This window comes from Labrus mixtus, chromosome 4, assembly GCF_963584025.1.
Source record: "Labrus mixtus chromosome 4, fLabMix1.1, whole genome shotgun sequence".
NCBI lineage: Eukaryota > Metazoa > Chordata > Actinopteri > Labriformes > Labridae > Labrus > Labrus mixtus.
Window position 1 is genome coordinate 9,572,877 of NC_083615.1, and position 114,826 is coordinate 9,687,702.

At 39.6% G+C, this 114,826-nt stretch overlaps 10 protein-coding genes and 1 long non-coding RNA gene across 19 annotated transcripts; 4 read left to right on the top strand and 7 right to left on the bottom strand.

Annotated features, from left to right (window-relative positions):
- Positions 1-1,076: 1,076 nt before the first annotated feature.
- Positions 1,077-6,272, bottom strand: LOC132972700 (protein TASOR 2-like). The gene is made up of 6 exons (XM_061035732.1): positions 4,468-6,272; positions 4,116-4,238; positions 3,885-4,038; positions 3,673-3,778; positions 3,249-3,430; positions 1,077-1,802 (listed from the first exon to the last, which is right to left on the bottom strand). The coding sequence occupies exons 1-6, from the start codon at positions 5,737-5,739 to the stop codon at positions 1,705-1,707; spliced, it is 1,935 nt and encodes a 644-aa protein (XP_060891715.1). The 5' UTR covers positions 5,740-6,272; the 3' UTR covers positions 1,077-1,704.
- Positions 6,273-15,551: 9,279 nt separating this feature from the next.
- On the bottom strand, positions 15,552-21,313 carry LOC132972702 (protein TASOR-like). The gene is made up of 8 exons (XM_061035735.1): positions 20,881-21,313; positions 20,436-20,584; positions 20,024-20,119; positions 19,864-19,936; positions 17,134-17,225; positions 16,889-17,026; positions 16,450-16,583; positions 15,552-16,330 (listed from the first exon to the last, which is right to left on the bottom strand). The coding sequence occupies exons 1-8, from the start codon at positions 20,909-20,911 to the stop codon at positions 16,300-16,302; spliced, it is 744 nt and encodes a 247-aa protein (XP_060891718.1). The 5' UTR covers positions 20,912-21,313; the 3' UTR covers positions 15,552-16,299.
- A 4,815-nt stretch (positions 21,314-26,128) lies between these two features.
- Positions 26,129-32,266, top strand: LOC132972705 (ankyrin repeat and SOCS box protein 13-like). 2 transcript variants are annotated; one of them, XR_009672934.1, is made up of 7 exons: positions 26,129-26,361; positions 27,484-27,683; positions 27,786-27,936; positions 29,423-29,557; positions 30,051-30,242; positions 30,345-31,171; positions 31,212-32,266. XR_009672934.1 is itself a non-coding variant. In XM_061035737.1 (6 exons), the coding sequence occupies exons 1-6, from the start codon at positions 26,319-26,321 to the stop codon at positions 30,491-30,493; spliced, it is 870 nt and encodes a 289-aa protein (XP_060891720.1). In that variant the 5' UTR covers positions 26,129-26,318; the 3' UTR covers positions 30,494-32,266. The 2 variants fall into 2 exon arrangements, 1 of the variants encoding a protein (XP_060891720.1); XM_061035737.1 differs by having other exon boundaries at positions 30,345-32,266.
- A 2,391-nt stretch (positions 32,267-34,657) lies between these two features.
- Positions 34,658-41,548, bottom strand: LOC132972706 (neuroepithelial cell-transforming gene 1 protein-like). The gene is made up of 12 exons (XM_061035738.1): positions 41,349-41,548; positions 39,649-39,715; positions 39,461-39,520; positions 38,518-38,625; positions 38,249-38,416; positions 38,084-38,146; positions 37,893-37,989; positions 37,736-37,812; positions 37,376-37,633; positions 37,054-37,224; positions 36,778-36,964; positions 34,658-35,600 (listed from the first exon to the last, which is right to left on the bottom strand). Exons 1-12 carry the CDS (start codon positions 41,492-41,494, stop codon positions 35,269-35,271), a joined length of 1,734 nt encoding a protein of 577 aa, XP_060891721.1. The 5' UTR covers positions 41,495-41,548; the 3' UTR covers positions 34,658-35,268.
- Positions 41,549-54,495: 12,947 nt separating this feature from the next.
- Positions 54,496-63,489, bottom strand: LOC132972709 (uncharacterized). Of its 2 annotated transcripts, XM_061035742.1 has the most exons (10): positions 63,272-63,489; positions 59,084-61,133; positions 58,890-59,004; positions 57,271-57,448; positions 57,136-57,150; positions 56,828-56,911; positions 56,121-56,191; positions 55,239-55,374; positions 55,049-55,148; positions 54,496-55,003 (listed from the first exon to the last, which is right to left on the bottom strand). In XM_061035742.1, the coding sequence occupies exons 1-9, from the start codon at positions 63,350-63,352 to the stop codon at positions 55,125-55,127; spliced, it is 2,754 nt and encodes a 917-aa protein (XP_060891725.1). In that variant the 5' UTR covers positions 63,353-63,489; the 3' UTR covers positions 54,496-55,003; positions 55,049-55,124. The 2 variants fall into 2 exon arrangements, with proteins under 2 accessions (XP_060891725.1, XP_060891726.1); XM_061035743.1 differs by lacking the exon at positions 57,136-57,150.
- Positions 63,490-65,942: 2,453 nt separating this feature from the next.
- On the top strand, positions 65,943-66,335 carry LOC132972716 (uncharacterized). The gene is made up of 2 exons (XR_009672935.1): positions 65,943-66,091; positions 66,160-66,335. It is a non-coding gene; the product is annotated as an uncharacterized LOC132972716 (long non-coding RNA).
- Positions 66,336-66,669: 334 nt separating this feature from the next.
- On the bottom strand, positions 66,670-72,400 carry slc35b4 (solute carrier family 35 member B4). The gene is made up of 10 exons (XM_061035749.1): positions 72,152-72,400; positions 71,029-71,142; positions 70,830-70,932; positions 70,673-70,722; positions 70,090-70,171; positions 69,802-69,862; positions 68,171-68,280; positions 67,990-68,065; positions 67,837-67,912; positions 66,670-67,144 (listed from the first exon to the last, which is right to left on the bottom strand). The coding sequence occupies exons 1-10, from the start codon at positions 72,226-72,228 to the stop codon at positions 66,895-66,897; spliced, it is 999 nt and encodes a 332-aa protein (XP_060891732.1). The 5' UTR covers positions 72,229-72,400; the 3' UTR covers positions 66,670-66,894.
- A 399-nt stretch (positions 72,401-72,799) lies between these two features.
- On the top strand, positions 72,800-74,840 carry golt1bb (golgi transport 1Bb). Its single transcript, XM_061035750.1, has 5 exons — positions 72,800-73,059; positions 73,589-73,680; positions 73,769-73,947; positions 74,036-74,117; positions 74,294-74,840. The coding sequence occupies exons 1-5, from the start codon at positions 73,035-73,037 to the stop codon at positions 74,330-74,332; spliced, it is 417 nt and encodes a 138-aa protein (XP_060891733.1). The 5' UTR covers positions 72,800-73,034; the 3' UTR covers positions 74,333-74,840.
- A 1,001-nt stretch (positions 74,841-75,841) lies between these two features.
- Positions 75,842-77,755, top strand: LOC132973587 (spexin prohormone 1-like). 2 transcript variants are annotated; one of them, XM_061037134.1, is made up of 6 exons: positions 75,842-76,267; positions 76,696-76,770; positions 76,865-76,910; positions 77,011-77,070; positions 77,351-77,434; positions 77,509-77,755. In XM_061037134.1, the coding sequence occupies exons 2-6, from the start codon at positions 76,705-76,707 to the stop codon at positions 77,565-77,567; spliced, it is 315 nt and encodes a 104-aa protein (XP_060893117.1). In that variant the 5' UTR covers positions 75,842-76,267; positions 76,696-76,704; the 3' UTR covers positions 77,568-77,755. The 2 variants fall into 2 exon arrangements, with proteins under 2 accessions (XP_060893117.1, XP_060893115.1); XM_061037132.1 differs by lacking the exon at positions 75,842-76,267 and having other exon boundaries at positions 76,618-76,770.
- Positions 77,756-78,564: 809 nt separating this feature from the next.
- Positions 78,565-85,308, bottom strand: ldhbb (lactate dehydrogenase Bb). Of its 6 annotated transcripts, none has more exons than XM_061035755.1 (8): positions 85,217-85,308; positions 82,959-83,095; positions 81,689-81,806; positions 81,277-81,450; positions 81,006-81,179; positions 80,748-80,865; positions 79,635-79,758; positions 78,565-79,173 (listed from the first exon to the last, which is right to left on the bottom strand). In XM_061035755.1, exons 2-8 carry the CDS (start codon positions 83,085-83,087, stop codon positions 79,006-79,008), a joined length of 1,005 nt encoding a protein of 334 aa, XP_060891738.1. In that variant the 5' UTR covers positions 83,088-83,095; positions 85,217-85,308; the 3' UTR covers positions 78,565-79,005. The 6 variants fall into 6 exon arrangements, with proteins under 6 accessions (XP_060891738.1, XP_060891737.1, XP_060891740.1 ...); XM_061035754.1 differs by having other exon boundaries at positions 85,151-85,255; XM_061035757.1 differs by lacking the exon at positions 85,217-85,308 and adding an exon at positions 83,513-83,652.
- Positions 85,309-86,866: 1,558 nt separating this feature from the next.
- Positions 86,867-91,012, bottom strand: tmpob (thymopoietin b). The gene is made up of 6 exons (XM_061035758.1): positions 90,347-91,012; positions 90,110-90,227; positions 89,418-89,573; positions 89,132-89,241; positions 88,948-89,048; positions 86,867-88,819 (listed from the first exon to the last, which is right to left on the bottom strand). The coding sequence occupies exons 1-6, from the start codon at positions 90,578-90,580 to the stop codon at positions 88,435-88,437; spliced, it is 1,104 nt and encodes a 367-aa protein (XP_060891741.1). The 5' UTR covers positions 90,581-91,012; the 3' UTR covers positions 86,867-88,434.
- Between the last annotated feature and the right edge of the window lie 23,814 nt (positions 91,013-114,826).

The following is a 114,826-nucleotide window of genomic DNA, read 5'->3' on the forward strand; positions in this document are numbered from 1 at the left end:
AGTATCATCTAATTATGTATCCACTGCACTAAATGAGGTTCGTCTATTTTCTGATAAAGTGTTATTGGCTTAATATGTTTCAATATTCATATTTATTCCACACCCTGTATCACTTCTTTCTTTTTTTTAGAGCCTTCCTTTTCATCAACAATATACAACTTGAGATTCACTAGGCCATGTGATGTCCTTTTCTGGTACAAATTCATAGTGATTGTACTTTATTCAAGTACAGACCATTTAACTTTCCCCATCTAAAACCAAACAGGCAATATTCATGAATACTGCATCAAATTTCTTCCATGTTTGATTTAATTCACACTCAACACCTTACATATTTTGAGTATTGTGTGCAACCAATTTATCTGAACTTTTTTTTTTCATTTTTTAAGAATTTGAAGCTGCTAGATATTTTTTTCTCTCCATCTATTTACTATTGTTGTTTTATAGACCTTTAATTACCAGTCTTATCAGAACAGATCTTCCACTCTTAGATGGTTTGAACCTCTGCGATACATGTGCATGTGTCTTTCTTTTAAGACACTCCCATCCCACGTTTTTATTCTCAGTGAGGCCCTCTCCTGGTTAAATCAAAGTTCCTACCTCTGATTGTCTGAAGTGCCACATGACATTAATGAAACCCAATTTCACAAAACAAAAATCATGGTTTTATGGTGGTTTTCATGTAACCTTATTTACTCGCAAAACACAATCTTGGATTTTTTTCACAAATTTCTTTTCATCAACTCACTTTCTATTGTAATATAATCGCAAGGCTTTATGGGTATTAAGGCTTCAATCGAGTGCACTACAGTATTAACCTATGTAGAGTAATCTTTCTAATAACAAGGGGAATGTTTTGAAGACTTAAATTGAGGTATTTTAAACCTCATCCTCTTTAATGGTCAAAATTATTTTAACTTTGTCAACAAATAAATCCATATCAATTCCCTTCTATTGACTCTTCCTTTTACAACGGGATGGACAAAATGATTGTAGTTGAAGGTTTAAGAGTGAAAACCATAGACTGTAAATATTCAGGTGAAAACACAATGCAGAGTGAGTAGTCAGTCTCTAAGTGCAGATTCATGAAACAACGAAATGCTTCTTTATTTCTCAGTCAGAAAAGTATAACAGTGAACAGTAATATACTTGAACATGTTACACTTGAAAACAGTTTAATTTTGTTTTTTGCAAAGCCTGTACACTGCAATAAAATAATAATGACGTACTAAAACAAATCAAATGTATGTGAATAGCCTTTTGACCAAAACGATTGTATAATTTAAAAAAACACTACAAATGATTGTGCTGAAAATTAATCAAGCCACGGCTGCAACTGAACAAGAAATATACATATATGTAAAAATAGCTTTTTTTAACAAGTTATCATTGCTATCATGTACAATAAAAATACGATACAAAATACATACATTATAAACAGTTCACCTGCCTTCATACTGGCATCAGTGACACTCTATTGACTGAAATATAAGTCAGTTTACAAATGAACCTTAAGAAAACCATGTCAAGCCATTAGTCATTTGTTAATGCTCAATTAAATAAAGATTATCCCATGTTGTAAAAAAAAAAAAAAAAAAGAGTTGTATATCTTCATTGAAGGTAGATCCTAGTTTCTCCTCATTTAGTGAGCTTCCGTTTTATTGAAAAAGCACAACTTGGGTTTGTCCATCGGACATTTTCAACTCAGGCTGAAAACGCTTCACTGGGAGAACACGTCAAGAACGAGTTGAATGTCGTCGTTATTATTCCATTACTTTCAAACTTGCTGTCTGTTGCTGTATCTGTAAAGACAAGAAACACACGTGTCATTCATTTTTCAGCGTTACTATCAAACATTAACAGACTAACCCAGACCCGATGCAGAAATGTATCCTGTACGAAAAAAAGTGTCTCATGATTTCTTTTTTGTTTTTTTACATTTCCAGTTACCGATTTGAGAGATGTATAAAACTACAGAGACCCAACAAAACGTTATTGTACAATATATTTAATTCAATTTTCACTCTCTTTAAAAAAAAGGTTTAATGTATTTGTGTAGAGAAATAGATGTGGTGGCATTTTTCACAACTAACTGCTTCTATGATGCGGACACTTTGGTTATCGAGGGACCGGGTGGCTTGAGGGACGGCCCCAGGACCTGTAGTACCCCCCACATGACCCAAGGGGGACACGCTCACAGACCTTCTCCAAAGCCACAGAACACTTGTAGACTGGATGAGCAAAACTCCCATGCACCCCCCTGGAGCTCTGCGAGGGTAAAGAGTCGGTCCTCTGTCCCACGACCAGGACAGAATCCCTTTGTTCCTGCTGTATTTAAAGTTCAACAATCTTCAGAGCCTCTTTCCAGCACCCAAGAGTCAACTTTCCCCCAGAGGTTGAGTAGTGTGATACCCCTCCAGTCCCTCTTTTTACAGATGGGAACCACCACCCCGGTCTGCCACTCCTCGGGCACTGTCCCATACCTCCATGCGACAGTGAAGAGTCGCCCACAATGTCTAGAGTCTTCAGCATCTTAGGGGGAATCTTATCCATACCTTGAGCTTTTTAAATACCTCTGTGACCTCTGCCAAGGTGAATGGTATTACTTTTGGACTGTTGTTGGCCTGCAGCTTGTCAGACTGGACGAGGTGGTTAAGGCCAGAATGCTGGCAAAACTGTAGACCCTCATGGACAATGTTTCCCACCCTCTTTGCAACATGCTTCATCATTTTAATAGCCGCAGACTAATTCAACGCCGCCGTTCAAAAGTACGATACAGGAGGTCTTTCACTGAAAAAACAAATGTGCACATGCCAAACCCACAGACACTGAACTGGACTAATTTATCCCATGCACTTACCACTCTACTTGAATATATCCTGACTACTGTTTATTATTGAATGTACATTACCTATTGTGTAAATTGTATTATCTACTATGTAGGAACTCCCCGTGAGACTATCTTTCTATTTAAAAAGTTTAGCTTTTAGTTTTTTATTTGTTGAATGCTGTTGAAGCAGTTGTTGCAAACCTATTTTGCCCTTAGGGATTAATAAAGTACTCTATCTATATGATGGGTATTAATAGTAGACAGGTATTCAATGCAGTACACTACTTCTACATTTAGGTATAAGATACATTTTTTCTAATACTTGCTATACCTTAATTGCATACCAAATATTAAAATTACAAAACAATATCAGGTGAATTATTGATTGTAATAGTGTACTCATGCTGTATTGTCTCACCGGTTATAAAAACAGTATAACGTGCAGATATATTCTGGACCTGTAGGCGGACCAAACATGTGAGATAATCCGGCTGATCTCTTGACATGAGGTCACACTCATGATAAGGCAACACTTCAATTATTCCAGCTTCTTGGCACCAGTTTAGGAGTTGCTTCTTCTCTTTTGCCTCTTGACTCAACCTAAATATGGAGGGAGCAAACATACACGTTTAGGCAAGATAATGGCGAGGCTTTTCCAATATGCACAATCAAAATCACTCTATTATGAAATGATTGCAATCGAGGATAAATGAGTTATAAATAATGGTTATTTTCTTTGTTAAAACCTTGTAATGTATTGTATGGCTTACAGAAAAAGACAGCTTTGTACAAAAAGCTTTGTATGTAAAATGTTTTTGTTATTTTCCAGAGGGGATCCATACCTTGCATTTTCTTTTAACCGACGGCTGTCTCTGTAATGCAGCATCCACTTCCACTTCCCTGTTTTACTCAGTCCTTGCAAGATCTCTGACATTTTTTTCATGTCACCTTAAATTTAAAACAAAGTTGATATTATGAGTAAAGCTAGGATAATAATAAGCAACTAACATGACACATTCTCAATCAACAGCTCTTTAGTTAAAAGTAGACTTACAAAGGCTGAGGGGCTCCAGTGCTGCCCCGTCCAACATTATTAAACCCCCCTTTGTGAAGAGCTCCTGATGGGTGAGGTTGACAACATCATCTGCTTCGTCAATCCCAGCAAACTGCACGCCAGGGGACTTCTTCAGCGCTAACAAGTGTGGGACCTGAGATAGCAGAAAGCTCAATCATCATTTCATTATCATTCAGGACTGCAACAGCATTTTCACTGGCTGTAAATTACCTCACAAATGTGCTCTGCAATGTCTTCATTCCTGAGGATGATGAGAAGAGATGAAGAAGTACCCGTATCAAGGAAAAACTCAGATGGCTGTACAGCAGTGTGGCCCTCTGCCTCCAACTGTACCTTTTGAAAATCAAGCACAAATTTCGCCATTAGACTTTAAAAGCTGCATACGTCTGCAACATTTTCATACATATTGTTGCTTAAAAAATGTACATGTTATATAAGGATATTTCTACTAATATTCTTACGATAATCCACTTAAAATGTATACCAAGAACCTAGGCAATGAACCATTCAGCTAAAATTAAAACAATTAAAAAATACAGCATTTTTTTAAAAATTGTCTTACCTTGGTTTCCTCAAAGAAGACATCATCTGACATCTCTAATATGTAGAATCTGTACTTAGTTTTGCGAGATTTCTTCACAACTGAGTTCAGATTACTGCGAAAACTATTGTCCATCTCCCTCTTCATTTGGTCACAGAAGTCGAAATATTTACTTGGTTCAGACCTTGGGCAACCTCTTTCCATGTGCTTACGTGTAGATGGGACTTTTCTGACAGCACAAATATTGTTCATCTTTTCCTCATACAGCTCGGCACATTCTGCAGTCACAGTAGACACCCCAGCATCTTCAATTGGTGTGCCTGTACCTTCAGATGACTTTTTAGAATGTAAAGCCTTTCCCCCCTCTGTGGTGGCTTCCAGGTCTTCCCTGTCAGACATGTGAACCTTGATTTTTTGTCCAAAAAGTGACGGTGCATCCAAGTGATCCACGGTTTCCTCCCGCTCTTCTAGACCTGAAAAGTGTACAGTCACGGGACTGGGGCAAGGCAGATTCAATTTTTCATGTGACTCAGGTTGGTGGATTGATCCCTTTTTACTTCTTTTCAGAAGCTGTTTCATTTTTTCTGAAAAGATAAGGCACTCCTGTTCCATTGACGCCTCAGTTGGGTCATCTTGTATGCACCGTTGAGAAATCTGCTCCAGAAATGAATGAGATCTCTTCCGGTTGGTGTTGTAGACGGTGCATGAGAGTGAGCTATCAGGGCCCAGGTAGAGACTGTCATCAATGCTGTTGTCATCTTTGTAGTCCACAAGTGAAGTTGATGCACTCAAGCAGTCGTTCTGATCCATGTCAAGACTCTCTGTAGCTGTCTGACCAACTCTATCTGCTGAACTATTTGTAGAGAAACCATGTTTTCCATTGACACGTTGAGATGAACTTTTTATACATCCAAAAGTTTGAACAGGGAGAGATGATGAAGAAATCTTGTTGTATTTTGAAGAGTCCCTTCTTTCGTTCTGATACAAAGGATCTTGGCATGCAAATGTATCTTTATCATACTTTGACTTACTGTCACCTACATGTGGCGACCAACTGCTCTTCTCTAAAAGTTTGGAGGCTTCTTGGGCATCGTTGTTTATTCCTTCAGAAGTCCCTTTGTAACATTCTCTCTGTTTCTCCAATAGCATTGTAGTGCGTGTAGTAGAGGTGACCAAAGGGATTTTAGGTTGTTTATTTTTGGCAAATTTTGACATTACAGAGTTATCAATTTGTCTGTCTTTTGAGAGGCTATCTGCTTGACTTTCATCACTCTTCGATGGTTTCACAGCCATGACAGGGCGACTGGATGAACATGGTTCATGACTTAAATTGGCTTGTGATGTTGCTGTGTCTTGGTCAACATTTGAAATAATGGCTCCCAAAGTAGAAATAGAAGAAAGGGAGTGGTGGGGATGACAATAACCTTGCCCTGAGGAAGATTCTTGTGATTTTTCTGTTCCTTCAAAATACTGTTGACGTACCAATGAGTCGGTCTTCTTAAGCTGCAACCCAACCCCAAGTACTTCCTCTATTTTACTTTTGAAAGGTGATATAAGAAAGTGTGCTGATGATTCTGTGTGCACTTTTTGTACTGAAGAGGAAGACACTGGTGCTGACTTTTTATGGATTATTTTCAACTCAGATTTGGAGAGGAACTGGTCTATACTTTGAAAAACTCTTAAAGTTCTTAGTTCAAGATCAGGGTGAAGACCATGATGAGGGTCAGAATCTCCGTTAACTGTAGACTTCTGACAAGGTTTTTGTTCAATAGGCACCTTTTCTTTTCCAGTTACTGAGCTTCCATTGAGGCATTTCTGAGTCAAAACTGTGCTTCTTTTATTACCACTAAGGATAGATGGATAACTTTGAGGATCAGAAGAAGTTATGGACTCATATGGTTTCTCATCCATAGTTGGTGTGGGGCACCGGTCGTCAGACCAACCTCCAGAGGCCCATGGCTTGCTTTCAGGAATATCAAGAAGGGATACTTTGCCTGTAGACACTTCTGCCTTTTTACAGTTGCAGTCTTGTGACTGTGAGTCATGCGGAAGTACTATATCCTCTCTAGAGATGTCAATTCCAATAAATGGAATTACAACTCTACCGTTACACTCTTCCAATCCCTCGTTTGTTTTGCCACTTCTTTGATCCATTTCTTTTGTCACTTCAGCTTCAGGCTGTATTTGCTCACACTTGGGTGAATGAGACTGATGAAGTGATAATTCCTTATCAGTTGTGTTATCAACCATTTGAACTGATTTGGTATCCCAATGTTCATGATCATCACTTCTTAGATTGAAGCTTGCCATTGCTTTGTTTTTGTTTCCTGATGCAACTCTGTTATTTGTCTGGGGAATACAGTTCCTTGCGTTCGACCCATCCAATGAACATGTGCTCTCATTCTTTGTTGCTTTATCAGCAGTACAAATGTCATTTTCTGCATTTTCCTTCACTGCAGGTTCATTACATTTGGCCTCCATGTTTGATGAGGAGTGAGGACCTTTTTCTGGGATGGCATGTTCATCGCTGCCATTTGCACAGAGCTTTCTCAACCGTAAATCATTAAACGATTCTTTGTTTTCCGCTTGTGGTAGCTGCTCATCCAGGTGTTCTGGGCATGTATACTTTGTGATGTCATCCTTCTTAACAAAGTCTTGGCCATTACACATCACAGACAATGGATGATTTTTTTCATCACTTTCAGTATCCACAGCTGAAACAGAACCGTCTTTCTCAACAAGCTTGTCATCTTCACCAAAGTGATCTTCTTTGATCACTTTACTTTCATTAATTGCACAGCAATCCACATCTTCATTCACATTTACAGCCTTGCTTTCTGAGACTGCCATAGGTCCCTCACTTGATAACCGCTTTTCATTTTCCATAAGATTTTCATGGCAAACTACAGCCAAATCTTTGACGGTTGTAGCCCCACTTTCCTGGATAAGTTTCGGATAAAGCTCATGATTATCATCTTGGTGAAGCTTTCCTTTTACTTCCAGTTTTTCTCCATATTTGGGTTCAATTTCATTATGCTGAAATGTCGGAACCCCATCTCCTGCTTCTTTGTTGGAGTCATCCATCGTGGATTTGGACAAAACCCTTTCAAGTGGTTGAACCAAACGGATCTCTGTGGCCTCTGAATTTACAGTGTCTTCTTTCATGTCAGTCTTGTCATTGTAGCATCCTTGTGGGATGGCATGTTCATCTCTGCCATTTGCACAGAGCTTTCTCAACCGTAAATCATTAAACGATTCTTTGTTTTCCGCTTGTGGTAGCTGCTCATCCAGGTGTTCTGGGCATGTATACTTTGTGATGTCATCCTTCTTGACAAAGTCTTGGCCATTACACATCACAGACAATGGATGATTTTTTTCATCACTTTCAGTATCCACAGCTGAAACACAACCGTCTTTCTCAACAAGCCTGTCATCTTTACCAAAGTGATCTTCTTTAATCACTTTACTTTCATTAATTGCACAGCAATCCACATCTTCATTCACATTTACAGCCTTGCTTTCTGAGACTGCCATAGGTCCCTCACTTGATAACCGCTTTTCATTTTCCATAAGATTTTCATGGCAAACTACAGCCAAATCTTTGACGGTTGTATCCCCACCTTCCTGGATAAGTTTCGGATAAAGCTCATGATTATCATCTTGGTGAAGCTTTCCTTTTACTTCCAGTTTTTCTCCATATTTGGGTTCAATTTCATTATGCTGAAATGTCGGAACCCCATCTCCTGCTTCTTTGTTGGAGTCATCCATCATGGATTTGGATAAAACCCTTTCAAGTGGTTGAACCAAACGGATCTCTGTGGCCTTTGAATTTCCAGTGTCGTCTTTCACGTCAGTCTTGTCATTGTAGCATCCTTGTAACATGTCAGCAATTCCGGAAGTAGTCTGATCTTTTTCTGGTTGAATGGTTACATCTTCCATTGCTTTCTGTTCAAGAATTCTTGGTACAGATGAAACATTAGTGTCCAATTGGCCAACTTTTTGCAGAGTTGTGCAGGTCCTGTTGTTTTTATAGGTGCTTCTGACATCAGTCACCTCTTTAATTATCTTTTTTGAGAGTACAATCTCTCTAAAAACCTAAAAAGGAAGAAGAAAACAGATTGTAATAATTAAAAATAAAATATTAGAATAAAAAATTCATACAATAAAAATCTGAGTGTTGTTCCTCTCTGGATTATTAGTTTGTTATTTTTAAAATATTCATCAGGAGCATATTTCCCTTATTATATTACGTTCTTTATTGTTCACATGTCTTCACATGGGCAAGTGAAATGATCAGTCTACACAACTCCCGTTTTGTTTAATATACAAACATCTACCACACGACATAAACAAACCAGAATTGTGTTAAAGTCTGGTAAAAGAGGCCTCAAACACTTTGACCCCAAGAATAAAAAAGCAGCATACAGTCCATTTTCTGACTGCTTATTTTGAAAAAGTCCTGTAACTAGGCTCAGCTATCATCACGTCTTTTTAAATCCATATTGATTCCGTGGCTTCAATAACCATTGAAACGCCAGTCTAAATAGGGATATAAAGTCGAACATCTGTCTTGTTTTCTTTGTGCCTGTGTGCCATAAAGTATGTCAGAGTCCTTATCTCACGTAGTAAGACAAATGGGTAGATGGAAAAACTAAACGGATGGTAAATTTAACTCTGAATTACAAGGTGCATGCAATTTGATCTAGGATGTCGGAACGCCATGTTGTATGTCATCAGGAACGCCCTCTGAAGTCAGAACAACGACTTGGAAACTCAGATGAACTTCAGTAACCCAAGCTCACAATCCAACATGGCTGCTCCATGCATCAACAGTAAGGTATAAACTCTACATTAGAGTGTTTATTAGCAACTTAGTCTTTTTTTGTGTGTAATTAAATCAGTATAGTGCAAGGAACATTTGTGGACATGTTGTCATTTTGCTTTTACGTGCAAACTATCATACAGTTTGTTGTTATCGCCTGGTATTAGCTAGCTCAACAAAAGGTACTCCTGGGGGCGTCCATGTTGTTTTTCCAACTTGTTGCAAACTCGTTACAGGAACCTGGTCAACTCCCCTGTGACGTCATTCCATGCTCTGAAATCCAATTTACGACATAATGGATCGTACCAACAGTTTCAACCTTAGAATTTCTTCGTCCAAGGGAGGGCTTGTGGTTGGTCATTTTTTGATTATTCCCAAATAAGAAGTCTCATTAATCGCTGATCATTATTGCTTTTCAAGTGTTGGTTTGAGATGCCAATTCACTCCAAGATGTTACAACCAAATAACAGTAACTGTTAAGCTTGGTAGCTATTTCAAGCATCCAATTTAAATGGATTGTAGTTCAATATAAACAAATTTCAAGTATGATAAGATTTACTAACAAACACTTACCAACAACAAATAATGTAAACTCCGATCCTGTTTAATACTGCTTGATATTTAATAAAGAATGTTCTTTCCCCAATGGCAGCCATTTAGGTTTGGCTGTGATTGGCTCAACCTCGGGTTGGAGGTTAGAAACATAACGTCTGGGCCCTGTTCTAAGTTGAATTTTAGAGTATTAGGAAACTGATGAAGATTTTTTAAATTTTTTTTAAGATTTATATTGGGGCTTTTTATTCCTTTATTTATTAGAGATAGGACAGTGGATAGAGTCTGAAATCGGGGCGAGAGAGAGTGTGGAACTACATGCGGGAAAGGAGTCTCAGGTCAGAATCAAAACCGGCCCATCCGAGTGGAGTACCACAGTCTCCGTACAAAGGGTCATGCACTAACCACTACCCCACTGGTGCCCCCTGACGTAGGATTTTTTTACCCCCATTTAGATCTCAAGAGGACTTTGTCTCAAAGTTTGGTTTGTCCCTTGTTACTAAACCGAGTACCTCAATTAGATTTTAGGTAGTTGCTTAACAATAGCATTGATTGTATGCCAAACCATTTGAAAATAGCAACGCTCCAAATGCATACAATTTTGTCTTTAATGTAATAGTAACAATTGAAACAAACCTTGGATGGACTTGCTTCCTGTTGTCCCTTGGATGACTGGGTGTTCAATGTTTTACTTGCTCCTTTCCATTCACTAGACACATCTGGGTCTTTGTTGCTTGTGACTTGTGAATCAGAAGTGACAACCTCTGCATTGGAGTTTTTCACAGACAAGTCCAAAATCATAGATCCATGGTCAAAAGTAAGTCCTTGGTTCAAGGCAGAGCTGTCTTTCTTGCTGAGGTCCAGTGCTTTTGAAATTGAAGGGTCTGAAGTGTCCGCCACATTTGGGAAATGTGCATCTGAATTGGCCTTCAACTCAGACTGGCCTGAGCTTGATACCAACTCACTGGACATTTCCAAAGAATAACTCTCTTCTGAACATGGTAATGTTGAGTTAGAGTCGATATGAAACAACCTGGGTGTTGACCGGCTGTAGAACAGACCTATCCACATGTGCACGATGAGCCGAAGCTCTTCACTGGAGTCTTGAACAGAGTAATCCCATGGCCTGTTGAAGATATGAAATTCACAAAAGTTAGCCCAATTATCTGAATATTATGTCAATCAATGCCATCTGAGCTGAACTAAAAGTGTAGAATATACATATATCCCATATTTGTCAACTAAAAAGCAGAGAAGTACAAAATGAATGCTGAAATATCTAACTCTACATATGTAAAGATATGTATAGCCATAAATATTTTTAAATATCGAGAACCCTTGTACAAAAAAATTAACTCAATATACATACCCATGCAAGGCTCGGATAATAGCTCCATCCTTTGAGTCACTTGCAAACTTGCTGTCTAGATTAAAATCGTAGTTCTCTTTCCATTGTTTTGTCACTTGGATAGATTCATTCTTGTTGACAAAGGTACGGGAGTGTCTGAACCTCCTTCTGCGCATTAAATGTTTTTTCAGGTCGTCTTGAGTCCTGCATACTTGTTCAACTTTATCTTTCTGAATGGCAGAGGGGTTAAATGTTCTACTTCCATCCTCATACATTGTCCTTTGATGCTGCAGCAGTCCAGAAGAACCACTTAAAGGGGAAACCTGGAAGGGTGTACCTGGCAAACCCAATGGTAGAGAGGAAGACGGAGGCAATGAGTAAGCATGTTCTTTAGATACCAAATCAACCAACTCACTGCATTCCACAAGATGGCTTGGTGATGGAGAATCGAGAGTCTGGATGGGTCTAGCAGCAGGCTGTCTAAGCAGGGCATGTAGAACTGACTCTTGATCAACACTGGTAACATCTTTTGTAAGGTCACACTTCTTCAAACTTGTCTCAGGTTGTCTCCCAAGTGCTGGGGTTGGTTGTGGCGGAACCTCATCATGACTGGCACTAAGAGCCAAATCAGCAAGTAAGTTCAAAGCATCTGTAGATGAACAAGCACTGTTCAATTTTTCCACAACAGTCTTCGTCACAGAATTATCCCTAGTACACTCTTTGTCATTGTGTCTTTCTCTTGCAAAACAAGCTGGAGTTTGAAAATGTAACCACCCTGTGAAAACAAAACAAAGGACAAAAAAGAGAAACTGCATGAGAAAAGGAAATAGCACATTGAAAGCATCTGAAACACATCACCAACATGAACAAAGAGATTGATTTATTAGACCAATAAAGCATTATCTAGGTGCAGATCCCTGATAGGATTTGCAAAAGCTCAGACCAAGCAAGAGCAAACGCAAACTAAAACTAAAAGTGAAGTAAGCGAGGTGAAGAAAAGCAAAGCAAAGCAAGGCAAAGCATAGCTGCTGAAGACAATTTTGGAAGTGAGAAAGCCAAGAAAAGGTGTGTTCCATTTTATACAAGCAATAAAATAATAGTTGAATAACAGAAAATTTAGACAAGACTTACATTTCTTTTTAACATTTTCTGCAGAGATGTCTTGATGCTTTTTGAGCGTTTTAATCCTACCTCTTCTTGGAAAAATTGAAGGAGGCCTTATTAGGATTTGACCTTGTTTTTCAAAGGTTTTTTCTTGCGTCTGTGATGAGTCTTCACTTTGTTGAATATCAAGACTTTCAGTTTTCTGGACCATCTTTGGTATCTCTGTAGGAGTCAGGCCAAGGGCATATGCAAAAAGAGGGTCAACTGACAGCACCTTTGACACTTCTTTGAAACCCAAATCAGTTTCATTACTCTTCAAAATACCAGTCTCTGGTTCAACTTTGTTCATCTTGAGACACGGCTCAGCTGCCTGGGCAGTACAGTCAGTGATATTCTCCAATGCAAGGGGTCCCATCTTCCTCTTTCCCCTAAGAAGAACTGATTTTAGTTTGCTCAAAAGGAATTCAGCCTTTGTCTGAGACTTTCCTGTTGTGACAACATGACTGGGATTTTCTTGAACCACTTCCGGAGGTGAAGTGTCATGACTCTTTGAAAGAAGTACAACACTCTCTAGACTAATATTTGATGAGTCATTGCCAGCATCTAATGGTCTTGAAATGCTGTGTTTTAGAGAAACAGGACTGACTGTGTCATTTTTAAGATGGTCACCTCCATTCCTGAAAGCTGTGGTCTCTATTTTGGCCAATGCTGTCTCTGGGGCTGTGCTAGCCTTTTGTTCCATTTCAATTGTGTCAGGAGATTCTTCAGAAGCAACAACCAACATTTTTTCAACTTCCTGTTCATTTGTGCTAGATTGAAGCTTATCTTTTAAAGACTTGATCTTATCAGCGATGTCTACAGATCCATGAGGAACTAAGATTCTTCCACATTCGCTCACAACCGGCTTCAAGTCCCAGCGCTCTGTTTTCCTTCTTAGAGGAAAAGCTTCCAGTTCCATCAAATGCTGCTGTACAGGATCTGTTTTTTTCTCCTCTGCAAATGATGGACCAACAGTACAAGATCTAACTTTTTTATTTCTCTGTGATAGTTTTCCAAATATGCGCTTTCGCCTTCGTGCTTTCCTCCAATCAGTAATGGTAGGTTTACTCGACTGTTGGTGGTCTACTGATTCCTTGGCGAGGTTATCCTTCAGACTTGCTGAGTTGTCAGACTCCACAGACATTTCTTCTGTTGGTAAACTGGGTGTCTTAACCCAAGTATTAGATACCTTTTTGCGACCTTTGGCAGGACCCCTGCGTACTTTTATAAATTTTATTTTTGGGAGAATGTTGACCTCCGGGGCATCCAAAAGCTTTTTGGCCCTTACAGTGTCATCAGTCAGTGTGTTCACTTCGGTTGTTTGTGATTTTGCTGTTGAAAAATCTGAAATCTGTAAGTCATTTAGCTTGGCAGATTCAGCACTGATCACACTCTCATCAGTTTGCTCTGCTGAAGTAATGCTGACAATCAATTCTGCAGGCAGTTCATCGGATGTAGAGGGAATCAGAAGACTTTTCGTCCTCATATCAGTTTTTATCAGCTCCCTCCGTTCAGATTGTTCAGTGTCTTTGTCAGAACCTTTAACTTGCAAATCATCTGCTTCAACATTTTGCGGATAAACTCTTAAGTCAACTGGTGCTTCAACACTTGTTACTGATGTCCCAACATTCATACAAGATTCCTGGCCTGACAGCTGATCTTCTGACCCAGTGCCAGCAGCAATTGTTGGTACTTCTTCAGGAGATGACAGGCAGATGTACAGATCATCATCAAGGTCTTCTACTTGGTTTTCTTGTCCAACCACCAGGATTTCCGAAGCCTTGGCCACAGGTATTTGAAAAGAGACCGGTTTGCTCAGGTATGACTGTAAGCTTTGCCATGCCCTGTTAGTCCACTCTGGGGATGCGTAGAGATGCTTGTGAGCACCTGGCACATCGTACTGATCAGCAAAGATGCCGACTTCCCTTGAGGGAATTAAGTCCAACCCAGGATTTACAAGTGCTGCATAATTCTGCATATGCTGTGCCATTACTTCACTGAGTTCTTCACTTGGATCAATGGGTGTTTTCTCAACTTCACCCTCTGCATAACTCAGTACAGGTAGAACCCGGAGGATTTCAGGTGGTATGGTAGGGTTTCTGTGTCCACATTTTGTGTCTGAGATAAATCAAGAAAGAGTAATAGTTTAATCTCTGCTTCTACATGAATAAAATAACATTGATTCTAAGCAAACACATATAAGTAATCTGAGAAACATATAAAAAATAACCACTGTTAAAAACACTCTGTAAGCACCTTTCTGTATAACTCGTGAGTCAGGAAACACAAATACACCTTGCAAAACCTCAGGCCCATTGGACCCAGTATCTGTGGGGGAAAAAAAAACCCAGATAAGATGAGGTCGATATGATGCTGATTAAGGGCTGTTGACAAAGACCTACATGAACAAGGTCATCATGAAACTGACAATATATGACAAAGTTCTTATTCTCATATTATCTTACCATCATACGAGGAGAAATGGGAGGGGTGCACCAAGATTAGGAATCCACCATCCTTCATTGGAATTGGAAGAGCCTGTGCAAAAAAGAGCACGTTTTTAAGGTACATTGTAGACTGTCGGATTGCAAGCAAGCACATTATTACGCAGACCAAAGATAGAAATTATTTTTTATTGAATGAATGATTAGGCCCCTACAGCATCTAAGATTTGAATATAAACAGAAACTCACAATATTATTCTCCTTGACCTCACACATCAGCAGAGAAAGTGAGTTGGTTTCAGCTACCTCAGAAGAAACAAACTCACAAATACTGCAGCATAGGCCATCCAAAACAACTGCAAGACAGCAAAGGAAATCATCAATATGATTGATAAATGCAGGAAATGTTTAGAAAATATAGCTCCTGTGAATAGTTTTTTTTTTTTTTCCAAATTGTCTAAAACTGCAGCACACCTTCCCCAGACAGGGAGCAGGTTTCGAAGACAGCTACTGGCAAACGTTGCCTCAGATCTAACATGGAAATCGCCCGGTCAACTTTCACCACTGGTGGCCTTTAATGAAAATATACAGCATAGAAAAGAGGTTATGAATAACATTTTTAAGTCATGTAGGAATACTGTGTGTATTTTCTAAACTTACAGTTCTGCAGGGATCAAGGCCCCTGCTGTAGACCTCAGCCTGACATCATAGAACTGGTCAACTATTTGAAGCTGACCCCTCCATGGAAAGAAATGACAAACTGAGGGAAAAAATGAATCATACATTAACAGTCCCATTCAGTAAAAAAAAAAGGTCGTATAAATTCTACAAATAAAGTATTTAATGAGGACATATTATACCCCCTTTTCCACCTTTTCAAACAGTCCCCTGTGGTCTAAATGAAACACATGTGCTGTGCTTTGGTTAAAATATAACATGAATCAAGCACCAGAGGAGGTTTGTGACCAGCTCTCTCAGAACGCTCTGTTTTGGTGTGTGTGTCTCTTTAAACACAATGAGCCCCCCCTGAGTTTTCCCCGTAAACATCAATCCTCTGTAGCAGGACTAAAAATGGCGGACTTGTGCAAAAGTTTTGCTCTAGGCTGGGGATGTAGTCCATGAGTGGAGATATCAGGGGAGGGGATTTTCTTTTTTTTTTACCAGAATCCCACTGTGACATCACAAGGAGAGCAAATTTGAAAAGGAGCACTCTTCTCCGTGTTGTAAGACTTATGCAGACTACAAACAAAGGACTGGATGGATTCATTTCATATTTTGTGGGCTGGTAGACACTCAGGTTACCCAAATATGTGTTCAAAAACATTGTAAAAGTGGATTTTTCACAATATGTCCCCTTTAAATCTTTTAAACGGTCACGTGAACGATTTTTTAAGTATGCAGCGGTGTATTTGTTAGCAAGAAATACTATTCCGACAGCAGTTCACGCGTGCTGGTTATTAGATTGAACTACCTTATAGCAGGGTAATAGTTATTCTGTTTTATAACATTATACAGAGTGAAGCCATACCAGGTTTGTTACCAATTTAATGAAACTTACTCAGTTTTTTCTCCTCACTGAAAAGAGAAATCAGAAAACATTGCATTACCATTCCTCAATTTCCACATGTTTAAAATCATATTTAGTACAGTGCACAGTGTAACAGTAAAGGGCAGAGCCTCTGTTTCTACAGTACCTTTCCTGATGGGGTGCTACAGGCGTTGCTTTGGTATCCGTGTATGAAAATGATACAATGGCATAAGGGCAGGCGGCACTGGGAGATGGAGACGTCTCACTGCTTCCATTATCCAGCAGCTCATACATATAGTACTGCAAAACCAAAACAAGAGGTACTTGAGCTGCCTGCTGTCTATGACACTCTTCCATGAAGATGGTCAACAATATTATAATGACAAGGAAGCACTAAACAGATAAAAGTTGCACTACCGAAACAACATCTAGGGATTGCTAGTCATGTGTTACCTCCTGGTGAAATCCATATATTATTAAAACAATGTACAGTGTACTTTTAATGCATCTACATTTTCTGTTCATTTTCAGCTCCATATTAAAGTGGTATGTACAGTGGGGTCAACTTTATGATTGTTCATCAGGGGTCGCACGCATCTTCTTACCTGGGTTCTTTCAAAGGCAAGAAAGGAGCTGGTTTTGTCAGATACTGAGGGCAACTGTTCTGACACATGGCAGTCAAACCCCACAGTGGGCACGGTGAAGGTTTGGGTGTAGTTTTCAAGAGTCTTTCTAACTCTCCCCTGTTCATAACAGAAACCAACAACACCGGCTTTATCCTGTTTGTCTGTGAATGAAAATACAGCCGCTACACATCACAAGCGAATATCACTCAATGCTTTTTCAATACCTTTGTCAGCTTGAGGATGGCAATGTATCCAGATTTCCCATGATACCAGCGATTGAGATCCAAACAGTCAGAGTACATTGATATGTAGATACCTGAGTAAAAGCAGAAAACATTCACTTAATGTGTGTTTGGGACAGACAAATACAGAGAGGGTTAATTTAGTCAGATTTGAGGAGCTCAAAGCTCAAAAATTACAATAAACTCTTAACTCTGAAGATTCTTTTGAAACACCTGACACTCCTTCTGCAGTAAGACCACACCTTAAAAGATGAATATGTCAAGGACACACCGCAGTTTGAATACCTAAACAATCTCACCCACTGCGGCCTTACATGATCTCTACACAATGGTGCATTGTGTGCGATATAGAGAATGATACCAGCAAGAGATTTTAGGATACAGAGTTAGTCTACAAGGTGTGAACAATGTTGTAGTGACTTTAGGCTCTATACGTATATTCAAATTGTTCTAAAAGAACGGCAGTTTTCCAATAATTTAACGTTAAAGTAACAACACACATTGTCGATTTTAAAGATTGGTTATTGCCCTTGAAATCAACCCCTTACTCTAGTTTCTGTGGAGAACATCGAACATGATAATTAATTCCAAAACAGTCAATTGTTTTCTCTGAGCAAGAGAATATCTGTCCAGGTTTCACAAGAAGAATAAGCTACAATCTTAGTTAAATTATAGAATTTTAAAAAACTACCCTTTTCTACCAAAGGTCTACAGGGAGAGACATGTAAGATCTATTTCTCTTTAAAAGGGGCCATATTCTGCTTTTTCTGGTTTTATGTGCTCTTTAGTGTGTTTTCCAAGTGTCCTGTGCATGTTTAGGCACATCTATGTGAAAAAATTCAAAGTCCGTGGAAACGCGGCTTCTCCTACGTCCTCCTGTTAGCTGTAGCATTAGCTGCATGTAACACTCGGTTCTAGCCCCCCTCGATAAAAATGTGTCAGTGTGACATCTTGTCAGTGTGAGATCACTGATCTAAGCCCATTGGCTTGTTGTGGCAAGCCCAGCAGCTCATGTTGCACGCCCATTAACTTCTGTGGCACGCCCATGATATGCCGTAGCCTGCGGTAGCACAGTAGTGCTAAGGTGCTAATGTTTTTGCTCCCCGGCCCTCGGAGCCAAAGTGGCTGAGCGACTGACCAATTACGGCAGAGCCGACAGGCCGACCAATCAGATCAGACTTGGCACACGTGGGGACTCTGAACGTGGGCACTTCAGAGCCTTAGAGAGAGAGTCAGGAGTGACCCGGTGCATGGAGCGGCAGAACATGAAAACTGACACTTTTTTCAAACTTTAGCTGTTGAGAACATACTTTAGTAGGTACATAGATTAAATATACGAACCCCAAAAAGGGCATAATATGACCTCTTTAAGGACTCTGACGTCAGCTGGCTAAAAGATATAAGAAGGGTATTGGCCTGTGAAAATGTTATTAAGACTCTAAGTGGGTGCTGGAGCCCCCCAAAAAAAACGAAAAGGTTCTTCTTCATTGAAAACAACAAGCTGGAAATCTGAACATATGAGGCAATACATACGAGCTAACTGGTTTGGCAGGTTTGGCACGTTTTTTATAGTCCCTCATCAGCCGTGTACAGCTGAAGAAAAGACATTTCAAAACACTACGAAAACCAACAATAGCATTTAAAAAAGTCTCTTTCACCCTTAAAAAAACAAAGCAGTCACTCATGTAGGATGAATGAGTCTGTCATGAGAATATGTTAGAGGACATATGATACAGGAGAAAGCAAGAATCGCAAACTTAAGGAAGTTAAACTCTTGTTTTGAAAAAAGCAATAAAGACACTAAAAAGATACAACCACATTTCATGAAATATAAATAGCTTTTACCCTCATGTGTTCAAGACAGCCCTCTAATTGCTTCGTTCTTATCATGTCTTTACAAATGAAAGACTTTTAAAATCTTTCTTTTCTATTTCAGGTTACCTTTTGAATGTCAAAATGTATTTTTTAAAGTCAAAATTTAGCGTAAAAATCCATCCTAGACCTCGATGAAAACAGGCCTGGCTGCTGAGTAAAACACAGATTAACCCTGTGCAACTTGACAAAATGTATAACACGTGACTCAGAGGGGCTCTTGTTTTCACGCGTTGAAAGAAAAACAGCTCCTTGATAAGACTTTAGACCACTGTTCATAACTGATAACTTATCACAGTGAGTTAGAAGAAAAACATAACAGACAGAATTTAATTCCAAGAGGCGACATGTTAAACTTGAAGTTATGGAGAGAAAAAAAAAAACAATACATGGTACAGAAGTATAAAATCAATGTCATACTGCACAGTGAAGCAGGCCATTTCTGACTCATACTAAGCAGCCTTCACTTTGTCTCAAGACCTGACATACAGTTTCTGTTTCACATCAAACTCTGTTCCACTTTCAATTCTATGTATTCATGCATTGAAGTTGCTTTCACTTTCAAAGGCAGAGCAGCACCAAACACTGCACAAGTACTTTTTCTTTTCCTGGAGCTGCACTACATATCCTGGACAGGCCGCACAAAAGGACACCAACAAGGACATCCTTTCAAGGGTAATAACTTGGGTTAACATATTTGTTAAGTTAAATAGCAATAACCTGCATTATTTTTTACTAAATAACCAGTCTTACAGAACTTCCTGGCAACCATGCTAAATCAATAACCTCTTGTATGCTCCTGCCTGAGTTGCATGTATTATAATGTCAGTGTAATCTTACCCTTTGAAGGATCTCCCAGAGTTGTGCAAGTGCTGTTTCCTGTTAATACGCCAGTTTCTCCAAGAGTGTTAGCCTTTCAAAAAAAAAAAAATACAATTGACATTCGGAAGAGTTGTTGGAACATGTATTGTCTCAGGTCTACCGTGTATCAAGTTATTACCTTGTTGACATCATCAAAGAGCAGGAAACCGTAGGATTCCTTCAGATCCTCTTCTGAATATCCTGCTGCTCTTCTTTTTGCTCGGAAGTCATTATACTGATTACAAGAGACAATAAAAAGAACGAGACATGACACATGTCCCTTTGATTTCCCGTTTGTGATTCATTTTTACAGTAGCACTTACTTATTAGCATCCACTAAAGGTTTTCTGATTGTAAGATTATGAAAGGGTTGGCTTCAAAGCAGTTAATCCAAAATCGACCGCATTGAAAAGGAAATATGTAACATATCTCTATTAATGATAACAGACACTGTACACATGCACAAGCGTTTTAAAGTTTTATTGTTAAGTATGGTGAATGTTTCATCTTTTTTTAAATAGTTGGATGCAAGGGAAAATATTTGGACTGACCTTTTCTTCTAGTTTAGGGTTTTTCAACAAGAAAGCGGACTTGTATTCAAAAGACTGTTTAGATTCTTCATACAAGTACGCACTTTTGAGTGGGGCCAAAATATTCTTCTGAAATACGTCAGAAGCTTCTGGCACAGGTACTAAAACACCTAAAAGTGGACAAAAAAAAAATGAACATGAAGTGAAATTGCGGAATAAAAGCAGACAGGCTCTAAACTCTGCTACAAAAAAAAAAAAAAACTTTCACAGTTATTGCACAAGACTGGGACGGTTTGTCCTGTGAGGCGACACCTAATCCAGCCGTCCCTTTTCCCCTCAAACTACATAATATTAGGAGATGTTTAACTCAAGTGTGGATCTAGGCCTACTAGAAATCGTATCCTACACTCATTATTTTACATTTAAAGTGAAAGTTACAGCAAGGGGTTTTCCAAAACCACATCACCTTTGCTCGAGGCACCATTGGCACTTTCCATTGCTGACCAGTTATGAAATCAGTCGTTCTCCCTTTGCCCTTCGTTGAAAACTGTTGTCTCTTGTTTTATACATTACGGCGGATTTTTTAAACCCCATGTACACTGTTTTCAATAAAGCCTTTTCAAAGTAACTTGATCCGTCGCCCAGTTTCGACACACATGATCATACGACAACCAGGAAGTTAAAAAAATAACCCCGACTGTCCAAACGCGTAGAAACACAAAATATCCACTGAAATCCACGCTTTTCGTTTCATATGCAAGAAATCCTCGTGAACCAGAAAGATCCCTCGGTCTTCATGGAGCGACCAGCTACGCAGTTAAGGTCCATTCCGAAAAAGAAACAGAAACCTATCGACGAGGTACAGCGTCCATCTTGAAAGTCTAAACCAAACTGTGACGGTGGAGTGGCTCCTCGACTGCGCCCGGGCGTGTGTCTGTTTTTCCTGTTCCAGTCAGTCAGAGGTTCCAGGAGAGGAAATTAATGATTGCTAACCCAAAACGACTGACAAGAGACCAACCTGCGTGACTACTCCATTCCGCAGATATATACTCTTCAGTTAGATTCATGGTTAGATTAAACAAAACAAACAAAAAAAATGCAGTAGATTTTAATGAAGTATAACTTTAAAGGTTGAAGGACTAGTTTGGAACAGTGTCATTATAAATAAAGACTGTAGTGCTGGGATTTTACTGTTCTCCCAGTACAATTTATTCTACATAACTTTTGCTACTTTTATAATAAAATGGGAAGTTTAAGTAGCCTACATTTACCTGGCTTTTTTTTTTGGCTTTATTTGGGTTAAAAACCATTTGGAATATTTTTTTATTTTGTATTTTTTACAACAACAAAAAAAATGTGCTCACCAAGATGATGTAGGCTTGTGGTTACTAATATTATTAATATTCTAATATTTTCCTTGAAATTGTTGTTCAAAAATATAAAACGTTACTGGACAGCTTTAAGACACTTGTATGTTTTACTGAAATACTTCTGTGTCCACCCCAAATGTGGAAAATCTTGGTTTTGAAAGTAATGTGGGAGTGCCTTAAATTACACTGATCTTAATGGCCAGCAGGGGGCGATTGTACCTGCTACACAAAAAAAAAGCAGTCGCAATCCCGCTTATTTTAACAATTAAAATTAAGTTTATTTTCACATTGGCTAGCTTCAAGGTGCCACCATCCTTTCTCTGCAGTTTTATAGCTTTATAGTTACTGACATGAATATGGCCTTTATTACTTTAGTGGTATGTAAACCACTGGATCCAGGGTATGGATCCAGCTATTGAATGTGAAGTGGTAATAATATAAAGAAGTGGCGTTGGACAGCACTGTGGTGAAATCGCACGTCCCAGGTACAGAGACTCAAGCCTTGAAAGCTGACAGCCCAGGTTTGACTCCAACCCTCATTTTACGCATTTTACCCCATGTCATTCCCAACTCTCTCATCCCAGTGTCTTATCCATTGTCCTTCCTACATTCAGGGTAGAGTTCAAACAATACGCTGATAAAAATCAGATATAGGTGTTTTACTACATAGCCCGTTGGAGCCATAATTCACATCTAGCAACCCCGCATCTTCACCTGCTGTGAAAATGTTGAAACTTTATTATTATACTGTGATAACACACCTACCTGGGAGTGTCTGAGAGTCATATCTGTATCTTTTGTAATAAGTAACAAGACAATGAAATATGCACCAATATAAGCTGGAAAATACGAGTAAGGTTTTAGCATGACATTGTCGGACTGGCTGCCAAGTTTAACCTGACACTACCTTTATTTATATTTCACTGTTTGCTTTAAAGTGGTGATAAAATGTTCTGTTTACTGTTATATCCATGTTTACATTTTGATAAACAAGGCCAAACTCTGAAGCTTCACAACCACTGCTGCCAGAATAATTGGTCTGCCCACACCCAACCTAACAATACTCAACAACAGGGCCATCACAAGTATTTTCAACCTCAATAGAACAGGACATCGCACATCCAGCGAACACCACCACCTCACCCCACTTCCCTGAGGACGGAGGTACAGAGCACTGAGGTGCAGAAGGGCTCGCGTTGGAAAAAAGCCTGATCCCTGCTGTTGTAGCTGCCCTGAACAAAAGGCCTTGCTGAACAAGCCAGATTGGGAACATTTGATTGTGGTTGAACTTTGTTTGATACACTGTGTTTTGTGTTCGTTGGACAGAAATGGGGCTGTCAAAAGGAATTTCACCATGGGGACAATACAGTCTAGAGTCTAAAACCTGAAGAATCCCATAGGCTATCACATCATTTCCACTACCTGGCCAAAGAGGTGTGCAAAAATGACACATTTCTGAACCAGACAGACGCTACGAACAGAAAAAATCTTACAATGTGAAATTAACATTCACATTTGTTATGGTATAGACTCTCAACAATTATAACTAAGTCTGACTGGAATGCACTCAAACTTTGAACTCTATTCAGTTACATGAAATGATCAGTGCACCTGAATAGCAGAGCCATAATCACGACGACTTCTTCATCAATATTTATGCTCGCTATGGAGACTAGATCAATGACGGACAATGTGTAAATCTCCAAGGAAGAAAGGAAGGAAACATACATGGAAAACCATTTTTACAACAGATAACCTCTCTCACCATTTAAGTGCTCGAGAGTTTGCAGGTCCTTTAAACTATTCTTCTCTGGCACTTGCACTTCATCATGAATCTCCACGGCTCATTCACCTAAGATGCGGAAGACGAAAAGACTGCTGGCACCTGCCCAAGTATTATGATTTACCAAGGGGAACTCCAGGACTTTCTGGGCCACCTGAGACTTTACCCAAACAAGTTAAGCTGCAGCAGGCATGCATCACAGGTTGGCCACTCGAATGACGAAGGGATTTTTGATGTTTTAAGTTTGCAACAATATCTTTCTTATAATCAAGGGATGCATCAGACATGGTTGGCAACCTTACACTTTGACTTTCCTAAATACAACCCTAAGTTAAAAAAGACTGGGATGTTGTATAAATTCTAAATCAAAACGAAATGTGATGATTTACAAAGAATTGAACAACAATATTTCATCGACAATAGCACAAAAAGAAAATATCCTGTGTTGAAACTGAGAAATGTTACTGTTTTTGGAAGATGATATGCCTATATTTTGAATTTCATGCAGACAATATGTTTCAAAGAAGTAGCTGACAACAGGTCAGCAACATGATTCGCTATCAAGAGCGTCTCAGAGAGCCTGTAGTAAGGTTTGAGAAGGTTTTCAAATGCTGGAAAATAGTGTAACACTTTAAGCATTATGTTTTTGAACCAAAATAATAATAATCTGGGGATATCATCATATACTACATAACACCTTTAAAAGATTCAAACAATCTGGCCGTAATAATCTGGTCCTAAAATGGCCCTGCATGGGCTCAGAAACACTTCCATAAGCCGTTGTCTGTGAGCACAGTTTGTCGCTACATCCACAAATGCAAGCTGACACTGAAAGTCAACCATTAACAGAGGAAACAACATATACTGTACACCAGACTCATATGTGCTGCTTCCCTTTCTAGGTCTGGGCTCATATAAAATAGGCTGAGGCAAAGTGAAAAACTGTCTTGAGTTCTGACGAGTCTAAATTTTAAATTCTGTTTGGAAATAATGGACACTTGGGCCTCCAGGCAATGGAGGAGAAGGACCATCTGGCTTGTTTAAGTCAAAGTGAACTACATTGTCAATTTTGCCAAGTTTGTGTTGGACAAACAGAAAAATCCAAAAGAGTAATATGCACGCAAGATGAAACAAGCTCACAGTTCACCAGCATCCATAATGGTATGGGGGTGTGTTACTTCTCAGAACATTGGTAACCTGCACATTTGTGAAGGCTCAATTTATGTTGGACAATACAGGTTTTGAAGCAAGCACATTGTCTTTTCAGAAAAGACCTTACTTATTTCAGTGAGATATTCCCAATCCACTGCTTGTATTATTAGCCCAGCTACGTAGTTGGAGAGTCCAGGTGATAAACATGCCTTCATGAAGTCCGGACTTGTCACACATTGAAAATGTTTGGACACCTCCGTTCTCGAAACACTTCAGGGCAGCAGTAGCTCAGTCTGTAGGGACTTGGATTGGGACTCAGAGGGTTGCCAGTTCAAGTCCCAGCACAGACCAAGCCCAGAAGCTGGTCTGGTAGCTGGAGAGGTGCCAGTCCACCTCCTGAGCACTGCCGAGGTGCCCTTGAGCATCATTAAGTCAACCTTTATTTAATAAACTATAAAACTCAATCATAACTGATTTAGTTAAACAGTTGGTCAATCATTTAGTGTAAGTGATCAACTGAGTGGGAGGTTTTTCAATATGTAATTGCACTGAGAAAACTAACTTTGTCCTCTTAACAGGGCGGTTTAAGATAACAAATTTAGTAAGAAGTCAATTGGAAACTGTTGAAAAGCCTTTTTTTTTTTTTTTTAAATTAATACACTTTGAGGTCGACGGTCATCCCCAACAAGTACACAGTTCTGCCATGACTTTTTGGGGCTGCATAAAAAGGAGCCATTGCAGTATCTATCCAGAAAACCAAGACAATCATTTTCAAGTGAGGATTTGATCGACAGTTTCCATTCACATAAGCCCAGGCAACTCTTTCTCTGCTTAATTTGTCCCATACATTTATATGAAACAGAACTTTCAGCTACTGATAATGAAAGCAGATTCCTAACAACAAATAGCAGAACCACTGAAATATCCAATGTGCACAATGCACTAAACACCAATGATTAGCATGATTAATGTTAGCCAGAAATATAATAACATGTAGGCTAATGCAAGCTTTTATTAAAACACAAATAGTTTTCGATCATGCCGGTTGAGTTTAAATGTATTTTTAATAGATAACTTGTTAGCAAGAGAAACAACTCATTATGTTCAGTGGTTCATCAGCACGCGCTCAGAGCACATTAGCACGGGGTAAAAAAATTGTAAAAAAAAAAAAAAAAGTAATGCAGACAAAAACAAATAGTTAATCCCAATTGTACTGTATGTTTTGAACTTGCTTTAATAAAAATATGTTGAAAAAAAAATCAAAACAGATTATATTTCTTTAAAAAAATAAAAAAAAAGTTCAATAACTTGCATGATCTTAAAAAATATATTAACCTTTTTTTTACCATAGGTTTTTTTTTACCCATAAACTGTAATGTTTTTTACGTTGCTGCTGTCGGTCAGCTGACTACATTTCCCATAATGCCATTGTTTACGTGTGGACAGGTCGCTTTCACTTAGCCCTGTGCTCTCCTGCTTCTTCTAAGCGTGATTCGTGTAATAATGCAGCCCTATCTTACTGTAATGTTTAGCTTCAAAATGAACCACTTGTTTGTCTGAATCGTCGTGGTCTACAAACGGAGCAAACGTCAACATGAAATGGAGATAACCCGTGCCAGGCCGTCCTTGTACGGAGAAATAGGTAAGTAGCTTACAGTCACTGAATAACAGAAACATGAAGACTAGTTTTTCCGGGTCTTGCTTCACGAGTGATGAGGTCGACTGATGGGGGGGGGGGGGGGGGGGGGTTGGTGTCTACAACTGCATTTGCTTTTCTTTTCACTTTGAGCAGCTGGCACAGACGTAACATTAAGAAGATAGACGTCAAAAGAAGAAGATAGCATGGTTTCTAAACAGGGCTAAGTTAGTGAGAGAGCGTGATTGCCAGCTTTAAGCTCGTTAGTGGGCTCAGCAAGCAGCAAAAGGTGCGAGTTGTGCAACAGCAATGGTCCTAGGAAGGATTGTCGACAGGAAACCAAACTGACAATCGGCTTGGCTTTTTATGAAGCTTTAATTATTCAGTTTCCGAGCATTAATTGACACCACGAAGCAGCTTGTTATCTAAAACATTCCTTCTAAAAGAGGGATTCTGTTGGTACATTTATTCAGTATTATTGTTCTTGAGAGGTCCACTATTATTTATTTATTTATGTACTCACTGTATGATTAGTTTGTTTTTATTTTTGAAGCACTTTGTCACTGTGTGTTTTTAAAGTCTATAGATTTAGCCTACTTACTTTCTGTTAACGAGTTCATCTTTAATGTAATAGGTTCTTTCATGGTTTCAATCTACACGACTACTACCAAACTTCTTTTCAAACTTTCTTTAATGCCTTTAAGACAATCAGAGACAAAGTCAAAAAATATAACTACATGGGGTGCTGGTGGCGCAGTGGTTGGTGCGCGCGCCCCATGTATGGAGGCTGTGGTCTTCCGAGCGGGCGGCCCGGGTTCGAGTCCAGCCTGTGACTCCTTTCCCGCATGTCATTCCCCACTCTCTCGCCCTGATTTCGGACTCTATCCACTGTCCTATCTCTCAATTAAAGGCACAAAAAGCCCAAAAATAAATCTTTAAAAATAAAAAATATATATATATAACTTCATTTGTTTAAGTCACAAAAATCACAGCTATGCTTGTTTAAAAATAAGTATAGCCTACAATTGAACGGGTGAGAATAACTTGGTTCATCTGAATTCAACCACACCCACTACCATTTATGAACAGACAGACTCAGTATTACTTTGATGTTCACATGTTTGCTAGCTCATGGTCTTGGATTCTGGACCGACCGGTCTGCAGTGCATGAGGCTGCTGCACAGGGCCGGGCCCTCCAGCTGCAGCAGTTAATCGAGGGAGGTGCAGCAGTTAACATCGTGGCAGTGGACTCCATCACCCCTCTGCATGAGGCATGTATACAAGGACAGACCCAATGTGTCAGACTGCTGCTGGATGCTGGTGCACAGGTGAGATGGTGACACAAAGAAATGCCGCACAAGAAGTTGATAGCTTTCTCCATTTGTGCATTTTTGACTAATTGGTGTATTTTTGTCCTCCGTGCTGCCCAGGTGGATGCTCGTAATATCGATGGCAGCACTCCGCTGTGTGATGCCTGTGCAGCAGGTAGCCTGGAGTGTGTGAAACTGCTGTTGGAGTATGGTGCAACAGTAAATCCTCCACTGTTTACCTTCTCGCCGCTTCATGAGGCTTGCATGGGAGGTGCGTCTCGTTACAGTACATACAACATCATACAAGAATGTGTTTCGAGCTATGCATCCATCAATCAAGATGTCTTCGCTTCATCCGTTCTGCACTGCCAAGCCTGAGTCCACGTTGTGTTTTTGTTCATAACTGATGAGGCCTTCGTATCACCTCGTTCCTCAGTTTTCTTCCTAAATAGCACAGAGAACATTTGGCACATGGCTAATTTGACTTATTTTGTAACTCATTGGGAATCATTAACCAACAGAAGCTCAATGTGTTACGAGAGCTCTTGGTTATTAGTGGGAAAACTTCTCAAGTTTCAAAATAAAATACCTTTAAGACATTGTGAGAAAATGGTTCTGGCTTTGCTTACTAAGGCAGGGGAACACAATCAGTTGATCGCAGTATTGTTCTGAGAGCAGATAGGTTTAGTTTGGAGAAAGCTCAAAAGGGAAACTGCAGCCAAAGTCTTTTCAAACTGAACAACAGCTTTGGTGATGCTCTGCAAATTTTGGAAATTTGTTTCCAGGCCATGCTTTAAAAATTCACTGAGCTGCAGAGGATCTTAATGAATATATATTTATTTGTGTCCCTTTGATACTGTTATTCCTTGGTCATTTTGTGCACTTATTTACTAATACATCTCAAAAAAATAAAAATAAAATCAATCATTTAATTTGAGTCTTTTATGAAAATACATCAAGATCTATGCTTTCTTGCTATATGTCTACAATAGCTCCTAGATTTCTTTTGACCAATAATATCCCCACACCCAGTCTCATTAAATTTGATTGAAGTCATTCACTTTAGGTTTCACAAAGCTCAAAGAGACGAGCAGAACATAGCTTCATCAGTTAGCCGACAAGTAACGGCATTGGAACATTTTGTGTTTACATTTGTTTTGCAACCTCAATTTTTTTGTTTCCCAAGGAATACTGGTTTTCACTTGCCCGAGTGTATTTAACTGTAAGGAAAGATGACAGCTTTAGATTATAAAACATGATATGCTTCTGAATCAACACGGAGCACACAAGGAGCTGTGTCTCTCTTTCACTTAGGGATACTACTAACACATCAATGTATCTCACCTGTGGTTTTGGACATGCCCACTTTTCAGCACTCAACAACATATTATTCAAAATTTCATGCCCCAGCCACATATGGTCTTACACTACAAAATATACCAAGATATAGGCGCTTGATGCTCTAATAAGGCCATTTAATTTCAACTTTAACTTAGTTAGGGGCGGATGTGGCTCAGTTGGTAGAGTCGACGCCCTTCAACCGAAAGGTCGAGGGTTCAATCTCCAGCTGGGCAACATGTCCAATGTGTCTTGCCCAATCTTGGGGATCTTGGGTCTTGGACACTTAACCCTGCATTGCTTCGGTGGTGGTGTATGAATGGATTAGTGTTGTACTTAGTCTCTGATGTACATCACTAAGTGAATTGTAGAGTTCTGAAGAGACGTACATGTTTCTCCTTTCTTTTTTCTCCCAATAGGTAATTCAGAGTGTGTTCAGCTCATGATTGATCAAGGAGCTTTCATGGAGGCTCATGACTGTCACTACGGCACACCGCTCCACGTAGCATGTGCCAGGCAACATTATGACTGCGCCAAAGTTCTCCTCAATTCAGGTGATTTCCTTTTGTGCCTTCTGATGTAAGCAGTAGCTTACATGAATTGCCACACTATGTTTGTGTCAGACCTTCTACGTTGTTAATTAACCAGTTTAATGTGACTCCAAAGTTCTGACTATTGTTGGATTTATATTATTTACTTCAAGTAAGATGCAGCTTTTACTTTATTTCTTTCTTTGGACTGTGAGTTAAGATGATTGTTTTACTGAATAACAGAAAAACAACTTCAGTGACTAAAGATTCATTGATTTTATTCTAAGATGATGTTTATTTAGTTAGATTTACAATATTATTGGATGCTATTGATTTTTGTAATTTAACGGCACAATCACATCAGAGCTAAACCGCTGCAACCATTTTGAGTATTACATGATTGGTTTAGGATTAATGCCTCACAGGTTATTGACTTGTTCATCTATGAGGAAGATATGAATCTTTTTTTTTTTAGAGATAACTGCTAACGATTTTGTTTTGTTTTTCTTTGTCTAAGGGGCAAATGTGAATGCTGCCAAGTTCCACGAGACGGCCCTTCATCATGCAGCTAAAACGAAGAATGTGGACTTGATTGATCTTCTTGTGGAGTTTGGGGGGAATTTATACGCCAGGGATAACCTGGACAAAAAACCAATCCACTACACCGGCCTGGCGTCTCCCTCTCACCTTTGCCTGGAGTTCTATGAGAGTAAGTTTGTTTATTTAGAGCGTGCAGCATTTAATTCACCTGTGTGGAAGATCATCTAAGAGCACAGATAAACAGTCGTTTCTGTTACTTTGTATTTCTCAGATACGCCCCTCAGTCTGCAGCAGATCAGCAGACTGGCTTTGAGACAGTCCCTCGGAACAAGAGCACAGGAAGTTGTTTCCAAGCTGGACCTGCCCAATAGCATCATGCGTTTTCTTTCTTACATACCACCTCCGGTCATTGAAATTTAATTTCAGGAACTTATGATGCAGCACTTTGCACAGAGTGTCTTCTGGCTCTCTGCTGGATCCCTTTCTGCTAAGTCACGACGAGATTTCCAATTTGGTAGACGTGCAGCACAGATGGCACCAGAAAACCAGTAGGGTACAGAGAAAATGTCAAAATTAAAATGATAACACAGTTATCCATCGCAAGAGCACAATCTGTTTAGGAACCGCAAGATAACCAGCATATGAAAACATCTGCTTTTATTTTATTATTCTATTTAACCTTTGTTTTACCAGGAACATTTTCACTATGAAAAAACAAAATCAGCAGCATGAAAAGTTTCACATGAAGAACAAACAACAGAGCAGAATTACCATCGGACCATAAATTAACAGCAGTCAGCAGTGAGCCGTGTATACACTGATCAAATGATCATGAATGTTCAGACAGGTTGGAGGTAATCTTTAAATAAACACCTGCCTACACACAGGTTCAGCAGACACAGAGTAACACAAGAATTCCTAGTGAGTTCTGATTATGGAATGACTGACTGTGAAGGCTGTTTCGTCATGAGCGGGGGATCCGGCCGAAGATTTCTGCCTTTTAATAAGACAGTTTTTTCTTACCACTGTAACTTTTGCTGCTTTGCTAAAGTGCTCATGATGGATAGGCCGGATCTTTGTAACATAACAATGAGTAAGGTCTTTTTACCTGCTCTTTTGTAACATAACAATGAGTAAGGTCTTTTTACCTGCTCTTTTGTAATGTTAACAGACAAAGAGTAAGGTATTTTACCTGCTTTTTGTAAAGTGTCTCGAGATAACACTTGTTATGAGTTGACGCTATACAAATAAAAATTGATTGAATTGATTGATTGATGACTATAAGAAAGTTTAGTCCAATATTTACCTCTGATTTTGTCCACAGTCTCTTCATTTACTTAAACTCTGCTACACACGGGAAAATCACGCCTTTATCTTCTTCGTTTTGCTGCAAACCATTTTACTAGGAAATCATAAAAAAAACAACCTTGGAGAGGAAAAGTGTAAAGGAAAGTGTCAAGTTTTAAATTCCAAGTCACAAAATTTCAGCGAGATCCATTTGGCCAACGGGCGCAAATATAAACACAGCTGCATCATCGGACTAAAGCGTCACACCATGAACAGATCAGAATTAACTTTACAAGAGTGATGTCTGGACTTTGAAGTTGCCATTTTATTCAGCTTGTCTTTGGTAAATAGTCTTTGGGAGCAAGCTGTGCTAACTTACTCCTCCTGTTTATTTTAGAACGTACTGCTCTGTCAGATTGTTTGCTGTTGTGTTGGAATGAGGTCCTGCAAACATTACCTTGCTGCTGGAATCTGTGTTTTCCTGCATAGATGTAGTGACATTCAAATTGCAAGTGGGAATATCAGCTGGGAACTATCAGCTTTATCCAACGGATGCAGAAATACTACGTGGAGTTGAATGTACTCGTATAACTGCTAGCTGTATCAGAGCCTTTAACTGTTGATTTTCTACTACAGATCACTTTGAATCCCTCTGGAGTTTTAAGTCAGTATTAACATCTAGAAGCATTTCTTAATCAACTTTAAATGAGCTGTCTTGCTCATAATGAATACGTGTGAGTGTGCAATGTTTGTAACAGTTTGTTGAACCCAAAGGGACCATGAAGTAGTCTGATTACAAGGACTTCGTATTTGTATATTTTCTGTAACTATTGATGTACATTTGTAAATAATACAGATGGTTCTACCTCTACGACATTAGTGTAAATAAACAGGACTGTTTGAAAACATTTGTCTTCTGTTGTACCTGAACTTTGTGAAAAAGTCAATTTTTTTCCCGAACATTTATGAGGATTTGTTCATGACAGTCTGCAGCCACAGTCTGATAGAACAAAAGAGCCACAGCCAAGCAGAGATAACAAAAGCAATCCTTTTGTCCAACTTTCAACAAATAAAGAACATGTCTGAACACGAGGCTCTGCTTCAAACAAAGCAGGTTTGACTGGTATCAGATGTAAAATGTCTGAAACCTCTTTTTACTTTATGGAACAAGAACAGTGATTGGTCAGATATTTGAATAGACTATTTTTAAGTAAGCCCACGTCATCTGTGTAAATCAGTGAAACATCAAAACACAATTTTGAGGTTTTCTAACAATGACTACCTTTATTCCAACATAAAAAAAGGACAAGAACTGAGTTTCTGCTTTCATAATACCAAACTTTAATTCCACTTTGCTTATACCTCACATTTTAAATTAATCAGCTATACATTTACATATTCAGCCGTTCAGGTTTGTAGCCCAACGTCAGAGAATAAGAAAAGATTCAAAGGAACGGGGCGCCAGTAGTGTAGTGGTTAATGCGCAGGTCCCATGTACAGAGGCTAAAGTCCTCCAAACGGGCGGCCCAGGCTCAAATCCGACCCGTGGCTTCCTAAACAGGCCTTGTTTAGTCAGTGTTTTTATCATAACTTTAATTCAATTCTAAATATATCCAAAAATTACATGAAGGACAAAACATTGAAGCATTTCCCCTTGTTGGAATAACGTTGATATCTGAGATGCTCATTTTGACGAGGAAGAACTGGGTTAGAGATATTGGATATGTAAATCCAGTCTATATCTATTAAATCTGCTTGCCACAGTTTACACCATTTCTCTCGAGATTGTCTCGTCAGTGGTTATTACTGATATAAAACCTTCACAGTATTTACTGTGGGGATTGAATGTGGTCGTTTTGGGCATGGTTTTGAATGTACAATATGCATATGAAAGGTTTAGTTGTTGGCCTACAAAGTTCATTGGTATCCACCATAGACTGTAAATATTACGGTATCCACCAATCATCAAACAAAACCAGGACACAGTTTGTTCCAGACAGCAGACATTATGGCAGGAGTTGCATCAAACTGAGGTGATTCAAAAAGTAGTAAGAAGCTTCAACAAATTGATGTTGTGGACAATTATTTAGTAATAATAGGAGATAGAAATAATCCAGAAATGGTTTGCCCTAAATGTGTTTTCAGCGATAAAGCTGCCTCCACTGATCGCCTCTAGAAGAGGTTGGCAACGGGCTAACCTTCAACGAAAAATAAAGAGAAAGGGTGAAGGGGTGGTGGAAAAGAAATGAAAGATTAGATGCTCAACAGAAATTTGCAGCTGTTAACAACACATTCAACAGCGCCTGACTTCAGCTGCTATTTAAGGAAGATGGTGTCAGCAAAGTTGAGAAGCTACTCCTTCTAGTGCCGTTTGCCCACTGAGAGCTATAAATACCGCAGGTTAAACGACTGACACTGAGAGAGAGAGGCCCCTTGAAGTCCACAACAACATTCACACGGTGTCTAGCTCGGCTTTGGTAGGTCTCGTAAAAAAAAAAAAAAAAACCTTGTTTGTTGGAGCTACGTGTTTGTGATCTTGTCTCAAAAACCTGCACCCGATATGTTACTGTGTGATGACGTGGATTAGTTAAACTGTCACAGGGAGCCACCCGCATGTTCTCTGAGATGTTCACACCCCAAGGAAGTCTATTCAGCTGCAGGGCTGAATTCAAAAGTTACTTCCTCTTTGTTCAGTTTCGTTTTTTTTAAAAACTCTGAACTTGTCTAAGGATTTCAAACCTCAGCCTGATAAAGTATCACTTCTTTACTTACCTGCGGTGCCAGCATGACACTTTCACACACCGACCACTGATAATCATCAGAGTAAAAACACTAAAGAAACACAAGTGTAGCAACAGATATGTTGGGTGCATTTCCCTCATGTAAATCTAGCTAAGCACAAATAAAGATGAAGCAATGTTAATGCAAATCATTCTGTTGACCCTCCGTATTGTATTGGTCATCAGTATTTTACAAAAGTAACCAGAGGTGGGAGGTTAAAGTATAGACTGCTTCTGATGTAGCAAAAATAGTTTCAAAATCACAACCTTAAAAAAGTTTACTGTCTACAATTTGTGCTAGTTTGAGGTTAATAATGTCATAAAACTAAATGAATGAGTTATAAGTTGAAAGAAGCAGAGTTTTCCTTTGCTTTTGTTTGCCTGATAAGTGTTGCAATGAACTGCTGGGCAGCTCTGTCAACAGTAAAAGGAAGTGACTGATGGGTTAAAGTATAACTGAGCTGAAGGTAGTGTTGCGTATCATGCAATCAGTTAGTCAAAGTCAGGACTCACACAATTGTACAAACTTAGGGTTTTATTTGTTCCCCAATGGACAACTCTTACTCAATACACAGATTCATTACATATTTTTCCCCCAGAGAATTGTTTTCCACTTTAGAGTATCCATGGTCAGTGTTCTTAGCGGTGTTCTTTTACATCGTATCAAACGTTGTCTGATGAGTCTTCCCACTATTGACACTGACACCTGAGGTTATCACAAGTTCTTGATCCCTTATATTGACACAGTTAACACTTACAACTGCACACATTCTGCCTGTAACACGGATGTCCTGACATTTAAATAAAAAACGCTAAAAGTTTAAAAGTCATGACATTGGAAAAACAAGCGGTACAAAGTTCATTTGAAACCTAGGCAGACACATAGACCCCTACTTCCACACAAAGTGTAAACATACATTTCAGCCACACTGTCATTTGTTTTGTAAACTAATTACATTTTTTAAAGACTCAAATTTGATGGATACTGGACGGAAATGATTGATAATGTTTTTCAGTGCAGCTAAAAGGACAAAAGTAAACGCATACAAATAGTGGTTAGTTGCATGAAAATGTAGCAGGAACTACTAGGACACATGTCTAAGAAGAACGCCTCGTTTCTACACATGTCTACACACCAGTCTCCTTCCTCTTTAGCGAGCCCTGAAACTTCTTGTCCAGTCTGGTTTTGGAGAGTGCCTGCCGCCTGAGTTTAGGGCCTGAGACAGGCGGACAGTTCTCATCTGTCTCCCCGTCACAGATGGGGGCAGAGATAATAGAAGAGCGACGCTTGGCTTGGACATTTTCTCCCTGTTGATCCGTGGTTGGAGCTCGCTGTATTTGGGCCATGGCAGTGCGTAGGGAGTTGAGCCATTGCTGCTTGTGGTAGACATCGTTAGCATGCAGGGTGTGAGACTGACCATGGGAGGGATCCAGAGAGCAGACACGAAACATGTTCTTGGCTAGAAAGAAAATAAACACAGTTAACGGGATTATCTAAAGCAGCAAAAAACAGGAGATACAAATCTAGGGTTATATCACTTCCTCCAAAGATTGGTGTTCCCCCTTAACAGGAATTTGAACCAGGAAGCCCAGCTAAGGAACCCAACCACTACCCAATTCCACTACTCTCCCTGAAACAATGCACAGATGTAACAACAGATCAAATGTGTGAAAAGGGTCTCATGTGTGATGAACAACTACTTCTTGGTTTTCATATTAAACTGAGTCTCTTTGAGTTGTTGACTAGTAATTTTAGGATGGACATCTTTCTGAAACATCATTCTGAATAACTAATGCAGAAAATAGTTTGCAGAAAAATCTCTTGTACCGTTAACATTTGTGCTGCTATAAAAAAATAAAAATAATTGTGCGATTGCTAAGTTAAAAGGGCAAATGTGACACCACGCTGTTGTAAAAGTTCATTTAATATACACAAAATACAGAGCACAAATGGAGAAAAGCCTTTTTTCTCTTTGTTTATGAACTGTAAATCACTGTAAATGACATCTGGAGTGAACTTACATTGACACTGTATTGTGAATCAAGTCTTAACTTTAGTAAAATTCACAATGTCAGTCAAACATTTGGAAACAAATCATGTAATGTTATCGTAAAATGTTAAATAAGTCAAATAATCTAATGTACAAAGAAATGCTTTCAGACTGCAGCAACAGATGTATCCCCATCTTTATCTGTCAGTTTTTAAAACCCTCCTGTAAAAGTAAAAGTTTAGGTCCGTTCTTAAATAATAATTCCTGCAGTACTCCTCCTCTAATGGCTCAGGGCAAGTAAAGAAAAAGTAAAAGACGTGTGGTGAAAATGTTGATATACATAGAAAATCTAGTTTGTAGATAATTCAGAACATACTTTAAAAGTTATTTTCATTAAGGATTATTCTGTTAATTATTTAATCAATTGTTATATAGGTCAGACAAAAGAAAATCATCAGTCAAAACCGACAAAATTGATTTTTTTTTGTGAATGAAATGTACATCCAGGAAGTCGATATCAGCCCATGTTTGGCATCTTTAGTATTGAATAATTAGAGAAAAGACTGAAAGACAAAATATGCCTCAGGGAAAATTAGTCACTGAAGAAGATACACCAGCAGGTGGAGTGGTACTCAACTCAACCTACCTTTCTCTCCATTGGTGAAAGCCCCTCTGAAGGACCCTCCCATACGGATCTCTCCATCCTGAAGGTCCTCCAGAGACATGTCTCGAACTGGGATGGGCTGTCGGTACACCTGGAAGCAGCTCCTCTCGTTGCGAGTGACCGGTCGGGTCAGCACCAGGAGCTCAGAGAACAGAAACACGTGCAGCCTCTGTGAAGGAACACAGACATCTGTTTTAATAGAAGACTAAAAACATGTGTGGAGAAGGTAACAATAAAGGGGAATCCTAATTCTCTTACCGAGCCACTCTTGTTCCGCAGCTCTCCATGGCACAGAAGTATCTTACAGTTGTCTATAAGAGGGTCCCGCTGCTTTTCATCCAGATACTCCAGTTTGTCTATATAATACTGGCACTCAGACTCCCCTTTCCTGATGTTGATACCAGACAGAATCTCCTGGATGATAGTGATCTAGATGATTAAAGAGAGACCTATCAGTTAGCAATTTGGGGTAAAAAACAAGACTGAATAATCAATTAAATAAAGCAAAGTTATTCATAAGATTTAATAACTGTATGCAGGCAACATCACTGTGATTACAAATGTTATACGGATAACACACCGCTCTCTCCAGACTAGCTACATCTGGGTGATCGGGAGGAGTGTGTCTGAGGATCTCCCGCAGCAACAGCGGGTATTTCACGAGCCGTGAGCGCGGGATGTCCAGGAAACTCCAGAGATCCAGCTTCCTGCTGAAAGGCGACTCCAGACAGCGCTGCAGGTAATCCTGCACCAGCTTGTCCTGCTTCTTCTGGTCCAGCAGAGCTTTAGCTGCAAGCTGGTTGCTGCAGTAGTTTTTGTAAGCGTTCAGACCGGGCAGCTGAGAAGAAACAGTAAAGGTTACTTATTTGACATGCTCTTATTGATGTAGGGATTCCGGTGATGCGGATATGGCAAAAACAAAACATGTATTTATACATACCCAGTCTATAACTATCTGTCCAATCTCAGCTACTGTTCCATCGGGGCCAGTTCCCACCGTCAGTTTCATCAATAACTCTGCACACGAAAGACCACAAATGGTCAGAAACTCTCTTGTTAAAACATGGCCAGTAAAGGAATAGGCGGGAGTAACTTACCCTCGTGTAAGGGAATGTATGCGTCCAGGTCCCCAAATATGTGAGCTAGTTCCCCCTCAGTCATGATGTTGAGTTTGAGCATGGGATCATGGTATGCCTGAAAATGAGGATAAAAGCGCAGTGTGAGTACAAAAAGAAGGGTTCTCAAATGTTTGGATTTATAGATTACATTTTTAAGGAAATGTCTGTACCTTTCGAGCAAGTTGGAGATCCTCGATGAGATCCTGCTCTCCTCTGTAGAGCTCATGGATCGCCTGGAGAAGAATCACAAAAGAACAACGGCTGGATGAGTTACACTTCTGCTCTGTGAACTTTTAGAGTGCTCTGGACTTCACAAAGTGTTAGACTGCAAATACCTCTTGTCTCTTTATCTCTTTAGTGGAGAATGCGTTCTTCTGATGGACGTCAAGTGTCTCCGACCACAGTGTGCTGTTTCTGCGCTTAGTGGGAGTGGGACCTGCTGCCTTGCTGCTGGCTTTGAGGGACATCCCTGGTGACTTGCTGTCACTACGTTGGGACATTGACTAGGGAAAAATGTATTTCACAGTCAGACATAGAATATACTTGTTGAAATGTAAACATTGGTCCTTTTGTAGCGAGAGGGACGGTAGTGTGTGACGTCTACCTGGATGGTCTGACCAAAGCGCCGCACAGCTCCATTCTTGGACGGAGAAATCAAGTTGACAAGGGATGAAACTTTTGCCAGAGGTCGAACACGCTTGTTGCTGGGTTCCTGGAAATGAAGGACGCAAATTGTCTAAAGTGCAACTCTATTGTGACAAGCTGAAGTTTTTTATGAAACAGTATGTCTGCACAGTAAATGCAAACAAAAAGCACTATGTCAACAGTGGCTTTGAACCTTCCCTCAAACCTCACGGTTATACACTCTAAGGTCACTTTCCTCAACACATCGGCTAATAATATACAAATATTTCTACGCATATAAATACATTATGCATGTTCTTAACAATGAATAAAATGCATTTTATGTTTAAAGATAAATCATCATCACTAACTTCAAATGTATTTTTCAAGCACAAACTGTACAATATGTTAGAAATCATCCAAAATGTCTCTTTGTATTAATACATTCCTAAAGTCCCTCCATTACACAAACACATATAAGAGGTCCTTAAATCTTTTGTACAAGGTGAATTTGCCTCTGAGCATCAACTTGTTCTTTTCCATCACCAAAAACTTTAACCATGTTTTTCTTCAAAAGGTCAACCATACAGATCACCTTACAAAAAAGTTCACCATAAATAACAATAACACTGTTCAAAAGCTACTCTACTAATACCTCTGTATCATTTACAACATAGTTGTTGACGTAGTATTAGCATAAATCACACTGAACAGAATGTTGGGAAAAAAATCCCCAAAAATGTTTCTGATATCTTTTAGCTTTCAACTTGTAAAACACGAGAGCATTAATATCTGTCTGCATGAGAATCTGAGTCACATGAAAGGATTAAGGATTTTTTTTCCTGCGAGGACTTGTTTGTGTACTCCACACACTCTACACATTCAACATCAACGGCCTCACTGGAAGCTGCCCTGACTCTCACCTTGAGGTCGAAGCTGGACAAGCTGACTGTGTCATCCTCTTTCTCTTTGCGCTTTCTCTTCTGCAGCGAAACGAAAATACAAACTGGTTACCGTCACCATCAGCTTAAAACACTCAAAACCACATGTCAAATGTACGGCTCATGATGGTTATGCTCTGATATGGATAGGTGTTGTGTTTTCTACTTACTAAACTGAAGTCCCAAGGTGTCCCAGGAGTGAGAAAAGTGAACGAGCTGCCTCGCTGCAGTGGAGGCCTAACGAGAAAAAGAAATAAAGGTTGAGCACAATGACAGTAAGTTTAGATGTACTCGACTGAAGAGTGAAAGGATAAATAAATAGGAATAAATAATCTGCTGAAGATATGTCTATTACATGTGTCTTTTATGGATAAAGAGGGAAGGAATCTAATCGTCCATGAAGTCACAGGCAGATGAAACACAGCACAATAAGAATGTCAGGGTATCAAATACAACTGAACTTAAGCTGAAATACAACGGCTTTGTTATTTCTTGCTTATGATGGTGGTCACTCAGGAAGAAAATGTCCATTTTGAACAGTTTAGCTTGCTAATATCATGGATTATATTTTTGTTCTGGTCACAGATATGTCTCAGCCAGGTCGAAGCTGTGGATAATAGCTGTTAAGATAAAAGTTTGTAACTTGTACAATCATACAAGTAGTCTAGCTGCTCACTGCTGTAGGAAAAAAAAGAGTACAGAAAAGTACAATGTCTCCTTAGGGAAAGGCCAAGATCACCTGAACACATCACTACACAACTGATTTCTTGTTCTCCTGCTTTGAGGTAATTTAACAGAATAACAGAGTTATGCGGGAAGATATTAGAAGGTAAGGACGATAAAGTTGCATGCAGACATTGAGATTTAAAATGTGGCTTTAAAATATATTTAAGTGTTAAAACAGAGTAATAATGCCGAGCTAATAATCATGTTGTTAATGTTAATTGAGTCATGCATTATTTTGGTGTCATTATAAATTGCTACATTCTTGGAAGGTAGTCATTAAAGACAGACAAATATTGGCAATTAAACCCTATCTTCAGATATCGATGCATTTTACAGTGAATATAGTGCATTTTTTTTAGAATCTGCAAATGCAAAGTAAACACAGTGCAGGTTTAACTTTGTAGTCAAACTTTTCAACCAAAACATCTCCCACATGACTTTAAAGAAGGCCATTGCATTTTATTCTATTGCTAGTAGTGAGACTTTAATGAAACACAAACCATGAAATCTCAGAACTACTCTACTGTTGCCCAGTACTGATAGTATAAATAATACCAAACCAATTAATTAGGATAAAATGTTAAGATATTATAAAAATGACTTATTGGCCAATAGGGCCATACAGAATATCTCACTGCACTAATTGATAAATGCTGAAATGATAAGTCAATGAACAGAACAGAATACCTCTCTAATAATTTTCTACACTCAAGGCTGCATCACAACATCTTTTTAGACTATCAGTAATTGTACAGTATTTAAAAAAAATGAAAAATACGTATTAGTCGCAGTAGCATTTGATCATATCTTCACTCCTCTGTTTGCTTTTACCTGTGACATGTTTTATTAATAAGTAAAATCCCGGATTACACAATTTCTAATAAACAGCCATGTCGCAACATTTACCTTGACTTTATTTCTTCGACATTTGCTTCACACAGAGAGGAGCTTACTACAAGAAAGACTGAGAAAACAATGGCTTCCTATATGTACTTGAACGCATCATTTGCCAGTTAAAAAGAGCAGCTAATTCTCGTCGCAGTTGCCAAACAATGAAATCTTAGCTCGAAATATGCTCAAGATTTGCGAAGCGAGACTAGAAAGTCACATAAAATATATTTGTATTAATACAGGAACAACTCACTTCTTGGAGTTGTTTCTCCGGAGTGTCTGTGGAGAAGGCTCTGCGGCGCTGATGACACTGGTAGTCGACGTCCTCGGTGACATCCTACGCAGTTTCGGCTTCTTGTTTTCCGCCGTCCTTACTCTAACCACTTCATTTTCTTCCATTATTCGGGAGGCTCCGTTTTAAAATATGTGTGTAATAAATGCTGAGTGGAAAAAAAGACGAAGTTAGACTGCAAAACTGACCCGATGTGTACAAAGAAAGCAGAAGATCGATGACAACAGACAGACACACACCACGTCGGAAGTTTGAATATGGCGGATTGTTGGAAATGGACCAATCAGGAGAAGCCTCAGAGCTCCGCTGCTAGGATACCATAATGTGGGAGGTGGCCAGATAGCTTTGAATGTAGGTTGTTATTGTAGGGTATGGTCTATTCTAAACAGGGCCACATGTTTGATTTTTTTTTCTGCCAATTAGAATAATTATAATAATAAAAAGTATTATAATAAGAAGTCATGATAATCAGCATAGTCATCATAATCTGTTAAAAAAAAATTATGTAATAAGGTATATGGCCCTACATGGTTTATTTTATTTCTTTATTTCATTATAAAAGGTCCAACGCATTTAATCTGTATTCCTGTTATTTTACCTTACATAATTACTTCAATGAATTAACTCATATTTACCATGCAACATATTTTATGTCACACATATTACATTTTAATCACTACTGAAAAACTATTTGCTTTTCAATGTGAAGAAAATAATTGCTGCACCTTAAACACGTTGATATAAAAAACAGTCAATAATTCCATTCAAATGTTGGGCTTGTCTGTTTAATGATATATATTATCTTAAGACTTTGTAATGTTACACCACAAAAGGAGCGGGAACTCGTACTCTGTGAGTCTCTTTGAGAGCCTCTATGTGGGACGACACAACCATCAGTCAAACTAGACATGATGAGCTCCTTGGACCCTATAGCTCTGTTCTTCTTATGCACATCATCACCTCAGTAGGGCTTTCCATAAAGCTTTAATCAATATACCTGTCAGTCATGTAAAATATTGAGCATGATATCGCTGCTGTGGTGTCTTCATAAAGCAAAGGAAGTGATGGCATTTTTTTAGATAGCTCCTAATGGACCAGAAGATTAGTATTATGCTGTCATGTGGGAAACAGTTTTTTTCAGCAGGAGCCATTCATTTAGGAAATGATAAAAACATCACAAATGCATTGATATGTTAAATAGAGAATCTGCTCACAAGGTCTTTTTAGTAGCTGCCACTCGTCTAGAATACATTTTAGTTTTGAAGATGGGTCAGATGTTCTTTAAGTGTTCAAAAAAAATACATTCATATGTACAGCTTTATAACAGCTATCTGTTGTAATGAAACAAGATGTCACAACAGCTTCTAAATGGACTTTTCGATAACAAGGTCAGGAAGGCACTTTTATACTCTGAAGTCGAGTTCATGTTAACAACTTGATTATTTAAAGCAACATGAGCCTTTCGACATTTCTTATGCAATACATTTCTATTGACAAAGTCAGGTTCGATGAGGCAAATGAACTGAATTCTTCTGTGTCCACAGACTTCAGGAGGAGGAAGAAAACCTTGAGTGCTCAGAAGAAATATAGTTTTTTATGTGACGTTTACAGAGTAAAGATGATTGTAACAAAAGACATGCAAGGACATGAAGGAATACTGTAGCTGTTGTATCATCCAACTTTATTGTAATTACATTAATTGTCGGATACAGGTACTGTCATTTCTCTAAAGTGTAAAAAAAAAAAAAAAAACAGATAGGCCGATAGAATTTTTATATTGTTGTACGGCAAAAAAATTCATCACAATAATATATTAATAATAATATAATATATTGCATAAAAGAAAATATAACTATATATAGGAAAGTTTGATGGGATGAAAACCACATTTATGGTACCAAACTTTAGTCATAAAAAAACAAAAATTAATACAAGTAAGCTTTTTAAAATCTGAAAGTAAATCCCTCTTTATAGTTCAGTTAGTTCTGTCAGCTAAACCTTGTTGTAATACAGAACTTCAGTATGTTTTGCTTCAGGTTTACCGGGTCTGGTGTAACTCTTATGGTGGCTAATTTAGCAAACTATAGAGTCATATTGATGTGTAAATTACATTACTGAGTCTGGCTTTGTGACTCTGTGTGGCTCATTGAACAATAAATAAAAGGAAATACAGGATTCTTTTGGAAAAATAACCACATTCCTAATGTCAGTCTTGTAAATTTGCATATTGTCAGCTTTACTGGCTTAGTATAACCTTGTTTTTTAAAGCTATAAAGTCGTATGGTAATCCATAAGAGGCCAGTAACTGTCATCGGTTAGGAATGTATCACCAAATCATTTTCATGTGAATGTATGTTTCGGTGAATGGGAATCACAGAGAGGGGAGAAACAATAACAAGAAGCAGAGCAGCAGCTGTGACCAGTTACTGAGAGAAGCAGGAGAGTACAGTAAGTTATACAAATGTGACCTAGTTTTTGGCATCACAAGTACATCTCATATTTCATTCATATATCTGTACATGCTGATAATCCACCTCCCAGAACACTGATTTCATATGGTGCTAGACTCGATACAAACATCTATGTCACCAAATGAAATCAGTTTCTGAGCGCAGTGATTCACACGACAAGATTCTAGAGACAGTGCGCATCATGCTTGAAAACAGGTAACACAATACACCGATGTGATCATTGCACTGAGCCCTATGCTGCTAACTGATTGCAGATGTTGGTCAAAAGTTGTTAGAGAAGTTAAGCTGTCCTGTGTTTGCTTACTGCACGATGGCCTACTCTACAAGTGGACAGCAGAGGGGGTGGTAACATCGAAAGCCAGGAACCCAGAGGTGGAAGAAAGTCTAGAGAGAAGCCTCATAAAGTTCGGAGGGATATTTTTTTGGAGCGTTTTGCAAAGCAGGAAAACCCCGGTGTTATCTCATCGTCAGCAGATCAGCACCTCGGTCCTCCATCTGAAATCACACTCAAACACCTCAACAGTTTTACATTTATTTTATGACTGACATATACATCAGGATACTTGAAATAAAAAAAAAGACAGACAATTTTAAATAGTTTTTTTTAAAGGAAAAAAGTGTGTCCCTAATTGTAGAAATTAACTTTTTTTGTGATGACTAAGATGAGAAGATTGATACAGTTCACATGTTTTTGCACAAAACCAACCGATATGCTCAGTTGTCAAGACAAGCTTCTTTCATTTGAGACTTTCGGTGAAGGCTAAGGCCTATCACCCTCCAAAATGAATTGGAAAAGTTATCTCAATGTTTATTACCTCTCAGTTTGACTATTTTAATTCTTTCTATGTTGATGTTGATCAGTCTCTTTGCTGGTTGAGAATGCAGCTGGAGATCACACCACCATTTCTCTATTAGCATCTCTTCTCTGGCTTCCTGTCAGCCTAAGGATCCAGTTTAGCGTTTAATTTAAATAAACATGTTTACTGAGCCAGATTTACCTTGTATGTGAGCATTATGTTGGCTTAGTTTAGTATTAAGACTGGAAGGATCTCTAAAGGTGTGGATTGTTACTTTTGTAACCAATAGATTCAGAGCAGGAGTGAGTCAGTCAGACATGGTGAGCAGTAATCAGTGGAGACTGACTGGAGGACATATTGATGATTTAAATGCATCGCTTCCTTGAGCTCTTTCTGAAGGTTGGTGTCCCTCCGTGTAGCGTCATGTTCATATAACACTGAAGGCTCCTTAGCATGCCTAAGTGAGTTCACAACTAGGGCAAGCAAAGCAATTCTCCTTAATGGCAGGTATAACCCCACATGTGCAATCATGAGCTTGTGAGGCAGAGAGAAGAAGGGGGAAAGAGGGAATTCATCTGGTTGAAAGGTTTTTTTCTATCCGCCATTGCACAAACATGGAGGTTTGTTCACCCAAGTAAAGCAGAGCTGACTTTTAGGATTCCTGAAGTTTGATCAGATTAAAGTTCAGCAAGTGAGGGGAAGATGATTCAGCTTGTTTTAGGTTTCCCCTTCAGAATGCTACTTAGACACTGGTTATCTAACGCTCTCAACAAAAGCGACAAAGCTTGTTCCCCAAAATGTCAAACCATAGGTTAAAAAAAGAGGATGCTTTAGTATAGTGCAAATAGAGCATGACTAGATGCAGAAACATGAACACTGTGCATGCCCCTCAAATGTCAAAGCATAAACAACAAGATGTAGTTAATGTGATTGTTACAGTTGCCTGTAGGTTGATACTGTTACCTTTGGATAGAAGGGGAAAGCTGTTTGCTGGAGTTCCCAATAAGGCCACTTGAGGCAGACTCCATTACTTTAAGTACTTCTGACTCCCACAAACCAAGATGATAACAGCCAAAACAACACAGGTGAGGCTTCAAAAGGTCTTTTTCAAACCAGTGGGAGATGTCACTATGGCGTCATACACTCTCATTTTTGGTTTCCGGTCTTATGCTAAGCTAAGCTAACTGGCTGCTGGAAGAAGCTTCATATTAAATGGGTAGGCACTCGATGTGCTTTTGTAATAGGAATCTACAGGATGTAATAAGGATCAGAGTCCCATTACGGCTCTGGGCTCTTGGCCAGATGAAGGAAACCCATCCACACCGTTCCAGTTGACAAACTGAAGATAAATGAATCTAACTCCTTTCCCATACATTGTTGGTATAGTCACCACTTAAGCACATCATGTGCTGAGACATCAACTCAGACTCTTTTACTAAGAGCAACCTTGTGACAGATGAGGAATGAAAAGTACTTCCTGGTCTTTTCCTTTTGAAGATAAACTAACATAAACACCAGGGGACAGCATGCTGCTTATAAAACATACATTCATCTCAGCATGTTGATGGTTATGTAGGAAGAAGAGTGCCACACACACACACACACACACACACACACACACACACACACACACACACACACACACACACACACACACACACACACACACACACAAACATATGTATATATTGCACAGGATTGCTTCAGGTTTGGTCAGCTGGCACAGAAGAAGAGAGGGAAAGAAAATAATTGCACATGGAGAGACATATACCCAAGATAATTGAATCCGCACAAATGATGTTGAACCTTGTAAATAAATCACAGAAACATCTCGTTGCAGCTGTGGCGTGGAAAAAAAACAAACATTTTTCTGAGATGAGACTGGGTGATAACATCTGACGCTTGTATTAATGTGAGATCACTGCTTCAGATAGTTACTCAGAAACATACTGGTCCCTTCCTGGGAAGATCACTGATTTTGCTCCTCCCAACATCAACACAAACTTGTTCCTGTTGGTCAAGGCAGAGTTGTTTCTCCTTTTCAGTATTCCCACCTTAAGCCAAACAAGCCTTTGAGAGGAACCTTCTGTGACATAAGTCAATCACTGTGCTGCTGCAGGTGACTGACTGAGGTAAAAAAGAAAAAAAAGACTGAAAGTGAAACTGCTACGTCACTTTCCTATTATACCAAATGAAGTAATGAATATAAGACACAATGTGACGCAGCTGAGCATACAGAAAAAGAGCACATACATGAGCATAGTAATAAACACTTACCTGTTTGAAATGATCTGTCACCCACCAAACAATGTGATGTTTTCTCCCTGGAGACAGTTTTTTTTACGCTTCTGCTTTGACTGAAAAGTGATCCCATCCTGTATCAAAGTGTTTTGTTTCATACTTAACTGTCGGTGCTGTAGTCCTCAGGGTTGTTCCTCCTGTATTGTGTGTGTGTGTGTGTGTGTGTGTTTGTGTGTGTGTGTGCGTAATGAATGCACTGAGCGACAGAGGAGTTATGAGATGGAGATGCCATGGTGAGCACAGCCCTCTCTCCCCTTGCTCTCTCTCTCTCTCTCTCTACTCTTCATGGTCATCCACTGCCAGAGTCATTATTGTAACTATGAGTCAATATGTGCTGCCACCCCCCCGCCCCCCCCCCCCCCCCCCCCCCTCCCCACACACACACACACACACACATATGCTGATCGTCTATATTGTATTAACATCAACACAATAAGTGATAAGGACAGAGAAATAGATTTGTGCAGGTCTTAGAAGATTATTCATTAAACAAGATTTTTTTCCAGCAGCAGCATCGCTCTCTCGAACAAACACACACACACACACGCACACACACACACACACACACACCTCACAACCCTACACACTGTTTTCCTCCTTGCTTATGTGCACAGAAACAATGCAATAATACCATACAGACAGTTGTACTTTAATCACATTTTCTACCTTTATGACTCCATTTGACTCTGTACCTCCTCCAAATGAGAAAAATACATCATGTGTGTTACTGGCTTTTTTTTTCTTTCTTAAACTTATCAAAAATGAACAGGACAAAACAGCTTAAGCAAGATGAATAACTTCCTGCGAGTTAAAAACTTGAAAAAGGGGAAATTCCCAAGCTGAGGGGGAAAGGAAGGATGAAATAGTATCCGTATGCTCATGGCAGGTGAGAGGGAACAACTCACAGAGCAGGAATCTCACCCTGCATTCCTCTGCTCTGACAGGAAGTGGAATAATTGTGCCTCTGTCAAAGACCAAAGGCATACTCACAAATATGCATGCATAAGCTCAGCCCCCATCACCCAGCACGTGCTTTTGCTTTCCCGGCATCCGTTCCCGTTTCGTGAGTCAGCTGACCGCACGATGAGTCGCTCCCTCTCTTCCTTTTGTCTTACGCCCTGAAGATGCCAAAGGAAGTGGCTGTGAGAGCTGAGTCACATCAACTTCTCACCACCGAGAAATCCCTCCTCATCATCACCACAACATCTTCTGCACTTCAATCCTGCTGTGTCCATCTTTCTCCGTCACTACTGTGTGCACTTTCAATTCTCTCCATCCGTCCATTCTTCAGCACCGCAAAGGAACAAGACATCCTGCTCCTTCTGGCACCATCCTGTCTCTACACAAGAGGAAGACGTAGCTATAAACACCCAGAGAGACTGAAAATATCTCTCCTTTCTTCTCTCTGACACACTCAGTATTCCTCCTTCTTATTCTTCTCTCTCTCTGTCTGTGAGTGAGCTATATCCAGTCTGGATTGAGTGCAGATCTCGCTGTCATGTCCCAGCCTGCTGAAATGTCAAATGCTCAGTTTGGCTTCACGGTCCACATTGAACTTAGAGCAGTGTGAGGCTAGCTTGGCTGTCATGAGGGGGTGTTAACTTTGGACATGTTTGAAGAAATGATAACAAAGTTGAACAAACAAATTAAAGGACTTTATTTTTTTTGTCTTTTTGCTCAAAATGATTTGTCTCTGCCGGTTATGTAAGATCTATATCACCACTCCCTCGCCACTCTCCATCACTCAATTGTCAACATGAAGCTACAATGAGAAGCTAGTTAGCGCATCTTAGGACAAAGACTGGAAACAAATGGAAACAGCTTACCGACACCTTCCGAAGCTAAACACCTACTATGTGTTGTTTATCAAAAACCATGTACTTTGAAATGTCAAGTGAAGGTTACGGACCTGTCCAGATGTCATTGTGTGTTCTCAATGCCAAGAAAAACCTCGGAGGAGTCACTGCACCTGCAGAAAAAGTTCTGCCAAATTGGGGCGCATGGCTGGCTCAGTCGGTAGAGGAGGACCCACACACACACAGCTACAGTCCTCATCCCACATGCTCACTGGTTTGACTCCTAATCAGCAAACACGTGGTGCATGTCGTGCTCCACTCTCTCCCCCTCTAATATCCCGTCTCTCGTCAGCTATCCTGTCTAATTAAGGCAAATGTAAATAAATATCTTCAAAGCAAAAATAAATAGGTCTGCACATAACTCTGCATCAAAATATATTTTGTATATTCTCTTTTGAAAACGGGTGTATTCACATTAATACACAGGCTTTGGCTAAGCTGAGCGTATGGCTGTGGCTTCACATTGTACAGTAAAAATGTGAAAGGAGTGTATGTTTCCTTCGTCTGTTTTTCATGTGTGGATGTGACTCAGCGGTGGAGTTGGTCGTCTCTTAACCAGAAAGTCCCCAGCTCCTGCAGCCACATGTTCAATTTGTCCTTAACCCCAAGTTGCTCCCGCTGCTTCGTAGGCGGTGAATGCGTGTGTATGAATGGGATGAATTAATTAATACTGTAGGAGACATACATGTAAGTTGATTGTGTATTTGGTGTCATGGGTTGTTTACTGATTTGTTTATTGTTTACGGTTACGCTTGCTACTGGTGGTGGGTGTGTTCACCGGAAATCTCGTGGTGATGGCAGTGATTATATGGGCCGCACTCACCTGTTCACCTGTTCACCTGTTTTTTTTTTTTTTGGCTTGGATGGAGAGAGGGGGTGAGCGTGGGAAGAGAACATTTCTGTACACTGTACTGCACTGCGATCGCAAGTTGATTTGATGACCCGATAACTGCGGTTGTTGTTGTTGTTGTAGTAGTAGTATCATGTGTTGTTTTTGGAAGAATAAATGACTAAAGCATCTTGGATCTGGAAGTCATTTATGACGACAGCGCGTCACAGCTTCACTCCCGTGTTTAGTCCCTCTTTTTTTTTAACGACCTGCAAAGGCCGATATAGCCGCAATAAATACTGATGGACACTTTACATACAGCAGCCTCTGCCATCGGTGTGTGAATGGATATGAATGAGTAGGTGTGACCTGTGGTGAAAAAGGGCTTTGAGTAGAGAGAAGACCAGAAAAGCGCTTTACAAGCTCAGGTTCATTTATCATTTACCAGGTTTATTAAGTCTTTGTTTGTTTGTTTGTTTGTTTGTTTGTTTGGTATCGCCCTGATGACAGTAAAGTATTTTCATAAACAAAATGCTAACTAGGAATAGTGCAAACCCACAAGGAAACCTCCACAGCATTAGCTGTTTTTTTTTCATATTTATGATTGACATAGATGTTGGACTGAATGTATTGATTACACTTGATGTAGTTTCACTATAGGATCGATTACTAGCCCCCTAGTGGCCTGCCATCGACCATGGCACATACCACTGAACTAATTACACATGCCACTAAGGACTACCAGAATGCATCTGAAGTACCTGCATATGCCAACTCCTCCCCAAGTGGCATACCAGATGCTACTTTTCCCATCTTGGCGCTGCTGAGTCCATTATCACTACTAGCTACTTCGAGATGCTCCCAGAGGTTATATCCCTGCACACAACAGTATGTAGGACATGTATGGTTGACAACCCAACACTGAGATACTTTTTTTTGTATGCATGTATTCTATATCTCCTTGTATTTTAAATTAAAGTACACCTACTTTTTCAGCAACCTCTGCCTTTTGGTCTCATTGTGGGGATTTCCAATCTGATATCACATCTTCTCTTCGGCAGCATTGCAGGCGACAAAAAAAAATCCTTACTTTCAAAAACACTAGCAGTAGCATTATGTAATAATCCTTCTCAAGTATTCTGCAAGCTCAAATGTGTCCCTGGTAACAATCACTATAGCACCGCCAGAGGAAGGACAGGATTGCATAACGACAAACTCAATGCCTTCAAACATAGCAGATCTAAAGATTCACATATTTTACAAACAGAACAGGCAAAACTGTCCATAAGATGAATAGTTGTGTTTCTGAATGGATCAGTGTGTCTTAAAGTTCATAACGTGTATCTGATGATGACTTGTGATGTGCTGCTGGTAAGATAATAAGCAAAACTTGTAGTTTGTATGTTAGTGTAATGGAGGGCCTTGGTGATGATTCTAAAACACTGAGCGAGTGTTAAGATTGCAGGGACGGGCTTTTCTATGTGGAATGAAACACCTGGCTCACACACCGGACAAAATAGAATAATAACAACAAAACAAAAAAATATTTCTGTTATTATTCTATTTTGTCCGTTTTAAAACAGTCTATCAACTTTCAATTCCAAAGACTTACATATTCAAGGAATCTAAATGTCTTTTTCTTCTTTTATTTCAGCTGCCTCAGTTTCATTTTACCTGAACCATTGTTTCATAGCGCCGACACACGGTGTGTATCAGACCTCTTACATTTAAAGATGAAAATATCTTGTGTGATGGTATCCTCAGCAAATAACAGAAAAAGCTTCACTAGAACAACAGCAGTTATATTGCCAATATCGTATATATGTTGCTTGACTGTGACCCTTTTTTTGCCTCCATGAGCAATGTTATTCTAAACTAGTCATGTGTTCATTTATACGTACAAGAAGTCAAGAAAATTGGGGCGCTGGTGGCGCAGTGGTTAATGTGCGCCCATGTATGGAGGCTGTAGTCCTCCAAGCGGGTTCAGCCTAGGTTCGAATCCAACCCGTGGCTCCTTTCCCGCATGTCATTTCCCACTCTCCTTCCCTGATTTCCAACTCTATCCATTATCCTATCTCTACAATAAAGGCATAAAAAGTCTAAAAATTAATCTTAAAAAAAAGAAAAGAAGAAGTCAAGATAACATTAGATAAGGTAAACTTTATTGATCATACATTAGGGGAAATTTAGCAGCTCAAAAAAGAGGAATTAGAATCATCAAAAAGTTTAAAACAAACATATTCACAGTAATTACATATGAGAAGAAAGATACGAAAAAAGGAAAGTAATTATTCTATTCTTGTCGTATCTTCTTCTAAAAATCAACGACTAACCAATCAACCAATAACTTTGTGATTAGCACATTAATCCCTGAGGAAGGAACCTGCAGTGTTTGCTAACAACCAACAAAAACTGTGAATCTCATGAAGCTGGGAAACGGAGTGCACTAAGAGCCATTTCTCCATGTTTGCATTTTTGCAGTGAGTGTTTGTGCTAATAAGATAAAGACAAAGAAACATGAACACTTTAACCATTTTCAAAAATCCTAGGCATACTTTAATCTAATTACATAATGTTGTACACACATCACTCTCGTGCATAATAAACAAAAAGGCCACACATAAACAGTGAGAAGTTTGACCACTGCTTCCTCTGTGGCTCATTAAAGAACTTGATGACAGGGCTGGTGTGCGGACCACAGCTTCACTTCTGTTTGACTGTGTCATTACTTTTCTTGTACAGCGACTGGACAATCCTTCACCATTTTTAGTAATCTTCTTTTTTAGATGCAATGACAGGAAATGAAGCATTTTAAATATCTCATGTAATTAATTTGATTTTTAAAGTAAAAGTGTTGAAAAAATTATTATTTCAGAGAAGGTTATATTACCCAAACCGGTCAACTCAGTGCAGTAAAACTGAATACCATGAAATCCTTTATGTTAATCTGTAACACGTAAATTGCTGGAAACAAAGATATCCCTCTACATGTCTGCACACAGACACGCAACCACACTCATGCAAACAGTCACTTCCTCTTCATGAGGGCCAGCACACGCCTAACCCTAAAATTAGATGAGATACACACTCACATGTTTAGGGACACGCAAGTCCTTGATATAGCTGCACGTTACAAGATCAGAAGACACAAGATCGAATATTGTTTCATGACACAGATACTTTAAACTTCACATTTTTTCCAACCAAACTTTAAAAAACACTGTACTTTGAGAAACGTGCATTTTACTTTGTAAGTGTTTTGCTGTCATATAATTCTGCTCTGATACATTTTAACAGCAGATTATCAGTGGCAAGGGAAACCTGCCTTTAACCTATCCATATACTGTACCTACGAGACAAGGGAGCTCAGGAACTCCTTAGAAACCTGAATGTTAATGAATATTTAGACTTAATGACATGCAGTAATAACATATGACTGCATACAGGTAGAGAGAGAGAGAGAGAGAGAGAGAGAGGAGCTCAGAATGAAAACTATGACCCCTAGATTGATAGAAAATAAAAGGAAACCAGTAACTAAGCAAATAATAAGTGTGTAAGGGAGCGGCTGTGGCTCAGTTGGTAGAGAGGTCGGGGGTCTGATCCTCAGCTCCTGCATCAACATGTCCAATGTGCACCAAATTGCTCCCACTGCTTCGGCGGCAGCAGAGTATGCATGTTTCTGAATGGGATTAGTTACTTCTGATGGTCACTTTACATAGAAACCTCTTCCATCAGTGTGTGAATGGGCGTGAGGAGACATGCGGTGTAAATGCGCTTTGAGTCAATGTGAAAGTAAGACTAGCAAAGTCCATTTACCATTTAAATTGTGCAAAAGGAATACTATCCACTCTTTATTAACAGAAAGGAAAGGAAAAGTTAAAAGAAAAGCAGTAGCCTCTAATCAAAGATAGAGCGCCCTCTACTGGTGATTATTTAATAGTCTGGGGCATTATTTTTATAATGACATTCTGCAGCAACTTTGTGAAAGTCTGCAAGTCTATTACTCTATTACTCTTATTCTATAAATCAATTGGCCCATTTTAAAGAATAAAGTCAGTTATTTAAGGGATTTGCTACTACTTACTGTGTACTTGGATATTTTATATTGCAGAGCAACTCTTAAATGATCATTCTCATTAACGTTCAGACCATGAAGAGCCAATCACAGCTTGTCCCAATTTTACACAACATTCCCACTGTACACACATTTCATTTACAGACTAATATTGATTGCGCAGTAGACATGCACACAGCATACCGATATGTTTTTACAAAGTAAGGTGTCACACTTGGATAGACCTTAAAAGTGCATACTAGGCCAACACTCCTAGTATCCATTAAGAATGACAGTTTGTACAATTGCTCCAGATAATTTACCCCACTTCACTACATCACGGTTTTATTAAAGCAAGTCATGAAAAATATATCCCTCCAAGGAATCTGTAAGTGAAGGCTTTTAAGTGACTTTTTCATCATTTGTAGTGGGTTTCATTTCCAGTGGCATCATTTTCACTTAAATTCATTTTTTGAATTTTATGTAAAAAAACAGTGTAGATAAATGTATATTTAGTCCACCAGAAGGCAGCAAGCAACCACTTTTATAACTTCAAACTGCAAAAAATATTTAGATGCAGTTGAAGTAGCGAAGACATAAACGAGTAGCATAAAAATAAATAATTCGATTTAGCCTTTATCTATTTACGCTATACTACTTCATACCAGGATCGTGCTCACTTGGGTAAGCATTGCCTCTGTGTTGTTGGATGTTTTATTCCAGCCTAAAGACGGTGAATCTATATTTTGTTGGTGTACAAAATGTGAATTTAAAATAAAGGGAATGAATATGATACGAAATAAATTATGTTTCCTTTTAATCATCATTGGTGAATGTGGTTTATAGACTGTGGTCCCTTCTGCTGTGGGTCACCTCATGTACTTTTACAACACAGTTTACTGAGAATTATTTTTTTATTTATTTCCATGCACCAGAAAAAGTCCCTGAAATAATTTATGTACAGAACAATAACCTAAAACACACCAGTCTTTGATACATCACACTCTCATTTCCATTGTAGTGTTCCTTCATGCATTTGCCATCACTTAATAATCTTTCATAATAACTTTAAGGCACACATACATAAAGATTAACAGATCTCATTCTGTATATCATATATATATCTCATAGAAAACACCTTACTGTAATTCAACCAACAAACCCTAATCTTCAGCACTTTTTCCTTTTTTTTTTTTTGGACAAACACAAGCTCTTAAAATGCAATGATCTATCTATCAGTGTTGGAGCACATTTGGTTTACAAATGATCCCAAGAACCAGAGAGGATGCAAACAAGGCACCAAAGCTGGAGACCAAGCTGCTAATGTTTGTGACATCATTCCCAGACCAGTGTGAGTGTTTTATGGCACCGTTTCTTCCAGTAAAGGCTGAACTGGATACTCCTGAAACAGTAAAGCTTTCAGATGGTGTTAACCTCCAGGGCTCAACTTGTTCTGTAGCGAGAGGGGAGAAATGGGTTAAAATACCACCAACCAAAAATCAAACGCAGAAAACATTTGATGTACCGGTATATTTAGTCGTACCTTCTTGGCGTTGTCCACACACTGCATGTAGGCTGAGGCAATGCTGGAGCAGGACAGAGTCTTTCCTGTGTTCTCCTTGTAGCATTTTAAAATCTGACTCTGCAGGTCCCCACACACTGGCTGGATGTTAAAACGACTGAGAGAAGAACATAGTATAATATAAGAAAGAAAAAACATTTTGATTTGGTAACCAAATTCAAACTAGACCAACATTAGCTTTTAATGGAAGTCAAGTCTTTAGGTGTTTTCAGACCAGACAGTTCTAGGGACTTCCCTGAGAACTACACACTAAAATGACTTTTTTTTGTCTGCATTTATACCGCCATGGTGACGGCCCATATGAAACTTAAAGTGACGCACGCCAGCAAACAGTTTCTAGAGCAATGTCACGTCACTCATGACGTCACGTCCCAACTGAAAATACGGATGGGTGGGAGCTGTGTGCTTGCTGTGTGTGATTATCAATGTTTTTTCCCCATTTTTAATGTTTTTTTTACCAAATGTTATTTACTGATGTTTACTGTGGATTTAAAAATGGCTGTTGATTGAACGGGATCGGCTCTTCTGTTCGACTAATCAACGTGCACTGCAGTTTGGACCAATCACTGTGAACTTACATTCCTCAAATTCTCTTTTGTGCTGGGAGAGTACCTGCTCCAAAGCAGGAGAAAAAAAAGGTTCCTCTAAACAGGGATCTAGGAAAACACATTTCTGGGGTCCAAAAACACATTTTGTGTCCTTGCACCACGTGTCAGTACACTCTGCTATCCAAATTACTTAAACTCACAAATGTATTGTCATATCATTGATACTAGATTACGAAGAAAGGCAAACGTGCAGATAATTATTGCATCTATACAAACACAGTGACTCTTAACTTACTTAAAACGGTTGTTGGTCTCCTCTTTGCCTTTCTGGAAGCTCTCAGCAGTCACTTTATAGAATTCAGTGCACTGAAAACACAAAGGTGGAGGTCAAAATACATCAGCTGCATTATACACTCAAGCTGTTACTGTTAAAGAAACACTGAGATGAGTTACTTGTGTTCAAGTTTACAAAAAAAAAAACACACCTTAAAAAGGCAGAAAAGAAACAATTTATCAATCATACACTTACCGTCACAAATAGAGCTCCACAAGGACATAATCTAATCCATTCAAACAGGTTTGTAGTTATTTTAATTTGATAGAAATCTGTATATGTATACGTCACTTGAACAATCTGTAGGCACTTTTGGCCTTTCTGTACTTGACCAATTAGAACCAAATATGCTCAAACACCCTGATAAAAAAACAGATTTATTTCAGTTGAGTGGGGCTACATTTTCTTGTTAAAAAGGACAAGATTGATTCATAAGAAATGTAATGTACAGAGGCCCAGCTTAGCTCCCTGAGGATTCTCTCTGTGACAGAGATTAGTACCTTAGATTAGCTCATGTTGGTCAATTCTACATCACTTTATAACTTGTTACTACTCGTGCTATATTACTTTAAGTGTTAGAATATACAACTGCCCTGAAATGGTCATTTATGGCCCATATTATCTTTAATACAGGCACACTTTGGAACAACAGTAACTGAATTGCTCACCTTTTTTTCCAGTTTGGCAACATGTTCCTTGTAGAGAGTGTTTCGTTTCTTTAAATCTTTCTCCCTCTCGTCCAGCTGATGAGCCTGTGTGGGTTTAAAATTCATAAAATCACATCATCACACTCCTAAATCCGGCCTTATCCACGCCAGTGCTTCATTTCATTCTTAAAATTGTATGGACCGTGACACCAAATCTCTACAAATTACTCGTTTTCTTTTTTCAACGACACACACTCAGCTCACGATGATTAGAGCAGGAGGAAGATGAAAAAGTGAGACATGCATGTACAAATCCTTTCCCATCTTACCTTCACCTCCATCCACTGAAAACAAGGCGAGGGAGCAAAGAAAGAAAAAGAGCCACATTAAGAGGAGTAAAGAGTTTCACGTTCTAAAGAGAGATCCTGACACATGTACAGCTCATTCCTGTTTGCTGTTCTTACATAAAGTTGCACCATGAGCCTCTGATCTTCTGTTTTCATCCGCTCCTTCATGATGGCCTCCATCAGGTTCTCCATGTTAGCAGACTTCTCCCCGTCCAGCGTCTTCTTCACCTGCTCCTCCACCTGAGCCTGAGCTGCTGCGGCATCCAATGCAGCCTGAGCCCTCAGCTCCTCCAGTCTACACACACACACACACACACACACACACACACACACACACACACACACACACACACACACACACACACACACACACACACACACACACACACACACACACACACACACACACACACACACACACACACACACACACACACACACACACACACACACACACACACACACACACACACACACACACACACACACACACACACACACACACACACACACACACACACACACACACACACACACACACACACACACACACACACACACACACACACACACAGTAACAGAAATCAAGACACTGAAAATTCATCCTTTCTTTTTAGATTAAACTTTCCAAAATTGTTTTGTTTTAAGTTTCCTAGTTGCGAATACTTGTTTGTGAAATAACTGTAATCTGTAAAACTAAACTGTGGGTTGTAAAAAATAAAGACAGCAGCACACTTCATCTTAGGATCTAGGAAATAAAATATATCACACACAAAGAACTCTACAGAGGAATTAAGGCAGTTTAATTGATAATTAAATGATCACTACTTCTAGCATCACCTTTTTTTTTAAGATTTATTTTTGGGCTTTTTATGCCTTTAATGGAGAGATAGGACAGTGGATAGAGTCGGAAATCAGGGAGAGAGAGAGAGAGAGGAGAATGACATGCGGGAAGGAGGCAACAGGTGGGAGGCGAACCCGGGCCGCCCGCTTGAGGCTACAGCCTCCAGACATGGGGCGCGCGCACTAACCACTGCGCCACCAGTGCCCCTTCTAGCATCACTTTTAAGCAGTGTTTTTTTTTTTTTTTTTTTTTACATTTTCTGACCAGATTTGCATTTTCATTTATTTGTTATTGGCCAGGTATGCTTACACACACAAGGAATTGATCTTCGGTGAACTGTGCTCTCTTTGTACAAAAGGTATAACATTATATATCAACAATAAACACAAAACAAGCAAAGACTTATATGTACTAGACTAAATAAGATAAGATAATAGTGCAGTGCTGAGTAGTGCAAAAGATGCTGAAGTAACATGATAATATAAAAAATGTAATTATGTGACAGATGGGTTAATTTACATGAGGTACAGTTTTACAGTATTTACATTAAAGGTGTGCATAGATTGATCATTTAAATTAAATGATATATACAGTATATGTGTGCATTCACAGTGACAGTTTGGTTCCAGGGTTATTCCACAAGTCAGACAGGTCTGACACTCTGTGACTGTTCAGCGTTCATCAGAGTGACAGCCTGGGGGAAGAAACTGTTCTTATGACGGGTTGTTTCCTGTAACGCCTGCCGGAGAGGAGGTGTTTGCTAAGCCGGGTATTTGGACTTTTACATTGATAGGTTATCTTGACTTATAGTATCTCATCAGACATAGACACACACACATTCCCACACATAATACGATATGGCAGACACTTGATTACAGTTTTTAATCCTTACTGTCGCTGCAGCTCCATCCTCCTCAGGTTGATTTCCTCCTCCAGACTCCTCTGCATCCCCTCTTTGATCTTCTGCCGCATTCCTTCCTCCACCTCTTCAGGAGACGCAGACAAAGCTACACCCACAAAATAACACATTTGTTAAGAACACAACATTATTTCAAAGTGCTGCGACGATCGTAGTGATCAGTTTACCTGCTGCGGCTGGAGGCACGGAGGCGACAGCAGGTGCTTCATCCTCAACGACAGGCAGAAGAGACCGGGTCACTGTCGGCACCTCAGCAGGTGGAGCTGGATCAGGTGGAGGTGGCGCTTGAGGTTCTACAAAAGGTTCACTTACAGGGGCATCAGCAGGAACAAGGGCCAGCTCCACAGAGTGACAGGGTGGAGGTGTGAACTCTGGAGCAGCAGGGGATGGTGCGGGGACTGGTTCTGGTTCACTTGGCGGTGGTGCCTCTAGAGCCGGGACCACAAATGGAGGCACTTCTTCAACCGCAAAAAGTGTCACTTCGGGCTCCCCGAGGTTAATGTCCTCTGGTGGGGGTAAAACTACCACCTCAACTGGAGCTGTATCAACAGGAGAAGGTGGAGTTATTGGTTCAGATGGTGCAAATTCAACAGTAGGTGGAGGTTGGACTTTTTCCTCTGGTGGCGTCAACAGAACAACAGGTTCAACAGAAGAAGCTACTGCAACGGGTTCTATAAGAGCTGGAGATGTTGGTTTCTCTATTTCAGAGGGCAGAGATGGAGCTGAAGGTTTGGGTGGAGCTAAATCAACTGGAGACGTCTCAACAGGTGGAGGTAGGACAACGGGCTCAACAGAGGGAGCAGCAACTGGTTCGAAAGCATTCGGAGGTGTTGGAGTCACAAGGTCAGAAGGCAGAGATGGAGCTAAAGGTTCAGGTGGAGTTACGGAGACTTGTAGGGACTCGACAGGTGGAGGAAGGACGAGAGTATCAACAGTAGGTGGTGTTGGTTCAGAGGGTAGAGATGGAGCCAAAGCTTCAGGTGGAGTGACGGCGACTTGTAGGGACTCGACAGGTGGAGGAAGGATGAGAGTATCAACAGTAGGTGGTGTTGGTTCAGAGTGTAGAGATGGAGCCAAAGCTTCAGGTGGAGTGATGACGACTTGTAGGGACTCGACAGGTGGAGGAAGGATGAGAGTATCAACAGTAGGTGGTGTTGGTTCAGAGGGCAGAGATGGAGCCAAAGCTTCAGGTGGAGTGACGGCGACTGGTAGGGACTCCACAGGTGGAGAAAGGACGAGAGGTTCAACGGTAGGAGGTTCAATAGCAGTAGGTGGTGTTGGTTCAGAGGGCAGAGATGGAGCTGAAGCTTCAGGTGGAGAAACAATGACTGATAGGGACTCCACAGGTGGAGGAAGGACGAGAGGTTCAATAACAGTAGGTGGAGTTGGTTCAGAGGGCAGAGATGGAGGTGAAGCTTCAGGTGGAGAAACAATGACTGGTAGGGACTCCACAGCTGGAGGAAGGACGAGAGGTTCAATAGCAGTAGGTGGAGTTGGTTCAGAGGGCAGAGATGGAGCTGAAGCTTCAGGTGGAGATACAGATGTTAGAAGGGACTCCACAGGTGGAGGCAAGACTGCAGGTTCAACAGAGGGAGCTTCAACAGGTTTGATAACAGTTGGAGGTGTTTCTTTAACAATTTCAGGGGGTAGAGATGTAGTGAAAGGTTCGGGTGGAGTTACAGCCACAGGTGGAACTATTGGTTCTGTTATTATTGGTGCAGGTGGTGTTTCTGGCTCAACATGAGGTGGGATGGAGGATTCAACAGAAAGCAGGACTTTTGGCTCCACCACAGAGGGCGGAGGTGAAGGAGGCTCCACAGGTACTTCTACTTGTGGGGTAAGCAGAGATGGAGGTGGAGAAAGTGCCGAGACGACAGGGTCGGTCGCAGGAGGACTTTTTGGTTCTGCCGGTGGAGGCGGGGCTTCCGGCTCCAGGGAAGTAGGCGGAGGAAGAGTGTGAAACGTGACAGGTGGAGGAGGGACGAGTTTCACGGGAAAGGCAGATTCCACTGGCGGAGGCAAGGATGGGGCTTCCTGAGGAGGTGGAGCGGCAATGAATGGAGGCGGCGGTGTCAGGATAGGCAGCAGGGTTTCGACAGACGGGGCGGGGACTGGGGTGGATGTTTGTGTTACAGGTGGAGGAGGACTTTCATTCTGCGAGTGAGGAAAGGCGACCTTTGACGGCTGCTTCATCCTGTTGATGACTTTGTCCGACAGCTGACAAGAGAAGAGAAATACTCGTTAAGAACTCCACCTGCACCTCTTGGTATGAAGAACACAACATTAAGTTAAAATACTTAAGAACAAGATCTAAAAGTAGAATAAGGAAAACACACTTTAACATAATAATAACAATAACTCTACGTCCCAGCATCCTTTAAAGGTCACATATTATTCTACTTTTCAAGAAGTCTCAGAGCTCCCCAAAACATGTCTATGAAGTGTCTTGTTAAAAATCCACTCCTGTATTTAATCGTGCCTATAAACGCCTCTATTTCAGTCCTGCTCAGAACAGACTGTATGCATGGGGGAATTGGCACCTTGAGCTCCTCTCTCTCTCTCTCTCTCTCTCTCTCTCTCTCTGTGCATGTTCAGTACATCATATTACTGCATGTATCTATCTGTAAATCTCAGTCACTAACCACCGGATTGCTGATGGACGGTTTGCCTCCCCCCACCCCCTTGCTCCCTATCCCTCTTCCTGCATCTTATCCCATCTCTCCCCCTATCCCTTTCCAAGCCCGGCGCAGTCTAGGCCTGTGAAGGCTGTTTCGTCATGAGCCGGGGATCCGGCCTAAGATTTCTGCCTTTTAATAAGACAGTTTTTTCTTACCACTGTAACTTTTGCTGCTTTGCTAAAGTGCTCATGATGGATAGGCCGGATCTTTGTAACATAACAATGAGTAAGGTCTTTTTACCTGCTTTTTGTAACATAACAATAAGTAAGGTCTTTTTACCTGCTTTTTGTAACATAACAATGAGTAAGGTCTTTTACCTGCTTTTTGTAACATAACAATGACTAAGGTCTTTTACCTGCTTTTTGTAACATAACAATGAGTAAGGTCTTTTACCTGCTTTTTGTAACATAACAATGAGTAAGGTCTCTTTACCTGCTCTTTTGTAATGTTAACAGACAAAGAGTAAGGTATTTTACCTGCTTTTTGTAAAGTGTCTCGAGATAACACTTGTTATGAGTTGACGCTATACAAATAAAAACTGATTGATTGATTGATTCATGTGCTGCTCGGGTGGTCCAACTTTCCGAGTTGGGAAGTCGTTCTTCCAATTTCAGTGTGTTCATGTGATTTCAATTCGGAAATTCGGGAATGTTGTAACAACAGCAAAAAAAAAAAAAAAAAAAAAAAAAAAAAAAAAACACAGCGTCGATGCCCCCATTTGGTGACGATTCTGACGTCAAGTTGGGCACCTAATTCTTTTCCGAGTTTCCAGGTTGATGTTCTGACTTGAGCAGGTGTGCACGTGCATTTCACAACTCGGGAAGATCGTTTTGTCCGACGTGTCCGACGCCACATGAATGCACCATAACTTGGACCGTGCTTTAATTTTCTGCAGCGGAAAATCGAACTCAGAGGGTAGAAAAAACACGCAAATAAAATTGACTACATAATAATAATAATGATAATTATTATCATCTTAATGCTGGACAGCTACGTGAAAAGGACAATCAATGTTTTTAAAACTAAATGTTATAAGTGTTTTTTATAAAACACTTTTCTTTAATGACTTGAGACATAATTATGAAAAGGGATATTCTCAGATTTATTTTACTTTAATAATGAGACTGCATCTATATATATATATAGAGAGATATTTTTATATAGTCATGATACAATAGATTATTTTTATTTATTATTTTCTTATTGTTTGCTTTTTGAGTAAGGGGCAGGCAAAACAAGAATTATTCTTCTCCCTGCTCCTTTCCGTACATGGGATAAAGTGTGTATTGTTTTTTTTTCCTTTGTCCTTTTCTGTTGTGTGTTTTGACATGTACGTAACAAATAAAGAAAATGAAATTTCCCATACTGTTTGTCACGCTACAAGTGACCATTGTCCTTCTGTAGGCCATATCTCACAGCCACAGAGAGCAGTGCGCTGACCTGATGTTTAGTGAAAACAAACATGGGGAGGAGACCAACACTGAACATGACTCTGAGCTCAGACACTCAGAGAACAATGTTTGAAACATCTCCCAGAGAAGAAGATGATAATAATAACGCTTGTGCACGCACGAGGGGAAACAAATGCACGTTTGGAGACACTTTGCAACAATGACTCCTTTCTCACACTTTCTCACTGTTTAAATGAATTCCCAATGTCCCGGAGCTTCCACTCACCCGAATGCCCTTCACAAACGTAACTCCCCCACCTCCTCCTCCCTCCTCGTGGGAGAAGTGACTCGGGCTGTTTCCCCCCATCCTGCAGCTACACACCACGACCAGCTCTGTCACTTCACTGGAGATGTTTTAATCCACAAAGTGTGGATTTAATACTGCTCACTGGAATCTACTCGTGCTGCTGCAACTACCTGCCACTCCCACCGCTATGTGCCAACAACAGCAGCAGCTATTGGATGAGTCCTTACAAGGTCTCTCCTGATTGGTCTAGCCAGTAAAACACAAAGGAACATTGTGTCCCTGCTTAAATAACACAATAAAACAAATACAACTATCCATAAGGTTGGGTACGATGACTTAAAGATGTTTATGTTGTAGCTACATAGACTATAATCTGTATTAATCTGTTGTGGAAGGTTTCGTTTAATTTAAATATTTTCTAATCATGTATTTCCACTTTATGCTACTTCTTTACCTCTCTGGAGAATTAGTGCAGTTCATTTTTTACTCATCTTTAATCATCACACATTTTCCTATTCAGAGATGGTGAAAAAAGTACTTTTACAAACCTAAGAGGATTACAAATAAATATTAGATTTATCCTGAATGTATCCCTTAAAGGTCTTATTGAGGAACAATGAATCTTCAGCCAGAGATTTCTGGTCTGGATGGGCAGCAATATAAGGTAAATATGATATCAAATATCAACACACACACACAACAAAAAACACTGTCACAGTTGTTGTATTCTGGTGCAGTTACAGCCCTGTATTCAAAACTGAACTGAAAGAAAATGCAAAAACTGAAACAGACCAAAAGAAATCTAATAACTGTACGAAAGGGCCAATTTCACAATAAAATAATCACTATTAATGCATAAATGTGTTCATCACTTTTAAATTGCTGCTGATTGTGAGACACTCTTTATAAACATGTATTTCATATAAATTACTTATCATTATTTATTATATTTAGTAATAATAATCCTAATCTTTTAAGTAAATACTTGACTACCAAATTATTCCAGAGGATTAAAAGTGTAATATTTAAGTGAAGTAAAAGTCCAAAGCAGCAGGAAATGTGAATACTCAGTTATGAGTACTTGAATTATACAACACTTAAGATAGGTTGAACTTGATTATCTTTTTCACACCTTTGAGATTTATTTCAATGCATTTTATAACTTTAGTGTCAGTGATCAAGGAGTACAGAGATTTATTGAGCGGTACAATATTTCCTGTTGACAAACATTGGTTGGACACACCTGAGACAATCTGTCACATCAGAAGAACAATTACAGCCACGACATGAAGTTCAGTAATAATCCCTCTGTATCTTCAAACATTCATTCATGTTCTTCATTCAGCATCACGAGTGTGTTCAGTGTAATCCTACTCATGAACATCAGCATTACTGTGGAGTCAACGAGCTGTCAGGTTGGAGAACATTAATATTCAAACAGCTTTACAGACAAAACAAAGTGGCACCATGGTTTAGCATCTCTGAATGCTAACGAGCTAAAGCTAAAGAACACTGCTGGTTATAGTTTGTGACTTAAATCTATAATCCTGACTGTGAAGCAATAATTATCTAAAAAAGAAAACCAATGAGTTGATCAACTAAGACGTGGCCTCGGCCTGATATGCTGTATAACGTTGATCTTAAACACATCGTGCAACTGTAAACATGATGAGTGCACCAAAGGTAAGGTATCCAGCTGCGACTGAAAAAAAGACCCTGTTACATTTTTCAAACAGTATCAGGCATCGACTAACGGCTGTGTTTTCATTGTCGATAAATCTGCTGATTACCAAAACAAAAGGAGCTGAAAACAGTGAAACAACTTCCTCACAGTTTTGACCACATCCAACTCGTTTTGTCCAAAACCCAACACAGTCAATGATTTATAATGCAGCACCGAAAAAAGGCAGATTCTCCACTTTTCCAATTTTGTATACAAATCAAATGTTCATGAATTTGTCTTGAAAATGACTAAGAATTACTCAATTTTAAAAATAGTTCCTAATCAATTATCTTTCCACGAAATACATTTTGCTGCTCTGAATGTTGAAGCTTTAAGGTCATCTGTTTGCCAACATTAACTTGTCAACACATCAGGGAGTGACAGAGCATATTTGTGGTCACTGATGAACCACAGTCGACTTAAAAAGTGTTTTTTTTTTTTTTTACTGAAAACAGACTGAAGCAACAAGTTGAAGTTTGTCATGAGAAAAAACTTACTCTAATATACCGTAAAAAAAAAAAAAAAAAAAAAGAAGCTCCTTAGTGCTAAGACTTTACCCATTGTTTCTAGCTAGTGTTAATAAGTTAAAGATCTATGAGGAGTGAATGGTTTCTAGGCTGAGTAACAGACGGGGCAGAAACATATTCCGATACAAATTAGCACATTGTTGATTGTTGGGCTTTACCTGGGATTTATTGACAGTATTGAAAATTAAGAATGCCACCAGATTATTCCCTCAATCTGTAGTGTTTGTTTGAAAAGACTTTACTGCAGCAAATATGAAGATTAAATGGAAAAACTCTAAAATAACCGCAGGATAGTCGACCAGAAACAATCTCTATAGTGTTTTTACCGTAAAGCTTCAAATAAAAGCCCATCCAAAACTAAGGCCCGGTTACCTCTACTGAAATAGTTTGCAGATCAAAAGGAGAAAAATCAGACACAAAGAGACAAAAATAAAATAAAGATAAACGTCAACATCAGTGCTATGCTGGTTTGTGTACCAGTGTGAGGAAGAGGGTTAAAGATCAGCTGGAGAATCACGTGTGTGTGTGTGTGTGTGTGTGCGTGCGTGCGTGCGTGCGTGCGTGCGTGTGTGTGTGTGTGTGTGTGTGTGTGTGTGTGTGTGTGTGTGCGTCCACAGAATGAGAGCGTTGCCTCTCCAGAGACTCCTGCACGATGATCTGGATAAAGACTAAAGACTGCTTAAGCGTAAACCTCAGTGACTGACAGGAGGGACAACTCTGCTTCCTGCGCTGCCTTAAGAGATGGAAGTGAATGTTGAAATTATGAAAACAAATGTTTTTTTTTTTTTTTCCATCTCTCATGCAAAAGTTTTAGAGCTTTTACATATGCTTTACACATTCAGATGTGTTTTCACAGCTTCATAGGACAGCACAGCACTTGTTAGTGACTATTTGGACCGGGGTCTCTCCCTCTCTCGCCCACAGTGCAGCAACACAGGGGTCTCTCCCTCTCTCGCCCACAGTGCAGCAACACAGGGGTCTCTCCCTCTCTCGCCCACAGCGCAGCAACACAGGGGTCTCTCCCTCTCTCGCCCACAGTGCAGCAACACAGGGGTCTCTCCCTCTCTCGCCCACAGTGCGCAGCAGGTTGGCAGAGATGAGCCGATTACAAAGCAACATCAAATGAGTGGTTTGTAATTTAGTTTATCAATATCCTGATTTTGTCCACGTTAAATATTCTTTCTGGTGTAAATTTACAGTTTTATACTCTTTCCCATTCCCAAGTTTTTTTTTTTTTTTTTTTTTTAAATAATTGAAGGCCCGTCTCCTATTGAAGCGTGTTCCAAATAAGTAAATTAAAATCCCGGACTATTTAGTGAAGTTTTTACGGTCCTCGATCAGTCCCTTCTTCCTCACGCCGCCTTCTTCTCCTTGACGGCAGGCCCACGCAGAGCGGCCCGCACGCTGCTCCACACCTCAGTGTACAGCAGGGTGCCCAGGAAGACCACGGCCGTGCCCACCCAGTGCCAGGCAGTGAAGGGGTTTTGGAAGTAGAGGATGGAGAAGATGAGGCTGAGGAACTTTCTCAAGGTCACCACCAGAGTGACGGTGAGAGAGGCACACTCTGTGGTCAATATGAACACACCACGGATACACACATACCTGAAAAAGAACTGGTTAAAGTCTGTAACAGGAGTGTGACATCATGAGTTAAAAAAGGTCTGCTCTGGGTTCGTCTACAGTGATACTGTCTTTAATGATACTCTCTTTAAGATTGATTAACTACGTCTAACTCTGCAACCTTTTTACAAAACCCTTCATGATTTGTGGACCGCCTTATTACCTAATTCTTTGTTTTTCCTCATCATCCTTCATGACCTTTCTTAACCTCCACTGTGTTTTGTGTGTGTGTGTGTGTGCGTGTGTGGAGCTCCCGCTGCACTGCTGCAACACCAAACGCAACGTGAACTCACAGGCTGGGACACCAATATTACACCGTTACGGAATTGAATATGAATGTCTTAAGACGTAATGACGACGGCGTTTTCGTTACAGAATTGAAAAGTGCTGATGGCTTAACGCAAACTACCAAGACTACATAGTCAGAAGTTTTTGTGATGGACTAAACTGAAGCAGCGTTTTAACCAGCGGCAGGTTCAGTAAGTCTACTGTGCGGATTGACTTTAGAAAACCAAAGATGCTGAACTTATTTGTATTTCACACAGAAGAGGCAAGCTGTATGTATAAAATTAAAAGCAAGAGTTCCCGTATTCTTCTCGGGCAGCATTGTAATAAAAGCAGATAACTTATGGATAAATACATAAAAAGCAGTGTACGGTTGTTTTACAGGATACTGTGTTATGACGTTGATTATCAGGTAAACCCACATTATTGGCACCGTCAGGCCGACCGCAGGAACAACCACAGGAGCTGAAAACAGAAGATATGTATTAACACCTGTGAGAAAAGACACAGAGTGAATGTTAGGGGCCGATGATGAAACTCACTGCTCTGACTGAAGTAAAGGGCGTGGTTGTAGATGTTTGTGGAGAGGAGCAGGAAGCCTGGCAGAGGTAGACAGTGCTGCAAACAAAGATAATCTGACTTTATCTACTATGAGGGAGTTTACATTCCCCCCCTCAGCTGTTTCAATCTTTTCTAAAGTGTCGGAGCAGAGAGGAAACTCACGTTATAGAAAAGGGCCTCCTTGGAGTGTTTGCCGTACTGTTTGTACAGCGTCTCCTGAAAAATGCCCATCCTCGCTGACATCACGAGCGCAAAGGTCAACATGGCGATACCTGAAGGGACAGAAACCAACAAAAGCAGGATAAATTCTTCACTGACATCATGTTTATGCAGCTGGATGTTTGTGTTGAATCTCTACCTGCATGCTCCTGCTTTTCACTCAAAGAGCCAGCGGGGAAATAATTATAATAATAATAATAATAACTTTATTTATATAGCACCTTTTAAAAACACAGGTTTACAAAGTGCTTTGACAAACAGCAAAAACAAGAACAAACTAAACCAAACACAGAAGAACATTAACAACAGCAAGAATATAACAGATGCAAAATACTAAAAATAATTAAATACAATTGAACAGAAAAGAACCCAAAGTGCACGATACCCAACAGACATATATATAATCCGACCATCACAAGAACCATGATAAGAACCCAGGAAACACAAGAACCCAACAACACGAGCTGAGACCAAGAGGACCAAAGATTTAAAAAGATGTAAGAAACTAAAAGAGATAAAAGCAAATAAAAAGATAACAGCAATAAGAAGGTAAGAGCAGTAAAAGAAATAGAAACAAGTACTGTATGCACGTTTCATTTTCAGGTGCTTTACTAAAGTATTTCCTTTTTTAATCAATTAATCGATCAAGTTAGTTTGGTACATAAGCCCTGTTTCCACCAAGCGGTCCGGTTTGGTTCAGCACAGTTTGGTTCAGTTCGGTACAGTAAACCCTGATCTTGCTTGCGCGGACACAGTACCCTTATTTAGTAAGCGGAGTGATAGCCGTGAAATAGTGTGACATCATAGCAGCCCAACACAGTGTAGCCTGTAATTGAGTTCAACGAAGAAGAAGAACGGGACACAGTTAACAAAAGAGACCCTTTAGTGTCAGATCAGTACCCTTAGCACCCCAACAGAAAGGTACCAAAAAAGTAGGACGGTACGGATCCTGATGTAGTAGTGGTGATGTAGTAGACCAGGGGTGGGCAACTGGCGGCCCGGGGGCCACATGCGGCCCCCCCATCAACCCTCAAAGTGGCCCTCGGGTCAATTTTTTACACATCAATTAATTGAAAACATGATGAAATCTGCCATGAAATCATGAAAACCAGAAATATGTCCATAATAATATCTGATCACTGGTATATGTTGAGTTAAATTTGAGACATAATCGACTTTAATCGTTTTTGTATTCTACAATTTGGCCCTCTGGCAGTGAGAATTGAATGAATGTGGCTCCTTGCTGTGACCAAAGTTGCCCATCCCTGTAGTAGACAGATGTAAAGCTGTGAGGAAATGTATAAACTTCAAAGAGATTCTGCCGTATTACAATAAACGTATAAATGAAAGGCAGTGAAAAATCTGAAAGTACTATAATAAATAAATAAATACTCAGAAAAGTTGTAGCAAGTAAACAAGTAGGCGAGGAGGTGGAGCCTGTGCAGTATGATATACAGAACCACTAACTTTACGATTACAGCAGTAGAAATGTATGAGTGATGAAAATAGAGAACATAAATAAATAAGTCAACATTTACCATCCTATTGTGACTGAAATGTCAACGTAAACTCACCTAACAGCCAGTGCATGAGGGCGGAAAAGCCCTGCTCTTCTGATCCCTCATCGGCCACATTCTGCAGAGAAAGAAAGAAAGAAAGAAAGAAAGAAAACAAAATGCATCAAAAATAAATAGTTCAGGTCGAGATGCAGACTGTATATTTCTAAATGGAACATTGACCTTTAATCTAAGCATAGGAAAACTGAGATGCCGTGTTACAAAAGAAAAGACATTCATCGAGAAAAATGAAAACAAACATTGTTATGTTACATTAAAAAGCTACGAGTTGTGCAGACGACTCACCACTTGTCTGGCAGACATGATGGTGCAGATGAAGATGCCAGCTGACACTAAAGCTATGGACAGATATTTACTCACTGAATACCTGCAGAGAGAGGGAGAGAGAGAGAGAGAGAGAGAGAGAGAGAGAGAGAGAGAGAGAGAGAGAGAGAGAGAGAGAGAGAGAGAGAGACAATCTGGTCTGAATGGGAAACCAACAAATCAGCAGAGTGCAGAATAATAAAGTCATCAGACTGTTGGACAGGTGGACTCCGGTCAGCATCTTTTCCTCCCATCATAAAACAGTTTCAAATGAAGGAAGTTAATAAGAGAAACCTGAAATCTACATGCGTTTTTCTTGAAATATTAGACTTCATGCTTGTCAGCCTCGTTGAATCACAATTTACTTTCTTGAAAATCTAGATTTGAATGTCTTTAAATTAAAGCCTTCATCCTTGAAATATGATAACTTTATTCTTATTAGTTAGCATCTTGTTTCGTTTGGAACTACACAGACTCTTTCCTCGTAAAAATAAAGCTTTTTCTTTAAATAGTAGAACTTTATTTTCTTTTAGATATGACTTGTGACTGTGTATGTTGGCTTTACCTTTTCTTCAGGATGATTATTCCCAGGATCATGTTAGCAATGAGTGACCCCTGCAGAGAAACAACACAGCAGCTCAAACACAAAGGTCCGACTGAGCTAGAGGTGATGGACGTCACGTTTGAATGAGAGTTAAACAGCGAAAGGTGACATGTCTTACTGATCTGAAGATCATGTGTAAGGGCATAGCGATGTTAAAGTTGAGAGCGTAGTTGTTGATCACACTGATGGTGAAGAACATGGTCACCATGATCACATAGTTGCTGAAAATGAACAGACGTAACGAGTGTGTTTGAGTTGGTCGGAATTACAACGTATCTGCTGAAAGAAGTGCGAACCACTAATGAATGTTCTCTAACCTCATGGGGATCGACGGTTTCTTCCTGCCAAAGTTGGTTTCAAAAATGAAACCCTCTAACGCGATGAAAACAAACTGAGCAAAGGTGACAATGTTTCCGCATCCTGGAAACTCTCTGAAGAAGAGAACAGAAGAAAAAAAACAACAGATGAGTTCAATCGGGCAAGAATATAACCAGATAACATATATAGAATAGAATTACTTTATTGATCCCAAACTGGGAAATTGTGGTGTTACAGCAGCAGGTTATCCAAACACACAATATGAGTAAAAAACACAATGTTAGCAATCTAAACATAATATAATATTAAATACAAAGTAAATAAGTACTAAACAGATATCAAATCTAAGAATGTGAATATATACAACCAGGATTTAACTAAGCATTACTAGTCTTAAATAGGAAGATTAAATATGGAAGATTGAATGTAAATGTGCAAAAACAGAGTCGTAAATTATATATGAAATATATGTTTTAGTACAGATGTGTATGTTTGATTTTAAACACAGCTGCTTCAAACTCCAGTCTTTCTAATGGGACAACTGTGATACTTTTAAATATAATTTATTCATTTTAAAAAAGGGAACGTTATCCACATGTTCACTTAAACTTACTTTTACATGCGGATAAACACTGTTTGCTGTCATCTGAATCATAAAGCAGTCCAACAGATTGACAATGACACGACCACACATTTCTTTTTTAAATATCTAAAACAGATCTAAATAATAATAAGGTCTTAAGGTAGTTGTGATTTGAAGTGAAGACTGGAAAAATGGACTTCATGCTGAAGTGGAGATAAGGAAGATATTTCAGCTTGTGTTACTTCAGCTGAAGGTTTCTCTGATCTCTATATGTTTAAGTAGGAAAATACGTCTGGAGCACATGTGTTTGTGTCTTATCACAACTGTAATCTTCTTTGTAACTGTACTCTTTGAAACACAAGAAAACAAGGCTGGTTTAAGTTCATGTGCACCACTGACAACAAGCTAATCTCTACAATAACAACGCCTCGTATCTACTTGTAATAAATAGTTGAGTTGAGGAAAACCGAAGCAGCTGTGAAAACTTTCATCAAGTTAAGTCGTCATGAGTTCATTAAGAGTCTAAGTTTGGCACTGACCTTACGAGCAGCTCCAGAGACACCACATTACTACAGCATCCGATAAAAACCAGACAAATGGCAAAAGCTGTCCCCATGTTGTTCTCACTGCGGAGATAAACTCGGTAGAAAATGTGTCACTTGATCAGGACAGTTTCTAAAAAATGCATAATTGCAAATAAGCAGCTGCTTATGTCTTAAACCGGGTCTTTCTGCTTGCACAAACTCCTGTTTCAGTTGAACACGTCTGAATATGAGGTAGCGCTTTTCCTCAATGCAGGGGCTCACGGGAGTTGTAGTTTTTCCCTGACATCACCGGAAAGTAGTAGGCTACGTAGTAGCGTTAACATTATCGGATTTTAAATGATATAATCCAACATATGTATCATATTTTAATCAAAATTAGTTATGAACATTTGTAGACTTATTTAATAAAATTAACAAATGGATTAAGAGTTTGCGCAATCCCTGCGCATACACTACACGCAAACGAACGTGATAAGATCATTTCTTCAGAGAATGTGAAGATCTCTCACTCTTTTCAAATTTTTGGGCACCCAAAAGACAATCTGTTTTTTGTTTGTTTAAAACAAGTATTTTCACGTTACCTTTACACCTGCTGTTAGAGTGAAGTGTTTCTCCATAGGTATTTCTTAATTCAATCTTACAATATGTAAGGACTAGGAGGCACATCTATAACAAAACATCTGCACAAATAGACGATCTTTGGTTTGTGCGTAGCTCCGGACGACGTGGCGGCGTAACCACCGTAACCACCCGCTAGCTTCGCCTGCGTCTCTGCTGCCTCTGTAGCATCCAGCATCAGTTAGCGCTAATAGCAGCTAAAGCAAAAGGTTTGGGTCGTTTTGTGTGACTTGGAAAATCCCCCCCAGCTGCTGCCAAAATGATTTCTCTCACGGATTCACAAAGTAAGAGCTGTTTAAATTACTTCACCGTTCTTTGTCTTTGTAATGTAGATGTAGGTTTGTATGAGGTTAGCAGCTCTAGTGCAATTGGCTGAGAGCAGCTTACGTCACAGCTGTTCTGTAATACATTCATGGTTTAAATTAAGAAATATTTCATAAACTATATCAACTAGTGGTATTCCAAAAAAATAATCTTATGACTTATTTTTCAAACACATTAATTACTCTAGAGCAGGAAAAAAGTATTTTTTAAAATCTATTTTTTAGTATCTATCTTTTTTTTTGTACATTCTTAATTTTTCTTTTTATATTTAAATTGTACTGTGTTCACTTTTTGTTTGCAATCTTTGCTCTTCGCTGCTGTAACAATGTAAATTTCCCCGTTGTGGGATAAATAAAGGATTATCTTATCTTGTCTTATCTTGTAAAGAAATGTTCACCAACTAAAAGTACTCCATCTAGTATTTCTCTTTATGTGTGCTCTATCAGTGTCTGCTGTTTTCATGATAACAACAGTTTCTATTTGTTGCAGAGATTGGGATGGGGCTGACAGGGTTTGGTGTGTTTTTTCTCTTCTTCGGGATGATGCTGTTTTTTGATAAGGCTCTCCTCGCCATTGGAAATGTGAGTTGATACTATTACTCCACTTTGTGATACCTCCCTCATTGTGCATGACAGATGTCACACCTGTGTTCATGTCTTGCCTCTGCAGATTCTGTTTGTGTCAGGCCTGTCATTCGTCATCGGCCTGGAGCGAACGTTCAGGTTCTTCTTCCAGAGACACAAATTTAAAGCCACAAGCTTCTTTCTAGGAGGAGTTTTTGTGGTTCTGATCGGCTGGCCGATCATTGGTGTTGTTCTAGAGATCTACGGTTTCTTCCTCTTATTCAGGTAAGTTTTCCCCCGGACTATAAACACTGACTTTATCGTTGTTTACCTGGTTAAATGTGCACTTTTTTGACAACTTTCTTTTTAACAGAGGATTCTTCCCAGTCGCTGTTGGATTCATCAGACGAGTTCCTGTGCTCGGATCTCTGCTTAGCTTACCAGGAATCAGTGCAGTAAGTAAACCAGGACAGTCAATGAATCACACTTTTTTTTTAACACAAATAAGAATTAGAATAAGAATGAATGATTGAGAACATAAGCTCATTGTTATTTTATTTAGAGGCTTTAAAGGAAGAGGAAAATCACATATTGGGGTTAAATGTTTTTTCTGTCTCTGATTCTCTTTCAGCTGGTGGATAAAATTGGTGAGAGCAACACGATGGTATAACAGCGGGCTATTTTCCTGTGGAAGGAGAGTTTCTGTATTTATCACATTTCCTAACAGTGACTGTATATTTCATTATTTTGTTCATTAACACTCCAAAACTGTGAAGTGTTTTTTTTCCTGCGTATCAGTGGACAATTGACTGACATCATGATATTTGTTACCAAGAGATTTTTTTACATTATTTTAAGAGCTGGAAGCCGGTCTCCCATTTTGTATGATTCTAGTCTGGTATTTATGGACTGATAACTGTGGACCACTGGTTTAATTCTCCAGAGAGTCAGGAGAGCCTCACAGCATCCACTCCTCCAGATCATGTGCCTGAACATTCACTGAGTTCCTCGATGAGGTGTTACTGAAATTTTGTACATGAAGACTAAATGTCTAAATGCTGAGATAAATGTTACTTTGGCAAAGAAACCTGAACTGTTGTGAAAAAGAGAGAGACATTATTGCGATGTTTTACTGTAACTTTTGTAAGTGCATACTTGAATTAAAGTGTGGCTTTTTACACGTTTTGTTATGTATTTTTTTCGCTGCAGAGATCACATTGTCACATGAAACGCTTCATTATAACAGTACTATCGCACTACATGGACCAACACCCACTGCTTATGCGTACACATATATCCTTTTAAGAGCTGGATTTTCTTAAATATCCAATATTTCAGTCAAAAGTTTGAAGGCAGAGACTAAAAGTTTAATTTGACGTGATATTTTATAATAATAATATTTCTGATTTTTAAAATGTAACCTCCTCTGGTCTTCTTAGGTCATGAATATTGGTATTCTGTTTCACTATGACTTATTAGAAATATTTTTTGTACAGTTATTGTTTTTTTATATTGATGTAATTGCTGCATGTTGGCACTTTTTCCATGAAGCAAATGCATCTGTGTTGAAAACCATTACAGTAGTCATAAACAATGACAGTTCATTTAAAAAAAACGAAATCTGATAATGCAATGATTTAATGTGAATCCGTGTTTTTATCTTTCTTGGATTAGATGATTTCCCCCAGTCTCACATCTGTGGGCTACATTAGCAGTCAATTCTACATACTATAGGATACTACTGTACTAAAACGCTGGTAGCTATAGCTTGGCTCAAAGGGTTTACAGCCAGCATGGCTCTGTGAAAAGGCAACAAGAAAGTACAACACTCACTAATTCACATACTACATCTTAATTGTCACACCAGTGCAAAACAATGAGGCGTGAAATTGATTATCTCTAAGTACTGAATGTGGGCCGGGCGCTGGAACTTCCTGGTTTCTTGTTGTCATGGTGATGTTAAGGAGCAACCAGCAGAGATTACAACGGTCTCTTCAAGCTTACTTTTTTATTTTTATTTGGTAATACAACGTGAATATCAGATGCGTTTTATATTTAACTACCTTTATATATGAGCATGGTCTCTACCTTCTCACGTAAGACCTGTCTACGTAGGCCTACTTTTCATATGACAGCAGTCAAAGGAAATAATCTAAATATTCACCAATTTGGCCTAATCTGTTTTTTTTAACTCCTCAATTGTGGCATTTCCCAGGTGTCTACACCCACATACTGTAAATATGTCTACACCCACATACTGATTGAAACGCTGCTGTCATCACTTCAACTTCATTCACAAAAAAAAAAAAAAAAAAACATCTACAGTGTCGTCATCACGTTGTGACCCTGTCTTAAAAGTTTCTGATAGATGTGCCAGTGATTAACGAGCAGTGACAGTTTTAGCAACACCTGTCAAACTGATCAATTGAAGTAACACCATGAGATGTAAATAAGCTACCTGTCAGCCTCGTCAGTGACGGTGTACGCAGAGGTGGTTTGCTTTGTTTTTCTTTTAAAATGTGCGTGACAGTGGAGGAAGAGCCAATCAGACATTTAAACACAAGCTGCAGCCTGCACAAGAGCAAATCAATCACAACGATTGAAGGTAAGATACAATTTTCTCTAGCATTCATTTCAACATCTATGGAATTAGTGATTGCTTTCAGTTTTCTATTTCTATTTGACTATTTTATAAACATGTAAGTTAGCCTGTTCCAATTAAAACATCCATCAAACTGTAATATTTTAATTTTTTTTTTAATTATCTATTTAGCTGTTAAAACGTATTGCCATGAAGCTGTACACAGTTTTTCTTTCTAATTCTTCTTCTTGTAGAGAACCAAAGTGGATGTTGAGATATTTGACAGATAATGAATGACAATGTTGTCAACATATTATAAGAAGTCCGGATCTGTTTACAGCTTATTAAAAAAAAAGTGTTATACATTTAAGTAGTGGTAGGTTTAGGGTTACAACTCTTCTTTCTTTATCCACTATTTGTGAGTGTTTCAATTACTCTTCATGTCATTACAGAGGTCAACAATGTCTCTAATTGTCATATTGCTCATGGTGACATTGGTTACCCCTCAGTGTTGGAGTGCACCACCGGTGGGTTAAAGTTAATTTTCTCTGTTTTCATATTTAAGATGACAAATACTTTGATGAATATGATTGTAACAAAAAACGTTGAATCACCCCTCAGCGGAGAAATTGGACTCCTCAGGCCATCCTATACCTAACAGGAGCACGTAAGAGCTGTCATTCTAAATAGTCAAATGTTCTGTGTTTTTGTGGTTGAGCTGTCTCCTCGAATCGAAGAGAAATCATTTGGATGTTGATCTCTTACAGAAGGTCACCGCTCAGTGTTGGAGCGCACCACAAGAGAGGAGGGGGAGACTTTACATTTAGGTTAGTATGTAAATCTCTGCAGCTCATGGTGTAATAGTGAAAACTAGAATCCTATGGAGAGCAACTTCTGCTTGTGAAAACAATAATGAGTTAATTTATTAATCAAGCTGTGACACATATTGATATTCTGATTTCTGTGATAGAGAGGATTAAATGAAAAGAGTTTGATCGGAGTTGGATATGAGGACAGTTGTTGATGTTTTGTTTATTCTGGATGTGCAGTGCCGTGCTTTCCTTTTAAATTTCCAAATGTTTGTCTTCGCTTGCTGCATCCTTGAAGTAACTTACAACCAGGGCAGAGATGGACCGGGATCGTCTTTGTCGTCATTTCTTCTGGATCTTCTGCAACGTGCTGTGGTAGAAGGTAAAATCCTTAAGGTTACATCACCGCCACTCTGCTCGATACTATCAGATTATTAAATCTCTTTTCTTTCACAGATGGAGGTAATCCAGATTTTAATCCAGATGAGCAAAGGCAGAACTTTAACTTGTTGTGATATTATATCAGGGTTAATTTTTTCATGATGGTAGTATTATTTGTTATTTACTGCTTGTATTGAAATGTGCGTTATAAATAAAACTCCATGTCCTTGTCTGTGAGTTGTGATTGTACAAGTGTAAGCCGTGCCTTTGATTTGTTTCTGCACTGAAGTGTTTACATCTTCTTCTCTTGAATGAGCTAATCAAGTTAGTGTGAAGGGATTTCCTTTTTACACGTGTGCAACTTGTTATCCATTAAGAAAAAAAAAAAAAAAACAGTCTGTCAGCTTGGGGCAACAATTAAGTCATTCACACCACACAGGGATTATCACCATTCAGCCCTTCATCATCACACTGTCTACAGCGGGGTCACCGAGAGAGGAGACACAGCGACTTTTATAAGTAATGACAGCCTGAACCTTCCATGACGGGGTCAATTTAAGGTCATTTTCTTAGAAGTACAAGTTTTAATCCTGACATGTAACCTGGGTTTCCTGCTTCACGATTACTTAAATGCCTTCCTAGAATCAATAATAATAATATAAACCAAACCTTTTAATCCAATACCAGGATATCTAATATCTATAACGATGTGATGTCACACTCTGCATCTGTTATAGTTTCAGTACTTTACGTTATCAAATGATGGACAAGGGCGAGGAGCTTACAAGGCTATTATATTATGTAAATGTGTAGTATTAAGGGGTTGTACAGACTTTGAAAGGAAGGAGAAAATACATTCATTTGGGTTTAGAGTAGTTGTGTAAATAAAACAAAGAGCAGTTTTTGGTGAAAATCAAGCAATTTAGGAGCAATTGTTATTGCTAAAATTTAACAAAAGGGTTCAAATTAATCATTTTTTAAACTCTTTAGACTTAGATCCAGTCCTGCATCTTACCAGAGAAAGAGCTACACAATGACTGCTCAAAACTGTGCAGTTGTTTAAATGCCCCTCATGTTGTTGAATTATGTATCTTTCACTGACTTGGATTAAAAAATAGCTTCAACTACAGATTCCATCAGGATATCATTAATCTTTTATGATTTTTGGTTGAAGAATTTCAATGGATGCATTACAGATATAACATTTACAATTCTACTTTAGAGTGTTTTTTTTATCACTGCATAACAGCACACACACTCTTCCTGTTCAAGGACCAACAAACTTTATTTTATTACACATCAGAGAAACATGAGTGGCTCACACTGCATCACAGCTGAGGACTGATGAGTCAGAGCATAATTTCACTCAGTCAATGTCACATTTGTTTTCTGTGTACACCTACAGCTAAATCTGATGGGATTAAAACCCACTGAACGCCTGTGAATCTACAGAGGGCGGTGGGTTGAAGGTGTGGAAGGTGGAACTGTCTGGTGTTCTGTGACTGCAGTGTATTAATACTGTGCGTGAAGAGCAGTCAGAAGGGTGCTACTACAGCGCCCCCTGCTTTTCTGTTACACATCCCGCAGGTCCCTCTGGATGTCCCACAGAGTGTTGGCACTGGCCTGCAGCTGTGCCACCTCGTCGTCATTCAGGGTCATGTTGACCACACTCGCTACGCCTCCACCGTTCAGCACACAGGGCAGACTTAGATACACCTCGTCACTGATTCCATACATGCCCTGCACAAGAAGAACAAGCTTACAGTCTGTGTGACTACAAACAATTCAATAAAAAAAAGACAAGTGTCAGCTGGGAAAGAAAGTAATGTTCAATCAAATTTGAATTCTCAGCTCATATGAAAAATAAATTTAACCAAATAGTAGTCATTTGTAAGCGACAATTTGAAGCTTATTTGTTTTTTTCTTTTATTAATAAACCTCCTTATGATCATGGGAATGTCTAATTAAAACATTTAAGAATATCTAAAAAAACAAAAAAACAAAGATGTATGCTAAAATGCTAAAAAACAAAATCCTTTAAGAGCAAATTATTAAACCTTTTCAAGACTATTTTAAGTAGCATTATAGCTTTGGCAGGAAAATTCATTATTATGTTATGGATATGTTCATGCTTAAATTTAAGATGTAGATTGTTTCTGAAATGTGAAAAAGACGTGTGTGCAAACAGGCTTAGGCTTTACCTGCACCATGGTGGAAACGGGATGAATCCTGTTCAGGTTCTTCATGAGGCTCTCTGTCAGGTCAGCTACACTTAGGCCGATGGCCCAGTTGGTGTAACCCTTCAGTTTGATTACCTCATAGGCACTGAGAGATTTAAACACACACACACACACACACACACACACACACACACACACACACACACACACACACACACACACACACACACACACACACACACACACACACACACACACACACACACACACACACACACACACACACAGCAACAGAATTGTTCCAAGACTGGTGTATAATTTCAGTTGTTGAAGAAGTTTTAAAATTAAACAGATAAGAATAAAACAAAGACCTTATAAAAAAAAACTGCTGCAGGTACTCTGACAGTAATATACATGGATTTTGATCCATATATATATATATATATATATATATATATATACACATGGTTTTGATTTACAATGATCAATGATGACACCATGGGAACATGATACCTAAATACCATGCAACAACACTGATGCAAATCATTTTTGTTTTTTTCACTGGAGTAAGATCCCATGAATCAAATGAATATGTAGAGAAGTAAACACTTAAAATCAAGAATATCTAAATCTAATGTTCCGACGTGATTTAAACACATATTTGAGTGATTAAAGAGTGTGAACAGTGAAAATAATACACCATGGCATTTCAGCCTTTACACCCACCAGTTGTTCTGAGTCACTGGTTGGTTTATGGGGTTATGGTATGAACCACTTGGTTTACAGCTAGTATTGTGTTATAATCTGTGTTATAACACATTTTAATGACATTTACAGATTATTTGTTATGAATATTTTATTATTTGTATTTTAATGATTTCCTTCCTTTTCTTTGTTGAAGAAAACTCAAATCTGCTGCATCGAACAAATAATTTCAGCAAATGTACAATAATCATAATAATACATGATCATCCTCATCCGTCATTAGGGTTCAACACCGAGCTCTCAAACTATCTGAAGTGGGATTCTGGATGATTCTGTGATTCTAAATCGTGGTGATTCAGGCAAAGACTGAGAGGTGTCAGACACTGACTGCTCTATGAATAGAAGTAGTCCATGTAAACTCTTGCCTACCTGTCCACAACCATCTTGTGGGTTTCCTTCCAGTTCTCATCATCAAGGTCAGTTCCAATGTCCGGGTTCAACGTCTGCAGGTTAACTCCAGCCACGTTTGTTCCACTCCACACAGGCACTAAACGCATTTTGAAATCATCACATTAACCTTTTTCTAACTACGTCTCACATCACAGTCTGCAAATCAGTTTCGTCAATAACATGTTGTGATTCTTTTAGTTTGATCACGGGCAGCTCAGAAACTCCATAAATCCTCACCGCTGGTGTCTCCATGTTCTCCTAGAATCCAGCCGTTGAAGCTGCTGGCGTGGATTCCCAGTTTGTCGGCCATCAGGAAGCGGAAGCGTGCCGAGTCCAGGTTGGTGCCACTGCCAATGACGCGGTGCTTGGGAAGGCCGCTCAGCTTCCAGGTCACATATGTCAGCACATCAACTGTTGAAAGTGTTGTGATTAAGAAGGTGAACACTGCATTACACACACAAATCTTCATCTTGTTTTTTTTATTTTCTCTCGCACAAACACACAGTACCTGGGTTGGAAACCACAATAATGATGCAGTCAGGACTGTATCGGATGATCTGAGGGATGATGTGCTTGAAAATGTTGACATTCCTCTGGACCAGGTTCAGCCTGCTCTCCCCCTCCTGCTGACGTACTCCAGCGGTCACCACCACAATGCGGGAGTTTGCTGTCACAGAGTAGTCTGCAAGAGAAGAGGAGGAAGGGATTGATTACATTTGTAAAGAGAGTACGCAATCTGTCCTCACAGATTACAATTTAAACCAGGGTGTCTCTAACAAATCTCAATTTCTGCTGAGAATCTATTTGAATGTCAATAAGGGGAAAACAGTGGTGATGCTGCATGCAGGGAAGCTGCAACCGGCAAATACCTCATCTGTTTTAAGAGGATGTTTCTTGGCAGGACTGAGGAATGAACTTGCCTTTGTCTGCCACTATTTTGTGGGTTTTGAGGAAGAGGCTGCCGTGCTGCAGGTCCATCATCTCTCCTTTCAGCTTGTCCTCCATCACATCCACCAGGGCCAATTCATCAGCCAGCTCCTGCACACATCAGAAAGGTTCAGAGCAACACTGCTTCCTCTCACAATCCACTTGTTCAGCAAAAAAAAAAAAAAAAAAAAAAAAGTTTGATAGTTGAGGTTACAAGTTGAAATCTAATAGGCACATTTAGTGGTCATGTTAAGCAGGGCTTCACTTACAGCGGATATTTTAGAGCAATAATAAAATTCACACATTACCATTAAAGCCGCGAAAAAGGCACATTTTACACAAAGGCCTTTTTTATTGGTTGTGGGTTGAATTTGCACCAATGTGACTATGCAAAGGTACTCAGAGTGCTGCTTAATTAAACACATAATTAAAAAGCATCTTAAGTATTACACATTGTTAACCATATATTGTTCTGACCACCGGCTCAGCTGTGATGCTCTATTAAATGTATGTGACTGTAGGCAGTGCTGAGAACAACTACTGAGATTCAGCATGCTCTGCTAGACAAACTACGAGATAACACCATTTCTTAAAATCCAAAAGCATTTTTTGTGTGCATTATTTGCAATTTAAAATATTTTCACATCAATGCATATATATAATTACTTCATTGATCCCAAACTGGGAAATTGTGGCTGTATCAGAAAACATGTTCACTGATATCAATATATATATGATAGGCTCATATTGGTCCAATAATATCACTGGTCTGATTGTAAACTAAGGATCTTAGACTCAATTCATTAATAAGGATTTACATCACACAGCTATTTTTCACAATCGTATCAAAACCTCATCTTTTCCTTTACTCATGAAACTGTGCTCACAGAGTGGTAGTGGCCTGTTTTGCAGACAATATAATGACACAATTGTTTAAAATTAGTTGAAAAGATTTCTCCCAGTGGCGTGGATCAATAAGGTAACCTGGCAGCTAAATTTATTGTTCAACTAGACAGTAGCTGCCAAACGTCAGCCTCAAAAGCAAAGCCAGGTTGAACTGTTTCATTAGAAACTCAATGTAGGTCAAAAGGTTTTTTTTTTTTCGGACACTACCACCACCTCAACATGTCCAGCGAAGGGATAAATGTCAGATCAGACACCAACAGATAAGTAATCCTGTGTCAGTCTACCAAGATGTCGGTATTACCCCGTTGTGTGACACCAGCAGGCAGGGTGATAATCTGAGCAGAGCAGGTCTCTTACCCTGAGCAAGATGCTGACAGCACAAGCCATGCCAACCTGGCCCACACCCACCACTGTCACTTTGTTCCTGGGGGGCTCAGGGGGACCACTGAACAGTGGGGTCATCAGTTTATGCAGAATTGAGGCCATTTTCAGAGCTGAGGAGAGTAAAAAGGAAGAGAAAAGTTAGTAAGCAGACTGACTGTAGATGAGTTTTAAAAAAAAACACTACATACAACTCAGGGAATCAGTCTTGCATCCAGAGAGCAGGCCGCTAGCTCAAACTTCTTAAATAATGCATTTAGAACATTGCATGTTATATTCTGAGTGTAAGGGGCTTACAAATTAAGACTGACATTTTCTTAGCAGCACTTAAGGAAGCATGACATCTAAATGTATAACAAGAAAAAAAAAAAAGACACCACTCTGACTAATATCAGCCCCATTGAAGATCACCTTGAAAGGACACGCAGCTAGACACAGAAACAGCAATAATACTTGCAGTGTTCGGCGACGCTCCGAGCTGTGAGGTATAAATACCAACATGTAATCAGCATGGCAATCTGTAGGGATACCTAAGGTGTTTACACAGAGCTGCGTCCACCCCGCATCCACAACACCTCCCACAGACACTGACAGTTGAGGCAGGTACCGGTCTGAAGCGGTAGCACAGAGCACATGTGACTCAGGGCCAGACTGGGGAGCTGTTTGCTGCACAGAGCGCCTACTCCTCTCCCTCCTCCCCTCTTCCAAAATCGAGGACGGAGCACTATAATCGGATGCCGAACTTGACTGACTGCAGACTGTTAAAGGAGTTACTGTAATCCCTTAACGCTGCCTCCATCTGCTGCAACTGAACTACAGATGAACATTCACCCTGAATCTAATAGGATATATCCAAAGAACAATATCAGATTACTTTGATCATATACAGTTAAATAAAGATTTCCCAGTATTACAAATGCAGTATAATTCACTATCCTATACTGCAGCTGTAATAATGCAACTCTTATGACAGGCAGAAATGAATTATGCATGATTAAGATGCTTTTGATTTCCAGTATACTGCACATTTGTGAATTGTTCCTCCTTGAATGCTTGCAGATATTTACACACGCGAGGCACAATGCTGTCTTTCAAACTTCTGTGTGAGATAGAGATGACTGCTGGAAGTTTAAACTGGTGTTTGAAATATTTATAGCACAGGATGTCAGTCCACATCTGATGATGTTCTTGTGAACTTGGAAAAATGAACAATTTGTCTTAATAAGTCTTCTCTGAAAGAGATTATCATCCGGTTGAAAGTGCATCGGGACACTTTCCATTCTTTAGCTCTGAGAGAAACGGGATTACCAAGACAAAGCGTCATGCTCTCAGAGCATCTAAACACAAGCGGTTAACAAAGATGCTTAGCCTGCAAGGTCACAAATAAAACAACAAAACAGCGACAACATTTCTAACTGAGGACATCAAGAAACGCAAATCTAATCCGAGCATTGTTTTTTTTTTTCTGCTTTATGACCTCTTGAATGTTTGTGTGGGACTGAGAGAGGTTAAGTCATCCTTGAACTTGAACACAGACAACATGCAGTGCAGACAGCAGATCACATATTCACTGCAATCTAAAAGCATCTTATTAACTTTAAAGTAAATTCCCTCTTGCGACTATACTGCAAGACAATGCAATGCGTGAAAAAATGACTAGGTTCTCAAACTGAATCTTATAATTTTTGTGATGTTCGAACATCCCTTCCATCTATCTAGGTAATTATTCAATGAGCTACAAGAACCCAGATTAAAGTGCATTTGGATTTCATTGCATTAATTATCTTCTTTAGTTTATAAATTCTCTTCTAACTTAGATTCTAACAGATTACCGGTTCAACTGGAGGCTGCTATGAAAAATGTGACTTGTGTTCAGCTAATCAACTATTAAGATGCATTTCATTTGTCATTCTGCAAAAAGAGGCACCAAACTTTTACAAATAACTAAACAAATAAAAATGGATTGATTGAACTCTGTGCAAGAAATGCATGAAGCATGAGGAGCAGAACAAATAAACTGAATTGACACTGTTAAAAGCGTAAAGCATAATTTACAACAAATCGACATGTGCACAGAAAACCTAAAAAACTATTTTAACATATTTGCCTCCTGCCTCTTATTTCAAACATCCACATAACAATACAATGCATAGCTATTCATCTCCCACCTGGATGGTCCAGTTACTTTGGATGTAGATTTCTTGTTCTTTCTCCAACACAACAGTAAGACTCACCCTTGTTGTGCTGTGCGCTGTGCTGTGCTCCTCTTCCTGCTGTTCTCTCAGGCTGAAGTGGACTGGGTTTAATTGGCTAAGCCTCTCCATCCCTACAAAGTCCCAGTGTGGCACTCTAAGGGTCACCTCAGTCAGCTGGTACAGCATTTCACTGAAACAAGTCTTATTTCCTGTTAGATAGAATGGAAACAGGCCAAAAATGGCTCCACACATCCAATTGGTAAAGGAAAAACGAAATAAATCACGATTCATTTGATCTGTCTTTTTTTCCCCAACCCTGGGGTCCGGACCCCGTAATGGGGTTCTGATGTTGTTGAAATTAGATTTGTACATATTAACTTAAACCATGAGAACACACCTAATGGATATATAAAGGTATTTGGGTGAACAAGTGTGTGTAGGCCCATTCTGTTGGGATTTAAATCACTGAAAACAATACAAAGGATGTTACTTTTTGACAGAAATGTATCACTTTTTCACCACACGTGGATCCAGGGCGGGGAACAAAAACACTGCACAGCTCTGTTGAAGCATATAAGACAGACATCAGATCTCTGTAAATGACACTTTCCATAATAGTCTCTATAAGAAAAGAATGAAAAATACTACGAGAACAAAAGCTTGCTAAACACTAAGAAGGATTACTTTTAAGGTTCTGCAGATTATAACTGGTTAAAAGGTAATCAATCATGGATCTTAGCATCTTAAGGACACTGCTGAACTGCATTTCTTAAAAGGACAAGCACAAACACTTCTGAGCCAGCAGGTGGAGGCACAATCTTGGTGCATAACAACTGCAGAGACAGACATCTGAAAATGATCTCCGAGGGGCAGCTACACTCTTTATTGCGAATAGTTGTGTAGTAAAAACAAACTGTTGTTTGCATTAGTTAAAATAAAGAACATTTATAACTACAGGTAGCTTTGAAATAAATATTTACTTGTGTCTTTAGTTGTTTCATTTGGCCCAAGTAGGATTTCAGGCACCAAAGAAGAAAAGAAGAGACATTAAATATTATGTTTGTGTTTAAAGACGTTAAAATTCACTATGAACACAGGCTACACAGATGGTTATGTACACTACAACACTTAGCTCGGCTGCAACTGAGCCTCGTCAGGATTCCTTAGGAGGAGCTTCTTTAAGCTCTGACAGGAAAACAGACAATGTACCTACAGTAGGTACACTATTGAAGATAACGGTAGGTATCTACACTTTAAGGTGTATTACAGAGCGCACTGTAAGAGAATGCTAACAGAAATGTATCTTCTGATGAAGCTTCTTCAACAGAAGATTCATTTTCAGATGGCAGACAAGCTCGTGTTAGCCTTACCCTAAACTAGAGAATTATAATGTTCAACATGCAGGCTAGCTATTCTTACTTACTCTTAACCTGATGTGCCAATATACAGGGAAAATCATCGCGGCTTTTAAAACGGAGTCAGTGTTGTTCAGGATTAGAAATTAGAAGTCACAAAAACACAATGTACTAATAAGCTGTTTCAATTAACAAAGCCTAATTGATAAAGTGGAGGATTTTTTCTTGGTTGCATAATATCATACAATTTAAATAAACATGTACACATATACCGTTTTCCCCATATTTGATAATGTCCGAGAGAGTTGCATAGAGAAGACAAAGAAAAAGCATCTGGCAACAACAAAGTTTATTTTATGATACACTTCCTACATTATCATAAATAAACAGATTACAAATCCTTACCCACATAACCCCTGTCATTTCTGTCCATTGTGGGAGAGCTGCCTGATGATAGATCACTTGAATTAAGTCAGTAATGTTCAGATTAAGATACAGTATCATTTGCATTTCATACATATTGCTTTGCTCAAATGTAACAGTAAATGTGTTATAAAAAGTTGAATGCGCCACTTTAGAAAAATATCAAAATAGAAACAAAATATGCCCCTGAAATCTTCCCACCCCCCACTTGACCTCCAGTGAATGCTAATGTCATGCTCTCCGTGTCCCCTCGCAGAGTAACCTACAGTGTCTAAATAGTGGTGATTTACACCGGCAGAAGTAGTTTCAAGTTCACAAATAATACATTTTAATTCGCTTAACTTTGAACCCATGTGTTCTTTGCAGGTCTGCCACGTCTGGACAAATGCAATCAGTGAGGTGGGCTATGTGGGTGCACTGCATCAGCCAATCCTGCATATAGGACTGAAGGATCAGAAAAAAATACAAAACAGAAATACAGAACAAAAAGCACAACAGAGCACTAAACTCAAAGCTTGTAAACTCAAATCGGGAACACCGGCAGGGCTGGAAAATTAAGAAATAATTGAACTCTTCGATTCAGTTTCCTTATGGAGTGACTTTAAAAAATGACAGCTAATATTTAAATGTTTCTTCATTTAAAATTGAGTTCGTAAATCGATGATTCTAATAAAATAACACAAAAGTAGAGTCACTTTCCATTCTCAACCCGTTAAATAAAATCATGATTTCAATACAGATTGACCAGAAGTGATCATTTCCGTCAACACGGAGCCACATATTGGCCCGATTTAAGCAGTGATCAGCCATTGAAGAAAAAAGGTTTCTACCTCAAATTAACTATGGGCGGTTTGTCCTCATGCAGTGTCTACTTTCGGCTCGTACCACATCAAAAATTGGAGCTGAATTGACCTGAGCACCAGAGAAATAATGATTCATTCTACCTAACTCTATAGCTACTGAGCAAATGTTGTAATGCAGACAGAAACACGTGTAGACATTCTGGTATTAGTAGAAGCACTGCCTTGTGCTTCAAAATGGGAGGGCACTACGTGCTAACAGTGTCCAGGTACTTTACAGTCAGAAAACACCTGGCACACAGTTAGAAACTACAGTATGATCTTCATAAACTACAACCATGCACAGATAAACTGGCCTCCCTGTCTGCACTTGTTTCTACATACATGGGTTAAATACACACAAAGACACAAACAATGCACAGATTAAAAATCAACATCAAAAGAGTCTCCTCTGACTGCCACAAAACAGTGTAATCCAGAAGCTACTGTTTCCTCTTGGGGTAGGAGGGAAGCTAGAGCCCAGAGAAAAGAGAGTTTATCGTCCCAATTAAATCTGTGTTCTCTCTCCGACCATGTCAGTAAAAAGCAGAAGTGAGCCAAGTTTACTGCTTGAGTTGTGGTGTGCTGTGGCAGGCTGCAGGGAGGTGGGGCAGACATGGCTAAAGACTGATGAGGGCATTTACTTGCCGCTGTTCTCTGTGAGAGCGCTGCTTCCGATGCCCAGGTAGGTGGCTGCATCGTTAACAAGGCCTTGTAAGGGTACGATGACCCTGTCACAGAGGCCTTTGAGGGTGTTGATTTGATCTGCATCCAGGTTCTGATAGGCATAGTAGAGAGAACCAGCCAGCACCACGAGGAGCAGGAACTTGAGCAACATGGACAGAAAGCCTCTTCGGGTTGGGGCTTTGCTTGAAGAGGCTGTGTTGCCTACTCTGGAGTAAGACTCTGAGTAAGAGCGGCTTTCTGACAGGATGCTGTGCTGCACACGGGACTCATCCAGCCAGTATTCACTTGGTTTTAGCGGTCGACCAGCTGCACCTCTGATGGGACGCCTGCAGGTTGCACTGGACGGAGAACAAAACAAAATTTAAAACTTGGGACGAAGGGAGAACACACACAAAACTTGACTGGGTGACCCTATTATTAATTTTCAAGCAAAAAAATGAAAAAATAAATCCTGATCAGCTGTTACCTGATGCCTGTTGGTGTGCTTATTTCATTGGCAAGGATATCTTCAACAATATTCTCACTGGATTTCTTCGGGGTTTCTTCAGTAATAATGTCTTCCACGACCTGTCCATGCAATAACATAACATATTAGAAAAAAATCAAGAGACAATTATTTCAAGAGATTTAAATGGAAAACTGTGCCTTACCTTGGTTTGTCGTCTGCTGCTGGCTCTGACGGTAACTGGGGCTTTCCCTCTGCTCCTCACAGGTTTCTCTACCACAGGAACTGGCTCTGGTTCAGGGGCAGCAATCTCCTCTGAAGATCAAACGTAATGTAAATATCAGTGTTTTCTCTACATTTAATTTGTGATCATTCAAAGCAAACAAATGTACAAGGTTGTCTGTAAAAAATTATATTTATGTTATTTGGTTTGACAAGTGATATGAAACTCATAATAAAGAAAATTCCCAGATAATATGGCCTGAGCTCACCGTCTTCCTTGTCACTATACTGGTCAGAATTCGTGTTGCCGTTCTGGTTACTGTCTGCCTTGGGGAGAGTTGTGACGTCTGTAGGAGCTTCAGGCTCAGCAGGTAGCTGGTCCAAAAGCTTCTGCAGCTTTTTCTCATACAACTTACGAGTGGAGGCTAAGGGATAAAGAGGTAGGATGAAATTATATATGACACAGAACACACTTTACTTAACCCAAGAAAAAAAAAAGTATAATGGGTGTGCGTTTTTTTTTTTTTTTAAACTTAATCATGATGTTAAAACAGGATTACGTTTATTTACACATGTAGCACTTCTTGTTAAAATGCACAATATTTTTTGTTGTGGCTCAGGGCGGCTGTGGCTCAGTCGGTAGTCATCGCCTCTCAACCCGGAAGGTCGAGGGTTCGATCCCCAGCTGAGCAACATGCCCGATGTGTCCTTGGGCAAGACACTTAACCCTGAATTGCTCCCGCTGCTTCAGTGGCGGTGTATGAATGGGATTAGTTACTGCTGATGGATGATACTACATAGCGATCACTACCATCAGTGTGTGAATGGGTGGGTGTGACAGGCGGTGTAAAAGCGCTTTGAGGTTTACAGGCTTTCAAGAAAGATTTAGAAGTTAAGAGAATCAGCGTAGGTGAAAATGAAACAAATGAAACTGGTAAAGTTACAGCCTCTGATTACTCACCAACAATGGGTCCAGAGTCCACACCATGCTTTGCCAGATGTTGTTTGAGATCTTCATCAGTGAGAGCTGTCACCTCCACTTCCTCTGAGCGTGGCTTGTCAGTCTTTTTGGTAGCTTTCTGCGAAAAAAAGAAAGAAAAGAAAAGATGCGTTAAATATTATACCACAGCATAATATTCTTCTTGACGCATTACACCACAACAAATTGAATAATAATAATAATAATAAAGAAACTTACTCTTCCAGATCGACTTTTGTTGGAAACAACGGGAGCAGGCATGTCTTCGTCGCTGGAGAAAGTGTCTACAGGCGGACTTTTCTTGTTATTCAGAATAGTTAAGTTTTTCAGATACAGCTGCACATAGACTTCTTTTTTATGCTCCCCGCTCGGAAGTGGCACATTGTTTGCTGTAAGCTCATTCTTCAGCTTATCCTTCGTAAGAACCGACGGATCTTCGAGGTATTCTGCCATGTTCAATTTTTGATTTAAGTTATCTTGAGCTTTTTTTTTTCCTCCTTTCGTGCACCTTGCAGAAATTCGCGCGCTCGCCAAAGCTAACCACAACAACGGGAACGTGACGGAATAGCGCTGTTGTCAAACACTAGTGGCGCCTACCGCCAATTCAGCTAGCAGGACAGACGCGGGTTACCAAAAATAAAGGCTTTGTTTTACGTGTTAGCCTAGAAATACAAACGCTAACATGTACCTTCGATTTTTTGTAAACACATACACGCTTGTGCCGCAAGTAGAACCAATGCAAAACTCTTACTTAGGTGGCTGAAAATGTGACTGAATTAGCTTAGCTTCAAACCGGTCCACTTGCCTCTGTCTGTCTGTCCGGCGACAGGGCCAAACGACAAAGCAGCCCCACCATTGGACAGACGACTCTAGTAAGCTCCCCTCTGATTGGCTCGCTGTGGAATGGAACAGTCGCGGGCCGCCGTCACAAAGAAACTGCAAGGCGGAGTGTTTTAAGATAACGGTTTCTCAATAAACAAAACAAATTGATGGAAAGGGTTTTTTTTTTTTTATAGAAATGTTTTCGACCATATTTACAACAATGTTTAAATCAACTTACTTTATTGACCTCATAAGTTGATAACTGGAGTGTGAAATAAACCGTGCTGAATGACTAGATAGTAGTAACAATGGCGCAGTGTTTGCTGTCGTACTTATTAGTCACTTCTGTTAAGACAGTTTATAATGAACCGTATCACCGGTGGTTTCCATGTTACATAATTTGGCGGGGACAGAAGCTGCTTCAGTCAGGTCTGCCCTTGTAACAGAAGAGGGCAGCATGAGCCACATTATTTAAAGACACAAACATAACATTCAATTTGTTAAATACGAAGCCAGCACTTCATACAGCACAGAGATAGTACAGGCCTCTACAGGAAGGAGATCATGAAAAAAGGGGGTTTAAAGAGCATAATGTGCCCACAAAAGTTGCAACCTAAAAAATGTGGAGAAGGCATGAAAATATTTTTTCCAGACATTTGTTTGTGACTTGTATTAAATTTGTTACAGAGACAGTGCATCACCAGACTTAATCGAGTAGGCACTGTTCGCACATTTTCCAACAGGTATACGCATTTATTTTCTCTGAAAACTAAACTCTGACAACAGCATATATCAGGGATGGGCGACTTTGGTCACAGCAAGGAGCCACATTCATTTAATTCTCACTGCCAGAGGGCCAGATTGTAGAATACAAAAACGATTACAGTCAATTTTGTCTCCAATTTAACTCAACATATGCCAGTGATCAAATATTATTATGGACATACTTCTGGTTTTCATGATTTCATGGCAGATTTTGTCATGTTTTCTTCATGTTCCCGATTAATTGATGTGTAAAAATTGACCTGAGGGCCACGTTGAGGGTTGATGGGGGCTGCCAGTTGCCCACCCCTGGCATATATTAATGGCAATTCTTTTTAATTTCTTTCCTCTAAATTCTGTTCTTGAATTGAAGTCCAAAGCCTGATTTATAGTTCTGCGTCAAATCTCCGCCACAGCCTTCGTGAGCACTACATACTTGTGCGTTGGAGTGTCTGCATAGCACAAGTCTTGCAGTTGCGCTGTTTCCATGGGTAGGTACATTTTTGTGGAGGTGCATGTCAGGCTACTCATGTAGGCATCTCTGTAGGTACAGTGCTACACAAACCTATATGTGCTACGGCGTAGATAAGAGGCAGAAGAAAAAAAATCTGGCTTTAAGTTGCGCCTATTCACCAATGTCATAACGCATAGCCTATACATTTGAAGGCATATGATTGGTGTAACATAACTAGTAATGGTCCTATCAAAAAATGTCTAGCGCCAAACTGTGAAGTTAGCTGTGTTGAATTAAGTTTATGGTGTGTATTGGTTAGTATTTTAGTAGCATCGAAATGACCACATGCTAAAAATGTAACATTAACAATTTAACAATTTTTCAGGCTTTTGGATTGAAAAAGACACTTTGCAATGAAGCTTGTGCCAAGTGTAATTCTAGCACAGAGTCTGCTTATGTTAGCACCACTAGCATTTTTGGTGCGACAAAAGGCAGCAGCCATGTATTCCATTATGAATATCGGTAGCAATCTAAGATCGCAGATATCCCCATCAGTGACTGGTTTCCAAGCACAGAAGACTCAGATATTTTCCCCACACAGTAGCAAACATCCACAGTATGTGCGACCAACTTCCCCAGGTGACATTTGCCTTACTAAGGCTGATGCGCTAAAAAAGGGTCATCTGACTTTGTCAAACTAAATATGTTGCAGGCTATTTCAAGCTCATTACCGACTTCTACTTCCCGTTTCCCTGGAATAGTCTTAATGCTATAATAGAACAGTACATTGCTCCCAGTATTTAGCTGGAGGTTATCTTTTAATGCTAGTTGTCTGGCTACTTTTGTTGAATTTAAAGTATTTGGCCCCAGTAGGACAATGGTTTTAGTGGCTCCCCACCTGTCCTCAAGACCTGTTTCTCTAGGGCTTTCTGGGATGCTGCGGCAGAAACCAAGCAATTGATCCCCGCCTCAGCTCCAAAACACATTAAAATACAGCAATTTAAGTATAGTTCAGCTTTTCCACAGTGCATTTGCCAGTGGAGTGTAGGCAAAAAATGTGAGCCCTTGAGAAACACCTCTTAAGCTTTCTTTGTATGTAATTTATACAGAAAATAAGGCCTGGGCCAAGAATCATAGAGAGTGCCTCTTTAAGCATAACAGTCACGGCCTCTGAAAAATGATCAAAGTCTGCTCTTTAATCGCCAGCATTCAAATTTTCAGAATTAGTTCATTTGAAATGGAATTGCTCCAACCAATGTTGACCAGTCAGTTCAATAAACAACATTTCTTATGTTTATACTCATTGGTATCTCTTGACTGGTCCAGATCTTACAATCAGTCAGCGGGATACACTATAATTTACCAGAACATTTTTGCAAAATTCAAAATGAAAAAAAGAGGCAGTTTTCATTCACTAATCCATCACAGGAATCTTTAATCCTCAAGGATGTTATTTCTCAGCGCCAAACTTATTAAGATCAAGTCCTGGGCAGTTTCCTGTGTAAAGAGGAGGTTAGGATGCCGGCAGCTGTAGCAGCGTATTTCACAGGAGCTGAGATTTGTGTGTCCTGGCCTAGAGACAGCCATCTAGTCGTACTCCCAGTATATTTTCATCTGTTGACAATCCAAACTGCACTTCAAGGACACATGTTAAGTTGTAGACATTTCTGTCAGAAGGAAAAATGTACTCTCTGTCCCTTGTTGATGCCTGTTTGGACACATGCCTGTTTGTGTCTTAAGTACTCTTATATTTGCATTATTGTTATGATTTAGGCTTTTCCCGTTTTATTTGGCCATTGAGTACAGAGACACACTTGCTCATGTCCTCACTGAACTTCAGGCAAACACAAATGTGTTTAATCTTCCAAGTGTTGAATCAAGACCTTCTACTTGGTCTTCAGTGAAGCACCTTGAGGATGCCATGTTGGATCATTTGGAGAAAACTTAATATAGGCCATCCATCATCGCAAATGAAATGCACTGACATAAAACATCAGGACAAATTTAATCTTTTAGAGCCACTGCAAGTCTCTGCTCCAGTAGATGGTGCCTACAGCCACTTGTCCAGTCCACTAACAGTTCGGGACATCATGGATACTGTATGCACACTATGCAGCTAAATCAATATTACAATACATATAATGGATCAAATGGTTATGTGCACAGAGAAATATTGATTGACTCTGCAGTTAAGCTGGTCAGCTTCATGGAGCATTTCTGCTTCTTTCTGCTCTTCGCTTGCGTTTTCAAGGCCTGCAACTTTTTGTTTTTGTCCCTTACACCCAATCTTTCAACCACAGTATAAAATTGTTGTCATTAGAACAGCTCTTAAACCCCATTAGCTCTGTGCCAAACAGTGAAAAGATGAAGTTAGTTGAACTAATTAATAAATATATAGTGGTGCACTTGGCAGCTAAAAAAAAGCCAGATGCTTTCCCACGGAGAGTGTATACTGAACTTAAATGCATCAGGTGAGCCGTCACCTAAAAAAAAAGATGACGCTCAGAGGGCTGCATAATAATCGTTTCAGGATCAGTAGTGTGATATGTACATCTGACCTTTTGCCTCCTTCATGCAAAAGGAAGATCCACAAGGTTTTCATTTCCCTAAGTAATATTTAAACATGATTAGGTGTTAACTACTTCTTACTGCTGCCTCTAAGTCAGCACAAGTCTATGAGCTTATTTGATGAATAGTTCCTGTCCATCACACACAATAACAAGCATTGAGTAAGGAGAAACTTTATCCTTTTCACTTAATCATTGACCTTGCTTCTGCCTTATCGGGCCTTCAGACATTAACACTCCACTCTTAAACAACAAGGGATTCATCTTAGCAAACACAACCACCAAAGTGAACATTTTCTACGTTAAATGACGTTGACACACAGTAAGGTTACACAGAGTAAGGTATTGGATTTAACTCATAGTTCATCACCGGATAAGTCTATTTATAACTTCTTAAACATAGCCGAACTGAATGGCAGGTGGCTTGTAACCCACTGAGAGGACGACCTCACAAAGGTGACTGCGTGAATTTTGAGCTAGCAGAAATAAATATTTCCATGCTTGACTTGGCTGAAACTCACAACAGATCTTCCCCTGCGCAAAGTTTTTCTGTGAACACGGCTTAACACTGGTACCAGACCAGTATGGGAAAAGCCAAAGACTTCATCACAGGCCACCAGTGATGTTTCAGATGAGATACAACAATGTTCTTGAAATTTTCCATCTCTTTCCGGGTGGCCTGGGCTCTGAACTCACAGGCCCCAATTTGAAACAAAAAGTGATCATTTCAGAGCATCAGCATTAACCATACCAGATGAACTAGAAGTAGACTACCAACAGACACTCCACGGCATTCCAAGGTAAACGTGCCAGGTAAGGATACAGCGCAGCGCATTCAGCAGCTTATGGGATTATTGGCAGGATTCAGGTTTGATTTACAATTAGGTACAATAAAATAACAGGGGGGGATTCAATAAAGGCTGACAACAAGAGACATCTTTGGGGACCTTAGTGTGAGGTGCTTGAGGAGACCGACATAACTGTGTTTGTAATTTCCTTACTGTTCATCTGGTGTCAAGTTATTTTAAGTAATAGCCCTCAGCTCTGTTTCTACCGTAGCCAGGACACATTCCCCAAAAACCTGGTACTGCTGCTGATATGATCTTATTTATTCAATCTTGAAAACTGAAACCCCGAGGCCTCACACCGCCTGGCTGCATGAATGGACTCCCCTTTAGCTGGACCTAGATCAAAACTATTTTATATTTATACCAGGAGCTGCACCATGTGGAAAAAGCACTTGTCGTCATGTTTACTGTCCTTCCAGGAGGTAGTCTTGATGGTTGGGCTCTTGTAGCAGCTCATAGTTTTGGGTAGTTAAACACCGGGGGCCTATCGATGCTCTGAAGCCTCACAGCTTGGTTCATCCGTGCCAGCGGTAAAGGACAAATGTGCCAAAGTCTTCTCGGTTTGGCTCTTTTCTCACCCCCTGGCTTCCAACACCGATGTATCCAGCTGAGGTACAATAATTTGACACCTCTTAAGCAGCTGGACCTTTTAGCGTGACAACCGCTGCTTTGTTTTATATTCCTACGTGTTCTGAACGCAATCAAAAATTACAGCCAGCAACATCTAAATTGTGTTTTTATCCACTTTGGACTTTTGCTCCTCTAACCCTCTTCAATCTGCTTGATCCCTCCCTTTCCTATGTGGGATTTAACGTACACTTTGTGGTAACCTTGCGAAGTTATCAATTTTTTCTATGTTCTCTCACACTGAATAAAGGCTTGTTTCTCTGCGCCTGCTTGTTACGACTTCAAGGACAGCTCCCTCCATCTGGCATTAAGTATTCCTGCTGCCAGTGTCGGGTTAACTGACACTCCAGCACTTAGACTAATGGCAGCAAGCAGTCATCTCCCATGAGGTGCTCACCTTGGAAAAAATCACCCAGCTCCCTCATCCTCAATCATAGTGGTGCTCTCGCCACCCACTGAATGTAACCATGGGCATGAAAAGAGGGATTGTTTCACTATTCAGGCATACATGAGAGCAAATGAAAACATGTAATACGCATGTCCTGTCTTGGATTTGCCCTCCTCCCGAGTGCAATGAGACGTTGAGAGGTGGGAACAGTAGAGCAGCATGCAAAGAGAAAATGAGAGAGTCAGCAATTCGTCACTTTCTTTAGGAAGGAAACATGTAACCCTATTTCTTAAACAAATGAAAGCAGAAAAAGTTAAGTAATCAAACATTCAGATGCTTAAAGACATTTGAAAGATCCTTTATGCTGATAGCAAGAAGTGATGAAAAATGCCCGACCTCATTAGTCAGTCATTTCTGATTGCACTGGTTTGAATGTTAACGAGAGGTTATGAATTTGACAGAAAAATTGTAGTTCGACAGAATCACAATATCTACGAAAGAGTAGAGAAGAACATACTGGCTCAGAAAACGTAATACAGCAGTTTAATTTTGTGCACAGAGATCGCAGCGGTGGCGTCCATTGTCGTGCACCAATTGAAGGGAATAAATGTCACCACCCCCTCCAACTTGCTTGATGTGAATTCTACTGATCATATCCTGCTAGGTTCTCAAATTAGCTCACTCGGACTTCATGCGGACATACAGTATTTCTAGAGGGCTGGCAGGACAAACTCAGGATAAAGTATGAGTGACAAGTTCGGCTGCTTGCGTTCACACATGCAGCTCACCCCGAAAACTTTTTTTCGAAAAAAAAAAAAAAAAGTTTTTCGGGAGTTTTGTGTAAGTGTTAACAAGGCTAGTGTTAGAGAAGCACCTCTCAGACCGCAGGAGCACAGCACCACCTACCGTCCTCCTATGAACCACCGTCTCAATGGAAACCTAAACATCTTTTTAAGAATGAAGAGGTTTTACAGTTTGTTGCTAAATATAGGCCAGCCCATTGGGAGGCGGCAGGTTCCAGAGCCATTTTCAACAAAGATGAGCCCAAGGTCCTGCCCAGGGCCCAGCAGGTGGTGACTGCCGGTGGTCCACCTTTCTCTTATGCACCGGCTCTTTAGTAAACACAGCAATCCTGCGGTCAGCTTCAGCGTGGCAACCAGCGCAAGGACTCACTGTGCAGTTGCACACAGCTATGGTGTGTTGTCTCCTCTGGCCTACTCAATCTGAACTCCTCCCCGTCACAGAGGCCTCAGCAGGGGTCAAGGGCCAGCAACAGACCTTGAAGTGTGATTCCAGAAACCTGCAGGGACTTCTGATGGGGGCAGTGTTGGACTTTCTCTATCTGCAAAAAGAAGTCTAAATTAAAAACATTATCACGTTCACGAACATTATGAAATGACCTTGAAAACTACAAGGAAGAAGGATGAGTATGTTTGTTTTACAGCTTGAAATGTTTTAGTTTTCATGTATTAAGGGAAACCAGAAATAAAATGATGACACTTACTCTGAATATATCAGGAAAAAAACAACTTTGCAAGCCTTTCAGCAAAATATCAGCTGCATATTGGATTACTTTAATTGTTATTAGTATAAAATACATTTTTATTTGTTCAGCATAAAGCATCTTGGACATTGAAAAACTCGTAAATTACTGTAATTTTGAAAGTGAGATATTGAAAGGATTCATGAAGCTGAATTAATTATGGATATTACTTCAGAAGTTTCTCATGTAAAGGAATGGCACCTAGAGATATCAGGTTCAACCAGGAAATGTCTGAAATCGGAATGTTTTTATCACAAGGGAAACCTCTCCGGGATAATATGCCATTAATCATCAGTATCATATCCAATAAAGTGCCAGATTAATCAACACAGAGAAAAACTGACAGCCTCAGGCGTTATCCACTGAGGAAAATAAGGGGCAACAGGTAGGCCTTTATCCATTGAGCTCTGTTCTTGCATTGCTCCCCTATACACACAGATCATCATTTGGGGAGTCTCAGTGGCTACCTGCTAGGACCACAGGGGTGGCAAATAGCAGGGCTGTGGCTTTCTGAGCTCCTTAGTTGTGCGAGCAGAAGGATTTACGGTAACTCTCAGACAAGCGTTCACAGCTTGGACTTTTGGCATGGATTTGATATTGTCCCTGGCTGAGCATCAAACCCACTGAACCTGAGGTCCAAAAGTACCTACACAAAACCCTGGGATGTTTGAATGATAAATCGCCGACATTTAGTGGCTGAACAAAAAATAGTGGCCTTGCTGGGGATATCAATTTTAATTTTAATTCACAGTGAGAGCGCCTACTGGGTGGTTTGATTGATCAGATATCGGCTTCTAGTTTAATTGACAAGCTTTTCTCTTTTGGGCTGGGATATGAGTTTTCCTGCTAATTCAGCACAGGTGCAATAGTAGAAGGAAACCCTGCGGTGAAAGAGGTGCAACAATTGCCATGGGTGGTGATATAGAATTTCACGTATGGTTTGAGGGATGCAATGTCCAATTCATCTTTTAGTTCATTTGCAGTTCTATTGGGCCACAATTGAGTTCTCTGTGTAACTGGAGACTTTCTCAGTGCTCAATTTAGCAAGCCTGTCTGTTATATATTATTTAAATATAAATGGTTTTCATCAGATTTCCTAAGCTAAACGATCAAATCATGTGGCAAAAATGACTCAAGAAGTTAATACATCAGACATGATGAGAAGCATTTAATTTCGGATGTGGATGAAGACATTGGCATTTTTGGTTTGTGTGTTCCCTTCTAGTATAAATTATCTTTAATTCTTAACAAGATAAATAATTCAGAATCTGATTAAAGTGCTGAATGCTGATTAAGTCGAAAGGTGCTTTATTGAGCCACAGGTGTAAACTTAAGGTCAAAGAGGATGGATGCACTTAGCCTAACACACCCACCGCCACCCTGGAGAAACAAGACATGGTGTTAAAAAAGGGGGAGGGGTACTGATTACAGTGTTTCTATTAGGTTTTGGCATTGATTTTGGGTCCAAAGTAGGAACGCCCTGGGCACTTGTCTTTGGTGTGCATGCACTCAAACCTCAATGGCACTACATTAGATTGTGAAGAGCCAGACCAAACATGCCAAAGCAAACCACAGGGTTACACACAGCCCCTGCACATACTTCTGAGGCTGAAATGTGACCCGGTCCTATTTTTCAGCAGCTTGTCAGACTCGGTGTGGTGCAGGGAGGTAAACTAGGAGGGAAAACTGTTGTCACCTTAATATAGCTCTTACTTTTTCTGACATACATGATGGCATCCTTGGGTGTCAACACAAGACCATATGGGCAGGTTGGTTGAGTAATGGCAGTAACAATTGACATGGAGAGCAAAGATGTACTCAGAATTTCAGAAGTAGACAGTTAATGAAAAGTAGTTTATCGCTGAAGCTGTTGCAAGTTATGGGACACACTCTGGCAAAGTAACTAGTGCAGTAACCACATGAATTAAAATATAGAATGGCATATGTGAGGGTCAAATCGAAGTGACAATATAATGATATTGAGTGAGTTCATTGAAAATCTTTGTAGCAGCTTGAGGAAGCTGCTTTGCATTAAAGCTACATGGAAGACGCTTAAAACTTTGCTGTCTTGCTCCATTTCCCAAAACTTATTTTCTATTTTCTCTCTCCGTACACTTGGAGAGCAAAGTCTTTGTTGGACAGCATCATCCCAGACTTGGACCAGACAACACTGTCGGGTATTCAATATGTTCTAGCTTGTCATCAGATGAAGTTCATTTTGAAAAATGCCTGTTATGACTGCTGCTAAGCACATACACCCACTCCGAATTCTCCAAAAAGGACAGCAGAGAGGAAGTGTTTCAGTCAGTCAGGTAATACTTCATCACAGCAGGCCACTGAGCTGCTAGGAGCTCAGTGGCCTTTATAAACGTTATACACCTAAAACCTGCATATGAAAAATGTATTAATTATTAAAGTATGTAATAATATTGTCAGGTAATTTATATATGCATTGAAAAGTGTCCAGTTATCATTAGGGACAACTTTGTTTACACAGTGGCAGGCTGGAGCAGACAAAACACAATCAAGTTCATAACAGCAGAGTTTGTTTCTGATCCAAAATGTTATTGCGTTGTTATTTATGGATTAGAACTATCGTGGAGTTCTCCATTACCTTGTTAAAAAATGATGTTTAATCAAATTTAAAATAATACAAATGAAACCTTATATTTGTATTATTACTCTTTGGTGTTTGCGCTGTTGTCAAATTGGAGGTGAATGTGATGCACAGCTGCAGCTGTCCATGGACACTTTCTTTGGCAACTTGAGTGCAAACTAAGAATCACACTGTTTTCATTTTAAACATGAAAGAGTGCTGATCAGACTATACAATGCTATATGACCAGGTCCTCTAACTGCAGGATTTCAACCGGCCACAAACCTACACATTCCTCCCCCCAAGCATTACCACTAAAGCAGATCCCCTCCTCATTGGGCAAAACTAACTGTGGGAGTTGAAAAAAGGGTCGACTCTCCAAGAAACACAGCCAACTTTACCACTGAAATAGATTTCAATAAATTTTAATTTCCGCAGCCACTTTCCCCAGTCTTGGGAACATAATGAATTAGCAAACAAAAGCCTTAAAGAATTCCTTCCCATTCCTCTTTACTCAATGAATTACCATCGACCGCACAAGGAAAACAAAAGATGGCAAGTTTATTTTTCTGTGGTGGGGCCATTTCAACAGGGTGATTATTCACTGACACCACCTTCAAAGGGTCCCAAATCAAAGGCTTTAAGCTCTACTGATAGTACTTACAAAAGGGGAGAATTCTAGTTCTGTGTATCACATTGTTACATTATAATTTGTTTAAACTGAAGAACATGTTTTGTATTTTTTTAAACAAAAAGGTAACACCTGTGAAGGTTTCAGTGATGCAATGCTGATCTGCATGCTTTTTAAAAGGATAATCTAAAGCCACTAATGTGTTTCATTTTGACATTTTTGAGACAGTCAGACACAAACATGTTTATTATTCACTATTATGATAAAAATGAAGCATAGCCTAGGAGCTAAGACAGCATAAGACTAAAAAAACAGAAAGACATAATTCTATCTGGTTTTATTATGGAAATTACCCTGAGGATATATTCAAAATATTTTCAATTATGAAAATAGAAAAAAGGCCAAGTTTGCCGTTTAACAAATAATAAACTGTTAATAAAACATAGATGTGAAAAACAGCATGATAAGGAAAAAATTGTGTTCAAGCTGGTTGCATTTGAGACAGGCCTACTTCAGAAAATACTTGTTTGTTTGTGTGCTTGTATAACTGTAGGGGTATACTGTATGTGTGTGCATGTGTGCAAGTGGCCTGTGTGTGGCCAGACTTGCTGGGCTGATCTTGGCCCCTGGCTGTTGCTGGCGTGCAGCATGTCTGTAAAGAAACAGCTGGAGGCAAAGCCAACACCAGTCCTGTTCAGGAGCTCAGCCCTTCCAGCAGCGACAGATTCCAGAACTTTCCATGGTCCTGCGTCGCCATGCCAACAGGTCTTGGCACGGCACAGCTGTCCTGATCTGCACACCTGGCCCACCAAGAGTCCAGAATCACCTCTCCTGTCACTGTGTGATGAACAGGTCATTTACAACCCAAGTGTTTGTGTGTTTTTAAGAGTTATGGGCCCAGGTAAAGAAAACAGCGTGGCAGTGGACCTCCTGTATGTTGCCCTAATCAAACAGAGCTGAGAACCTTAGCACTGTAGAATAGCAGCTTAAATTTGTTCAAGACTTGTACTGTGGAAAAGCCACACAGAGGGATATTCAAAAGTTACTGCATTATGGAAATGCAGCTCAAAAAAGATTTGTTTGGTTTGTCTTAGGTAGTACTACTGAGTTTTGTGGTAAGAGCTTGAAAAGAGGAGAAACAACCAAATGTGGGGCAAATAAATATGTTTTACTTTAGAACACAATCCATATTAGTTACTACTTCATTCCTTTCAGTGAACCCCATTATCTGAAATTCACAAACAAACTGTGTGATATATATATATATATATATATATATATAGGTCAGAGAGGTTACTTGAGAAAGTGAATATCTTTTACTTTAAACTTCTTCTCAATATTTACAGGGTAGGTAGATTGAGCACATACTGTACAACTGTTTTAAGGTTTCTAACACATTTCCTAAATGCAGTCCAACCAGCAGATTTATGATGTCTATGTTACAATACAATATATTACAACAGTTGTTGTAGCTTACCCATTTTGCCTGTCAGCATTACACTGAAACTACAATTGGGTAATGACACTTGGAATTGTGGAAAGGTATGCTGATCATAAAATCATAAACCCTACATGAGGGTATTTTTGTGCTGAAGTAGGACAAAAGAGTGGAGTATGTCAACTACGACAGGGAGAAAAAAGTATTTAGCAGGAGCAGCAACAGCCATCATGTCTAGAGATTTAGAAATCAAGAGAAACAATCAAAAACCTGGACAAAAACCTGGAAAGGTATACAATATATGGATAATTAATGGCATGGTTTTCTAACAACACTCTCCGAAAAGTCATTTTATGTCAAATGTTATATTATTTACTACTTCATTCCTTTCAGTGTACCCTATTATTGTGTTTTTTCCCCCCACAGAGATGTTGGAGAAATGACAGAAGACAGATTTTGAGCTTAAGTAAAGGATTAATACTTTAGAATATATATCGTATAGTTCTTCAATTAATACACTTGTTAAACACCTTTCACTCTGTGAACACAGTTATGTCACATGACTTGGGACATTAGAAATCCAAGAAATCGTGTCCAGGTCACAATGTTTTATCCAGTCTATTAGAAAGATATTAAAAAAAATATGCAGTTATTAATATTACTGCATTTACCGATATTTTGTTCTGTACAGAACATGAAATCAAGATGACACTTGACCATTCATTTATGCTGAGCTTACTAAGAAACCTTCTGTGGTTGAAGAGGTAAAGGACATTTTACATAATGGAGGGATATGTTGACTATTAAAACAATGATAATACAATCATGTCATTTTGATCAAAGCCTGAACTCTAAATACGATTTATTTATTTCAGAAACTTGTCTGTTGCTTCGGCCAAGTGATTCTGTTGACAGAATCCTGTCTGAAAGCTCTGTTGACGTGTTCTTGAGTCAGTTGTGACTAGCTACTCTAATTCAATTACAGAATACCATTTCAAAACCTGATATTTAAAGAGAAAAAAAATAAGAAGCTATGCACTTCATGAAAATGCACATTTCACTTTGTGTATCTTGGCTCAACGTTTTTAAAAAGAAGCCAAACTTTATTGCAGTTGGAGAAACTTGTAATTTTTGACCTGTGTGTATGTAAAAGACAGATTACTTCTCATTCTGTTTCCCTGGATATAGATGCCACCCATCATATCTTACACAAAACTTAACACAAACACCCTTAAGGAGTGGAGCACAGAGAGAAAACATGATTTGTGTATGGATGTCCGGCATGAGTACAGTTTGATTGATGGGCAGCTATAGAACACAGGCCTATCCTGAGGGATGCGTGGGCATGTCCTCCTTGGTAAGTGATCAGGTGTTTGATTCTGTCTGGTAGGAAGGAAGTCCTTATTAATGTTGAAGAGAAGGCCGAGGCTCAGCAACCTCAGGCATGCCTGCCCACACACACTCACTTCCAAACACTACTGGACTGCCCTAGCTGTGGTTCATTACGGTAAAAGAGAGCTGGTGTGCTCTTACATGAAAATCCCTGATTGGGAGCAGATATCTACAGCTGTGGAGGTGTTAAAATAAATCTATTAACATTTTTTTATGCCCCTGTTTTCTTTCCTCTATTTTATCAAAATACCTTCAAACTGCATTAACTACCTTATAAAGTTATGATGAACATGTTCGCAATTATTATCCTGATTATAAAATGTTCTAGATTCTGTCTTGTGAATGAAATGTAGAACGTTTGAAGTACATTCTACATTTCATTCTCTTACGAATTATCTGTATTTATTAAACATGCTGTCGTATGCCTGACAGTGTTGATAAGTCCTGTTCATGTTCTTAACCAACAGGCTTGTGCACGTTTGGGGACATTTGCATTCAGAAACTCCTAAAATAAACCATATATGATATGATAACGCTATTTCTGTGTCCATGAAATACAGTGAGCAGGCCAGAAATCTTGGCCTGACTCCACTTCAGTTCATTAGATGGAGGTCTTTTAGCCGTACCCAGAATTAGATCAAAGTCTGCAGAGGGAGCCTTAAGTTACAGTGGTCCTTCTTTCTGGAACAAACTGCTGACCTGAGGTCCATCACACCTGTCTCTACTTTTAAAGCAAATCTCAAAACCTATCTATTCTCCCACAAATAGTTACTTTTTGTATGTGTTTGTGTATATGATCACTTTTGTGGTAATTGACGTTTGCTTTGCGGTGTGTAGGACTTTATTGATTTCATTTCTGTATCTTTTTCATGGTTGTGGAAACAATTTTTTGTTGTATGCTGTGTTTTTTAACCTCAATGTAAAGCACATTGAGCTTATCTGTAAAGACATGTGCTATAAATAAATAAAAAATGTATAAATAAAATAGCTATTGCTTAATTTGCTATAGCTATGCTCCGTCTCCTCAACAAGTTGATAAGCACTAGAGCTATCATTAACACCATGATTTGGGATTCAAGGATTTACTGGCTGGAGGCTTCATGGTTTTGATTTTAAATCAGTCTAAGGTGTGTTGAACAAAAATTACAGTTCAAAGTAGTCTGTTTTTTTAGAACATTATTTCACAGACTTTGCACCAAGGACGTCTACATCGCTTCAATGCAACAGTGGCCCCCCCTGTAAGTACTATTTTTGGACTGATGTGGGAATACCCCGTACGTTCTTCATCATGTACAGAAATGCCAGCGACCTGTGAAACAAACACATCACACCTAGACAGCCACTTCACTCCCCCCATTAACACTGAAGTTTACAGGTCTACAACAGCACGTTCCCTCTTGTAATCCATCTGCACCACAAAGCTCACATATCCTTTGGGACAGTGTAATACAAACATATCCAGCAAGCCTCAGTATTTCCAAAACCACCCACACGTGCCAAACCTTACCTTACCAAATGGGGATCTAGGTTTGAATTAGGGCTACTTTATTTACAACTTTTACAAAACAAAACTATTAAGGCTAATTCCATTTAGCTCATGCAGAAGGGAGGCAATCAAAGCCAGGCCTTACGTTACAGGGATGTGAGACCATAAGCAGCCCAAAACAAACAGCTCTGCCTTCCTTACCTTGCTTTACAAGGGGATGTAGATTGGAGAAAAATGTTGGCTGTTGTGAGCAAATCTGCTTCATGGATTTAGACTGTTGGAAAACCACAGCGGGACAGAAAACAAGCCGCCTGGCCAGAGCCCATGTTTGAATTACACTGAGTGTTGATTTATCTCCTGCCCAGAGTATGTAATCCAATGTCTAATGGACTCACTGTTCGTTAGTGAATTAACACGTTTGAACATTTACATCATCAAGGCCAAGCACATGTTTTCAATTTATAAAAGAAAAAGTTATTTTAGAGATTTTTTTCATAGATATATTTCTCCGTTAACCACTGTGAAAAATACAGAATTACCAACCCAATTTCATCAACCAAAAGTCAACCCAAAACATGTACATCTCTAAAAACTCTGCCTCATAAAGATTTACAAGGTGCATGCAAATCATTTTACAGACTGGATCCATAACGTCGTACTGTGGTGAGTGTCCTCTCACGATGCCGTCATAAATACAGATTCTTTTTAATTCATCAAACAAAGAGAAGAAATGGGTGACCCCATTTATCTAAGCAAAGAAGGCTAATTTGACAATAGAGAAGGTAGAGGACTACACAGGACTGTGACCATATTTGTGGACAAGGGACTGAATTATTTTTTCACTGTGGAATCTCCATGATTCAGGATAAAAAAAAGTGGTGTGAAAACAATACTTTTAGGGGTGCTGGTGGCACGCCCCATGTGGTCCTCCAGGCTTCTGGATCTGGCCTGTGATCCCTTTCCGGCATGTCATTCCCTACTCTCTCTCCCTGGTTTGTGAGAGTGAGAAACCATGGGGACTTTCTGTCAGTCAATGATATTCTGACACCTACATCAATAAAACTCTTTTTTCAGTAAAACTTACTTTGACCCTGTATCACAGAATAATCACATTCTGTATTATGTTTGATTCTATATTTGTGCCAGTCTATAAACAAAACTAAAGTTTGTAGAGTAATTCCATAAAAAATGAGAGCCTATGAACAAATGTAAATGTTATAACGGAGACCTGGCTTTACCCTGAGATCCCCAACGCCACAGCACAGCTAGCTGGCTGCAAAATCCACTGCCAAGACAGCAACAGAGACTTCGGTGAGGGGGACTATGCGTCTGTGTTCACAACAACTGGTGTTTGCAAATCCGTATTGGAGACAGTCATCGTTCACCAGACATAGAGACCATTCTACTTGCCAAGAGAGCTAACAATAGTTGTTGTTACAGCAGTTTACATCCCACCGAATGCTAACGTGCAGGAACATGAGGTGAGGAAGGTGCTCAGATTGGTGAACCTGAGGAAGGCTACCGGCCTGCTGGGGTACCTTGGAAGTTACTCTAGGCATGTGCCAATCAGCTTGCAGCCCTCTTAACAAAATATATATTATCATAAGTAAATGTACTTTTTGCTTAAATATGAATTCAAGTCAGTTTTTTATTTTCTGCTTGCCCTTGATATGCTTTCGTGGTCACACAGCTTTAAGAAGTGTAGTGTTTTCACGTTCTCTTGGAGAAGCAGAAAACAGAGGTGAGGCCAGGCGGGGATTGCTGTGCCAGTCACAGTGCCCTGGTGAGCTCGAAGCGGGTGGCCTTGCTCGACGCAGGATAAAGCTGTCCAGAGGCTGCCTTCAGCATCCGAGCCCGTCTGCCAAGCGCTGCTAGCATGTCCCAGGGAAGGCTGGGAGGACAAGACCGCTCAACAAGGCCTCTGCATTGAGTGCAAGCCATTTAAAATAACCTATGGATAAATAAATACAGGGCCCAAAGTTCACTGTACAGTAATTGGTCAGGAAACCAACAGAGACAAGCTCATTTACAGTAAATGGATCAGCTTTGAGTTGGTGAAGTGCACTTGGCTCACACTGTACAACATCACGATTTGGAAATTTCAAGAGAAGCATTTTATTCAAATGTTTAAATATTCACTGAAACGTCCCATAGATATTTTTTACATTGGGCAAACAGAACTTGATGTGTATGTCAGAGCACAAGTAAATATAGAATGATGCTAAATATAGAAACATTACAGCGAGTGCTTAAAGATGACGTAAGAGCAACTTTACATGAGGGGAGTATGACGAACTGATAATATATCTTCACTTTCTGCACGTTTTCTTTCCTTCTTTACTTTTCAAGGACATTCAGAAACATGTACACAGTCTCTCTTTTTCTCAGACACACACACAAACACATACACGGTGGTTAGTCTGACCAACCTTGTTGACCCACTGGCTTAGCTGTGGTTGCACGCTGGACGCAAAGCACTCATTAACGATTTGAGCCTGCTCTTCACTTATGCAAACAAACAGACTCAGCCTGTTATTACCGTAACACCATGTGTGTGTGGTCTTCTCAATCAGACCTCTATTGATTCTTGAATTTTTGCAGTGGCAGAGGCAAAGTGAAATGGCACGATTTGTCAGGTGTGTAAAAGACGTGAAGCACGCAGACTTGTGGCATGTTTGAATGGGTTCGCACACTGGCGGATACATTTTTCATCAGCCTCAAATACTGCACAGTAGTGGTACAGTTGGCAAAAGTCTGTTCCACAGGCAATGCCACGGCATCACCACAAGCCACAAAACATAAAACACCACAGTAGGTTTTTTATGTCGCGTGTAAAATGCCATCATAACCAAAAGCACTTGCCGCTTTCCACTAGCTTCACTTTCTCTCCTCAGACAGAGCTATCTTTACATGGACGAGCAGTGCAGAGTCGGACTGTCAGCTCTGCCGTGTGTGTTGCTTGGCAGCTGTGCAGAAGTTTATGATAATGTTTTGGGTGATAGGTCAGGGGCAGGAGGCTGTGTAGTGACTGTGTGGCATTTCTGGCCCTGTCCATCTGGCCTGGGGTCTGCCGTTAATGTCAGGAGAGTGAAAGAGGGGCATCAGATATGGGGCAGCTTGCGGTTTGGGGTCGGGGGGCAGTAAGGAGAAAGGAGCCCCCCCTCCCTTCTCCTTTCCCATGAGCCTGAAGCACAGGGCCACTGCAGAGAAGCCGACCACATTCAGACACCCCACCAACAACATCTGCCAAGAGAGAAATGCTAATGTTGTGGGCACCTCACAAGGCCAGGTCAAAGGCTCAGGCTTTGGACTTGTTATTCTGCTTTTTGAATCACATCTAGGGCATCAAACACACAGTTTAATTGCAAGATGAACACCATTTCAGATTTTTTGACATGAAAACAAGCTTTGATGCTGAATAGATGAGTATTAAAACGCTCAAGTTTAGATGAGAATAGAGCTGTGCTAGGCAGGAATCATTTCATCTTAGAAATACATTTTACAGGAAAAATGTCCAGGGGCAGAAATTTCCTTTCTGAAAAATAAGGATTTAAAGGACCTGTGCTCCAGACTGAGTACGGACAACATGCTTTTGTACTAGAATACCTCCCTGATTCACTGTCTCCAGGAGCTTGACATTTATGAATAACATAAAAAGAAAATGTAGTTGTAAATAAGAACTTAGCCCTAAAGCGCTACCTGCAGTGGATCATCATATATCAAGCAGCAAAAACAGAAACAGACAAATCATGCAGCTTTCAGATGTAGTAAATGCGTGAAGGAGGAGGGCATGTTTGGGTAACCCTGAGCAGGAATAAGGTAATATTCAGGATGTACGCCTCTTAAAGTGTAGAGAACTGACCCTTCTCTGACATCCTGACTAAACTGTCCTTTGTGCATTGTGCCTCATACACTAAAAGTCTACTTTTTCTTTTGGAAACATCAACTCAAAACCAAGTGCACTTTATAAAATATATGTGAAATTGTGAAATGCTGTGAACATTATGGTTTGAAGAGAGAAATATTATTTCAAATACCTTCATTGACAGTATCAATGGGAATGGAAAGTGATGGACTTGAAACATGGCAAATCATAATTTATTTCATAAGAAAATCTTTACAAATTCTTTAAACACTATGGGACACAAACCATCCACACAAACCAAAAAAAGGAGACGCATCATATTTGAATTTTATCTATTGAGATCTTATTTATATGGGGCAACCTGAGTAGCAAAGCAGCTGAAAATAGCTGAACAAGAAGAAAGTAAGGAGGACTTAAAAGCATATGATTGGTAGGTGTGAATGGCAGAATAGTAACATAACTACAAACAGAGGGGTTAGTAGTTTAACTACATTTTCCAGTGGCTTTGTGGAAAACCATTGAAACAGCAAAAAAATGTGTTTATATTAACTGACATAACAAACAATCCCATGTAATAGCTATAACGTTAAAAATTAACATTAAATCTATGGTAAAATGAGGTTACTGTGAATTCTCATGAAAACAGTTGATGTTGATAATGATGACGATCTAAAAAAATATATATATATATTTTAAAACCTGTGCTTTGCCTCTGTGCAATGCCCGTCAGCACCTGTGTCAGATTGGAAACCGTTCATACGTTGTTCCCTACACTCTTTTGGATGAAAGCATCTGCTAAATAAATAGTAGAATCATCTTTAAGATGCAACTTTATTTTTAAATTCTAACCACCTGTTTCAGTTTCCACCTAGCAGCACATCATCCTGAGCTTTCAAACAATGCTACTCGCAAGCAGACTGCTTATGTTTTTCAGCACTCTTAGTTTTGCTGTGTTTTGTATTAAGCCTTTTCACTCACGGTTCACCTGCTGTGATAATGGAATCAAACCATAGACTGTAGATATTAATGGACGAAGCCTGAGTGACGTCAGTCATCTGTTATGGCAGGAGTCCCTGTATAATGTTTTTAAAAGCACAAAAACTGTGCTAATAAGTATAGTATTTGAAAAACGTCTTTGTAGGAGGTCTGGAGGTCTCCCCCCAGAACATTTTTTAGCACCAGAAATGTCTTTCCCTTGATTTGATCAATATTTATGCACAATTTGAAGGTTTTCAGCACCACTTTGAAATTATGATTTAGTAATGTGTCCTCTTTTTGTGTTGATCAGGAACATTTTCAGGCAGTGATGCATTCATCTGAAAACATGTAAACATGTTCTTATGTTTCTGTGCTATTTAGCCCTTTAGAATTCATACAACTGTAGCTTCATATAGGCTCTGCAGCCTTTGTTTATAGGTTATGTTGTTTTTTACAACATTATTGGACTAACTTTAGTTTTGTCTATATATAATCAAATATAATACAGAATGTGTTCATTCTGTAACACATGATCAAAGTATACTGAAAGAAGTGTTTTATTCATTCTCTCACCTGCCTGCTACACACTGAAAGAGAGGAGAAAGAGCTGCTGACTGACATCACTTCAAGCAGCATGCATGGAAATCAATGTATAGAAATAAGTGATTGTAGGTCTACTGTTACAAAAAATTAACAGCCAAGGTCCGGACCTCGCTGATATGATCGCCTCCCTCTGTTCCATAACATAATTCAGCCCAATCTCTATAGTTTCTGTTATCACGACAGGTGAGCTTTGAGTGGAGAGGTTTGATAGTAACTTTTATAAAACCGAGAGAGAGCAGAAAACACCGACCCCGACATTTTAAACACCAGGGTTATACAGAAAGATACACAAATATCAAAGCAGTTGCATATAACTGGGATGGAGTTGTTTTAATGGACTAACTCTTTAGTTTAGTTTTCATTTTCACAGATGAATCCCGCTCTGCTGCAGAGCAAACAGGGAGGTGGAGACGCGTCTGTGTAGGAGCATAAACTGCAAGATGACAGAAATTACACTGTTGACCGGTTCTACGATCTCCCTGCTTTGGCAGATCATCAACACATTCTAATCCTTCATGGTCTAAGATCGTTATATCGCACATCACTATTTTGATTAAATGATACAGTAAACTGTATTTTAAAGGTCCCATATTATGCTTTTTCTGGTTTTATATGCCCTTTAGTGTGTTTTCCAAGTGTCCTGTGCATGTTTAGGCACATTTATGTGCAAAAATTCAAAGTCCGCAGAAACGCGGCTTCTCCTACCTCCTCCTGTTAGCTGTAGCATTAGCCGCATGTAACGCTCGGTTCTAGCCCCCCTCGATAAAAAATTGTCAATGCGGCGTCTTTGTCAGTGTGAGATCACTGATCTAAGCGTGCTGAGCAACTGAGCAGACCAATCAGAGCAGACTTGGCCCATGTGGGGTCTAACAGTGTGGGCTCAGCAGAGTGTAGCTGACGGACTCAGAGCGGAGAGGGAGCAAGGAGGAGCAGTACATGAAAACAGACACTTTTTTCGGACTTTAGCTATTGTGAACGTACAAAAGTAGGTACATAGATTAAATATACGAACCCCAAAAAGGGCATAATATGGGCTCTTTAATTTTGAATGGTATTTCAAATGAACCCCGGTACATATATCGTTAGGTCCTTGCCAAGACCCAGCCCAAGTGTAAATCATCTGATTGTGTGTTCTTTTACAGCTAAATATATGGTTATAGATAACATTTCAGGTTGAATAGAAGTTTGTCAAATGTTCTTTTCAACAAAACTGTATTGATGGTTTTATGTAACAAGAATGTAATGTTTGAATGTACATGTCTTCACTTTTCACTTTGCAGCAGTGTTCAAATTCACTTAAAGCTGGAGGGAGTAAAGGGGAGGGTGCTGTAAAATAGTATTAAAATAATAGTAAACGTTGACAGAACTAGATTCTTTCCAATGGGAGAATTAGCACTGGCATGCACAGAATTGTAATGTACATACCAAGTGCGTGATTTTGAATGCAACTCCAAAACAAAAGCAGGAACTGTTACTGCAACTAAAGCCCGGATTTATGACATAATAGGGTGGGTCATTAGAGGGATTGGGTACAACTAATCCCAAAATAGATGCTGAACTCTGAATTTATACATGAAAGGAGGGGTGTTTCTCTGTAAGTGTGTATGAGTTGCATGTTTGGAACAGCACAGCTAAAATTCTTCGAAACAAGGGTGGGTGTGTATGTGAGTGTGTGTGTGTGTGTGTGTGTGTGTGTGTGTTCTATATGTGTGATTGTTAAGTAGGTGCAGTGTGAAAAGGATGAAAAACGAACTGGAATACTGTTCAGTGTTGAGAGTGCAATTTAGCATGAATCAAAAGCAGCTTTCCTGGCTCCTGTTCCATATGCTGCTGTCTGCCAGGAAATGGGATTTTTTTTTCTTCTTCTTTTTTTTTTTTTTTTTTTTTTTTTTTTTACTCAATTTTTTTTGCAGGTAAAGCCTTAGCTGAAAGGAATCGAATGAGGTATTTTTTTCCCTACCGAATGTTAAAGTGTTGGACGTTTGGGGCAGACTGGCTGGAAACAGAAGAAAGCTGAATTTTGAAGACAGCAGGGGGGGTCTGCCATATATTTTGCCCGAGCCCCAAATCCCTTCTGGACCCCTTACTGAATTGAATCATGACTGCTTTTAAAATACTGAGCCCTCTATTAAGTTATTTACCACCAACTGGTCTACAGTCTAGCCAAAAGTGATTCTACTAATCATCACTGCTCACAGAAATTATTTATGGGTTTTATTCATGAGGAGAAATGCAAGTTATTCCATCCAGTAAAACAGGGCAAGTAGGTACATTAACCACATAAATGACTCAGGTTTTTGAATGGACTGTATTCTTCTAAACCCCTCCCCTCCATTTAATTTTATAAATTAATCCTTAAAAATAAGTAAGGAGTCCAGAGTCATACAAGAGTTTATGGCCATGAAAGCAGCTCTGTGGGGTTGTAGTTGTGCCTACATGCTTACATAAGCACATTAACATGTTGACGCTAGGTTTACTTTTTAACAGTCAGTGGTTCACAGTATTATTAATTGCATTGTCTGGGAATTGATGCAGATTAAGATTTTTTCAAACCATTTGGTGTATTTTGACCGGTACAGTAGACACAAAAATAACGGGATCCCCCCATAGACTTTAAGCTGCCATGCAGCACTATGAACTTAAAAAGACAATTCAGAATCAGAATCAGCTTTATTGGCCATGTATGCTTACAAACAAAAGGAAATTGGCCTCTGTGAACTGTGCTCTCAGTGTACAAAATTATAACATTGAATATAAACATAGATAAGCAAAGAACAATATATACAATTGTTCCAGACAAAGAAAGAAGTAAGAAAAAAAAAACATCAAAGTCCCCACTGAACAGAACTTTGAGAGTATCTAACTGCAGTGTCGTGACATATGTCGAACTGAAACTGGATAGAACCAATCACAAGAGAGAAGGCGGGACATCACGTTGGGATGATATTTAATTGGATCGTGAGCTTCGGAAGAGAAAACACCGTTAGATAGATGCTCTGATGATTTGTGAGTGAGCTATCCCCTCCCGCTCCGCATCCTACACCCTGACAGCTCAAACATCAATATGAACAGTCAGAACAGGACTTCATTTACTTTCAAAATGAAGAAAATGAACCAATCTGTTACAAAAGTTATTTAAAAAATATATATTTTCTAATTCATTGAGTTCTACTTTAACTTCTCTGTTATTAGCTGCTTTTACTCTTATCATACTCTGTTTTTATTTTCCTTGGCGCTTCTCGTGAATTTCTTCATTTAAAATGTTCCATCACCAGTGAAAGTGTTGGCAGCTGCCTTTAAACCATGACTCACATGCACACTGAAGACATCTTGATGCTGTTGCACTAATTAATTAACTAATTAGATTATCTTAAAACAATCGCTGACAAAACACCAGTATCACAGGAAAATTATGTGAAATTATTAATTATATGCTACAGTATTTTTATTTTTATTTTTAAGACAGTGTGTCAACTGGTCCAAGCAGGCCAGTGGAAAATGCAATCAGCTCGCCTGGAGTCTTTCAATTGTGCGTCCGGGCCAGCAGACCAGTTAAAATGTCGAGCACTGCTCAAAGCAGTACTCTCTACTCTCCTTATTAGCTGAAGTCAAGAGATACCTCAGAGCCCACTGTAACCATTTGGTGGTGAGCTGGTTTGCAGAGGCAGAGTGGAGGTGAGTTGAATGGTCTGCAGTGAG

Coding starts and splice junctions, on each gene's coding strand:
- LOC132972700 (XM_061035732.1), bottom strand. CDS start 5,739: ATGGCTGTGAAACCATCGAAGAGTGATGAAAGTCAAGCAGATAGCCTC. Junction 3,431..3,672: donor CGGTTAAAAGAAAATGCAAG/GTATGGATCCCC, acceptor CTCCATATTTAG/GTTGAGTCAAGAGGCAAAAG. Junction 1,803..3,248: donor TTATACTGTTTTTATAACCG/GTGAGACAATAC, acceptor TTGTCTTTACAG/ATACAGCAACAGACAGCAAG.
- LOC132972702 (XM_061035735.1), bottom strand. CDS start 20,911: ATGGAAAGTGCCAATGGTGCCTCGAGCAAAG. Junction 20,585..20,880: donor CAATGGTGCCTCGAGCAAAG/GTGATGTGGTTT, acceptor GTCCACTTTTAG/GTGTTTTAGTACCTGTGCCA. Junction 16,584..16,888: donor TTGCCTTTGAAAGAACCCAG/GTAAGAAGATGC, acceptor TTGGTTTTGCAG/TACTATATGTATGAGCTGCT.
- LOC132972705 (XM_061035737.1), top strand. CDS start 26,319: ATGGAGATAACCCGTGCCAGGCCGTCCTTGTACGGAGAAATAG. Junction 27,937..29,422: donor TCATGAGGCTTGCATGGGAG/GTGCGTCTCGTT, acceptor TTCTCCCAATAG/GTAATTCAGAGTGTGTTCAG. Junction 29,558..30,050: donor CAAAGTTCTCCTCAATTCAG/GTGATTTCCTTT, acceptor TCTTTGTCTAAG/GGGCAAATGTGAATGCTGCC.
- LOC132972706 (XM_061035738.1), bottom strand. CDS start 41,494: ATGGAAGAAAATGAAGTGGTTAGAGTAAGGACGGCGGAAAACAAGAAG. Junction 37,634..37,735: donor GACAGATAGTTATAGACTGG/GTATGTATAAAT, acceptor GTTTCTTCTCAG/CTGCCCGGTCTGAACGCTTA. Junction 37,225..37,375: donor TAGCTAGTCTGGAGAGAGCG/GTGTGTTATCCG, acceptor TTAATCATCTAG/ATCACTATCATCCAGGAGAT.
- LOC132972709 (XM_061035742.1), bottom strand. CDS start 63,352: ATGGGGGGAAACAGCCCGAGTCACTTCTCCCACGAGGAGGGAGGAGGA. Junction 57,449..58,889: donor AGGATGGAGCTGCAGCGACA/GTAAGGATTAAA, acceptor GTGTGTGTGTAG/ACTGGAGGAGCTGAGGGCTC. Junction 55,375..56,120: donor GAGACCAACAACCGTTTTAA/GTAAGTTAAGAG, acceptor TTCTTCTCTCAG/TCGTTTTAACATCCAGCCAG.
- slc35b4 (XM_061035749.1), bottom strand. CDS start 72,228: ATGGGGACAGCTTTTGCCATTTGTCTGGTTTTTATCGGATGCTGTAGT. Junction 71,143..72,151: donor TCTCTGGAGCTGCTCGTAAG/GTCAGTGCCAAA, acceptor TCTCTTCTTCAG/AGAGTTTCCAGGATGCGGAA. Junction 70,723..70,829: donor TACACATGATCTTCAGATCA/GTAAGACATGTC, acceptor GTTTCTCTGCAG/GGGTCACTCATTGCTAACAT.
- golt1bb (XM_061035750.1), top strand. CDS start 73,035: ATGATTTCTCTCACGGATTCACAAA. Junction 73,060..73,588: donor TTCTCTCACGGATTCACAAA/GTAAGAGCTGTT, acceptor TATTTGTTGCAG/AGATTGGGATGGGGCTGACA. Junction 73,681..73,768: donor CTCTCCTCGCCATTGGAAAT/GTGAGTTGATAC, acceptor TTGCCTCTGCAG/ATTCTGTTTGTGTCAGGCCT.
- LOC132973587 (XM_061037132.1), top strand. CDS start 76,684: ATGTCATTACAGAGGTCAACAATGTCTCTAATTGTCATATTGCTCATG. Junction 76,911..77,010: donor CCTATACCTAACAGGAGCAC/GTAAGAGCTGTC, acceptor GATCTCTTACAG/AAGGTCACCGCTCAGTGTTG. Junction 77,071..77,350: donor GGGGGAGACTTTACATTTAG/GTTAGTATGTAA, acceptor GCATCCTTGAAG/TAACTTACAACCAGGGCAGA.
- ldhbb (XM_061035752.1), bottom strand. CDS start 83,494: ATGCTGATTACATGTTGGTATTTATACCTCACAGCTCGGAGCGTCGCC. Junction 81,807..82,958: donor CTGTCAGCATCTTGCTCAGG/GTAAGAGACCTG, acceptor TGATGTGTGCAG/GAGCTGGCTGATGAATTGGC. Junction 79,759..80,747: donor CACAAGATGGTTGTGGACAG/GTAGGCAAGAGT, acceptor TAAATCTCTCAG/TGCCTATGAGGTAATCAAAC.
- tmpob (XM_061035758.1), bottom strand. CDS start 90,580: ATGGCAGAATACCTCGAAGATCCGTCGGTTCTTACGAAGGATAAGCTG. Junction 89,242..89,417: donor GTATAGTGACAAGGAAGACG/GTGAGCTCAGGC, acceptor TTTGATCTTCAG/AGGAGATTGCTGCCCCTGAA. Junction 88,820..88,947: donor AGCACACCAACAGGCATCAG/GTAACAGCTGAT, acceptor TTCTCCGTCCAG/TGCAACCTGCAGGCGTCCCA.